General features: G+C 40.1%; 20 protein-coding genes across 31 annotated transcripts in view; 13 read left to right on the top strand and 7 right to left on the bottom strand.

Moving 5' to 3' along the window:
• Positions 1-7251: 7251 nt before the first annotated feature.
• On the top strand, positions 7252-8187 carry LOC108101748 (dynactin subunit 5). The gene is made up of 3 exons (XM_017206210.2): positions 7252-7375; positions 7462-7761; positions 7822-8187. The coding sequence occupies exons 1-3, from the start codon at positions 7328-7330 to the stop codon at positions 8041-8043; spliced, it is 570 nt and encodes a 189-aa protein (XP_017061699.1). The 5' UTR covers positions 7252-7327; the 3' UTR covers positions 8044-8187.
• LOC108101747 (ankyrin repeat domain-containing protein 49) lies at positions 8140-9019 on the bottom strand. Its single transcript, XM_017206209.1, has 2 exons — positions 8766-9019; positions 8140-8715 (listed from the first exon to the last, which is right to left on the bottom strand). Exons 1-2 carry the CDS (start codon positions 8899-8901, stop codon positions 8204-8206), a joined length of 648 nt encoding a protein of 215 aa, XP_017061698.1. The 5' UTR covers positions 8902-9019; the 3' UTR covers positions 8140-8203.
• Positions 9020-9220: 201 nt separating this feature from the next.
• Positions 9221-9958, top strand: LOC108101749 (protein Dr1). Its single transcript, XM_017206211.2, has one exon. It carries the CDS (start codon positions 9322-9324, stop codon positions 9871-9873), a length of 552 nt encoding a protein of 183 aa, XP_017061700.1. The 5' UTR covers positions 9221-9321; the 3' UTR covers positions 9874-9958.
• Positions 9959-10040: 82 nt separating this feature from the next.
• LOC108101746 (probable tRNA(His) guanylyltransferase) lies at positions 10041-11209 on the bottom strand. Its single transcript, XM_017206208.2, has 2 exons — positions 10856-11209; positions 10041-10795 (listed from the first exon to the last, which is right to left on the bottom strand). Exons 1-2 carry the CDS (start codon positions 11079-11081, stop codon positions 10080-10082), a joined length of 942 nt encoding a protein of 313 aa, XP_017061697.1. The 5' UTR covers positions 11082-11209; the 3' UTR covers positions 10041-10079.
• A 115-nt stretch (positions 11210-11324) lies between these two features.
• LOC108101745 (mRNA cap guanine-N7 methyltransferase) lies at positions 11325-13109 on the top strand. The gene is made up of 2 exons (XM_017206206.2): positions 11325-12590; positions 12647-13109. Exons 1-2 carry the CDS (start codon positions 11387-11389, stop codon positions 12727-12729), a joined length of 1287 nt encoding a protein of 428 aa, XP_017061695.1. The 5' UTR covers positions 11325-11386; the 3' UTR covers positions 12730-13109.
• A 1211-nt stretch (positions 13110-14320) lies between these two features.
• Positions 14321-15172, bottom strand: LOC108101735. Its single transcript, XM_017206187.2, has 2 exons — positions 15125-15172; positions 14321-15070 (listed from the first exon to the last, which is right to left on the bottom strand). The coding sequence occupies exons 1-2, from the start codon at positions 15164-15166 to the stop codon at positions 14522-14524; spliced, it is 591 nt and encodes a 196-aa protein (XP_017061676.1). The 5' UTR covers positions 15167-15172; the 3' UTR covers positions 14321-14521.
• A 3230-nt stretch (positions 15173-18402) lies between these two features.
• Positions 18403-35156, top strand: LOC108101751 (gamma-aminobutyric acid type B receptor subunit 1). Its single transcript, XM_017206214.2, is given in 17 exon segments — positions 18403-19446; positions 22641-22895; positions 26375-26509; positions 26584-26754; positions 26811-27027; positions 27159-27324; positions 27384-27462; positions 27464-27628; positions 27695-27844; positions 30703-30845; positions 30906-31029; positions 31090-31206; positions 31264-31471; positions 31538-31794; positions 31852-31989; positions 32451-32631; positions 33113-35156. Coding segments are annotated over 16 exon segments (2526 nt in total). The 5' UTR covers positions 18403-19446; positions 22641-22643; the 3' UTR covers positions 33136-35156.
• LOC108101732 lies at positions 27870-30673 on the top strand. Its single transcript, XM_017206184.2, is given in 2 exon segments — positions 27870-28248; positions 28251-30673. Coding segments are annotated over 2 exon segments (2721 nt in total). The 5' UTR covers positions 27870-27906; the 3' UTR covers positions 30630-30673.
• A 632-nt stretch (positions 35157-35788) lies between the features above and the next one.
• On the top strand, positions 35789-38306 carry LOC108101753 (protein yellow). The gene is made up of 3 exons (XM_017206215.2): positions 35789-36116; positions 37054-37459; positions 37519-38306. Exons 1-3 carry the CDS (start codon positions 35884-35886, stop codon positions 38194-38196), a joined length of 1317 nt encoding a protein of 438 aa, XP_017061704.1. The 5' UTR covers positions 35789-35883; the 3' UTR covers positions 38197-38306.
• Positions 38201-39283, bottom strand: LOC108101754 (anamorsin homolog). Its single transcript, XM_017206216.2, has 3 exons — positions 39077-39283; positions 38499-38995; positions 38201-38442 (listed from the first exon to the last, which is right to left on the bottom strand). Exons 1-3 carry the CDS (start codon positions 39210-39212, stop codon positions 38329-38331), a joined length of 747 nt encoding a protein of 248 aa, XP_017061705.1. The 5' UTR covers positions 39213-39283; the 3' UTR covers positions 38201-38328.
• A 577-nt stretch (positions 39284-39860) lies between these two features.
• On the top strand, positions 39861-43591 carry LOC108101756 (suppressor of hairless protein). Its single transcript, XM_017206223.2, has 4 exons — positions 39861-40665; positions 41367-42247; positions 42309-42516; positions 42574-43591. The coding sequence occupies exons 1-4, from the start codon at positions 40264-40266 to the stop codon at positions 42877-42879; spliced, it is 1797 nt and encodes a 598-aa protein (XP_017061712.1). The 5' UTR covers positions 39861-40263; the 3' UTR covers positions 42880-43591.
• Positions 43592-45392: 1801 nt separating this feature from the next.
• Positions 45393-58770, bottom strand: LOC108101743 (myosin-VIIa). 2 transcript variants are annotated; one of them, XM_017206204.2, is made up of 12 exons: positions 58378-58770; positions 54153-54260; positions 53114-53374; positions 52317-52666; positions 52049-52249; positions 49590-51984; positions 48076-49526; positions 47228-48014; positions 46596-47161; positions 46391-46537; positions 46208-46328; positions 45393-46054 (listed from the first exon to the last, which is right to left on the bottom strand). In XM_017206204.2, the coding sequence occupies exons 2-12, from the start codon at positions 54168-54170 to the stop codon at positions 45848-45850; spliced, it is 6504 nt and encodes a 2167-aa protein (XP_017061693.1). In that variant the 5' UTR covers positions 54171-54260; positions 58378-58770; the 3' UTR covers positions 45393-45847. The 2 variants fall into 2 exon arrangements, with proteins under 2 accessions (XP_017061693.1, XP_017061692.1); XM_017206203.2 differs by having other exon boundaries at positions 58527-58770.
• A 649-nt stretch (positions 58771-59419) lies between these two features.
• LOC108101733 lies at positions 59420-60007 on the top strand. The gene is made up of 2 exons (XM_017206185.1): positions 59420-59785; positions 59840-60007. The coding sequence occupies exons 1-2, from the start codon at positions 59420-59422 to the stop codon at positions 60005-60007; spliced, it is 534 nt and encodes a 177-aa protein (XP_017061674.1).
• A 292-nt stretch (positions 60008-60299) lies between these two features.
• LOC108101740 (transcription elongation factor S-II) lies at positions 60300-61716 on the bottom strand. The gene is made up of 3 exons (XM_017206201.2): positions 61635-61716; positions 61432-61520; positions 60300-61376 (listed from the first exon to the last, which is right to left on the bottom strand). Exons 2-3 carry the CDS (start codon positions 61501-61503, stop codon positions 60504-60506), a joined length of 945 nt encoding a protein of 314 aa, XP_017061690.1. The 5' UTR covers positions 61504-61520; positions 61635-61716; the 3' UTR covers positions 60300-60503.
• A 121-nt stretch (positions 61717-61837) lies between these two features.
• LOC108101736 (ATP-dependent RNA helicase vasa) lies at positions 61838-75664 on the top strand. Of its 6 annotated transcripts, none has more exons than XM_017206188.2 (10): positions 61910-62012; positions 66605-66673; positions 66734-66754; positions 69660-69703; positions 69762-70032; positions 73653-73909; positions 73973-74716; positions 74775-74988; positions 75054-75319; positions 75378-75664. In XM_017206188.2, exons 4-10 carry the CDS (start codon positions 69680-69682, stop codon positions 75429-75431), a joined length of 1830 nt encoding a protein of 609 aa, XP_017061677.1. In that variant the 5' UTR covers positions 61910-62012; positions 66605-66673; positions 66734-66754; positions 69660-69679; the 3' UTR covers positions 75432-75664. The 6 variants fall into 6 exon arrangements, with proteins under 6 accessions (XP_017061685.2, XP_017061677.1, XP_017061680.1 ...); XM_017206190.2 differs by lacking the exon at positions 61910-62012 and adding an exon at positions 62537-62632; XM_017206191.2 differs by lacking the exon at positions 66734-66754.
• Positions 64138-71383, bottom strand: LOC108101739 (plasminogen activator inhibitor 1 RNA-binding protein). 3 transcript variants are annotated; one of them, XM_017206199.2, is made up of 5 exons: positions 71275-71383; positions 69226-69350; positions 68098-68830; positions 66283-66552; positions 64138-66186 (listed from the first exon to the last, which is right to left on the bottom strand). In XM_017206199.2, the coding sequence occupies exons 3-5, from the start codon at positions 68771-68773 to the stop codon at positions 65654-65656; spliced, it is 1479 nt and encodes a 492-aa protein (XP_017061688.1). In that variant the 5' UTR covers positions 68774-68830; positions 69226-69350; positions 71275-71383; the 3' UTR covers positions 64138-65653. The 3 variants fall into 3 exon arrangements, with proteins under 3 accessions (XP_017061688.1, XP_017061687.1, XP_017061689.1); XM_017206198.2 differs by lacking the exons at positions 69226-69350; positions 71275-71383 and adding an exon at positions 69039-69171; XM_017206200.2 differs by lacking the exons at positions 69226-69350; positions 71275-71383 and adding an exon at positions 69017-69163.
• Positions 70140-73305, top strand: LOC108101741 (sister chromatid cohesion protein solo). Its single transcript, XM_017206202.2, has 2 exons — positions 70140-71230; positions 71557-73305. The coding sequence occupies exons 1-2, from the start codon at positions 70320-70322 to the stop codon at positions 73139-73141; spliced, it is 2496 nt and encodes an 831-aa protein (XP_017061691.2). The 5' UTR covers positions 70140-70319; the 3' UTR covers positions 73142-73305.
• A 374-nt stretch (positions 75665-76038) lies between the features above and the next one.
• On the top strand, positions 76039-100800 carry LOC108101755 (anoctamin-8). 4 transcript variants are annotated; one of them, XM_017206222.2, is made up of 18 exons: positions 76039-76117; positions 76773-77155; positions 89766-90018; positions 90386-90756; positions 91023-91315; positions 91384-91539; positions 94507-94642; positions 94703-94833; positions 94897-95178; positions 95262-95591; positions 96025-96387; positions 96459-96550; positions 96837-96965; positions 97340-97601; positions 98136-98234; positions 98677-99172; positions 99308-99453; positions 99526-100800. In XM_017206222.2, the coding sequence occupies exons 2-18, from the start codon at positions 76894-76896 to the stop codon at positions 99775-99777; spliced, it is 4053 nt and encodes a 1350-aa protein (XP_017061711.2). In that variant the 5' UTR covers positions 76039-76117; positions 76773-76893; the 3' UTR covers positions 99778-100800. The 4 variants fall into 4 exon arrangements, with proteins under 4 accessions (XP_017061711.2, XP_017061706.2, XP_017061710.2 ...); XM_017206217.2 differs by lacking the exons at positions 96837-96965; positions 98136-98234 and adding an exon at positions 92430-92495 and having other exon boundaries at positions 99526-100798; XM_017206221.2 differs by lacking the exons at positions 96837-96965; positions 98136-98234 and having other exon boundaries at positions 99526-100798.
• A 13155-nt stretch (positions 100801-113955) lies between these two features.
• On the top strand, positions 113956-117287 carry LOC108101757 (zinc finger protein 813). The gene is made up of 2 exons (XM_017206224.2): positions 113956-114993; positions 116307-117287. The coding sequence occupies exons 1-2, from the start codon at positions 114037-114039 to the stop codon at positions 117114-117116; spliced, it is 1767 nt and encodes a 588-aa protein (XP_017061713.2). The 5' UTR covers positions 113956-114036; the 3' UTR covers positions 117117-117287.
• A 189-nt stretch (positions 117288-117476) lies between these two features.
• Positions 117477-118103, top strand: part of LOC108101734 (V-type proton ATPase 16 kDa proteolipid subunit) — a 712-nt gene continuing 85 nt past the window's right edge. Inside the window, exon 1 of the mRNA XM_017206186.2 lies at positions 117477-118103. This exon is cut by the window's right edge and continues 85 nt beyond it. Within this exon, the coding sequence (XP_017061675.1) occupies positions 117590-118103 (514 nt within the window). The 5' untranslated portion in view covers positions 117477-117589.

Below are 118103 nucleotides of genomic sequence, written 5' to 3'. Positions count from 1 at the left end.
CGACTACCGTACCACGCACCAACGCCACTTAAATCACCAAGTTAGCCTCCGTGATCTCTGTTTGTGCCCAGTCCATCCATTCAGTCGATCTCATCTCGTGGATCTTGACAGTTGCAAATTTGGCTGGTCAACACGAAACCCACTTCTCTGATGCACTATGCTAAGTTTCGCAGTCGATGGTAGAGAATTTTTTATGATGTGCTAAATTAGCCGTAAAAAACACATACAAAAAAGCAAATATTGTTGTAAAATCGGTAATAAATGAAACAAAGAACTCTGGCAAACAAGTACTTAGAAATCACAGAAAGTACTTAGATGGCTATTAAATTCTTTTATTGGAATAAATTATAGAACAAGATTTTAAACTATAAAGCAGACGAAATTTGTTGTAAATATTATAAAATTATAAAATAGTTTAAATATGACCATTAGGTAAGGAATTTCGTACAGAATTCCCGCTTGCTAATCACTTTAAATCGAATCAACTTCCGCTTCGCACTCCAGTGATTCATACCTATCAAAACAAATATTTTAAGGCGAACCACCTCTTTTAACTGTTCTCACAATAAAATCGGACACACGTCAAGTTCGTCGCCAAAGTCTTTTGTTCTAGCGGCATTTATATGCAAACCTATCACCTTGATGGGCGATAAAAACCAGAAAAATCTGAAAAACATACCCAACAGCATCCCGAACCAGTGGTTAACCACAAAGTTAAATTAACGAAAATTCGCCAAGCAAGGTCAGATCAAAGCGGTCAACGACTCAGTTACTTGGGAATGGAAAACATTAAATGCCCTTTTTCGTACAGCGGAAATTCTTGTTCGCGCTGATTTGTTGATTGCAAGCAGTTAATACAAATAATGCAGCAATAAAAGCGAAACAAAATTAAAATTAATCACTCGACAAGGGAAGGGGACTCCTGAGCTACGCAAAAAAGCAGCTACCGTTTATAAATTTATTTGCTCACCCAAAGCGACATTAACAAAACCAAAAAAATACGGATGTGTCGCGAAGTTGGAGTTGGAATGCCTAGAGCTAATCGAGGACGGTCGTTGGTCCCTGGCTCGAAAAAGAACAACTGACGAAACAGTCTAAAAACTACGGATAAAGTACGTGCCCCATATCAGGAATGCAAACCACGCGGCGGTCACTTTCGGTTTGATTTTGTTTTTTTTGTGGCCATTTTTGGAGCTTGCTCGACTGACTCAGTTTCTGCGAACCTCCACTAAAAGCATTCATAACTCAACTGCCAGCTGTCAGCGGCAGAAACGCCAGCGGTTCAGACCCCAAAAAGGGAAAGGGCAGTGTAATGGAAAATTATAATGGAAATAAAGCGATTTGCCGACGAGTGCTGATGCTCTCGTACTTTGCAATCGCCTCAAGTTCAAGGTCGGTTTATTTCGCTGTTCAGGGCGATGAGAGTGCATTAAATGTGATGCGATGGGAGATTGTTGTCTGCCGATGGAATGGTAATTGTAGTATGATTATAATGGAAGGCATAATGCTCGCTATGGCAAATAAGCGGATTACTTTTTATAATTATTCACAAGATTTATGAGACAATGAATAAGCTATGATTATTATATTGTGGCTTAAAATAAGTTAAATATGAACTGTGAGAGTCTACGTGTATCTGATAAAGGACTGATTTATTTTTAGAATTATTTTATTTTAATCATAAAATGATATCATCACAAGATTACCGAAAAATTAATTTAGTGCAATATATCTCAAAATACATCGTGAGAAAATAAAAGTTTACGCACCAAAAGGTTTTCTCATGTAGATTTACTATGCGTCATAAAAAATATACTTAAAACCAAATAAGGAAGTAATCAACTTGAATGTCAATTACAATTACATACGCACTCATGCAAACGCAAAGTAATAAATTAATCGAGTTGCGCATACGCCATGTAAGCCGGGCAGTCACTGAAATTGAATTCAGTCGATTCACTCGCCTTGATTTTAACCCGACAAACTATAAACAAGCAAAAAAAAAACGTTACGCACAAATTAAACTCGTGAAGTTCAAAATCAGAAATTCCAGCAGAAACAGTGGCTAACAAATTACGCGGCTTGCATACGCCTGCCAGCCCCGAATTCCTTTTTTTTTTTGTTTTTGGTCTGACCGCTCGCAATGAGGAAGGTCAAGTGCAAGCGCCAAATGTGTTTTATACTGTTTTTTACATCAGTCTCGGCTTTTTGTTTAATTAATTTTTAATATATTTTTTTTCGGCGGCAGCGTGGTTTTTTGACGAGCGCGTTGATGATGTGACAGGCGGCACACACAACTTGGGTGGTTCTGGAGGCTAATTGTGGCAGTTGATGGAAAGGGGCACTTAAAAGGTGTTAAGTCGCCACTTCAATGGCCTTGATAGAGCTGCAAAATGCTAGTGTTTGTTGTATTAATCAAGTTTGTTTTCAAGCTTTTCCTTGTTTAATATTTTTTACTTTTAGTTGTAGTAATTGTTTAAAGATAATTGATGGGATAATAATGCAATGGGAAATACACATAAGTATAGTAAAAAAGTACTTATTATTATAAAAAAAAAAAACAACTTTGATATTTTCGTTTTTAATTTGTAATGAAGAAAATATAAATAACAAAAAAAAATTATACAGTTTTCGATATCCAATATATATTTTTTCTTTTGACTTTTCTAGATTTTAATCACTTCTGAAGCATCAAACACTATTTTTGAACGTTTCTTTTTTCCCATTTTAATTGACCTCGTTGCGATTTGAGCCTGCCCTTGCTACTAGTTCACAGAACCCCAATAAAGTAATTACATAGCACCCACTGACCGCCACACTCTTTGTTATCGAATGGCTAAAATCGAATTTAATTACTTCCACCCACTAACAACTTCCGAGGCACACTTCGTCCGAAAGCCTTGGGTATAATAATAAGCCAAGCCAGTCTTCCAATATGAAATGCTATGGAAATATATAGTATGTTGGCATGGGTGTTGTGACGAACTGGAGTTTTATTGTCAATCATTGTCAATCAGCCACCGGAACAGTGGCCACCCAGCGAGCAACCGAGCGAATTTGACACTGAGTCTTTGAGAGTCCGTTGGAAAACCTTTAAAGTTCAATCAACTGACAGACACAAGAGACTTAATCACCTGTTTTTCTGCTAAGTAGGTTGGAGGGCTTATAAACCGATACCGATCGGCTATCATATTTTATCAAAACTGCTGAAAGGCAAAAAGGAAGTGGAAACAAGCCAAGTCATAACAGAAACCAAATTGAATTAAATTATATACGTTTAATGCCCAAAATCCAGCCCGATCCAAATACGAGACCGCAGCTCGTGTCTCGAGGTTAGCCTTGCCCATGGCATACAAATTTGAAAATTGATTTTGGCTTATTTTTTGGGTCTCTCGTCAGGTTCAAAACTATTAGCGCCCGCATGCAAAAAAAAAAAAATAAGCGAAGACCAATAGAGCAATCAAAATTGGAACAGTGCAATAGCGTAAAACAAATAAGCTTTTTGCGAAGTACAGCACGAAACGTATAGTTTACAGATAATATATGTATATATAGATTATGAAGTAAAATCAATATGAAAAAGGTATTTTTAGTTCATTAAGTAATTTAATCGTTTAAGTTATACAATCGCTTTTAAAGACCTTCTTAAGCCTGGCAAATCCTATGCTTTTTGGAACCCTCTTTAATGTATGGTCAAGTTCCATTAGCTCAGCAATGTGATTTACGCCTTTGTACCGCACTGTAGTTTCTGTTGTCAGCAGCGTTGTTACTGCCGTTGTCGTGCGTTGCTTTTTTGACAGTTAACTCTCTACTGGTTTTGATTTTTTCATGTACCAAACGGGGGCCACTTGAAATTTGATTTTGATCGATTTTGGCAAAGCAAAAAAAAAAGCAAACAAAAACTCGGACAATGGTTATTTAATGCGAATTCAGCCTCGGGGCAGAGTTAATGTTTTAATTAGCACAACTTGGGCATTATGAGGTCGCTTTGGGGGCACAACAACAAAATGCAGCATGCCACGCCCATCCAACCATATCCAAAGGGGTATTGTGGGTGGGGGAAATGAATATATGTATAATTTGTATTATACATTTTCGCTACATTCAAAGCGCATTCATTTACTTGATTCACACAATTTTAGTTTGTTTGCTATTTGTTTGGCGGCGCTTTGCTCAAACATTGCCAACTCCGGCAATGTTAAGAAAACCGCCACGAACATTGAACACCCCCCTCATAATCGTTCAGCTACTGTCATTGTCAGACAATCGTTAGTTAGTTCTTGAACTCGGCTTTTGAACTGAGCTCTCGTTGCGCGAGTCGCTCCAACTTCATAGCTAATCGCGGGCTACTCGTTTCGCGTTGGATCTTGACATGAGGAAGCCATTTGGTCGCCATATAGTATTGTAATGACTGTAATTAGTTAAACCCGAAAAGTTTTTAGCTGTGGGAGAGGTAGAACTTGAAGTGGGAAAATGCATCATGTTAATAGTTCTAAAGTCTGACCATTAAATTCCAAACAATAAATTGAATACACCAACATTAATAAGAGAAAAAAAACCATAGAAAATATAAATAAATTGTTAAAGTCTCGGCTTATCAATTTTCAATTGGCCTTATACTTGGGTGGCCTTTTATGGACAAAAAGTGGCATACTGAAAAAATCCTTGAATAATTCCTATAGTGCACACATTCCGAGAATCTGATAGTCACCTTTGTTCTGTCAATCCGAACATCGGCGCATACATATGTAACTACACATGTACAGTGAACACACAGACATAGGCATTCATCTACGAATTGTCAATTGCAGATACATTTTATCGATTGAAACAAAAGACTTGAACAAAAAACTTGTTTCACTTGCCGCCGATGACTGTTGAGTTTTTTTTTGTCGGTCAACTGGAGGCCTCCATGCAAAAAGTGAAAATATTATGCAACATTCTCTGTCTCCCTCTTTCTCTCCACCTCACCTTGTTCGCAATAAATTCAATAAATATTTTCACAATTTTGCTAATTGCAATTAATTCCATTTGTCGTTTCTCCTTCATTGTTGCATTATTATAACTCTGCTGTTCTTGGCCATATCGCATACATGTAAACTATTTGCAATTATGCAATTAAAAATGACATGACTTTAACTCGGACTCGAACTGGATAGCACTGGCATTGTTTCAGTTTTAGCTTAATTTCCATTTATTAATTATGTGATCCAGTGCCGCCGGTTTTCTCTCGCAGAAAGCAATTAAAACAGTCTAAAGCCATAAAAGCATCAAGATCAATCCGATCGTGAGCGATTGTATTTTATTTTTTTTTTTTGTTTTTTGTTTTTGGCCGGTGGGAAGGGCAGAGGCGGATATTCGAAGTGCGTGCTTCTTGATCTTGATTAGCTGGGCATTTAATAATGAATTTCCAACAACAGCCACTTCATACAACAATAACCAATTATCAAGGTCGCGGATGAGTTGGCTATTGTAAATATTTACATAGTTCGCGGCCCCGTCCCCTCCTTCATAACTCCACAAGGTCAAATTGTGGCAGAAGAGTTTCTTCGAGCGTTGTTGGATTAGTGTAAGGCAAACACTTGACTACACGTTCTATGAATTCAAGACCTTTATGGCCTCGGACTTCTAATTGATGGTAGAGAAAGTTACAAAAGTTGAACAAACAAGAAAACATTTCAAGGATTTAAAATAGCGTGCTGTTCAATTATTTTATAAGATTCAGAATGGTAAGCTTTATTAAAACCTTAAAAAATATTTATTAAAATTAACACTTGCAATAAAAATCTAAAAAGTATCCTCCAAACACAAACGATTTAAAATTGCAATCACATATTTAATCAAACAACTTAATTAATAACTTTTGCCTCTCTAACGCGCCTTGCTTAAAATCAGTCTTTCAACAATAGACACAATTTAAAGAATCAAAATGAAACAAATTTGAATCATTTGTTTGATTTGTTTTTGAGTTGTTTGTGTTCACAACTCAATTAATTTTCAAACATTATTCAAGTTCAAGTTTATTAACCTTAAGTTCAAAAGTGCAAATACCAACAGATTAATAGATTTCTATGCGGTTTTTCACACTGAAGGTTAAACGATTTCTGTTCTTTGCTTTTGGCGGATTCTTCAAAGCGCCAATAGACTGGCACAATTGTTTGCAATTAATTGGCATAGAGAAGCGATAATGGCAAAGTTCAGGTAGTTCACGCGTAGAAGGTCAGGTGGAGAAATTGTACTTCTTAAAAATGTAAAAACACCATTCCTGATTTAATTTCATTTAAATTCTGCAAGCATAATGAAATCCTAAATGGACAAACCATAATAATGGAACACCATATATGTATGTATATCTGCAAAAGGCGGAGAACCAAACCAAGAAACTGCGGACACGAAAAGGCAAACATAAACAAATTAAAATGCTACCATGATTAGCCAGAGTTGCCGCCGCCTCGTGAGGGCATTCGAGCGTGCCACATGAAGGTTAACCACGGGGCTGGGTTGCGATTATTAAAGAGCATTAATTGGAACATCGTTGAAGCGTCGGACAGCGGGAAGTTTAAAGCTTCGGAAGGTCACTGCGTCGATGGGAGGGAGGTTTAGATTGGCTGCGTTTCTGCCCACCAGCTGCGAGCCCAATTACTTACATTTTCGTTCTGCCAGTAGATTTAAATCTGTGAAGAGCAGCTGTCTAATCTGCATCGTGATTGCTGCATTTACGTATAAGCTAAAAGTTCATGGTCATCATGGGTTAAACACCTGCGTTTTTCAAGCACCCGCGAAGCATATTGTAATTTTAAAGACCTGGCCTGCGACTACTTAATTTAATGTCCGTCCGTCCGTCTGTCCGTCCAACCGTTCATCCATCCGTCCGCTCAATCGATTATCCTTCCATCCATTCCTTCCATCCATTCCTTCCATCCATTCCTTCCATTCATCCATCGTTTCATCCGTCCATCCCATACGTTCAGTCGTCCATTCCTCTAGCAGTATTATCAATTGTTATCAATCATTCAATCTTCTGGACTGATGATCGGATAAAGGGATGGACGCATGATCACATAAATATGCGGAAGGACGGTCATACGGGTGGAGAGATGGATGTTCAATCATAAAGATAATATGAATTTAAATTTGGCGGCCAGTTGCCTATCGAAAAGACGATTGCCTTGTTAATCGAAAGGTTCAAGGCAAAGCTAAATGCATTATGCTGGGATTTCAGTATTTCTCATAAAGTATCCACAGGTAACACTAATCAGCTGCCAAAACAAGCAATCTGCAATTTTTATATTATTAAAAAACTTGTTAATATCGCTTTTGTTTCATCATGGAAATTCCGGATACCTTTTACAGTAAAGATGAATACGTAGAAACGGTAAGTATTCGCAGTGAAACCAAAGCAGGCTTTCACTTTTCTACGGATGACCTCATCTCATGCCCGTAAACATTTTGTTTTCGCAGGCCTCCGGAAATAAAGTCAGTCGGCATACAGTGCTTTGTGGATCTCAAAACATCGTGCTCAATGGCAAGGTAATCGTGCAGAGTGGCGCCATAATCCGTGGAGATTTGGCCAATGTTCGAACGGGAAGGTACTGTGTGATTGGAAAAGATTCCGTCATCAGGCCACCCTACAAACAATTCAGCAAAGGAATCGCATTTTTCCCCATGCACATCGGCGATCATGTTTTTGTAGGCGAGGGAGCCGTCGTTTCGGCGGCTACAGTAGGATCCTGTGTTTACATCGGCAAGAATGCCATCATTGTAAGCTTGAATTTAATTTCATGCTTAAACTTATCATCAAAGCTTTTATATTTTTTTTAGGGCCGTCGCTGCGTTTTAAAAGATTGCTGCGTGATTGAGGATGGAGCTGTGCTGCCTCCGGAAACAACTGTGTCCAGCTACATGCGATATACAGCGAAGGGAACCATCGAGGGTGGCCAGGGAAATCCATACTTTGTGCCCGCCGCCATGCAGGATGAGATGATCAACTACACGAAATCATTTTACGAGCATTTTGTACGATCTCCGGCACCAGCTAGCTGAAAATAACTGTCTACTTCTACACAAGTGTGAAGTGCTGAGAAGATATTTTCCAATTGCATCAAGTTAAATCGGGAACCAGCCCGATGTAAAAGATGATTCATGATATAAACATATATATTAAATATTCTATAGGTATTCCCATTACGTTGCTGTTCTGTGGTTAATCTATCAGTCCCGTTTCGCAATCGTAGGCTTCTTCCCCGCACTCAAAGATGGGAAAACTCATTCCGGTGCGCCGAGCGATCACCGAGGCGAGCTCTTCGGAATTGTTTTCTTTGCACGGCATGATATTTCGATCCAGCAGCAGGACGGTGGCCGTATTTCGGCAGTTTGAAACTGTTGCAGTTATGTGGAGTGGGGTCTGTTTGCCTTCCGACTCCGCATTTACGTCGGCACCAAACTGAAGTAGCAAATGGGCGCAATCCGCATTGTTCCATTTGCAGGCGGAATGCAGGGGAGTCCATCCCAGCTCAGTGCGGGCATTGGGATCGGCTCGGTATTGAAGCAGCAACTTGGCCATGTCGACAAAATTATTGTAGGCAGCTCTATGCAGTGGTGTGTATCCATCGTTATCCTTTGAGTTCACGGTGTCTGCATCCAGGCGAAGGATCTCTCGCACTTCGCTGATGCGGTTTTCGTTCACCGCCCACAGGATCATGCGTTCAATGCTAGCTAAAAGAAGAATTTTATAGACTATTTTCTTTAAAAGACAAACTACTAACATTGTGGGTTTTTATCCTCCTCAATCAGTTCGTCGGCATCGTCGTCCCAGCCGCTTACAAACATTCCACGCGGAACTTTCGCATACCGCAGCTTCTCCACTTGGGATTTCTCATCGTCCGAATCGTAGTCACCCATTTTATGTTTAGTTTTCCAGAATTTATCTAAAAATTTAAGAACCTCTTTTGTTTTCCTTGTTTTAGAGTTACCTTTGCTATACCGCCTAGATAATCCTTGAGCAGTTCCAAAAACATACTAAAAACTACTACTACAAAAACACAGCAGTGCTCAAAATAACAAAGGATAACATTGAAATAATAAGAAATAAATCAAATTATTTAATTTCTAAAAAGCACATTAACTTAAAACAAAAATTCTGATTTAATTTTTTGAATTTATAGGCACTCTCACAAAGTAAAACTATAAACTGAATTTTTCTGTTATGTGATATCTTCTTGTTAGCAAACAACGGTCACTTTAATACTGGATGCAAAATCGAAGTCGCAAGGAAAACAATTGCTTCCCATTTTTGTTTACAGTCACGCAGCCCAAGACGCCATGTCAAATCCGCAGGAGGACCTACTGCCACCCAGTGCTGAGGACGACGAACTGACCCTGCCGCGAGCCAGCATCAACAAGATCATCAAGGAGCTGGTGCCCACTGTGCGTGTGGCGAACGAGAGTCGCGAGCTGATCCTGAACTGCTGCTCCGAGTTTATACATCTGATCAGTTCGGAGGCCAATGATGTGTGCAACATGCGCAACAAGAAGACAATCAACGCGGAGCACGTTCTGGAGGCGCTTGATCGTTTAGGCTTCCATGACTACAAACAGGAAGCGGAGGCCGTTCTTCACGACTGCAAAGAGGTGGCTGCCAAGCGAAGACGGCAGAGCACGCGCCTGGAAAACCTTGGTATTCCCGAAGAGGAACTTTTGCGACAGCAGCAGGAGCTGTTCGCCAAGGCACGCGAAGAACAGGCCCGTGAGGAGCAGCAGCAATGGATGAGTATGCAGGCGGCGGCCATGGTCCAGCGACAACCGCTGGCTGATGGCTCCGTGGCCAGCAAACCCAGTGAAGATGACGAGGACGAGGACGACGACGACTACTAGTAGAAAAGTGTGTCTTTCTATGAGCTTAATGTAGTTTTAATATTAAAATATATTGCCATAAGTTCAGCAGTCTGCTGTAAGCTAATCTTTGCCAGATTATTTAGCTCATCTGCAGACTGCAGCCTATCCATCTGTTTGCCATTCAGAAGTAATCCACAGTTCTGTAGTAATTTTTATCTTAAAGTATATTGCTATCGATTCAACTATCAGCTAATCTCCGCCAGATTCTGTGACTCCTCTCCATCCTCGTCTTCTTTTCTGGTATTCAGTTGCATTTCCACCAATTTCGGCAGAGGGTCTGGGGCAGTGTAAGTGCCGGGCACATATTTTCCCAAGATCTCCGTGTGTTGTTTCCAGAATTGCGAAGATATCAAATCCTCGTGCAGCGGGACTACTGCCTGTCGTCCTTTATCACCCACGATAACTCGCTTTCTAAGTAGAATCGTTCCTTTTCGGTACATGGCAGGCAAATTATTGTAGTTAATCCCAAACTCCTGGAAAAGCAACTCGTTCTTGTCCGCTGAAAAGGTTCCACGCAGTTTTGCCTCCGCCTCCTGATTCGTCAGACCTTTCTCCAAAACCAGTTTCCAAAATGCGGTGTTGTACAGATTGTTGACATGCACATCGGCCTGTCGCCAGCTGAGATAATCTTTTAGATTCTGCTCCGAAGGATAAAGGACCACTCGACCGTCAAAACATGGAGCATAAGCTAATGGCAGGTTCATCCATTTGGACCACTGCATCACATAGCTCGTGGAAAACAAACTGGTGACATAGGTAAGCAATTTCGCGGATCGCCTTTTAAAGGCAGCCGTTTCCTTGCGAAAAACGAAGGAGTACTCGTCACTCTGTCCGTAAGCCAACACAATATCTCGGAACTCCTGCATCACCGCCGTGGCTGCAGCATTCATCACATTAAGAGCTGAAGATAGAGAATTATAGATTAAATTCTTGAAATTAATAAATAAAACAACTTGGTTACCATTCTCATCGTTTGGCTTTTCGAAATCATGCGCCTTGGAGAACTTGTGGAACTTTTTGCCATCTATTCGAATGACTATCCAAACGTTGGGTAATATGCTGTCGTCCTGCTCGAAGGACTTGACATATTCAAATCTGCTGCAGGCCATGCTGCGTTTGGGGAAATCCCGGGCAAGGGGGTTATTCAAGAGTTTACAGAATTTATTCAAAGTGCCAAGCAACCGCATTTAAAAGTTTCTTTCGCAAACGCATGAGTTGTCAACAGCTGATTGCATATAATTGGAACATGAACTGGTTCCACCATATGCTTAAAATTGAAAACCTACCAAATATCTGGCAAGACTTAACAATGTTTTAAATTAAGTTTTAATTCGATAAATAGCTTATGACATTAAGAGGGAAAGTAAAAGTCGCTTGTCAATTTTGTAATAAATTGGTATAATTTGATGGTCTTTTGGGGTCAAACGGTGTTTATCATCCTCATTGACGCGGTCACACTGTCGTCGTCAAACGGAAAATTTGGTGGAAAATTATGAGCGTGAATTACGAACAAAATACGGCAGATGAGCAATTCGCCCGGGCACACAAGGCAGTCAGTCTGTCGGACGACGAGGACGGCGAGGAACCAGTCGAAACCACGTCCTCCCAAAGCCAGAGGCCACCAGTGAACAGTAAACCAGGCCAGGAGTTCTATGAGGAGCCGGGCGGGAAAAACGAAGGAAGTGATGGCGATGATCAGGAGGAGCAGGAAGCGGAGTCAGCCGGGGGAGCAGCCAACACGCATGTAGTGGCTCACCACTACAACGAGCTAAAGGAGGCTGGACGAAAGGATCGCGAAAAGTCAAAGATCTTTTTCATGCGAAACTTTAACAACTGGATTAAGAGCCAGCTGATCAACGAGTACATGTCGCAGATCAAGGATCAGAGGCGAATGGGTGACGCCTTAAGGGTCCTGGACATGTGCTGTGGCAAGGGCGGTGACCTCCTTAAGTGGGAGAAGTCAAACATCTCCCACCTCATCTGCACGGATATCGCCGAGGTGTCCGTGGAGCAATGCCAGCGGCGGTATCAGGACATTTTACAGCGAGCTGAGAAGTCCAAGTTCGCCAACAAGTTTACCGCTGAGTTCTTTGCCTGCGATTCCACGTTGGTGCGCCTGCGGGAGCGGTATAAGGATCCTTCGCTGCAACTGAATCTGGTATCCTGCCAGTTTGCCTTTCACTATTGCTTTGAGTCCATGGCGCAGGCGGATTGCATGATGCGAAACGCAGCCGAGTGTCTGAAGCCGGGTGGCTTTTTCATTGCCACCATGCCCGATGCCTACGAGATCGTTCGGAGGCTAAAGGCAGCCGGACCGGATGCCCGGCGTTTCGGCAACGATGTGTACAGCATAGAGTTTGACTGCGAAACAGATCCGTTGCCCCTGTTTGGCGCCAAGTACCAGTTTCACTTGGAGGGCGTCGTAGACTGCCCCGAGTTTCTGGTGCACTTCCCCACCCTGGTCAAGCTGGGTCGAAAGTACGGCCTGCAGCTGTTAAGGCGATCGACATTTGCCGATTACTACAAGGAGAGCTTGCCCCACGGTCGGCACCTCCTGCAGCGCATGTCCGGCTTGGAGTCGGTGCAAACGCAGCGTTGTGAAAGCGATGAACAGTTCTCCCATTTGCGAAACTTCCAGGCATCGCAGCGTGGTCGGCCGGTGGGAACGCTCTCCAAATCGGAGTGGGAAGCAGCAAGTGAGTCCTCATCCCGTTGCTCTTTAAGATCATTTACTAAATTTGGTTCTTTTTAGCTCTCTATCTGGTTTGTGCCTTTAAGAAATGCAAAAACACCTGGGATACCAATGGCAAACCAGTGTTTGAGTTCGACGACTGATTATTGCCAAAAATGTGCGTGTATTAGATTATGTTTTGTATCCGTCGCCCAACCTTGTCAAAGATTATACTCGAAAGCATGAACAGATTATTACTACTAAAAAGATAAGTTTGTAGTTCAACGTTGTAAACTTAAATATACAATTTCTTGTGTTCATAGGTTCCAGTTATACAATTTTACTTTTGTTCACCCATCAACAAAGCAAAACAGTTTTTTAACATCAATATTTTTATGAAATGAAACAACTTTAGTTTTTTTTATTCACTGATTCAAGTGCGTACTCTAGTTAGAAAGAAATTGTAAAATATATATTGATACCATAAATAAAGTAAAAAAGTGTTTTGTAAAAAATAAAGGGCAACACTTTGATAAAGCCCTTACTTTTTATAGTCTTTTAACAAATCGAATACTTGTAATCACATAAAATTTCTTGATACAATGATTTCGGTGAAATACAATTTGAAAACTTTTGAATAGACCTCGCTCGAGCCGCCTTTCAATCCGCCCTTATCGAAAGCTTTGATAAGGAGGCTTTCGAGCACGTTCGAAACTGGAAGTGAGATATCGAACAAAGCTTCGGGGCAACGAAGCTCGCTGGATGAGAGAGCGCACAGCTGTTGCTTTCACAGCGACGGCGCCTTTGAAGGACATCGGGCAAAGGTTAGTCCTGACGTTTACGTTGCCGGGTCGTGCCTGCCAGCGACCCAACCTGTTCAGTGCTGCTCTGGAGCGACCCCAACCAGTCCGAGGCGAAAGCGTGTCGTGCCAGGCGCTCGATGCATCAATGAATTATTGTAGCTGAAGTGTAAATAAATATTTGATAACTGGTCGAAAGTATGGGTGGCCTGCCACGCCCCCCTTGGGGAGGCTAGAGGGTATGGTGGTCGTACTGGGGAAAATAACGGCATAAATTACGCCATTGATTGGTTTTCGAAGCGACTGCAAAGTTTATATTGGGGCAATCAGTTCGGCTCTTCCCTTCATTATCGCTTAAGGCCCTTACTTTGGTGGCCCTCTTCCTTTTGACCCGCTCGGCCGGCCACTCTCTTTCCGAACTTCTTGGCAGATAATTTCATTATTTAAAGTTTTTCTCATAAAAATCAACTTTGGGTGTAAAGTTTAAATTTGTTTTGCACATACTGACGCACAAACACAAGCGGGGAAGGGCGCGCTGGCAGGAGGCACGTGTATGTGGGTGGGATTGGGTCGGTTGGCTTCGCTTTTGTTTAAAGTAGAGCGTGCGTATTTATAAGGCAAACAACAGAGCCAGGGCTGCCCGAGCTGTTTACGTTTACACACACGTAACCCACCCAACCGCTTTTGGCCAACCCAACGCTTTTGGCCAGGTCCTCTCCGCATGTCCTTCGCCACGACTCGCTTTGCACTGATTGGCCCTAATGAATCTTTTTGTTACCTTCTCCATGCGGCCGCCTGCGCATTGTACCATGCGGTCTATGTAAATTAGTTCACTTTTAACCCAAACATCGGGCCACGACGGATTTCTTGCCCGCATAAAACAAATTAACAATTTCAACTTTCATGCTTCCATAATTATAAGTTTTAATGGCCTCTAGGAAAATAGGAGATTGTATTGATTGCCGGAAAATTGGATTTATTAAATCTTTTAAGTTTGCTTAAACAACTTTCAAGTTTATAAGTCAATTAAATCATGTAAAAATTTGACAGATTATTTGATGTAAAATCATTTTAAAAATCAGCGATCAAATTTAAACGTTATTTCGTGAAATATTTTCGAAAGGCTGGTTAAATATATACGGTTATAAATCTTATTTTAGAGGTACGTCATTTGATAAGTGCATTCGTACTTGGATTTCAGCTTAAGAAAACGATCCATCATGCAGTGAGCATTTACTCCTTTACGATTCAGATAAGTTTCGAGAGCGTCATTGAATTCATCTTTGGTTGAGGTTGAAGTGCTTCGCATAAACATCAGCATTTTATATGCATCTCTGGTGAGTAGTTCATCGAATTTCGCTATTTCCTTATTGCTATCTGATTTGTATGAGTTGTAGATATTTCGGAATTCCGGGTTGCCACTATAGCTTCGATTACAAAGGATCATTTTCTTGAAGTTACAACGGAACTTCAAAAGAAACTCAATCTTTTGTTCCGGAATAGCAATACTCAATTCCACCAAATTGTCGTTAATGAATTTCTCAAAACTTGAATTTCTTCCTAATTTCTTAATAACTTTTTCTGCGACTTCCAAGGCTTTGTCCGTTAAAGTATCTGCCAACCCAAGACGATCATGCTCAACGCCTTCCAAAAAATTACAGAATTTTTCTTTGTCGCTATGGGTAGCCAATCCACTGATGGGATTCTACAAAAATGGTTTAGTAAAGTTGTTTGGAAAAATAAAATTAACTTTTCTTACCAGTAAAAGTAATGTTGAAACAGCTAGCAAGAATAATTTCATCTTGTTCAGTGGTTGCGATCGAACTACAATTTGTTAAACACATTTTCCGCTTTTTATAGCTGCCGGATCCATACACTTCACTATCGCTTTTCCAACACAGATTTCTCAGCGAGAGCTGTTGTTTTTTTTATGAGTCATGATATGCAATATCAACTTATATTTTTAAAAATATATATAAATAACTAATCTAAAAAAATTTATTGTACCCTTTTTTTTAATTGTACTTGTTTGATTAATCTTGGGTTGTCAACGGAACGGAAAGGTTTGTTGGATTTATTAATTTTAAACATTTTTTTTAATCACTTACAAAAAAACAGTAAGATGTAGTTTTTTAAACTCTTAAAAAAATGCTAAATGTGCTAATGGAAATTGTAAAATTTGGAGTCAAAATCGAAAATAAGCTGGCTGCTAAAGGGTTAAGGCTTGTGGCACAATGGCTTCCCCCAGGTTGAGTTGAGTAATGTGCATACGTTAGTGCAATGTGTTCGTGTGGAAGGGACCGTGTCACTGTGTTGGTGCTGCTGGGCACTGACAAAACGCAGGTAGGAAACGAACGGCCCTACACAGTACGTATACGCAGTGTGTGCAAACAGAAAACATGCCGCAATGTTTGTTTTGTAAGCCTGTCGAGGCAAGCGAGCGAATAAGTGTCTATGTCCCTCTCCCTCTCTCTTGCTCTCCCTCTCTGTCTCGCTCTCTCTTGCTCTCCCTCTCTTTTGGTCCTTTCTCTGCAGATCATAAAATGCACGTACATATATGTGTGTATGAATTTAGATGCCTTTTGATGGTGCGTTTATGTGTGCGTATGCGGCTTGTGTTTATTCAACCGCATGAAACAATGTGAAAAACGCATGCCAGGCATACGACAGTGTTGGTGGCTCTGTGTGAATGGCTGCGAGCATGTCTGCGTGCGCCTTCTGCTATGCTAAACTTTTTACAAGGATTGCCCCCGGAGCGGGTTGGCTTGGTTAACGCAACAATTTAACACAAAACCAAAAAGAAGGTAAAAGAACCAAGAAGAAAAGATGAGCAAAAAAATGAGTAAGAAAAAAATGAAACGTTCCACACATATTTGTGCATACATATATGCCCAAGGACTTAGCGGCGCCCATTGAAAGGATGTGAAGATGATGAGCTGCAGCTCATCGCTTGGTAATCTTTTGTGGTTCTTTTCTGGCCAAAGAGAAACTTGAACTCTGCTCCTCAATGCCTGAGTGTTGCCACATTCGTCGTGGTAGTTACTCTTGGCTTGGTTGGATGCGTTCGTGCACCACGGCTGTCGAGCTTCTTTGCCAACTTGAGGGTGACTGTTGGCTCAGTAATTATATATTTAATTCTAAGGTCTTCTGGTTTTTTGCAAAAGTATTCCATTCAGATTTTTTGAACTGGAATTTACGGTTTTATCAATGACAACATGAGGCTATCAATATGATTACTGCAATTCAATTTTAAATAATTTTTACTTTGGCTATATATTTTTGAGACTACTTTAACAGTACTGAAATTGTTATATATTTATATTATATTTAATTGTTTAACATGTTTATTGAATTTTCTTACATCGTCTGAATCATAATAAACCTTATCAGCCCATTTACTGTATCTGTAAAGTAGTTCTAGGAAATTTAACAACGCAATAGGAAAAACCCAATCTCAGGGTTATGCTAGTTATAGTTCAAGATTAATCTCAATTAAAGGCATGGTTCAATTCATGATTAATAAACAAAGCCTTTATATAAACTAAACATAATTGATAAACGAAAATAGATTCACGCCAATGTAAAATTGTAAAGCAAAAACTCGGTTTAATTAATATTTTATTATTGGCAATAAGCTATTGTCCATGCTGACTTCACAAACAACGCAGTTCAGAAACCATCATTTGTCATTAAAATTTTACAATGTTATTTTTGATTATTAGGCAACTCGTGTTTACCAATTTATTTGAAAGGTTTTGCTTTAATTAATGCTCTAACTGACTTTGAAAACAAATCAAAAATTAAACAACGAATGAGTTGTATAAAATTTGTGTGCAGAATAAACAAAGGCCATAACCCGTGTCCTTGTATTCACACATCTGGAAATTATTTAATCCATTCAACAGATTCATTTGCCAGTTATTCTCTGACAGATTTCAAGACAAGTGCATTTCAGCATGGCCGCATTCCCCATGCAGATATAAATATTTAAGTAATTGATTTCCCCAGTCGACAATGGTGGTGGTCTTGCAATTCCTTGGCTTGAACACTTTCGCAATGCCAAAAGTTTATTTTGGACCGCAGAATCCTTCGGATTGATCGGACAGTTGAGGTTGTCAAACTAATTGCCAAAAATTTTCAATGATTTATTCAGTTGGCAATTAAGGTGCCAACTAACGGTGTGGTGCGGACAATATCGATTCGAAAATATTCAATAATCCCAGAGCCTTGATAAGCTCATCAAACATGCACATTGCCATCCTGGGGGGTAAGGTTGTTTTTGCAGCTAAGTGCGGAAGGGGGAGTTTTTTCAGGGTTTCCGGGGTTTTCCTTTCCCCATTTCCCATTGTAGTTGGCTTGGGGCGACACACGTATAGGTAGTAGTAGAAAAGTACAAGTTGCTATGGATCAAGCTCAAGGCGTGGCAGTTGGGCATTAGGTGTTGTACACTGGCGCACGACAACCGAACCGACCAAACAAAGGTCAACTCGACAAGTGAGTTAAATGACAAGGACCTCACCTTGCTCGCCTTCCTTGGCCCGTGTGCGTGTTTGCATGTTTGACTCGGCGAGGCGACCCCAAAAATGAAACTCAACTTTGGCTTTGAATGTGGCGTGCAACCGATTATGGCCTTTCGCTTTCAAAACAAACGGCCCCCTCTTATCCTGTTCCTTTGCTTGTTGTTTTTGCATTGCCCTTGGCCAATTGCGAGTGAATTTTGATGTTTTGACTGGCCATTCCTGGGGCCATTTGACAACTCTATAAAACCGGTGTCCTTAAACCCTCGCCCTCGTCCTTGCCACCCCAAAACCACCAGAAAGCACCCCGCCCCATGTCCCCAACTACTTTCATTATAACCGTAATTGCCCGGAGAGTTTCGCGACTTTCGACTTGGCCACCAAACTAAAAGCGAAACTTCAAAAAACCCGACTTGGCAACTGGAAAAGCGGAAGCGAGAGCTTTCCCACGAAAGCTTCTGCGCGCTAAGCTTTCGTCCTGGCGAGGCGAAAAAGTAAATGTCAGTCATGGAGTTCCAGTCGTCGGATACATTTGGAACACAACGAACACAGAAGGAGCCTCTCGCGACTCATCCCCCGAATACAATGCGAAAAAGTCTGTACAAAAAAAGACACAAAAAAGGACACCACTCTCTGTGAATAAAATAATACTCGCGAAAAGGTGTAGCCCCAAAAAATACGTGCTAAATGGAATTACGGTGCGGGAATTGATTGAAGTGAAGTGTGTTAAAGCTAAAGCCAAGTGAAATTAAACGAATACATTAATAATTCATGGGCCTCAATGCCAAAAGCTAGTTTGATAAGAAATTTAACGAAAATTTCAATGAAAATATATATATTGTACAAAGGTCTATAGCTAAATTGATTTAATTTAACCGCAAAAACCGAAACTCAAACAAAGTTGACAAAAAAAAGCTCACGCCCCTCGCACGTCTCAGTTTTTTCTCGTATTATTTGTGAAAGTGCAACAAACATATAAAAACCAGGGAGAGAGAGGATAAAAAGCATCAGCAGCAGGAGCAGGACCTGCAAAGAAATTGCCATCATTTGGGGCTTACGGAATTATCGGGATCCGTTCTCATTAAAATGGATTTAAGCCAATGCCGAACTGCTGAGCTGCATTTGTGCATGGGATTATCGATTGTAATGCGCAGTCATCAAATTATGTTTGAACAACGCCGCCGCAACAGCGATATTAGCAGCAGCAACAACAACAACAACAACAACAGCTACAGCATAAGCAACAACAAACACTGAATTGGCCCCTGACCCCTTTTGGAAATACCGCGACACCCCTTCTCAAAAAAAAACCACACCCCCTTCGCCCCCTGCCCACGGAAAAGGGAGCAGCGAAAAAGAAGAAGCGTCTTATGAAACAATTGAAGCACCGGCCAAAGGAGCAAAAGCAAAGGAGCAGACAAAGACAAAGGCAAAAACAACGGCAAAGGCTAAAGCGGAGACCGAGAAGAAGAAGCAGCTGCAAAGGACACAAGCGAGAGCAACCGTAGCGAAAACAACAATAACAACAAAAACAACATCGCATTTTTAAACGGCAATACGCAAAGTAAGTGAAGTGTAAAGTGAGCGAGACGGCGATAGAAAGGTGGAGAGTGCCCCAAAGAGGAGTAAGGAGTGCACTCAAAAAAAATAAGTTGTTGTTTCAAAAAGGTCTTAAAGAGTTACGATGTAGAAAGTCACATTTTTCGAACATTTACATATTCGTTATGCTCAAATCCCGAAAGATTCACCGTAGATTTAGTTAATGAGATATGTAAAACATTACATTTTTTTCTGTGTACTTTCTTTTGTAGCATTTTACTGCTGTGTTGATTTGTTGATAAAGAAGTTAACAAAGCTAATTAAGACGAATTGATATCATCATAAAGGGTCTAATTTTTTTGTGTGTAGAAGAGAGCAGCAGGTGAGGAGGCAGCCAAGTGAAGTGAAGCATTTGTCGCATTTTGTGCAGAATTCTCGGCGTAATTAATGCTGTGAGCCTGTGTGTGTGTGTGTGTGTGAGAGCGTTTGTAAACTAGGTCACTAGGAAGTTAGCCCCTTAGCACTCATCCCCCTTCAGTTCCCACTTCAGCGGCAACTCTACGTCAAAGGTGTCAACTCGCTAAATCTGCAACCACACCTCAGCCGACTTAACCACCACTAAGCGCAGCCACCACCCCCTAAAGCACCCACCACTCCACCTCTTAATACACCGCCATGATTAACGCGCCTCAGTGCGATTAACTGCCAAACAAATTTGGAGCGGTTGTGGCTGTTTATGTATGTATGTATGTGTGTTTGTGCTACGCCGACACATTTCCATTCAATAAACATTGGCACTCGTATGCAAACACTGAAAAAATGTTTTTGCATGAAAAACTGTCATTCATCATTCAACGAACACAAATAAACATTTATGCTGAGGCAAACATCGCCTCCTTTTTTGTATATCCTTAAACAAAAACTTTATTCGATTTTTGACATACAACTCATTCATCATCTACAAAGAGTAAAAAAATCAACATAAAATGTTTTACCAATAACTAAAATTTTCGTAAACAAACAAAATTGCGTATACGCCATGGTGGCTTGTTAATCACATTTTGATCAGAACTTTATTCAACGAGATACTTTTCTGTAAAACCGCTGAAGTAAAAACTATAGATCAACAAAATATTTTAGAGCCATAATAAATTACACGACGTGCTGACGATAAAATATATATTGCAAGTCATACTTTAAATTATTTTTTTGCTGCCCCTTTACGTTTATACGTATCTGAATATAAGTACGCATGTATCTACCTCGCATACGCAGGACACACAGAGATAAAGAGGCTTCCCCTACATAAAAGTTTTTCCTTTTTTATAGAAAAAAATTGGTGGCAGGAGTTTAGAACATTGCCAAAGGGGCTGCGGACAGGAGGAGCGGGGGCGTAAGCGAATAAAAGCCATAAAACTCAGGCGCCGAAGCGCAAAATGCCCTTGCTCCGTACAAAAAAAAAAAAAAATAATAGAAAAAACAACCTCAGGACAAATGAAAAAGAGAACAACATCAAATAAATAGAAACTGCTTATTTATTTATTTGTTTCGACAAATCTCAATTGAAACAAAGCTTAAAAGCTTTGAAATCAAAACTTAAATAGAAACCACCAGACTGCCAGACGAATAAAGCGAAAACGATAGAGCGGGAGACAAAGAGACAATTACTATTAAATCCAAGTTCAATTCGGTCAGCAAACAATTGAATTTGTTGCAGATTTGATTTGGCTTCATGTGGATTGCGATAACTATTTTCCGGGATTAGTGTGGGATCGGAATCATTGCTCTGGCCGCAGTTTGCTTCCTAATGAGATTTGGTTAATTAAAATTGAATTCTTTAACTGAATATAAATGTGAGTGGAAATAGAATTCGGTTTTTCGGATAGACATTATTCGCATTAAGGTGGGAGGGACATAAAAAACACTCGGATTTGGTTTTTATGCTTTCTTTTCTTTCGATTAGTCAGCAAGGTCGATGCGAAACTGACCTAAGCTAATCAAAATATACTTTTCCAGCCAATATTAATTTCGATTCGATATAAATGCGATGCTCTTAATGTTATTAGTTATTTTCCCTTTAAATATTTTATTTAATACATTTAAAGCATTGAAAATTAAATGTCAGTAGAGGTATCTTGATTCATTCAAATTAATGAACAATAAATCCAAGTTAGATGAAAAAGTTACTAAAGATGCGAGAAACTCATTTCAATTTTAATAATGGAGCTGTTGGCCTGCGAGCTTATTTCGTTTCAAATTCGTTGATTTTCTTTAGAAATGTTTGCATACATTAAGACGAACACAAAAACAAGCTTTTCCTCAAGCTCTTAAACCTTTAAAACGCTATACGCATACATATATGTACAAATGGAGGAAAATCTCAAACCTAATCCCGCATTAAGCTACAACCGAAAACATAACCCAAAAGTATGCAACGAAAATACAATTTAAATATGCACGTTTTATGAAGTGGATTATATAGAATGAAATGCTTATTCAGTGTTATTTGGCAGGATTTATTGGCAAGAAACCATTATACTGGATAATCATTTGTTTTAAATTAAAGTGAATAAGTAGTCACAATGAGTTTTTTAACTTTAAATGCAGCGTTTATACATCGTTTTAAAATTCGATTTATGAAAGAGTTAAAGTTGATTTATATCGCTTAAATGTTATGGGTCAAGTTAGCCAATAAGCAGAGTTGTTTTCATTACCATAAGAGTTAAAAAATATTTATTTCATATGTTTATTGTCGTCCAATTTGGCACCATATCTAGTATACCCCATCAGCAGGAACACACCGAAGTGTATAAATTGCTTACGTTTGCCCATGTAGTCATAAAAATTGCTTTGGCACATAAAACGAAGCTTGACGCTCGCTTTGGTTTTGGTCTGGTTTGGTTTGGTTTGGTTTCATTTCGCCTCTTACCGTTTTTGTTTCGTTCGGTTTCCATCGCTGGTGGGCTTGTTTTTTGCGGAGGTCCTTCTTATATTTCTATTTGTATTGCTATTTGTATTTGTATTTCCCCGATTTGTATTTCTGTTCGCTCGCCAATTCGGTAATCACATTTCAAGCGTTTTATTCGCTGTTCTCTTGTTCTGATACTGATTCACATTCAGATACCGATTCAGATTCTGATTCCTCGTTATATTTATATGTATGTGTTGTTGTTCTTGTTGTCCTTTCAATCTTTTTGTTTTCTTTTTTTTGTTTTGCAGGATATGACAAGTGATGGTGCTGTTACGTTTTGGATATTTTTGCTTTGTTTGATCGCCTCGCCGCACCTGAAAGGGGGCGTGGCCGGGAGGCCCGATGAACTGCACATCGGTGGCATCTTTCCGATAGCCGGCAAAGGAGGATGGCAGGGCGGCCAGGCGTGTATGCCCGCCGCAAGACTGGCGTTGGATGATGTCAACAAGCAGCCGAATCTGCTGCCGGGCTTCAAGCTCATCCTGCACAGCAACGACAGCGAGGTGAGTATAGTACCCCACTATATTATCCTGTATAGTATCCAGTATAGTCTACCCGAAGCTGAAACGCGATAAGCCCTACTTAAATACGGCACGTCAGTACAGTACAGTACAGTACTGTAGTCTCCTCTGGCCTCCTGTCACATACCCTTGGGTGCCACTTATTTTGTTTCGTCGTTTTTGTTTCTGTTTCACTGATGACTGGAGTGCTGGCTGAGCTGAGCACTGGCATTCATTAGCATATTTCTCCCGGGAACGATGGCTGCGGAGTGCGGGTCCTGTCCCTGTTAACAAAGGACAAAGGACAAACAGTTTTATTATGCCGCATTAAAGGGTATTGCTACGCATGTGTTCCACAAATTGAATTCTCCACCGATTCGCCAATGTCCAACGATATTTGGCAATGTCTCGGCTTAATGACCGCCCATAAATCGTAATTGGGGCTCGCTCGACTGTGGCACGTTCGCCACGTTGCCAACAGCAATTATATCGGTGGAGTTCGGTTAATCGGGTTTTTATATCCGTGATTTGTAATTGATAAAAGGTATTTAACAGAAAGAAGAATGTGCACAAGGCCACACAATCAATGTCGATAATGCTATTTTTATGTGCATACAAACTATAAGTTCTTTCTTTTAATAATTATAACATGGTTTTGTAAAATTTTTAACGTTCTTTATATTTTACTTTTTATCTTTGGAGATCCCTTACACCATAAATAAATAAAAATTGCAAAATATTTTGTTTTAAAACTGAACCACCCCGCTATGAATCAACTTCAAAAAGTATCCACATCTGTGAACTTTGAAACTCTTGTCAGCTAATACAGAGGCGGCTATTAAACAAATTCCCCACCATCCAAAAAGCCATACATCATAATAAATGGCCAGTAGGAGACGCAGTTTCCAGTTATCTAGTTCTGTGTATCAATGCCCCTTGGCGCGCAAAAACACTATTTTTATTCATTTTCATATTTTGCACATTTTGTGTTTTTTATTTTTTGCGGGTTTCCCGTTTTAAGGGTCTGCGGTACAGTTGTTGCGGTTTTCACTACTTCGGTTTTGGTTTCGGTTTCGGTGTTTTGGCCCTGCCTATTTATAAGCGCGAACCTCATTAGTTTTAAGTGAGCGAAAGCTTAACTACTTGTTTTGAGTTTTGAATGAGGTCACTTTGCCCCTGCCCAGCCGTAGCTCATCATTTGAGTTATTTTTATTCAAGGCTGGCAGGAGGGACGGACACAACTATACACGACTCGTATATCCTATGCCACATATACTACTACTTTAGTACACACAGCCATTTACGAGCCAGAGATACGGACTTATAGATAACGAACAGAGGCGGAGAGGTAAACCAAGTTCAGATTCTATGCTGTTGAGTTCCGTTCAGTTCCGTTCAGTTCAGTTATCCTTCAGTTGAGTTCTATGGTGTCCCTGTTCATATCTGGTCTGGTTAGTTCAGTTCAGTTCGCCTCGCTGGACTGAGCCGGGCGCGTTATGTTTGTGGCTTAGGCAAACAGCTTCCGTTAAATGCTGCATAATTAGTTGCCATCTCCAGGTCCCATGCCTCCCCACCACCACCACCTCCTTTGACTTCCACATCCACCAGAGCCTCCTCCACCTTCGTATCCACGTCACATGGCAGGCGACAAGGGGCAAAGGTCGCACGCAATGTTTGCCTTTGCCGCTGCCTTTTGCTTGACCTACTTTGATGTGTGAAATGTCCCAAGAAGCACAGAGAAGCGAGCTGAAAAAAAAAATATATAAACAAGACAGGATGGTTATCCTGCGATTGCCACCGAGACATCTAATGCCCTTCCGGTTGAATCAACGATGCTTTCAGACCTACTACTGCAATTCTCGGACCGTGGCCAATGTTTCATTGGTTTTAAATTGTCCAACTAACGGCTGGGAAATCTATATATACTTTACTTTTCACTGGTGTAACTGTCACTTTATTTTTGGGAAAGTGCTTTTTCCTGTAACGGCTAGATGGCTTCAAACAGCTGTCAAAGGTTTTTCTATTAAAAGGAAATAAGTTAAATTGCTGCCATCGAAAATAAACATTTAATGATTTTTAGTTTCTGATTTAGTTCTGATTTTTGTACTTGAAATTTCTTTCTGGTCGTGAATCTGTTCATTCATGAAAGTAATAAAAGTAGTTAAGCCAGAATAAGTTGATAGTTTATAACGATGGAATTCACTCCATCATTATTTACTTTGCTTAAACTTTAATTAAAATTCTAATTGTCAGCTGCAAAGTTTTCAGCAAAATTAGCATACCCTCCGCCAGGGAAGAGAAAAAAGAGAAACTATTAAACTAGAGCGAGCGCTTATATCGTGGCATGCCTCGAGACCAGAAACCCGCACCTAAATCTAAATAGATGGTGGGAGTATGAACAGGATAATACTTATGCATAAACAGGGACTGGACATGAAAAGAAGAGGAAAAAAAAAACAATTAGAATGGTTGTTTACACGCGAACCACGTAAGAAATATGAAAATTGTCGTCGGAGGCAGGAAGAAAAGGGGGTTTTTGGGGAAAAGTAAGGGAAACGACAAGCAGTGAAAACGAGTTTGCCATGTAAATGAATGAATGGGAGAATGAATAACTGAATGAATGAATCATTTGTATGGTCAACGTGGATCCACGTATGTATATCACAACTTCCGAACCCTCATGTGGAAAAAAGAGCAGAGGAAGGGGCACATTTTCTTGAATTATTCATTGTCATGAATGAATCTTGTTTAATTGATAAATGCCATGGCACGGGGATTAATAAAAAGAAAAATGGAAAAATATCATCCAGGTGGAGACATAAATTAGCCAGGGGATTGAGTATGGAAATGAAACAAAGTTAATTACTTCAATTCGTGCCATAAATCAAGCAAAAAGCTTTTAAACAAGTTCTGAATTGTATTAAAAATGATATGTATTGATATTTGTTTATAATTTGATTTGATCGTAATTTAAATAGTGTTCAATTAATTTCAGTTTATAAACCATTTAATGGTTCGTTGAGCAACAATTGTTTTATTGAAGCATTAATTGACACATTTAACAATTATAATGTATTCAGTTTTCAAAATTACACTTACTAAAGCAAAGTGTCCATCAATTATGCAACTTAAAACTACACAAATTGATTACCTTAACAAAACAAGTGTCGTTTTCGATAATAAATTTCAATTTGATGGCCGCACCAAGGCATCAATTGCCGCACATGAATCACAAGGCAAATTAATCATTTCAATAATTATCTTTGAATGAAGACAGACACATAAATTACAGGAAACTCGCTATTAATAACTCCTTAAGGGCCGTTGCTCAGCATAAGCATAATCAATACTTCCCGACGGTCATGCCATCAAGTCGAAACCAATTTATGTATGAATATTTATCGACGAGTGACGGAGAATATAATTTTGTTGGCAACCGGCTAATACCATTCTATATTTTCCCCCTCCTCCTTTTTGGATAGTGTGAGCCCGGTTTGGGCGCCAGCGTGATGTACAATCTGCTCTATAATAAACCACAAAAACTAATGCTGCTGGCGGGTTGCAGTACGGTCTGCACAACTGTGGCCGAGGCTGCCAAAATGTGGAATCTCATTGTGGTAAGTGGTGGTTGCATAACGCGTAACCTGATATTCTGCATTGGAATAAACATTGTTCCCCTCTTCTACATTAGCTTTGTTATGGGGCCTCGAGTCCGGCACTTTCGGATCGCAAACGGTTTCCCACGCTATTCCGCACCCATCCATCGGCCACGGTGCACAATCCCACTCGCATCAAACTAATGAAGAAGTTCGGCTGGTCAAGGGTGGCCATTCTGCAACAGGCCGAGGAGGTCTTTATATCGGTATGGAATAAACCTTTTTCCATAAGTATTTCCTATATTAAATAAACTAATTACAGACCGTGGAGGATCTCGAGAATCGATGCATGGAGGCTGGCGTTGAAATCGTAACTAGACAATCATTTCTTTCCGATCCAACAGACGCCGTGCGCAATTTGCGACGCCAGGATGCACGCATCATTGTGGGACTCTTCTATGTCGTGGCCGCCAGAAGAGTTCTCTGCGAAATGTACAAACAGCAGCTATATGGCAGAGCCCACGTATGGTTCTTCATAGGTGAGTTTACAGAAGCATTAAAAGCAGCGAAAATATGCAGGCTTTCAATGATTTAAAATATTATACGACTTAGTTTTGTTATCCCTTTATCTGAATTGACTCCTTATCTCACATCTCAACTATTATTTTAGGCTGGTACGAGGACAATTGGTATGAGGTCAACCTGAAAGCGGAGGGCATCACCTGCACTGTAGAGCAAATGCGAATAGCTGCCGAGGGCCATCTGACAACAGAAGCTCTCATGTGGAATCAGAACAATCAGACAACTATATCTGGAATGACTGCAGAGGAATTTAGGTAAGTTTTTGTTTAATACTAAATACGTTTCTTAATTAATATACTTTAACTTTAAACAGACATCGACTGAATCAGGCGTTAATCGAAGAGGGTTACGACATTAATCACGATCGCTATCCGGAGGGTTATCAGGAGGCTCCCTCTCGCCTACGATGCTGTATGGAGTGTGGCTTTAGCTTTTAACAAGACTATGGAACGATTGACGAGCGGAAAGAAATCTTTGAGGGACTTCACCTATACGGACAAGGAAATTGCCGATGAAATCTACGCTGCCATGAACTCCACACAGTTTCTGGGTGTCTCGGTAAGATTGCAATATTAATTATTTTGAAAATAATTTAAATTTAATCGAATAAACATATATTTCTAGGGTGTAGTGGCATTCAGTTCTCAGGGCGATCGTATTGCACTTACTCAAATCGAGCAGATGGTGAATGGAAAGTACGAAAAGTTGGGCTACTACGATACCCAGTTGGATAATCTGTCCTGGTTGAATACCGAACAATGGATTGGTGGCAAGGTAAGCATATTAGTCAACTTTGGAATATCATTCAAGTCGGTGCCTATACTAAAATATAAAAAATGTCTGACGAAAAAGAAAAGGAAAAAGAAACTCCCAAGGATATTTCAGATGATACTGGAAAGGAAAGAAAATCAATAAGGGTTTTAGATCCATCAGTTAGCTTTTTTCAGAAAGATGACGAAGCCAATGCGGGAACGTCTCCTTCAAAATCCAATAAAGAACCTCCTAACGTGGCACCGAAACCAAGGAAACCTTCAATAAGGGTATCAGTCTCTGAACCTGAAAAAGACACAGTACACAAAAAGAAACTGAGGAAAAACCGGGCTTCTCAAAATCATTTGAAACCAATAAAGGCAGGCAATCCGAAACAAAAGATGGTAATACAAGCACTGATAAAAAGAAAGACCGACAAGGTTCAAAGCATTCAATAGGATCTGTACATAGCAAGTCGCATCTTGATGATAAAAATCGACAAGGATCTGTAGCTAGAAAATCATATATTGAAGATAAAAATTACCAAGGACCTGTTCTTAGGCAATCACATCTTCAAGACAGAAATCTCCAAGGAAAACATCAAGAAAGACCTTCAAGCGGACCACAAAAGTACAATGAACGAGAACATATAACTTATTCAAGAAGACGAAGAGAACCATTTGATGGATTCGATAAGGAAAAGTACCTAGCAGATATGATTGATTATGAGCGCTCATCAGAGACAAACTTTTCTTCAAATAGGCCAGAAAATAGGGAAAACTGGATGCCAGATAGCGCTCTTCGACATCGTTTTGGCAGCCGGCATAAATTTAATACAACCTCAAGCCTTTTGGACGAAGAGGGAGAGGAAGAAGATCCTGATTTATATTCAATTGGATCATCAACCATGAAGGGTAGCACTCGCTCACATAACGACGATCGTTCCACGTTCCTAGCTGAAATAATCAATATGGGAAAGTTGAAGGAGTTGAAGGATCAACGCGTATCAACTGCAGATTATCTTAAGCAACGCAGAGCTGACCAAACCATCGATGAGATAAAAGGTTCCAAGACAACTGGAACTGGCAGAAATCATGTCGATGAAATAAAATGGAAAGAAACCTTTAGTGATAGTAGTGACGATGACGATGATGCCAGGTTTAAAAACAGAGGCACCATCACAAAAATCTTTTGTCTTGCCCAAAGAGCTGAAGAAAATCCAAAAGAAAATGAGGATCAAAAAGAAGATAACAAGGATGTCAGCAAGGATAAGAAGCCTCCCACAGAACCAGAAATAGAATTGGAGGCCAAAAAACCTTGGAGCTTTCCCATCACGGAAACATTTTCTGAGATCCCTGGAGAAAAACAGACACTGGACGAAAAAAAGCTAATCAAAATAGGAAAGAGAAACAGGAAAATCAGAGCTATTGGAGTTAATACTTATATAAGTAGAAAACCCCAAAAAGTAGAGAGCATGCCAGGAATTGAAGAGGGAATTATTCACGATGATGGAAAACTGCGTGATATAGGACAAGTCACTGAAAGGCGGCACAAGCATCGCAATTATAAATATAAAACCGAAACAGACGATCAACCCATAGAAATAGGACCCTTGGATGATCGAGTTAGGGAAATTGGAGTTAATACTAAAGTCCTTCCAAAAACCAAAGATCCACCAATTTCTGAGATGTACGAGCATCCGGGAAATACTTTAAGAAATTTTGGAACCAACACAGATAAACCTTTTAGGCCAATTGACGACGGAACTGAAGTTATCTACTCAACACCTTTTAAGTATGATGAAAAGAAATTGAATGATCTCATTGTGGATCCACCGATATATGATAACCCTTACAAGCTGCCGACAAAGGACGAAGGACGTCCTTATTATAAAGGCTGTGAATACCATTTTCCGGGCAGAACTGGTTGGCGTCGCCTCTTCTACAATAATACCTATGGAAAATATGAATTACGCCGTGGAAGTCACTGGTTCTATACACTGATTTTTGCCATATGCTACATTGCATTTGTTGTTCTTTTTTCCATGGCCTGGTTTGATTACCTCACAAATGATGCTACAAATGATGCACCCAAGTCAAAAATGCACGCGCCAGTTATGACTTTTACTCCGATTGGACCCAGAACTAATCCCAAAGGGATCTCATTCGATCCACAGAATGAAACTGAGACCATGGAAAAGAATGCCGCGATAATGGCTCTGTTGGAAAAATATGGCGATTCTGGTCATAATTTTCGATTTGGACCTTGTAATGCCCACGAAAAGTTTGGATATCCCAGTGGTGAACCGTGTGTTTTTCTGAAAGTAAATCGAATAATAGGCTTTAGAACCGAACCATACGTTGATTCCGATGAGCTTGTGAATGCCAAAGTTAGCGAGGATGAATTTTTGGCTTTGAGAAGCCTTTTGGAGAATGCTACTTCCAAGGAGGATCGTGAGAACCGTACTTGGATTACTTGCCAAACGGAAGAGAACAAGAATATTCAAATAGAATTCCATCCAGAAGCGGCAATCCGAACGGAATACACCGATATTAAAGAGAAAATCGAGTACGTTGGGGATAAAAATAAGAAATCCTTCTTTGGCCCAAATGATCTAAATAGAGTTGTGGCTCTGAAGATTAAAAATCTAAAGCCAAACGAGCGTATCTATGTGAAATGCAAAATGTGGGCTCATAATATCAAGCACAATCAAAAGGGTTTTGGTCAGGTTTCGTTTTATGTTTTATTAGCTACAGATAGAAATCGTGAAAAGGTGGAAAAAGTTCTCAGATACCATGAAACATTGTAATGAAAATATTATTTTTTGTTAATAATACTTTTAATAAATGAATACATTAATATGTTTTTATATGTTACTCTAGGTTCCTCAAGATCGCACAATTGTCACGCACGTTTTACGCACAGTGTCCTTGCCATTATTTGTGTGCATGTGCACAATCTCCAGTTGCGGCATCTTTGTCGCCTTCGCCTTGATCATCTTTAATATATGGAATAAGCATAGAAGGTAGATAATTTACACATACTTAAGATCCTTCAGCATCACTCAGTTCCTTCAAAATTCCAGAGTAATACAATCCTCGCATCCCGTTTGCAATACGATAATGTTATTTGGTGTCATCATCTGTCTCATATCTGTCATCTTACTGGGTATCGATGGACGCTTTGTCAGCCCCGAGGAATATCCAAAGGTAACTGAATAATATATACATATATTAAACAAATATATTTTAAATGGTTTTTTCCATTAGATATGTCAAGCGAGAGCTTGGTTACTATCCACCGGTTTTACATTAGCATACGGTGCTATGTTCAGCAAGGTCTGGCGTGTGCACCGATTTACAACAAAAGCAAAAACTGACCCGAAGGTAAAGCTACCAATTAAAAGGCAAATGAATTAATTAATCAACACATTGTAATTGCAGAAAAAAGTGGAACCTTGGAAGCTATACACCATGGTTTCGGGCCTCTTATCAATAGATTTAGTGATATTACTCTCATGGCAGATCTTTGATCCGCTGCAGCGTTATCTCGAAACATTCCCACTCGAAGATCCAGTATCTACTACTGATGATATTAAAATACGTCCAGAGCTTGAGCATTGTGAAAGTCAACGCAACTCCATGTGGTTGGGTATGTTTTTAATCAGTTTCTTTAGGAAATTTATGTTACTATTAATTAATGAATTATCCCTTCTAGGTCTTGTCTATGGCTTCAAGGGACTAATCCTGGTGTTTGGTCTATTTTTGGCCTACGAGACGCGGTCCATTAAAGTGAAACAGATCAACGATTCGCGATACGTGGGCATGAGCATCTATAATGTGGTCGTCCTCTGTCTGATAACAGCTCCGGTGGGCATGGTCATTGCATCGCAGCAGGACGCATCCTTCGCCTTCGTTGCTCTAGCTGTGATATTCTGTTGTTTCCTAAGCATGCTGTTGATATTTGTGCCAAAGGTGTGGTCCTTTCCATTCGTATGAGAATAACATAATCTGAGTGCTCTTTCTATTTAGGTCATTGAGGTCATACGTCATCCCAAGGACAAGGCAGAATCGAAATACAATCCCGATTCGGCCATATCAAAAGAGGATGAGGAACGCTATCAAAAACTTGTTACCGAAAATGAGGAACTGCAACGATTAATAACACAGGTAAGTTAAAGGGTTTGGCCTGCTTTTAAATAGAGACCGTTAAGTAACAGCTTAAAGCAAGTCTATAAAATTGAAAACGTTCTCATAGGAACATTAAGAATTAAGTGTATTCACCTTGGCAATCAAGAGTGAAACCACCAACCACCGCCATGCTCGGCTGCACTTTTGTTTCTTTATAAGTTGTTATCACGATCATAAGTCAAGAACTTTTTATCTATGTTCAAATTAAGGTAGTCTGTTCCAATTGAAAGATTTAATCATTCTAATGAAGATGCCTTCTGAAACAATTTCGTTAGTGAACTAAAGTATATATAGCAATCATGAATTGATAAGAAAACATTTCGGTTCTCTCACAGACACCATTTATGATAAGAACGAAGTAGATTAGAGCTGACTTGAAAGAGGTCATGATGACTATATTACTTCATATATAAAGTAAAATTTTGTATTTGCCATTGCAGAAGGAGGAGAAGATACGAGTCCTGCGACAGCGGCTTGTGGAACGGGGCGACGTGAAGGGCACAGAACTGAATGGTGCAACAGGTGCCGCCGCCGCCGCTGTGGCGACAACTTCGCAGCCAGCTTCCCTCATCAACTCATCCGCACATGCCACACCCGCAGCCACACTCGCAATCACACAAGGTGAGTGTTGAAGGGGCAAGATCCCATTCCTTCCAAATTCCATGTAGCCAGTTGCATGTGGTTCTCTCGATATATATTATATTAGCATCGTTGGTTTAGCTTGGCGTTCATAATCGTAATGTTCTCAATTTTAATTAGAAATTTTAGCTATTTTCGTGGGCATTGACACAATTGATTAGGAACAACCGTAAAAATGGAGTTCAAAGGTTATTTGTTCATGTTAATGCTACGTAAACTCACTGTCGGCACTTCACTTTTTAAATATTTTTGTTGTTTTCAAACTGCATTTAGATTTTAAAAAACGCACAATTTAAAATGTACATAAGTATTTGTAATATTCGTGTTGTGGTTTAATGTAAGCACATACTTTTATAAATTTTATAAATTTAATTTTCTCTAACAAAGCACGATTTGATTAACCTCTCTAACTGTGTACCTTTACATAAATCCTAAACTAATTCAGAATATATTTATCTTACAGATACTCATGAGCATCGTACATGAAAAAACTTGTCAATTTCCTTTGCGTGATAGGTGAATTATACAGAAAATATGAAATGCAAATAATGATGCTTACGAAGGATGGAATTAATAAAAAACACGTACTTAATAAACTTTGTATCAACTTTAAGCTGAGCTAAATAAGTGAATTGGTAGCAGCAATTTTGTAGAATAATGAAATATGTATTGTACCTTAAACGTGTTTAGAATTAATATTAAAAACGAAATACTTTTAACTTAAAAAAAAAAAAAAAAACAAAAAACGACATTAGCATCTGAACTAAGCGAATTGTTAGGCTTTAAAGTTGAAACACAAAAACCAAAAATTCTAGTAAGTCAGAAAAAAAAACCTAAAATACAAATCATGTTAAAGTTAGTAAATTTTTAAACGCCGGAAAGGGAAAACCAATTGTTGTGTTTTTAGTAAATACTGTTCTTGGGTTAAGAGAATTTTGTTTTTAGACCTATGTTGCTCACTGCTGTCTCCTAGAGCTCTCTATATATATATTAAATCTGAATAGATGAAAACCACCCAAATGGCGGCCTTCTCCCGATTCTTAGTTTTTATTTACGTGTCTTTTCCGAACCAGGTCGCGGCAATACAAACCAAACTCCTAGACTCCGGGAATCAAATTTCGGAATCCTGTTCTTCTCGATGGGGTTGTCGGTTTGATTCCCAATATGTTAGCTAAGTTAGCTTTAGGCACTTTGTATAGATACATGTGTGTATGTGACGTATAAGTGTGCACTCGATAAGAAGTTTTAATAGTTTACATTTCAGCAAATCGTAAATAGCACAAATCGAATGGAAAGTCTAGTAAATATTAGATAATGAAAGGATATGTATACATTTAGCATAGATTAGTGTAGCATCAAAAGTTATTATTATATTATGGGTGGGTTAAGTGAAGCTCAAGAAACGTTTTAATTTTTATGTACTGTTATACATAGACAAATTAAATGGTAATGAGAAATTTTTGAACCTACTGTAAGTTCTAAAATCGCATTTATAAAGTATATATATTATACACAGGAAATGAAGAGAAACCGAGAAACATAATTGAGGGCGTCGTTATATAGGAATTGACTTTATTTAAACTAAAACTAAACTGAAGCCTATTAACAAAATGATTAACTCACTCACTTGCATAACATACTAATCACTCACTAACTCACCCTTCTACAAAGTCGAACCTTTTAAATTTCAATCACTCTCACATTCAAATTAACGAAATGAAGTAAAATCCATCACGAAAAGTGCTATAAGAAACATACATAGACAACATCAAATTCCTACGAAATGAAAGACTTTAAAATCTAAGCCGTTAAATAAAATGAAAACCAAGCGAAAGAAATGAATACTATACACACGATAAACAATGATTATATATATAAATATTGAAATATATATATATGAAATTTACAAATGGCAAAGAACATCTCTAGTACGATACATTGATATTTGTTAAGGATCGTTGGAATTTGTAGCTTAATTGGATTGTATTTCTTATACATATAGGGAACGCTGTTAGGGTAGACGTGTAACTCGAGATCATGTATATTGTATATAGAGCATTTAGCTGCGCCTCCTAACCACTAAAAAGAAAATACAAGCCACAACAGCAACAAAATCTACAAATGCAACAATTTAATCGACATTTATTTTTGAATCCGAATCAATTATTTGCTTTTGTCCTCAAATCACAGCCGAACGAAGAACTTTTAGTAAAGTAAGACACAGTTTAGCCAAGCTAATTGTTGTATAAATACGAGTAAATAGAAAAAGCAAAGTTTAAATAAATCCAGATTTATTTCAAAAGAAAACACAAAAAAAGTGAAAATCTACTGTTAGTGACAAAATAAATTTGAACCACAAAAAATGGTAGCAGTATGCAGGAAAAACAAAAGGTCAAAGTAATGAAAAACTCGGTATGTTCTTATGAATGTAACATTAACGAATTAATTTAAAGTTTAATAAAACGGAATAAATGAGAATTTTACTGAATAAAAAACACAAAACAAAATTCAACGGATATTTAAGTATTATTTTATTGGTGGAACTTAGTATGCGAATGAAATTAAATTTAAAGCCAAAGGTAACATGATTAAATTACAAGTTCATTTGCTCAAAAATATTCAGTCTTAATATTTTGACATCTTTCACAAAATTTGTTTCTTAAAATGCAAATCGTTCTTAAAAGCAAACATTTTATTTTGCACCCCACTCGTGCCGTATTTTAATGAGGGAATCAATAACCTTTATTCATTAAATCAATGCCTGAATTCTTTATGCAATTTAAATAATTATTTTGAAAATTCCTTACATGGGTTGAGTTAAGAAATCTGCAAGTCGCGCATTTAGAGAATTTCTTATTTTTTATTTGGCTTATGGATACAACGCTTAGATGCTGACTTATATTTTCGGGTTCACTGCACATTTGATTAGGGTATTTTTAAAGTATTGCCAAATGAAGTCAACATCTTTTGCCTTCCGCTTATATTGCTAATTTTAACCCCCAACCCAGAGCAGTTTCCATTAACATCCAGCCGGGTGTTTGTTATAACAGATTATGACACTACAAGATTCGATCTCTGAGAATCGAGCTTTAAGCTCCCATCGAATTGGGTCCAAGCCAACATATTAAGCCCGACTCCGAGCCAAGCTCTTGCAGTAAGTGTACTCAACTCGAACCGAACGGAGGTAACTAAAGCGAAAAGTTCATCAAACCGAGATACCGAATTACCCAAAAAATGAACCCGATGGGAATGGTGAGTCTGGGCCTGGCTTTGTGCCTGATCGTTGGCTTCAGCCGGAATGCATCGGCCAAGCTGGAGGAGAGGTTCTCGTGGAAGCAGCTGGCCTTCGATTGGCCAACTCCAGAGGCCGAGGCGGAGGCCAAGTCGAATGGCCACTACATCATGGAGAACAACCTGCCACTGGGCGTGGAGCGTTGGCAGAACAAAATCTTTGTCACTGTGCCAAGGTAAATTACCATATTCATAACCGAAAAAAAACCCCCAACAACAACTTTGTTATTATCGCTAGTTACCTTTCCTTTTTTTATATTTACCTTTTTTGTTGGATTTAATTGTAATTAAATGTCAAGCTAGACTTGCAAAATCATCGAGCGTCAAGAGGGGAAACCGGTTTCTTCGTTGTCTAGTTAACTTTATCATTTTTTTTCCTTTGTGTGAAATCTATTTTGCATTTCAAATCGTGGTTTCTAAATGCAAATCTTCGTATGAAGTTAATTATAATTTAATAAGAGAAAACACACGATCGGAAAATTCTATGGAAAATAACTGATCCCAAGAAACTAGTAAACACAAATCACTTTGTGACGTCAACTCTTTCGGGGCTTACCCAAGATGCGCGTAATGGCCAAAAAGTCCCAAAAACAAATCACTTTTTCGGGAGCTATGAGTAACCGAATACTTAAAATAACAAACAAATCATATCAGTGAGGCATGGCATGAATATAAACTTTATCAATCTACCTGTGGGTACTTAAGTCTATAAACAAGATTCAGCAACATGAATACATTATTTTTGTTTGTCCTATTTATTACCCAAACATAAAAACTTAGGTAAACTAGTTATTCAGTTATTACAGTTGCTTATAAAATAAATAAGTTTGAAGACCTCAGCAATCAAATAAACCTAGCAATTACAAATATTGAATTCAAAAGATCACGATCCTTAATTATATACTCAATAAGACAAAGTTCAAAAAGTCTTAATAAAAGCAAAAACGATATCCGAACAGGTAAATTTAAGTACATTTGCAAGTCCCTCTACACTTATTATATTTCGAACCGATTAGGTAAATACATTTTTATAATATCGTGCATCCATAATCTTACTTCCTTATCTTAAATTATTCCCCTTCTAATAATATTCTACATATATAAACATTTTAGATGGAAGGCCGGTGTTGCTGCCACCCTGAACTACATCGATCTAAACTCAACTGAGAAGTCGCCGAAGCTTCACCCGTATCCCAGTTGGGAGGCCAACAAGCTGCCTATTGATGTTAAGCCCCAGGATCAGAAGACACCTTCGGGTGGACGATTGGATGCCGACAAGGCTCAAGATGCCGGCGTTCAGTTGAAGGACAACTCGACCATCATTTCCACTTTCCGAATCCAAGTTGACGTGTGCGATCGTCTGTGGGTTCTTGATACCGGTCTTGCCGACATCCTTGGCAGTCCCAAGCAGATTACACCGAATTCCATTCTGGTCTTTGACCTGAAAACGGATAAGTTGGTCCGTCGTTTTACGATTCCCGCAAGTCAAACCAAAGATGACTCATTCTTTGCGAATATTGTAAGTGAAAATTAAGTTGCCCTGTGGTTAAGAAACTGATAAATATATTTCACATTTAGGTTGTGGATGCTGACCGCTCGGAGTGCCAGGATGCCTTTGCTTATATTCCGGATTTGGGAGCATATGGTGTGATCGTGTATTCACTGAGGAACGACAAATCGTATCGCGTGAAGCACAACTTCTTCCACTTCGATCCGCTGCAGGGAGACTTCAATGTGGGCGGTGTGAACTTCCAGTGGACGGATGGTGTTTTCGGCCTGGCCGTGGGTCCCATGAATCCGGATCACTCCAAGGACATTTACTTCCATGCTTTGGCCAGTACCAAGGAGTTCAAGGTTTCCAACCGCGTGCTGCAGAACGAAACGCATGTAACAGGCGGCGATTCTTACTACGACTTTAAATACGTTGGAGATCGTGGAATGAACGGCCAGTCCACCGCCGAGGTCTTTGATCCCGAGACCGGCGTCATCTTCTATACGCAGGTGAACAAAGACGCCATCGCTTGCTGGAACATTAAGCGTCCATATACTCCGGACACCCAGGGACTGATCGATTCCGATTCGCACACTTTGGTCTTTCCCAATGACATGAAGATCGACAATGAGGGAACCATTTGGGTGCTCTCTGACAAGATGCCGACGTATTTGTACAAGGAACTCGATCCCGCGGCCGTCAACTATCGTATTTTGATGGGCCAGAACCGCGATCTCATCAAGGGTACACCATGCGAAATGTGAGCAGTTGGATATTTGAATCTACATGTTTTATGACGCGGTGCATTTTTGTATTTACATTATGACATAATTGTTTGTTAGTAAGTCAGCTTAATAAACTATTTGAAATGTGATTGCTTGGATGTGGTACCATGGTTAAATGTCGGATTTCAGTAGATTTCCACCGAGTTGCACCTTCTCGCCGGGCTTAAAGGCAGGCATACCCAAATAGGGGCAAGTAGAGCAGCGGAAGGCGTCGCCCAGATAGCACTGTTACAAAAAACCGGTTATAATAGCAGGAATGATAAATAAATCTAGGATCTTACGTTTCCACAGCTAGACTTGGCGTTTTCGGTGGCCTTCTGGCTTTGTTTTTCAGTCTCCAACTCCTCGGCCAAGCCACATGAGCAATTCTTGCAGGCCTTACGTTTGCCGGTGGTGCTGCAGACACGCAAACCAGCCGGGTCCGGTTTTTGTTTGTCCTCCTCGTCCAAAAGATCCTCCTCATCGATTAGCTCCTCGTCGTCGCCGCTAATCTTCCAAACATTCACTGCGCTGGTATTTTTCTTGGCAAAGGACAGTCTTGCTGAAGAGCCGGTTTCATAACCAGGTTTCTCAGCTGTCAAGGCATCCTGGGCATCCTCTCGGCAGTTGATGAATCCAGACAACTTAACTTCTTGCAGTAGGCTGGCTGCCGGCCCAATGAAGGAAACCAAGTGGAGTTTGCCACTCGGCTTCAGCATGTGCAGCAGCTTTACGTAATTGTCGGTCAGTTGGGCGCATTCGATTACGATCAGGTCGAAACTGGAGTTGGCATAGGAGGCTAGAATGGATGTAAGTCGTCGAATATATTTTGCTGACTCATTCGCTAGACAGAAAAAAACACAAACCGCAGGCAACTTACAAAACGACAGGCGGTGCACATTTTCCAGAGCAACATCGCCGCCGGTAGCCGACTTTAGTTGCTCCACACGCTTGTCCAAATCAGCGCTGTCCGTCCATATATACAGCGATTTCTGAAGACCCTTGAATTGCTCCATTCTCTCCGGAATTTCTAGAATATGTTAAAAGTTCAAGCACCGCACCAATGTTTGACTTCACAACAGTGTGACCGCGCAGGAGAACGACCAGAAAAAATACCAATTTAGCTATTAAAAATACCATTAACTTTTAACAAATTAGATATGACAGAACGGCGAGAAGTTATCGGTGGTATCAATTGTTAGGGGTGGTATTGCGCGGAGTGGCATGTTATTGAAGTGAACATAATTCATATTTTTTAATACTAAGGCTTAATATAAGGCTTGCATATAAGTTTTAATAAGCTCAGCTTACCTTTTAGTTAGCAGAAAAGAACTCCCTTCATTTTTAAGCATATGTACATTCCCACGACCCGTTTCAAATATGCATGAGCCAGTTTAAAGGAGGCTAAGAGTCTTGCATTTTAAATGAGTGCGCCCGAAATCGATATCTTAAAGTACTAAACGAAAATCGAATCAAGATGATTTTAAATGAATAAAACCTATTTTATGTGAGAATTGGGTTTAAAAAGATAGTTTTCAACAACAACTTATTACATTTACAGACAAACCAATTACGAAAACTTCAAATACTCATTGAGCTAGATCCCTCTAACTAGCTATAAAAGGGCTGATGGGTCAACCCAACCCCAACCCAGTGTTGTGAAACGGCGAGCATATGGCCGGTTGGATTGTAGCATATTATAAATATAACTCGAGCGCTATTTGCAGCGTTAAACAGAAGCCAGCCGCTAAGACCGCTAGTCGCTAGTCTAGATCCGCTTTAAAATAAAAACTAGTTATTTAGTGAACGCAACTAGCCGCAGGTCCAGCCACAACAAAAACAACGCCGCGACTAAGAGGAAGAGAAGTGCGTGAGAGAAACGACAGCTGCTCTGCGTGTGTGTTGGTGCAGGATAACAATACAAAACATACAAAAACAACAACGACAACAAGAGCGAGCAGTGTCAAAGTGCCAAAAGAATTTGCCAAATAAAAAGAAAAATTAGTAAACCGAACGGACAACCGCTTCAAATTTCAACCAGAGTTCAATGCAAAGACATGTGCATAAATGAAGAGCTACAGCCAATTTAATTTAAACGCCGCCGCCCCGCCCGCCATTGCATACGACAATTCAGTTGTAAATCCAAACGGTTCGCCTTTAGATCAGCAACAACAACAACAGCAACAACAACAAGCGCAGCAGCAGCAGCGCCAGGACATGCCGCACTTTGGACTGCCCGGGGGCCCTCAGCCGCCGTCGACGCAGCAACAACAACAACAACAACTGCAAGTGCACCACCAACAGCAGCAACAACAACAACAGCAGCAGCAACATCAACAACAAATGCAAATGTCCTTGCTGCCGGGTCCTTATCGGCCTCACATCGAGGAAAAGAAGCTCACGCGGGACGCCATGGAGAAATACATGCGCGAGCGCAACGACATGGTCATTGTGATCCTGCATGCCAAGGTGCGAAGTGGGGAATCCTTTGGGAAAAACAATTTAAGCCAGGAGAATATTCACTTGGGGATCTTAAATACCTATTTAAAGAAAATTTAAATTAAAAATTTTGAAGAAGAATCCCAGGGTCTTTTAAACGTTTGTTACATTTTTTTATTTTAAAAGCAAGGAAATATAATTTTTTTTGATTAAGAAATTAGAATTGTTTTCTTACTTTGCACAGAAGAACGAAGAAATAACTAGCCTTTTCAAAATGTCCTTATCCTTTTATTGGTAGCCGTTCAACCAAATGATTAATTTTCCAAAACTAAACTTACGTCTAATCGGTCAATCCGAACCACAAACCACACCCCCAATTTAAAGGTGCTAGTGTTTCTGTTGTCCAGTTTAAAGTGTTACATTTTTGCGGTTTTTAACGAAGGCAGACAAAAAAAAAATGGAATAAAATTGTCGCGGTTGCTTTTAGCTTAGCGGTGGCGATCTTCAAGCGGCGACTGCCGCCAAATGCGAATCCTTCACACTCGACTGCCCGCAAATTGAGCAACGCGAGCCCGGGTCCAGTCCGCAAATGAAAATAATTGAAATTAATTACAGAAAATTAACAAAGCTGCATTGCTTGCGGTTTTGATATGATTTGCCGATAATCTGGATGCCAATTTGTACTAATTGAATTTCCCTGCACTACGGTGTTTTATCTGTGTGGATTCCAGGTGGCCCAGAAGTCCTACGGCAATGAGAAGCGTTTCTTCTGCCCGCCGCCGTGCATCTATCTTTTCGGAAGTGGTTGGCGTCGGCGGTACGAGGAGATGTTGCAACAGGGCGAGGGAGAGCAAGGAGCACAGCTCTGCGCCTTCATTGGAATCGGAAGCAGTGACCAGGACATGCAGCAGTTGGATCTCAATGGCAAACAGTACTGTGCGGCCAAGACGCTCTTCATCTCAGATTCGGATAAGCGAAAACACTTCATGCTGTCGGTGAAGATGTTCTACGGCAATGGCCACGACATTGGCGTTTTCAACTCGAAAAGGATCAAGGTGATATCCAAGCCGTCCAAAAAGAAGCAGTCCCTGAAGAATGCCGACCTGTGCATAGCGAGCGGCACCAATGTTGCCCTCTTCAATCGCCTGCGTTCCCAAACCGTGTCCACCCGTTATCTGCATGTGGAGAACGGTCACTTCCATGCCTCGTCGACGCAATGGGGTGCCTTCACGATACACCTGCTGGATGACAACGAGTCCGAGTCGGAGGAGTTCCAAGTGCGCGATGGTTACATTCATTACGGAGCCACGGTGAAGTTAGTGTGCTCCGTTACGGGCATGGCCCTGCCACGTCTGATTATTCGGAAGGTGGACAAGCAGATGGCCTTGCTGGAGGCCGATGATCCCGTCTCGCAGCTGCACAAGTGCGCCTTCTACATGAAGGACACGGATCGGATGTACCTATGCCTGTCGCAGGAAAAGATCATTCAGTTTCAGGCCACTCCCTGTCCCAAGGAGCCCAACAAGGAGATGATCAATGACGGCGCTTGCTGGACCATCATCTCCACCGACAAGGCAGAGTACCAGTTCTACGAAGGCATGGGACCTGTGGCGTAAGCATAGTTTTTTCCGGCAAACTAGCAGCCGCTATAACATCGTATAAATTCCTTTTAGTTCCCCAGTCACTCCAGTGCCAATTGTGAATTCACTGAATCTCAATGGTGGCGGTGATGTGGCCATGCTGGAGCTCAGTGGCGACAACTTTACGCCGCATCTGCAGGTGTGGTTCGGCGATGTGGAGGCAGAGACCATGTATCGCTGCACGGAAACGTTGCTGTGTGTGGTGCCAGAGATTTCCCAGTTCCGCGGCGAATGGCTTTGGGTAGGTTTTCTACAGGAATATTCTTTATTTAAAAATTAACTAATATTTTTTTTGCAGGTTCGACAACCCACACAAGTACCCATTTCGCTGGTTCGCAACGATGGCATTATCTATGCCACTGGTCTGACTTTCACATACACACCTGAGCCGGGACCTCGTCCGCATTGCAACACCCAGGCCGAGGATGTTATGCGGACGCGACAGAACAATAATAATAACAACATCACTAGCATTAGCAACAACAATAACAGCAACAATGCGGGATCACCGGCCGGCGGGAGTATGCAACAACCACAGCAGCATCAGGCGCTGCCCTCCATCTCAGAAGTGCAATGGAATAGTCATGGTAGCGGCTTGTCCTGAGTGCAGGATTATTGCATCGCACATTTATGTATCTTAAGTTATTTATAGTTTTTATTGGAGACCTTAGTTTGTAGATTGACGATTTTTCTCATACTTATTTTCCACCTCTCATGACGTGAAACAAACTGTGTCCCCTCCTCTCTAAAGTGAATCATCCTATATACATGTTTCTAGTGCTAGTTCGGAACCAATAGATTTGTAAATGCCTCATACAACTTTGTACATAATTCGAAAAAGCTCACTGACATATATATATTTGTATGTGCATGAATATACATCTACACAGAACATATAATTCTAGTTAAATATACAATTGATGTAAGTTTATAGAAGATTTTTAGCTGCGGTTAAAATATTTATGATTTTATTTGCTATGAATTTCTAAGGGCTGTCAAAGGTCAAAAAAAGTACTGCGAAATGTACCAGAAAACCTATGCTCGCCTTGAAAAATGCCAGCAAGTAGCCATGCTACATAAAAACATTCCATTTCACCCTCAAACTTTCCATGAAGTCAAAGACAAAGTCAAAAGGGAAACTTTTTTCTGTACATAGAATTTTGTTGCATTTTTTAATTCCAACTCTTTGGAAATTCATAGCACAGAAAGTCCAATCAAATATTTTGTAAAATATAATCGCAAAAAGACAAAGCAGCGATTTATTAACGTCTAAGCGACAAGTCCAACATTAATAAAAGAAAGAAGGAAATCCGAAATTATGACAAAGAAAAAACAACCAAATCATGTCAGTTTATGTTGTTGATTTAACGTGGTTACTCTGTTCACCAATTTTGGTTAGCATGAGGTGGAGAGCTGGGGGAGAAATGGTAGCCTTAAATTGCTGTGGGAATATGGCCCAGTATCGTGTGAATATTTTTAAACAAAACAAGTGCAGCTCTTCCCACGATGACTTGCCTCAACCCCCTTGGCGGGGCCGACTTTAATTATAGTTTGGTCTGGAATTGCCGAACGCCAAGTTAAGAAGCAAATATACATAGATATATAACACTATTGTTTCCGTTTTGGCCAAGCTAAGGAGCAGAATTTTCTCACAGCCCAAAAAGCCGCTGCCGAGCTGCTGTGAGAAATTTTACTACCTTTTGTTGAATATTTATGCATTCGCTGCTGCTGCCGCCGCCTTCCTTACAGATTTACAAATTAAGATTCGCAGTTTTTAATTAATTATCGCTTACTTCCGCTCGGCGAAATCAGAAAAGTGAGCTGGCCAAGCATTCAAACTCATCTCACAGTTGGGAGACACATTTCTTATCAGAGTCAGCCAATAGGAACTTGGTTGCAACCCCTAAGAATTTATTGCACCATGCGATGGGAACGAAAGACTCAAACGACGAACTTCTTTGCGTGAGGAAAACTGGGCCCTTTTATGATGATGGAAAAACCACCACCAAAAGTTCCGAGCCCCGCAATTGGAACTGCAACCTCTTAAGGTCGTCGCCGTCTTATAAGAAGCTGAATATGAAATTAGTTTGGAATTTTTAATGAACAATTCCTTTCCATTTCCCCGGCCCCTTTTTCTCCCCCGCCATTCGGACAGGTGAGTGTGCGATGATTGTGGTCGCTTATAGAAAGGGGGAGACGGCAATTTCTAAAAGTTCTCAGGACTGATACACAACTTCATACCGACAACTAAAAAAGTTAATTATCTTGAAAAATCTAAGTCTACCTGCCGTCTTCAGTCGTTTGCCTGCTGCTGACTGCTGCCGTTTTTCACACGCTGGGGAAAAATGGAAATTCTCGCAAAATACAATGCGTGGGAAATCGGTGGCGTGGGAGTCAGCCAAGAAAATCAAGGGAAACTATATGTGCAAGTCCTATATAAATTTGTATTCGCAAGACTTTGGACACGTACTTAGTTTTAGGCCCAGGTAGTAAATCCAAGCCGTAGGTCAAGACTTATCGATCAAAAAATAATGGACAAAGTTGAACTACTTTTGAACTTTCGGCACGTTTCACGTTATTGATATAGATTTTCAATATTTCAGTCCTTGCATACTATACATTCATTACTAACATAAACAAACCGTGAATATCTAGTTAAAGGTTTTAATGACTCCCACAAAAGAAAAACAGAAAACACTTATTCATGCCTAAGTAACATTATTATAATATAAAGGTAACCAATCAAATTAAAAGTAATTAATATTATTTTTCTTTTAACAATTAAAATTGGTTTTATCTTTCGGATTAGGAAGTACTTTTCTAAATTATAATTTATTAAATTATGCAACAAGAAATACATTTTGATGACTTCATGCCCACCTACAAAAATCAATTAAAGATACCACTTAATGTTTCCATAAAATATTTATGAATCAAACATTTTATGACAAGAAAAAATGTAAAACCTTTTTTAATGAAAAAACTACAATTATAGTTTTTTGTTGGCGTCCGTGTTTAAAAATTGTCCGCCCAGATCCACAAGCAATTACCAAAAAATCAAATAAACCCAAATGCAATGCATTTTCAACCGACCCCATTTCAATAACATATTCAAAATAAATTGTATATAATTTATTAAATAATTGAACATTTCTATGTATTTGATACAAAACGTCATCAGTACAGTAATGCAGTTAAGATATACAAAGAGATAGATGCAAAATGCGTAGATACAAATGCTTATCTATGGATATGTAAGACCTTTTCTTCATACAAAACTTCGTATTTCATAATTTAACCGGAATGTGCCATAAGAATCCTAAGAGAGTAATTGCAAAATTTATACAAAAAAACAAAAAAATATAAACAAAACAAAAGTTGGAAATTGGTTTGGTATAATCGATAGCTGGACAAGACCAAAGTTGGAATGATTCCTTGAGGAGGGAATGCAATTGTAGCGAAGGGTGGTGGGCATAAGGAATGACTTACAACTAGAAAGTACTAGGCGTGTATAAGTTATTGCAATTGTAATTTATAATTATTATAAATAGTTGCGGTAATTGTGGGTTTTACTAGTTGGCTCGTATGGTCCGATTCTTGTTCATATTGGTCAACATCAACGAAATATATGAAGTCAGCAGATCGTCCATCTTGTAGCCCAGCGACGTTTCGCATAACAGTTTCGAGCCCCTCACCAGATTGCCGATGGTCATGTGGAAATATGTGTTGCCCGACGACCAATTCGAGATGCGTGTAAACGGATGCGTGACCAAAATGTCCTGCAAAGAAAAATTTGGGGAAAATGGCATTAAATGTGTTTATGTATGTAACAGCATAAATATATAACGAGTATTTAGATAACATACGCTTATATCAAATTCTGTTCAATACATATGTGAAAAATATAATTAAAAGAATGTAAAAGTTCTTACCTTAGTCACTGGATGTATGAGACTCACGCCGTGTTTATTAATGGCTATCAGTAGCATTTCGGGATAGTTTGGTTCGGTGGTTTGTTTCACCTCGAAGAAAGCGGAACCAAAGGTTGGCCATCTGTTCAAACAAAAACTTGTCGTTAAGAAAACCGAATTCAAAATGTACTTTTTTAAACATACCTATATACAATCTTTAAGAAGGCCACCTTGGCATCTTCCGAAGTCATGCCGCCATCCTGATTATAGGAGGCCACAATCGATCGTTTCCATTCGCTCGTGCTCTGCATTTTTGTAATATCCGATGGAATGAGCTCCCTCAGCATTTGCCTAGAGAATAATAATAAGATTAAATATCGGAAAGCAGCAAAATTTAATTTCTACATACGGTATGGCCTGCAGTTCTTGTTTATTTTCACCGAAGCGCACGCGGAAGACGAGAGCAGCCAGCTTGGCCGCCTCCTCCCTGGAACACTTGTGATAGCCGCGCAAGAGCTTGGGCAACTCCTGATGATAGTGGAAAATGAGATCGGCATTGCGATCCTTGCCTGGCACTGTGTTCGTCCACAATTTCTTCATGAAGAAGACCTGATAGGTGAACTGCGGGTTCGCTCCATCTCGAATCGGTCGCGCCTTCTTTATCCAGTCGGTAAGGTGGCGTACGAAATCGAAGAAGAAATCACCTTCGGGCACCGAAATAACCTTATCAGCAATCTTCACAAACAGGGAGAAGCCCTCGCTGGTGCGCAGCGATAGTCGTTGTGAGATGTTGTTGCAGAAGTCCTTGGCCCGCGTGGAGCTGTCCACTTCGAAGGCTTCGTCCGTGTCATCCGGGAAGTAGACCTTGTGGAAGATCTGAGTGGTTTTGTGCTGTATGGCCTCCACTTCCACCTGGTGAGGTGGATATTTGCGTTGTCCATGGCGTATGGTCTTCTGCAGACGATGCATTGAGTCCTACCAATCGAATTTATGATAGTATCAACAAAAGTTATATTAAACTTAATAAAAAATTAAAATTACCTGAGAGATGGGATGGCGCCGACTGCGCAGAAACAGTAGCAATTCCTTGAGCAAACCCTGTGAGCAGGCAAACAATCCCGTGGCCAACCACATCAGCTCCCAACCCCTCTCCTCGGACATTCGGTTGCGGTTGTCCGTCAACTGCTTCATCAGTTGACAGTAGATCTCATCCCGCAGAATCTCGTGCTTAAGCGGTCCATCGAAAATGTGATCCGTGATTTCGTTACCCATCCGCGGTCGCTTGGATGGCAGATCTCCCATGTACTTCAGTATGGCGGCAAAGGCGAAGCAGGCTTCCTCGGCGAACTCCTCTTTGCTCTGCAACTTTCGTAGCAGCGGCGCCTTGATGGGATCCCTGCCATAGCGCCACAATTCCTCACTTCGTTTCGAACTCAAGGTGAGTGTCTTGGACATGGTACGCTTTGGCGGCAAACGGAAGTGATCAAGGGCGTATTCCATCAACGTGTGTGGTCGATCCCGTGGCTCCACCGCACCGCCATTGGAGGCCATGCTTAGCCGGCGGCCATGATGCGCCTCTTCGATGTTGAACAGGGCGAGAATATCTTGAGGGGGTTTACTTAGCGTGGGCAGAACATAGACGGTTTCGGCGGGGAAATCACCGCGCTCCTGCGACCGATCGCAGCGTCCTATGCACCAGCCATTGTTCAGTACTGATTCGCCACAGGATTCGTCCTCTAATATGATCAAATCACCCTTGAAGAAGGATAGAAAACTCGTTCCATCCGAGGGTGCACGATAGTCCTGCAAGGCTATGACAAATTTGGAACTGAAACAAAGAAATGTTTTTAATAAAACCAAGGTTTTAGATATTGACTTAGATTACTCACCGCTTTTTCAGGCCATCTAAGAAGTAGACAACCAAATCCCGAATATCCTCAGCATTTGGACTCTGGAACGTGAACTCCTCTCCTCGAACCGTGGATAAACTGAAAGTTTGGGTAAACACTTTGTTGGTCTTCTGACTGGAAACGGCAGTAATCTCTGGGAAGCTCAGTTCTAGCAGGACCTGCTCCTGGTCGTCCACCACATAGACGCCCGTCCAGTTGACAGCAATAATGACATCGTTCTTGGGCAGATTCGGACCTGAGTTACGATAGGCTTCGTAGAAACGCGAAAAGAGCAGAGGCCACTTGTATTTGGCATAGCTAACGATATCCTCCTTGATCTTCAGCGGCGCAATCTTATCCTTCACGTAGTAGGATTTCTTATAAGCTTGCAAAACCAGAGCGGCCCAACGTTCAATGGCCTTATCCACACCACTGAGGCAGAAGTCGGGTATAAAGTTTGGCAGCAGGGTGAACAATCTCTCCATCGACATGTCGGTGGAGTATTCGATAAAGTATTGTTGTGCGGCAATCATGGCCAGATCCTCCTCCTTGTCGCAGCGATATTCGCCAAACTTAACGCCCCTCACGACCTGCTGGTAAATGAGGTTGGTGGCCACCTGATCGTGAGTGGGCTCGTGCCAGGGTGCAAAGATCTCCTTGCGGAAGAACAGACGCCATGGAGCATTTCTCTCCTGAGCGCCCTGCTCCTTTGCGTACTGCTCACACTGGGAAATTGCGTCCATCACATGATCACCGCCACTTCCCAAGGAACTGACTTTGTCGAACAGAGCTATGTACAGTGAGAACCCGAACTGATCCTTGAGACTTATCTTGTCCGACAACTGATTGCACAGTTCCCTAGCCGTTGTGGCGGAATCGGCCAACAGGGTCTTCGTATTGCCATCCATAAACGTAATCGGTAGCATAATAGGCTTCTTCGATTTGGTGGCTTGCAGCTCCAGCCACGAAGGCGGTTGATTGCGAGTTCCATTGTTAAAGGTTCGCTTCAGTCGCTCCTCACAGTACGGCGCATATCCCGGAGGACCCTCACGAATAAAGGCCCTCAAATAGTTGACAAACTTCTCCGATGGAGCAAAGCAGCCCACGCAGAGTGATAGCAAAATCCAACCTCTGGCATGCGACGATTTCAGGGGATTGTTGGTAAGCTGCTTGCAAATCTGACAGTAGATTTCATCTCGCAATTCGGCCCGCAAGATGCCATGGCCAATGATGAAGTGCAGCTTTTCTAGATTCGATGTGGGACGCGACTGTAGCCAGGATTGGTAGCTGTCTGCTGTGTATTCATCGTCCTGCAGGCGACGACGCACATCTTCGCCTAGTTTGTTCTTTCGCTTCAGGGTTAACGATACTAATTTGTGGCGAATTGAGCGAGGTTTTTGCTTAAGGAATGCATCTGGATCCAGACCCATAAGCTGAGCCTCTTGGAATTCCTTTTAAAATAAATTTCAATTAAACTTTATCTCTTCAGAGTGGAAAACGAACATTAAACTCACCTTACTCCTAATAAAATTACGTCCCAAAGTGGCCGTGACCTTTGACATAACGGAAGTGGTATCCATTCGATCCATTGTGTGATATTTTGGCTCCGGCATATCTCCAGTAAACCTGAGAATGGTGATCCACAAGGCCTGCGCGGCAAGTTGATCGCCTTGCGTATGGAGCGGCAATAAAGGATGCTTCAGCGCCTTCTTTGCATACTGATGGTTGACATTCCCCTGGAAGTAGGTAGCTGCAAACTTTTGGAACTTGAACTCCGACAAATCCTCCTCATCCTCGGAGATGTGGATCGGTGCAATGATGTCCTCCTGGTTGACGTTTTGCGCATGGGGCAGATCGTTAAACACGGACGTCTCTCGTCCGCCATGCGGAGTTGGAGCATCGCTACTGGAATCGGGCAGAAAATCGAACATGGCCTCCACCAGTTTGCCATCGTCCACCGGCTCCTCCTGCTTGCGTGCTGCATCATTGATGATATTCATGTTGACCTCCACACGGCGACGATTTTCCAATTGCTCCTGGATCTCCCGCCGCTCCAGTTCGTGCAACCGATCCCGATAATGCTGCTCGGCAATTTCTCGCGCATGCTTGTTGCCGCGATGCAGTAGCTCCTGCTCCTCCAATTTCCGCAGTTGCAGTACCTCGGCAAACTGTTTGTGCTCCAAGCGAAGTTTCCGGTATCGGCGCATGGCAATCATTCGTCGCACATGGGACTGAATCTTGATGACGGCCCACATCTTGTGTCCATACTCCCGCCTCACCAGATATCCGCGGGCATGGGCCTGCAGACCGACAATGTGACCCCTCAAGTGACGGAATCGATGGGACAGAACTCTTGAGCGGATCAAGGCTTGCAACCGCATGTAACCCACTCGCATGTTCCTATAACGTTTACGCTGAGCATAACCTTTCCAGAATCTCTGCACGGTGATGGCAGCGGCTCGCAGACGGAGGAATCTCCGCCGATATACCCATCCTCGAATGCTACGCTGCAGGATGAGAATTTTTCTCGTTAAGACGCGATCTCGCTCCTGCTCCAGAAACAGGTCGTGGGCATCCTTCAAAAAGACCTTGGTGTGACCCAGCTGATAGTCGGATTTGCCCAGAACAACGGCACAAATCTTCGAAGTCGCCGCATGGCAATCCGTTCGATGAGCAGGCGGCACTCCTGGTATCAAGAAACGATAACGCTCAACAAACTCCCGGAATCCATGCCGTATGGGATAACCAGCGCGACGGATTCGAATGGTTTCCATCATGCCAGAGTATCGCAGCTGACGGCAGCACAATCCTCGGTCAAACATCATAGGCTTCTTCAGCTCATTGGGTTTAATGCAACGTATAAAGAATGGCTGGCAACTGCTGAGGGTCTTCATCAGCGCATCAAGCGATTTCCTAAACTGAGTAGACAGTGTTGGCGTTCGCTTTCTCGTCTCTGCACCCATCTCAATATCCTGAGCAAAGATTTGTCGAAGGAACTTGTTGCCGCTCTGGCTGACCAAATGCAACAGGTCGGGACTGAAGGTATCCCGGTTTTTATCTAGGAATCCGCGCGTATCGTAGAAAACAACACCAGCAAAGTGATTTAAACCAAAACTGGTATTTATATCCGACTTGGGTTTCAGATAGTTCTTGTGCGCTCCATGGGTTTTGTGCAGTTTGGCCAGCATCGTTTGATCTGTGCCCTTAGGAAACCGCGCCTCCTCATCGATTAAAGCCATAATATTTAGTTGCTTAATAGCAATTAAGTCAAGTGCATCCTGATTGTCCACAAACTCGATGTGTTGCCAATTAATTGCCTCGTGATTATACTCCTCCTGTTCCAGCTTGAATATGTGCTGCACGAAAAACTGCTGAAGATTCTCGTTGGCATAGTTGATGCAAAACTGCTCGAAGCTGTTCTGATCAAAGTTCTCAAACCCGAAGATGTCAAGGACTCCGATAGCATTCCGTGAAGTGCCGCGCGGCTTGAAAATGGCCGAGTTGATCTTCCGAACAATATGCACAAACATACGGCCGTAAATTCCCTTTACAAAGGCATCGCGTACATCCACGGATTGATCTCGCGAAAGAGTGGAAACCACAGTTTCTCCATGAGCAAACAGTGTCCTACGTGTCAAAGCATCAATCAGTGGTTGAATAGGCAAACCAAGCAATCCGGCCACGCGCTCCACATTAATGTGTTCCGGAATCTCGGTGGCATCCAGATTATCCACCACAGTCGCCTTGTACTTGATGTTGCCACAGTGCAAAAGAGCAGCTAGCAGCTTGATGATTTCCCAGATTTCCGCATCGGAAAAGAGCAAAACCTTCATGGCGGATCGAATGTCGGAGAACTCGGCGGCATCATCGCGTCCTTCGCATGTTATGCTATTGCCACCAGTCAGATATCTATAAAGCAATAAATTAAATATAAATTGATTCTGATTTTTAATAAATTAGATATTATGCTTACTTATAATCAGCAGCCTGGCCAAGATCGAGTCGACTCTTCTCATCTGCCGATAGCCCGGCTAAAATGCAGTAAAATACATGATAATTGCGTTCGCTATGATTTTGGGAAACAATTCGCGACTTCTCCAGCAGGTATTGCTCGATTTTGGCTCCCTCGATCACGCCATTGGCGCTAAAGTGTATGTCGATGTATTTGCCAAACCTGTATGCAAATTCATTTGATTAATAGCATCATGTGATATGCAGAAAAATATAAATAAAATACTTACCGCGATGAATTGTCATTGCGAATGGTTTTGGCATTTCCGAAGGCTTCCAGAATTGGATTTGCTTCGAGGATTTGCTGCTCGATCCATGAGTGCTTGCCACTGATCGCAGCCAAATACTGAAGGATCAGCTTTGTGCTCTCCGTTTTGCCAGCTCCCGACTCTCCGGAAATAACGATGCATTGATCCTGGCGATATCGCTTCATGTGAGCGTATGCATTGTCGCCAATCGCAAAGATGTGCGGCGGAAGCTCTCCGATTTTGCGTTCCTTGTAGAGCTTGATCTGATCGGCCGTGTAGATGGGCAGGATCTGATAGGGATTAACGGCAACCAATATGGAGCCTGTGTAGGTCTGAAATTAAGGGAAAAGAAACGATATATGAAGTAAACTATATTTAGAATCAAATTTAAACTTTCCAATAGATAATTATGGCCATCAAACACAATTTGATATCAAATTTCTTTTTACTTTATATAAGTGGGACACGATAACAAATGGGGAGCAAAAACTGATAAGCCATTAATTTTTAAATGTATGCGACAAAACTTTAATGTCTACAGTTCAATCAACGATGACGTAACATAATACAAATTGTCTGCTATCGATCTTAAACATTTTATTGGCTTATGTTTATTCTTAGAAGCTTTAAGTTAATGGCAATTCCAATAAAATGACTGCCAATAAATCTTAAACACACGATTTATAATGAGTAAGAGTTAAACAAAGTTTGATGTAATCATATTTTTGATGGTTTTTTGCTTTGATTTTGAGAAGAGTAAATTAAGAAGGTTTACTCACATAAATCAAATTCTCCTTGTAGCGAATGAGCAGATTCCGCAAGATCCCAGCCTCGTGGAGGTCACCCAGGGATATCATGTCCTCCACTCCTTGGACGGAGGATGCGTGCATGGCCTTGATGCGGCGCTCGGGGGCCAACCACACCTCGTCGCCATCGTCGTCGCGAACCTGGATGCGACGACCCTCCGCGGAGACGACACGTGCTCCAATGGCCACATCGAATTCTCGCCCCGAGGCGGGCTCTATCCAGATGTAGTCACCCTGTTGATTCAAAGCGTAATTACATTTTCATTTCCAATTTGTTCAGTTTTTCGATTTTACAATTTGACATTCAGTTCTTTACGAGGCTGCCACATTCGGTTGCCATGGACATTGCGGCCATAAAAAACTATATGTACTGTTTGTTGTAAGAGTCACTTGAGCGGAACGCAACAAAAATAGTGATACCAGGGACAGACATGGGCAGTGCACAGTGATGGGCGGAAATATAAAAGCAAGTAGTATTGCAAGAGAACCTTCGACGGAAAGTCAAGATCAATAGAATACAAATTTATTCGAAAGGAAACTACCTAGGTGAAATCACTAAAAAAAAAAAAATGAGTAGACCTCAAACGCCAAATATTTAAAAAAAAAAAAAAAAATGTGTCAGAGTCTCAAACTAAAAAGTTTCAGATAAGCCGCTTTACGATTATTTTTTATGCATTAAAAACAAAACAAATAGCTTATCAGTTATAACAGAAAAAAGATGGCACTACTCATTATACTCAATTTCAAATTTAAATTCTAACATTTTATGTTTAACTGAACTCGTTTTAAATCTTTTGTGATTGACCACCTGTTGATCAACTTTACACAAAGAATATTTCCGTCCACCACTGTGCAAGAATAATGGGAGTTGAAGTGAGGCATGGCATGAAACTTCCGCTTTTTGCTTCTGCTAGTTGGCGGTGTTCATGGGGCAGGGAAAAGTGCTATAGATGGAGTACTTGGATAAGGAAAATGATACCCCTACTCTCGCTAATAGGGAATGAATACTTACACGTGTTACAATCACCATATTCGTCGTCCTTCATTTACTGATCCTGGGTTGGCATCCAGAGACAAAGGCCCGTTCCTCTTCGCTGCCGCTGCCACTAGTATTATTTTTCTGTTCCAAAAGAGAGCAAGTGGAAGCGTTAGCCATGGCCAACAATAACAAAATACAAGTTAGCGCCTGCGGCAACTAAAACCGGCTTTGGAAAAAAAAAAAATTAAGGTGAAGTTTACGGTAAATTGAAAGAATTCACAACTTGTCGCTGTCTTCGTTTGTGGTCCGTCGTCTCTTTGTTGTTCTTGCTATCATAGCGCTTTCCTAGCTCGGGGTAAACGTCTTTCTTTCTTCGATTAGACCAGCACACAACACACTCACTCACGAAATCGCCAACCAAAGTGGCAACTCATTAACAAAACAAAAAACAGCAACAAATTAGTCATCGGTCTTGAGCATAAAAATCATACTTTCGATACTTCTTTTCTTCTCAAACTAGGGAAACCGACCCAAACACAACCCGATACGTGACCGATGATCTTAAAAAAAAAAAAATAAATAAACCTTTACACCTTTAGACATGCAAAAAAGGCCATCGAGCTATTTTCACTTTTCAGCTTTAGTCAAGCCCGATCCATTGGATACGAGAACCACCCGAAACAAGAGGGTCTAACCGAAATCGAAGGTCCCAATGAGGTGCGTTTGTTATGCAAATTGTTTGGTTTTCATTGAAAAAATTTACTTTCATTACTTTTTACGGCATGGCAGTAATTTAACAATATTTTGGTTTAGGCAATAGAAAACTGCATTGTCGTCAGTTGGGTAGTATGTATGTACAAAAAGAAAGGTGTTGATGTTGAAGAGGGTTTGTAAAAACTAGAAACCTTTAATTCAATATATAGAATTTATACGATTGATATTCAACACATTTCTGTAATCTTTAAAGTAATTTTAACTGGCTTCTGACAGAGTAAATTATAATAATTATAAATACATTCCAATAACAGTGATTATAACCAACTCTGAACCAGTTTGTATCCAGTTGATCTTTAATTTAAAATCTTTGGTATCTCTGGGATTAATCATTTTTAAAAGAGGAATTTAATCTTAAATTTTTACCCATTCATCGCATCACCCAAAACCACCGCAAAACTAATCTAATCGGCGCTATGCAATCAAAATGAAGATCAGCTCTTTAACCAAACTGCTTCATTTTCCAAGCCAGCCATGAATCAGAACTTCAAGCTGGCGTCATTTCCCAGTCGGTTGCCATCGAAACCGCCTTTCAATTGGACACCCCATCCATCATTTAACACATGGACTAACGGCGGCGTCCGCACAGTTTTGGTATAGTTACTCATTTGGAGGCGTCTCTCCTCCTCATAGTAATTGCAACATGCCAGACAAAAAAGCAGCAACGGCAAGAGCAACCAAATTTAGTGGCACACGGCGGCACGTATACACGTACAAATACCAGTCTGGTTACGCTCTGCCGGTCAAAATACGAGTCTAATGCACATAGGGAACCGATCCGCGGATCCACACTCGAACGCGACTATAAAGCAACCTGAATTGTTGGTTAGAGTTCAAGTAGTTAGCCAGATACATACAAGCATAGCATATGAATTATTATTGCCCAATAGTGCCCTGTTATCAGAACCCAATTTAACCGTATTATATTGTCACTGTCTTCTAAACCCCCGAGCAAAGATACATACAGTAAAGACCACAAAAGTTCTGATTTTAATTCTAATATTTAAAATACTTTAGCTATACTATTAGTTATAACCAAGCTTAGCAGAAGCGCACATTGCGCTATTTAAAAACTGATAACATTTTAGTTTATGTAGTTAAATATGTTTTTTTTTTATTGTTAACTTTAATCCTTTTTTCATTTAGTGGGTTAATTTTGTTATTTCTAAAGTTTTAACAAAAAAAATCCACATTAACGAGGTTCTAATTCAAGAGTGCACTTTAACTAAACACAGTCATAACTGAATTATTCAAAGCGATTGCTTAATACCCATACTGCTGTTATCGGAGCCCACTGAAGTGCAGGTAAAGATAAGCAAAAAACATGAAACTAGGTGTAAATTCGAGGTGTGAGGCAGAGATATCTCTGGGCATGACCAAAAGCGATTAAGAATCGTAAGAATCAACCAATGCGCGTCTAAGAATTTCCGTCTCGGCAGATTTAGCATCTGATAATGCCTTCAATGACACACGATCGGCACGTATCTAAGTGCATATATGCACTCTTAAAACTCAAAGTGAGTGAAAGAGTGCGTTTCGACTATAGTGAGTGATCCAAAAGTTCATCGAGAGTCATTAGTGAAAGTTCGTGTGTGGCTGCCACGTACAACTACGGTTTATGCCATATACTCTACATATATGTATGCACAAACTTACATATATCAAGCTCATACCAATTGTTTAATGTACCCACTTTTTGTTCACTTTGACTTTGACACTTGACACCATGTTGTTGTCACTTTTTAAGCAATCTGTGGTATTACAGCGCTACAACAAATAAGTTTGTCTCAATCGACACAAACAAAACAATAATCTAATCTCGGTGTCATGTAGAAAACGTTTAGTTTGCATTTTATTTATAGTTTTATTGGGCCGATTTGTTTTAAACATAATTGCTAGTTTGGTTTACTGTGCTGATACAATTTTTAATCGATATGGATTTAACTTTGAATATTGTTTCAAAGTATTTTAATCAACATCCACACGGCAAGAACAGCATGATTGTAATTATCGGAAAGATTATATTGCATTTTTATTTTTGAAGGAGGCGAACTTCTTTAAAAACTTTTTAAGTGATCCTAAATTGGTTTTTAGTTTAAAACGACATTGGAATTTTGGATATGTTCTTTGCGAACATTTTTTAAAGAAAATTCTACTTCATAAAATACCGTTAGTTGCTTAACTTTTTGCAATGTTTTTCTTGACAAGACTTTGCCGTTTTCTATCAAAATTCTTTTTCGCAAGCTTGGGTTCTTCTCACACAATTTGTTTCTGGTTTTACAACTAAAATCTTAAAAAAAAAAGCGATTCACCAACAACAGCCAAAAAAAACTGGGCAAAGTATTATGCTCATTTTTTTATTATGTATTTCGAGAAGACCTTTAAAAAGTTTCACCAAACAAACAGAAAGTCGCTGCGTGCGCGAAAGCCCCCAGCAACAATAACAACAACAGCAACACAACATTAATGGAACCCAACAACCCAAATGGAAACGCAAAAAAGGTTGAAATGGAAGAGAAGAAACAAAAAACCGGCTAATGAAAAGCGTTTATTTGAAAAAGGGTTTTTCCAATTGTCCACACACAAAATGTCCCGTTGTGCAACAGCAAAAACAACAAACCGGATAAACAAGTGTGCCTGCGTTGTTGTTGTTATTGTCAATTTTAGAATTCTTGACCGCTGCACATAAAAAAATTTGATTACCAAAAATAAACTATTATATTTCTGTATTACTTTTGAAAGCTAAGAGCTAAGAGCTGACCTGATTAACAGGAAAATTGAATATATTGTAATCTGATGTTAATATTGAAAGTTGTATATATAAACTTTTAAACATGATATTAAAATGTTTATAAAGAATCTTAACCAACGTTTTAAAATACATTTTCTTGGTTGTAAGACCTTTTTTTAAGGAAACGTCTGCTTTAAACATTGCTTACATATTAGAATAACAATCAAAACTAAATTTCTTTTTGACGTGGTAATTTTTCCTCAGTGTGGAAGCCTGGTTCAAGCTCAAGGAGAGAGAGAGAAAGAGAGAGCGGGTGGGAAGGGATGGGGAAAGGGGCACGGGCACCCATGAATGTGTTGCACTGTGAGCCGCTCTTTACGCATGTCTCCTTCTCGCTCGCTCTGCTGCTCTTCAGCAGGTGTACCTGTCCGCCAGTAAGCTTGTTGGTGTGTGTGCGAGAGAGTGGGCCTGCGTTTGTAGAGTGTGCATGTTAGTACCGTTCTAGCCAACGAAACCTGAAGCGTAGCTATTTAATTTGGTCAGCCGCTTAAGCAATAAAAATGCAATGCAGCCACGTCTTCGTCTCAATTCGAATACGATGGAATCAATGATACTTAAAATTACACTGATGCTGCTTGTGACCCTTGTCATTTTCTCTGGCTGGCTTTTCTAGCCCCACACACCAACTCACAGTTACACACACCGACTTGCAGGGTTAATGCACTCTTTTCTTTTTTTCCAATCACTCTCTACCTTAATTGTTGCCTTAGAATTTGCACTCTTCTCTTTTTGGAACTGAGCCGTAGGTATTGCGCTATTGCGGTTTAATTAACACTTTTCTTTCAACCAGTCGAAAGCGGGATATTCTTTTTGAAAACAGGTTACATAAATAGGTCACGCACCAACAGTCGCAGGAAAAGTGCAGCGCGCCGAATTGTTCCCTTTTCCAACACAAGTCAACCGAGCAACAGGTTAATCAATACACTACAGACTTTTTGGCATTTTAGAGCCTTCAGTCATTTGTTTATTGGCCGAGCAAAGTTGAACTTGCAGCGAAAACGAACCGAATAGACCGAACTGCTAACTCCGAACAGCAAACACCGAACTCCGAAACGCGACCGATCGACAGAACGGCCAAAACATCGATGGCGATTCCGATTGCCGCTTGACATAATCGCAAATTAACCATCGATAACGATAAAAACAGGTGACTCCGAAAATGTACAACATCACGATAGTCTATCGATAGAAACGCTTAAACTCCGAAAACGGGCTTAAGTGCTCGAGCTATGCAAAAGCTGGTTTTTGTTTTAGTTTCGCCACTTATTAATTAATCATTTCTGTTTCCCGCGCTGGCATCGAATCTTTAAGTTGCTAATCAATTTTTAAGACTACGGTTTGAATTCAACGATAATTTAAGTAAGTGCAATCGGCAATGCAGCTCTCTAATGTTTATATTGCGGTACAGTAATCGAAAATCAAATTGTGTCCGTTAAGCTTTAATTCTTCCATTCAAAATGCTATTCCTATTAACATGGCTTGTTGATTTTTCGACAAAGAAATAAATCGGTTTTGCTGTGGTCATAAATTTAAACTAACAGTTTTCGAGACTGCAATGCCCTTTAAAAGCTCATTAAAAGTTTAGTTTAGTTTTTTTATTATTGTTTGATATTTTAGCCAATTACGCTAATGGAATAATGTTCAGCAGAAATGCTAATTAGAAAAACATTACTAGATTAAAATCGGCAAACAATTCGTAAATTCAGTATTCAGTGTGTCGAGGGTGATTGTCGCGATGAGGGTTTTCCTATGGATCTGCGCTATGTTTATTGGTACATCCCACGGATACGTGCGCCTCACGAATCTTAAGTGCGAAAGCTTTGACAAGTCATTTATGGACTTTCCTGAATGCCGACTCAAAGTCCTAGGAAGGGGAATTATCGCCGGAAATGTACATATAAAGCTCCTAAAATTACCAATTAATAAGATATTTGTGAGATTCGTCGTCTACCGGAAGCTCAACGGCTACCATCCCTTCCTATTTAACATTTCCAAAGAGCTCTGCCGCGCTATAAAGCATCCAAATCGTTTGGACGTGTTTTACTACTTTTACCACGCATTTTTGCCATATTCCAATCTTAACCATACTTGTCCCTACACTGTGAGTTATATCGATTTTATGATACCCTCTTCTAAAGTAATGCATACTTTTTAGAACGATGTCTTCATAAAGAACTGCACCCTGAGGGATAGCATGTTTGCAAAGGTTCCATTGCCAAAGGGCAGCTATAAGCTCACTCTCGAGACGGATGACGGCATCCTAAATTGGATTTCAATTATTTCCATCTTCCTTGATATTGATGTGGACAAAGATATTGCTTAAACCGATCTCTAATCAAAGTAATTTAATCAATGCAGATAAAAATTAATCTGAAGTAAATGAATTTTAATTCATTTTCTAGTTAAAATAAAAAACTTCGGTGTCGGGAATAAAAACAAATTTGTGACTGAAATTATGAAGCTTCTTTAAACTATGTTTTCCTGAACAAGTATCGCAAAACAAAGACCTAATTTAAGTTCTTATTGGGGCGGAAAACATTGCCGACTGTCATATATGTAGGCGTTATCAGCTGCGTTTTAGTAGGCAGAAAAACTGATTGTGGCGGCAAGTCTTCTCCGTTTTATCAATAGTTCATGTTTATTGAAATTTCTCTTCGTTTAGGTTTAGGTGGTCAAAGTAATCGCCTCCACGTGCGGGCAGCAGATACAAAATATTTCTTGCGTCGTGTCTTTACAATGTTTTAAAGAATATAAATGAAGTGTATGATTGTGTGCGGTGTGAATGGGAGTGTTTTTGTTTTTATTTTTTTTTCTGGGAGTTAGCAGAACTTCCATCGGTTGCCGCATTCGTTGCACATGACAAAGGTTGTCATCGGTTCATCGGCGGAACGGGTCTGCAGCTGGTTGTACGTGCAGTTGCGCTTCTTGCACTTGGCGCACTTGAGGAGATCGGTCTTGGTGCCCTGTACGGTGGCCAGCTGGGCATCGTTGATGGCCTCCTTGACGAACTTCTCGCGCAGCTTCTTCATCTCATCGCTGGCCATCTCCTCGGGCGTCATTTTGGCCAGCTGCTTGGCAGTCACGGCGCCGCACATAAAATTACCGCGCAGTCCGGGGTTCTTCGGGTCCTTCAGGTTGGCCACACGTGACCTAATGCGATTCTTGTACTTCATGTCCGTGTTCTTGAACTCCGAGTAGATGGCATCCTCCAGTTCGGCGGCCATTTCCTCGGGCTCCCCGCACCCCTCGGGCACTTCACCAATCTTCAGGGCAGCGGCCAGCATTTCGCGGCACTTGATGCGCACCGCATCCGTCATGCCGCCGGAGGGAAACGAGGACTGTGAGGACGATGAGGATTTCTTCTCCTTGTCCTTCGACGAGGAGCTGCCGCCACTAGACTTGTCCTTGCTGGAGGACGACGACGACTTGGATGCGCTCGACGACTTGCCGGCACTGCTGTTGTTGGAGGAGCCCTCTTTCGAGGAGCTGTGATTGGGCGTTGTGGGCGCCGGACTGGCCAGAAAGCGCTTCCAGTTCTTGATCAGGGTCTTGGCCAGGGCAATAACCTCGTCGTCCTTGCTGCTCTTGCGCAGCTCGTTGACCGTCATTCCAATACGCGTCTTCGTCAGTATCTCCAAGTTAATGTTCAGTGTCTGCAGGGCCTTTAGCAGGTCCAGCGCCTGATCCTGACCCTAAAATTTGAATATGTATACGTGGTATCCACGGTTATCCAGCACCCAAACTCACTGATCCGTCACTGGACGTCGAGATCTTCAGCATCTTCTTCTGAATCCGAAACACTTCCTCCTCCACGCTCATTTTGGCCGACTGTATCTGCCGGGCAAATAGAATGTTACGGATCAGAGGTTATGTTAACTGCCGTCGGCTGCCGGCTACGATAAATATTTCTTGCCGGTGACATAGTTCCTTGTGCCAACCCAGTTATTACCTTTTTTCCCTCCAATAAATGTTGTTTACTATTTTTTCGTTTCTGTATTCGCAGAACGAGTTGGTAGAATGCCCTAACGCGTAAAATAATAAGTGCTACCGCTTAGATTGGAGATTTTTAGTATTTATTAAGTACACATGGGATGGAGTATTCGCTAGGTTAGGAGGGTGGAACTGATAGGTCTGGAGGGTGCATTGGCTACTATCGTTTGTGAGACCGATGTTTCTCCACGGATCTTCACGTTTTCGCACACTGTTTTTTTCCTTACTCATTTTCCAATTTTTTGCGGGTGCGAGCTATATTGTCCGTCAGTATATTTCCTTCAAAAATCGTTTTAAGGTGGTTATTAGTAACAAATTTTATCTTTCGAGAATCCAAGGTGAGTGAAATAACAATTTTTAAACTTCTTTTTTTTTGCGCCTGCGTGCAGTTCTTACCGCCAATATTCAATTTCTTTTAAATTTAAACCTTGCTAAGAAGTGTGTAATTTAAACTTTCTTAACTTCTTCAAACACAAGGAAACTTGGTAGTAAGTTCGCCATTAAAAGTGTGCAGGTTTTCTTAAAGAAAACAAAAACGTGTTCAATAAAAATTTGTAACGTTTCTTATTCACTCATTCATTGTTTGGTTTGCTTGGCGTCCTTAAAACGACGGGTTCTCATAAAAATTTATATGGAATTTTCCTTTTTTGGTTGCAACATCTTTTTTTTTTTTGAAGCTCCTTTTCTCTCTATTCGCTAGGCGCCCATTTTCATTCTTCTTTTGACAGTCACCGTTATATTTTAGGGTTGCCGAGGCACCAAGTAATGGCGATTATGAATATGTGTTTTCTTCCTGACTACTTCTTAGAAGTAAGTAGACAACTCTGAAGCTTCATCGATTCTTCTTCACACAAGTTCAGTTTTTCAAACGTGATTTTGGAACGAAACTGGATTTCACGTGCAAAGAATTTCGATTGTGTTAAAATTAAACTAATATTATTTTGTGTTTCCTCATCAGGTAAATTTAAAAAAAAAAAGTTGACGCCATATTCTTCAAAATGCAATTCTTAGTCAATTGTTATTAAATAAATTTTTGAGCTTTTATTCTTGTGAAGAAAATTAGTGTTCTATACTACTATTAAATTCATAAAGCCTCATCAGATTTTGTCGCATTTCTTCCGGTTGTAATTGTCCGCTTAGTTTTTGGTCTTGCTTTCTGGGATTTCCTTATGTGTATTTATTTATTTCCAAAAGTTTACGAAAAATGTTACGCAAAAAAAGACTTGGTAGAGGAATAGCAAAGTGAGTTTTTAATTCTGATTTTCTCCCATATTTTTCGGTTGGTTTTCCTCTGTCTTTCGTTCCTGTTCCTGTTCATTCTTGTTCTTCTCTGTGTTTCTTTTGCGAAGCGTCGTTTGCCTTGTGTGTGTGTGTGTGTGTGTGTGTGTAATGCAGAAAAGAAAAGCAAGATAACAGTAAAATAAAGTAATACTATTAATGGGGGCTAGCCGAGTTGAGCAGAAAATTGAAAAAAATTGTCCGAGTTGAGCAGAAACGATTTTTGGACATAAAAAAATGAACATCCGAGTTGAGCAGAAACGATTTTTGAACATAAAAAATGAACGTCCGAGTTGAGCATAAAACCGATAACGGTAAAAAAAAAAAACATCCGAGTTGGGCAAAATCAATGTCAGAGATGCGTCAAAATCATTACTTATTCATATAATTATTACATATTTATTATTCATTTATTTGCAAATAATTATTACTTAATAATCATATATCATATATGATTATTAAGTAATTTTTCTAAAAAAAACTAAATTAAAAACTGAAAAAATAACCTTTTTTTTGAGAAAAATTACTTAACAATCATATAGCATATGTATCAATGCAAAAGTAAGTAATTTTTCTAAAAAAAAAAAACTAAAAACAGAAAACATAACCTTTTTTTGAATAATTACTTAATAATCATATAGCATATGTATCAATGCATAAGTGCGCGCGCACTTTTGCATTGATACATATGCTATATGATTATTAAGTAATTTTTCAAAAAAAAAACTAAACTGAAAACTGAAAAAAGAACCATTTTTTTGAAAAATTAAATTATTTAATTAATAATGATTTTGTGGCATCTCTGACATTGGTTTTTTATGTGGAAAAGGCGTTCATGCGCAACTCGGATGTTTATATTTTTTTTACCGTAATCGGTCTTCTGCTCAACTCGGACGTTCATTTTTTATGTCCAAAAATCGTTTCTGCTCAACTCGGAATTTTTTTTTTTACCGTAATCGGCTTTCTGCTCAACTCGGTATCGCCCTATTAATGATTAAGCTGTTAGTTTGTAAAGTACTCTAGATTTTCCGTCGGAGTACAGTTTTTTTTTTTTAAATCCGAACAAATGAAGAACCTATTGAGTTACAAATAACAGTTCGGTTTGTAATAGCGAGCGTGTCATGTCTCAACTTACGCCACTTCATTCTCCTGTTTCGCCCATAATTTTTTTTAAAGTCTTTCGAGTTAAGTGTTTTTTCGATTCTTTATTTTTATCAAATAAATTTTCTTGTTTTTGTTTAAACGAGTTGCTCAACATTTGTTGCTGTTGAATGGTTTGTTTCTTTGGGTCAAAATACAATACAATATTTCAAAAAATTTCGTATATTTTGTTCATCTACGATTTTTTTTCTTTGCATCTCATTTTCTTTTGTTTGGTGTGTTTTTTTTTTGCTGTCATAAAATTGATTTTACCATGTATGTACGAATATATATCTCATATAATTTATACAATTTCTAATCATTAGAAGCAAACGATTTTACAGGGATCTCATATTTGCGTTTCTAGAAGTGGGTTTCTCATTTGACTCGAAATAGTTTTTTATTGAAAGCTTTACTTCGACTGTAAATCTACTTATTAAAGGTTTACAATTTGCTCCAATAGTTAATCAATATTTTTTGGATTTATTTTTTAATAATGCTTAAATTAATATTGTTTGTTTTTGTATTTCAGTGTGTCTGTGTTCAGTTAGGTTTTATAATTAAAAGTAGTATATATGATGCATAGTTTGCTTTATAATTATTAATTATAAATGTTTAATTATAGAATTTGCATCCAAGAAACACAATTACAAAGTTTTTAACACTTACTATTCTTTCGGTTTTGGGTTTCTTTTTCCAACTACTGATTTTAATAATTTCTCATTTTGTTTTTTCTTTATTTTAAATAAAAGTTAACATAGTAAAATTAATAAAACGTACATTTCGCTACGAAAATGTGATTCGTAATAGAACAAAAATTATATGAAATAATGAAAATGCTTTTACTGTTCTCTCGATGAAAACAAACTATTGTAAGGTATTTAGTGTATTTTGCTTCTTTTCACCGAAGAATTTATCAGGCCGTGATGTTGTTTTTCATCATTGATTTATTTTAATCGCCGAGTTCACTGGTTAGCGACTTAACTTTGTTTTTAGTAGGTAGGATGATTTTTGATTAAGTGAGTGGTAATAACATAAAAAAAAAACAACTTTACATCAGATTTTTTTTGATGTAAAAAAACGAATTCTATGTCCGCCCATGCCGTATTATAGAAAAATCTCGGAACAAATCTCTAGTCGTCGATCGTGAACAGACATTAGAATTAAAATCCATAATGGGGATGACTTAGCCTGACTGACTAGTTTATACGAGGTCACTTGCTTGATCGCGATTTTATCAGGTAAAATCTGATTAGTTGGCCACGCATAAACTAAAATTGCTTTTCGTGTGTGTTCTCGTCATATATTTATAAATATATGTATAATTTATTATCCATTTTTGCTTAGCTTGTTGGTTGGTATTATTTTGTTGCTTTTGGCTTATATGGCGGCTACAATTGTTTCTTCCTATTTTTTCGTTTTTTTTTGTTTTTGAAAAGTTTCTTGTCTGTGATATTTGTAATTTATAAGATTTCATTTTGGTAACTTGCTTTCACGATCTCTTCTTTAGTCACCAAAACTGCAATATGAGGATCATCAGCCTCCTGGTCAAATTATCGATTTAAGCCAGTGTGGGGAACTGACGCTCATCGTTGACTTTGGGAGCGGTATTCTGTTGTCGCTCGAAACGCTTATTTGGCCCTGGTCCGCTGTTATTCTGGTTGTTGTTCTGGTTGTTGCCCGGACCACGACGTTCGATGGGCGGCCTCTGATTTTGAGCGGACGGAGCACCGCCCTCGTTATTATGGTGCTGCTGCTGGCCAGATTGGCCATCACGTGGGCCACGGTTTCCACCCTCGCGTTGGTTTCCGCCGCCCTCGCGATTGCCTCCCTCGCGGTTGCCACCCTCGCTGCGTGGTCCGCCGCCAAATCCACCAGGTCGTGGACCTCCACGGCCACCGCGTCCTCCAAATCCACCAGGACCGCCGCGTCGACCATCGTTGAAGTTGAACTGGATGTCCAGGACGCGCTGTTGCCTGCCCACGCGCTGGGGATACAAGGCGGGATCGTACTCGAGCTCCTCTTCGCTATCGTTCTCCTTCTTTTTGTTGCTGGTTAAGACGACCATTTTCTTCCATTGTGTAGTGTCCTCACCTGCGAGAAAGATTATTTGTGAAAAAAATTCAGTTGATTTCCAGATCGAACAACAGGTTGCTTTTTAGTTTTGTAAATAGCAAATAAAATACATACCTTCTCCGGCCTTGCGAATATTAAAGGTTGGCTTGATGCGTTGTCCTTGCTGTGCCTTCCATTCGTCCAATGTCAGTTCTTTGGCCTCTTCCTCGGCGGCCGCCTGCTGTTCGGTCTGTGGTTCAGCGCCCGATTCATCAGCCTTGGCGCCACCTTCTGCATTGGCCACGTTGGTCTCGCTTTCGTTCTTGTTCACATCATCAATAGCCTCCTTGACCGATCCCCAGTTGTGTGAGCCAGCTCCATCGCGCTTGTCAATTGACTTCACACCTGTGGATAAAGCAAGTAAAGTTATTAATATTTCGTGTTATTTTAATTACAGCACCTCGAGACTAATAAAGAAAGCTAAGCTATCTTTAAACTCCAGGAACTTAAGTCCAACCTACCTAAGGTAAGTTAGCATTCTATCAGTAAATAAGCACATATTTAAAACACTATTTCTTACTTTCAGATTTTTTTCTCTCCTAAGTTTGTGAGTAAAACTGATACAAATGAGATATATGTAACATATATGTAGATTAATATTTCGTAGTAATCGTGTTCTTTCTATCTGCTTTTATATCACCAATTTATGGCAACTTGAATAGCCTCCCAATTTACTTCATCAATGCCCACTATCAATATTAAACTAATTAGGTCAATTGTAGTTGGGAATCACCTTGCCTCCTGAAATCAAACCACGTTAAGCTTTTTCACTGCCCTCTCATGGTGACAGATAAGCCGTCAGCACCCGTTTGCTGTAATCAGATTCAGTGGGGGAACTATTTTTCTCCCTTTTTTCCCTCATTTGTGCTATGCAAAGGCCTCCTACAAACTCAAGTGTTAGATGGGAACGCCGTCAAGAAGACGGGAAAAACTATTTATAACACATTTTCTCTGTCGATTTGTGCTGTTCTTGTCTGTTGCTGCCGTGATTATAATTTTGGATATTCCAAAAATGAAAACGTGTGAGCACAACGCAGCGAAGAACAAAAATGCGAGGAAGCAAATTGTGTTTGGTGAAAGGAAGTGGTGTGATATAGATAGCTGCTTGTTGAAGATTGTCTGACCATTAGTATTGATTTGCTTGATCCACCACGTGAGCGAGAGATTTTCTGAGTTCGTCCGCCGCCCATTTGTTTATGAGGGTTGTGTTGTTCTGCCACTATTAGTTTACACTTTGCAACATTTAATCTCACTCTTTCAGTATATTTGCTTGGCATTTTGTGTTGCCCAATTTGTTGTTAAAATAGTTTGTAAACTTATAGAGGGTATATTATATTTGTTAACGTTTGCATACGAATGGTTTAATTATAGACTTTTTTGCACTCAACATTTTTGTTGATTGTCATGTTTGTTATTTGAAAAGTACTTAAAGTCGGCTAATAAATTAGCATGATTTTTAACATAATCACGATCATAAGTTGCGTGTAAACTGTGGATGGAACGTGATTTCCCTGCCTTTTGGCTGCGCCGCCTTCTGAGTTGCTTTTCTGGTTGTCATGGAGCGTTGTTTTTGTTTTATTTGTTAATTTTTCTTTTGGGTGGGCGGGTGCGCTCATTTTGTGGTTATGTCTGTCTTGCCCCCCAATGATGGTTTAGCTATAGTTTCAGATCACCCACACGAAAAAAAAAAAATTATATTAGTAAATTAATAAAAACAACCTACAGATGTCCGAATCTTTTCACGCTTTCGAATCTGACTTCTATTTTGCCCTAGTAAAATGTCCTATATTTTAAAATAGGAGTTTCAGTAAAAATAATAATCTAGTTCCCTTATGTATTCCGATATTTTTCTATAATAATAATATAGAGTATTGTTTATTCCTCACTCACCGGTTCTGTCGGATCCAGATTGGCGATCGAATTCGCGCTTCCTGTTCTGCCCATCATAGTTGCGTCGTGGAGGGCGATCTCCACCGGCACCACCTTGACCACCACCTGGACCGCGGTACGGACGCGACTGCTGGCCATCGGGTGCTCCTCCATTTTCGCGGACATTGCGACGGTTGTTGCGTTGCTCACGGGTCTCGGCGTTGTTGCCATTGCCATTCTGTTGACGGAAGTTGACACTGCGCTGTTGTCCTTGTCCTTGTCCTTGAGCTCCCTGTCCTTGACCGCTGCCAAATTCACGTGTTCGATTGGCGCCACCACCTGGCCGGGGAGCACCCTGTTTATTGTTGTTGTTGTTGAACTGTTTGTCAGCAGATGGGGCAAACTTTTTGCCATCGGTTTTGTTTAAAGCATTGTTCGGCTTGTTCTCCTTCTCGGCCTGATTTGGCTTCTTGGCATTGGGTCCACCGTTGGATCCTGCGGCCGCCTTGTTGTTGTTGTTGTTCACCTTGGCGGTCGTTTTGGTGGCCGCTGCAGCAGCTGACGGCTGCTTCTTCTTACCAGCTGCTGCTGCTGCGGCAGCGGCGGCCGTCGTCGGCGCCACAAGATTATCTAATGGATCGCTGACATCGTCGTCCATGAACAAGAGTTCATAACGATTTTTACCGGCGCTGTCCATGATTTTGTGTGGATAGGTGTCTTTGCTAGCTGGCTGCTGCTTCTCCTCTTGCTTTTCCTACAAAAGAATTTTTACACACCGTTTAGGAATTGATTGATTTTCCTTTTTCGCCCGCCTCACACCCTTTCAGAATTTTGAGATTTTCTGTCACAAACTCAAGGCAAATAGGCCTGATTTTGGGTTAATCTTCGGCTCACGGCGAAAGCCCTTGGACTAACTTGAATTTTTGCAATTTAATCGAACCTTTTGGAGGGATTTTTCTTACTTTTCTGCTGGCTGTTTGGTGGCTGCTGCTCTCTAACCTTAATTTTCAGCGTTTTTTCTTCGCCTCGCTGCTAGTATTACCTACACACACTGGCGCACGAGAATGCACACGCACATGGGCCAACTCACGCACACACAAAAGAGTTCCCACATGTGTTCTTGGTATACATAGAAAAACAGAAACTCACGTTTTTTAACGCGCTTCACAGCGAATTGCTAAATTCCGGCTGAATGGCAGCTGTGTTTCGTGGGCTTTCCAGGTTATTTCTCCGATTTTTCTTTATATTGAATAGGTCATGACATCTCCAGAAATCTAGGGTACAGGCGAACTACAATATAGTTGTCAGAATAAAATACATACAAAATGCGAAGCGGGGAAAATACTGTTTGGCATGCTAGCATGAACTGTGTTTAGTGAGCACTATTCCGTGCTTCTCATTTGGCGCCAGTTTGAATTTGAATTGGATAAGTTAATTGAAAACTTTGTTGGGTTATAAAGGGTTATAAAAACTTTTTATTATTAACTTTTGTTATTTGAAGTTTAGACATAATATTTTAAAAAAAATTTCCATGTGCACAATTATATTTACAAAACTAACACAAATTTATTTGTTTATTTCAGCCATTTTAGATTCCAACAACATGTCTGACTGGGGTGATGATGAGGTTTGTATGCGTTACGGTTAAAAAGAAATTATAAAGTAACATGATGTGTTGATCTTAGCCCTCTGCTGTAACCACCAGTGGCGGTGGTGGGGATTGGGGCGATATCCCAGCTGCTGAGCCTCCGAAGGAACCCTCCGGGTGGAGCGATGAAGAAGATAAGGGAAAGAACTCTGGAGGAGGATATAAAGCTGATGGTCGTGGAAGGGGAGAAGGAGGAGGCTATAGAGGTGGAAATCGGGGCGGAGGTGATGGAGATGGAAACGGATACCGTGGAGGACGACGCGAAGGAGGCGGTGGATTCCGTGGTCGTCGCGACGACAATGAAGAAGGTAAGTTCATTTTTCATCGACAATTTTGTTGTCAATTTGGAAATTTATATTTATCGATTTTATGTTATTATGTAAGGTATTTTAACTTTGTGTCTGTGCATTGTTTTGTCATGTAGTTTGTTTTTTCGTTTTGTGTTTTTCAATTTGCCAAACTTGGTGGGCTAGTTGCGGAGTTGCTCCCGTTTCCATCTAGCTGTGAAAAGGATATCATTGGTGTATTTATCGATAAGCTGGATATAAGCAAGTTCGACAACTTGACGAAGATACGAGACTTGCGTGATTATTTGATGAAGGCATTTGGAGAGTTGGTTAACCAAGAGTTTGCTTCCCTGGAGATTCTTGAAAACGAAAACCGTACCAAGAAAGCTCAGCAGATACGCGAAACAGCTGTCATGATGGATCGCTTTATAGAAGACATCAACCAAATGCTAAATGAAACTCAAGGCGAACAGCAGCAGGAAGAGAATGTGATCGGACAGTTGCAGAACATGGGTGTTGATTGGAGAGTACATGTGTCGCAACTAGAGACCAGCTTGCCACAATTTGTTGCACCCCAACCGTCGGTGGTCAGGACAAGGAGAATGAACAGGACAAGGAGATCTGATGGTGGTCGTTCAGGAGAAATGGCCAATGGGCATCACATAATGCAACAATTATGGGTTATTTTTCAAAACGCCAACAATCAAGTGGCTTTACAAGGAAATTCAACTGCAATCGAAGAAGAGCGCCAAGGAAATCGTCAGCTAGAGCCTCTTTCACGATCCACCAGCTTTAGGCACTTCTTAAGCGAAAATTTTGTGCTTCGCCACGAAACGAAAACACTTAATTTCGGTGATCACCGTGTAATGGCTAGATGTACAGACTGGACAGTTGGCCTATTGCCGGCTTGCGAAGGACGCTCACTGCCCAAGCATAATCCCATCCGTACTTTTGGTGTCAAATTACTTAGGACAACAGTGATTGAAACTACCATGTTTGGATCGCAAACTGAACACAGAGCAAACAACTCTAGTAGTGTTCAGGTCAGCAGCATGGTAAATTTGCCACGTCACCTGCGCTCACAGAATCAGGAAACACCAGGTGCGGATTTTGTGAGCCGCGATATGAACACATCCTCGTTGACATCTAGTGTTCCCGGCAGATCAACGAATGCGCGTGAATTTAGCACTCCACTGGCGGCACACGACAGCGATCCAGGGTATTTTAACTACATATAACTAGTACTATCCTTTCCTTCCTTACCATCTGTGAAATTCCTTTTTCCAATCAGCGATAGTTTATAGAGGAGCCGTTCTTAAACATTGAAAGCTAACGAAAACAACACAAAATTTAGGCAGTCCTTAAATTGTGTAAGGCACTCGAAACATGTTTGTTTTGAATATTTGACAGCTTCAAAAGTGGTTTTTAAGATTAGAGATGATTAATTTAGCATGCTTCTCTATATGCCTATCCTTCGATTCACTATTAAATGAACACTACTTAAGTTTTGGTAGCACTAAATTCGAAAACCTGTCCGTTCCACAGCCTATCATTTATTCCCAATATGAATTACGGCGAAGGAGGAGCAACATGGACGTCAATGGACCCAGAGCTGCCAGCAGAGCATCAACTCGGGTTAGAAGTGGATAATGCAACTCCGGTACTGCCGACTGATACGAATGAAACCGCTCTAGTCGTAGATACAGGTTCATCGGTGATTCGTCAACGAATTGGAGCCACAATAGCATCGACTCCTCTTCAATCATTCCAACCTAGACTAACGGTCATCAATGAGGAGCATCATCGACTTTCCATGGTGCAGCGTGAGCTGGAGATGAGCGAGATTTCGCTACCGGAGAAAGGGATGACCACGGCAAAGGCACCTCAAGAATCATCGCTCCCAGAATCATCGAATACCGTTGCAGCTGTTCTCCCAGTGACCCCTCCCTCAAGTCCACGGCGTGAGTGGGCTTCTATTTTTCGACCACGTGAACAACTTGTCAACTATGTTGAGGGACCTGCTCCCAGGCATGCACCGCGGATCCGACGTGCATCACGTCCCCGGGCGCGTGCTCCTCGTACTGCTGCAGCTCCCACTCCTCCACCAACACCAGGACAAGTAACCCAGGACGAGGAAGCACTCCGAAGCCAACGTCATATTGCAACTAATTTTATCACTAATTTGATTCAAGGCGCTGCCACAGTAGTTGAGGCTTCCCATCAAGCTATTGAACAATTAGAGGTAGTCGCGATCACTAATTCTGTACAAGAGCAAAAAAAGACAGAAATAACTGATTCATTGGAAATTGCTCAAGTGCGTCGAGCATTTTCGGATTCTTATGCTCAAGATAAGGTTTCTTTCCTTGATCAAGCTTCTGGCAGAATGACTCTGCCGCCTATAAGTTCTACTCCAATCCGCAAGGATGCAATTTCTGTTTTAGGACCCAATCGTAATTTGGAATATTTACCAGAAGTATTGGATGAGTCTATTTTGAATATGCCCGAACCTATTATGCCAATGGAAACTGATGAAACCCCGCTGATGGTTTCAAATTCAACACAATTGGCTGATCTCAGCACTCATGCCTATGTGACAGATGTGCAGATGTTACCAAGACTGCCTCAATCATTTATGACCGCCAGTGCAGATACAACCATTAATCCAGCAGAATCGACTGTGCCAATAGCCGATAGCACCGAACAGCTGAGGGAGCGCAGAACAGCAATACAAAATCAATTATATCGAGAGTCAATTAATGATTTGGCTTACATCACACAACACGCCGACATGTTGCGCCTCATGGTGGATCGCCAACATGAGCTCACATTGGAGGGAAAGTCTACGTTGCTTCCGAATGGCGATCAAAGTCAAGGATCTATGAGTTATTATTCTATGCCCGCTGTCAAGGTCTACGATCCTCAGATAATTTTGAACATGGAACAAAATAAGATTCGCCTTGCTCATGGTGTGTTTGGAGCCCTTATTAGGCAATCACAAGTAGATATACAAAACACAACCTTCATTCGCAATCGTAACGATGCGGCGATCACCTCTCACTTTTTGCTTGAACTAAAGGCAGCAAATATTATAAATCTAAGTGCGGATGGCAGATACTTTTCTCTTCGATAAATTGAATTAAAGGCAGTTAACATTCGATTTAATGCGGAAAATTAAAAAAAAAAATCAGAAAAAAACATACTGATATGAACATGAAGAATTTCGTATTTTTGGTTGCTTACAAGACTATCTTTCACTCTCAACGGATTTTATTACTACTGTTTTTAATTTTTATGCTTAATTTTAATTATGTGTTTTAATTAAATTATGAATTACTAAAATAATTGTTAAATTAAATGAATAATATTTATTATAAATTATTAAAATTACTGAATTCCAATTTAGTTTTTAATATAAATAAGCTTTTAATTATTATCTTGATTATCATATGTGAAATGTTGATAAAAATTGTGAAATTTGTATTTAATTTTAATGAATGAAACAGAAACATTATTTAAATAAAACATGGTCTTATTTTAGTTTTAAAGTGCGTAAAAATTTGTCATATTTTGATCTTCTGAACGCTTATTCCTTTTTTTTTTTTAATGTTTTTTAAAATATCCGCTTTACCACTTTTTATTAGGAGACGAACGTCGTGGAGGTCGCTTTAATCGTGATCGCGGAGAACGCGGAGAACGTGGCGAAAAAGGGGAAGGTGGCTTCGAGCGACGTCGTCGCAACGATGACGATGTCAACAATAATAACGATGTCAAGGAGGATGGAGAAAAGAAGCGCGAATTTTATATTCCGCCTGAACCCAGTAACGACGTCGAGGAGATCTTCAGTACTGGAATCACAACAGGAATTAATTTCTCTAAATATGACAATATTCCCGTAAAGGTAAAAATGTGCTATTCAACTTTTAAAATCCTTTATAACCAAAAACTTTATATCATTACTAAGGTAAGCGGTGAGAATGTTCCCAAAGCGATTAAGAGCTTCGAGGAGTCTCAATTGCGTGCAACTATTGCTGCGAATGTAGTCAAATCGGGCTACAAGGTGCCCACTCCGATCCAGAAGGTTGCAATACCGGTGATTGCCGATGGTCGTGATTTGATGGCGTGTGCTCAGACTGGTTCGGGAAAAACGGCTGCTTTTTTGTTGCCGATCCTCAGCAAGTTGTTGGAAGATGCCCAAGACCCAGAGATTGGAAAGCCGCAGGCGGTGATTGTATCTCCGACTAGAGAGCTCGCTATTCAAATCTTTAGCGAAGCGAGGAAGTTCGGCTATGATACTTATCTAAAGATCACCATTGTTTACGGTGGGACCTCGTTCAAGTATCAAAACGAGTGCATTACCAAGGGATGCCATGTGCTTATCGCCACTCCTGGACGACTGATGGATTTCGTGGAGCGCACCTTCATTACTTTTAATGACACGCGCTTTGTGGTGCTGGACGAAGCCGATCGGATGCTGGACATGGGCTTCTCGGAAAGCATGCGTAAATTGATGACCCATCCAACAATGCGTCCGGAGCACCAAACTTTAATGTTCTCGGCCACTTTCCCGGAGGAAATCCAGCGTCTGGCTGGCGAATTTTTGAATAACTACGTCTTCGTAGCCGTTGGCGTAGTAGGAGGAGCCTGTTCGGATGTGCAGCAAACCATCCACGAAGTTAATAAATTTAACAAGCGAACCAAGCTTATGGTAAGTTTTATTCTCTTTGAGAAAATTTTCGAGTAAAATTTTTAAAATTTGTATACAGGAAATCCTTCGCGAGGAAGCGGATGGTACTATCGTTTTTGTGGAAACTAAGCGTGGTGCCGACTTCTTGGCTTCGTTCTTGTCGGAAACAGAGTTCCCAACGACTTCTATTCATGGCGATCGTCTTCAGAGCCAACGCGAGCAGGCCTTGCGTGACTTTAAGAACGGCAAAATGAAGGTGATCATTGCAACTTCAGTGGCGTCCCGTGGTCTCGGTAAGTGATTTATCCCAAACTTTCGCGATTAAAATCTATAAACTTCTTTTCTTTTCCTTGTTTAGATATCAAAAATATTAAGCACGTGGTCAACTTTGATATGCCCAACAATATAGATGATTATGTACACCGTATTGGACGCACTGGTCGTGTGGGCAACAATGGTCGGGCCACTTCTTTCTTTGATCCCGACCAGGATCGCCCTCTCGCAGGAGACTTGATCAAAATCCTGGAGGGAGCTGGTCAGACCGTTCCAGATTTCTTGCGCGAAATTGGAGGCGGTGGTGACTACTCCAGCAAGAAGTTTGGCGGCGTAGATGTCCGTGGCGGAGTGAGTACACTTTAAAACTTTTACCTTCACTCTTGCTGATTATATTTCCGATTTACAGGGCAATACCATCTCCGATGCGGCTAACACTGAGTGTGACGAGGACTGGGACTAATCCGAAAATGCAGGACGTAAATTTTTAGTGTTTGAACCTAACGAGATAAGATTAATTTAGTCCTCGAATCGATCCGGCTTCGAATGCCATAGGCGATATATAAATACTATATAGTAGCCTTAAACTTTGTTAAACGCCAGTTTAACAAGTTTACTTAAGTTTGTTTACGTAAGGAAATACCATTTTTTTATTTTCCTATTATAAAAATATAAATATTCATTTGAAAAACAGAAGACGAATAAGTTCTCCATTTATTGTAACATGAATATAAACCACGAATTTGTTGGTGAATTGAACTTGCCTCCATTACCGGCTGTAATCATGTGTTTGTTTTTATGTACTCATCCTTCGTGTTTCGTTGTTTGTTGTTTGCCTTGCTGTCTGCTTGGCTCTTATGCTCTCGCGCTCTCAGTTAAAGCCGGCTTTTTGAACGCTTGCCTCGCCCTGCCTGTGCCAGGCCTCCCCCAAAAAGCAAACCAGCCAACAAATGTTGCCCTTTTGCGTTTGCTGTCTTTGCAGAACAAAATCAATAACTGAGAAACCCACCACGCTGCTGCTCTTTGTGTTGGATTTTTCACGCTCGCAACCGAGTGAAAGACATTTCAGTCTCTGACGGCATTTCCCAGCGCGCAAACACTTTCTTTTCGACGGTACCGCATGACACATTTCCAAATAGAAGAAAAAAAGTAATAACTTTTTACTGTTTTTAAATAAAACTTGTTGGAAAAATTATTTCTTGGCTTAAGGCGTGGCGTTGCTTACCAGAAATACAAAAACTAAGTTTGGTTTTTGGCCAGTGTTAACAAAAACTGTGTTCTTTTTGTTTCAACGATTGTTTAACCTAAATGCATGAAGCGATTATGAAATAAGAAAACCTTTCGGTTTTTTTTTATGTTTTAACAAAGGGCTAATGGTTTGTTACTGTTCTTGCTACTTGTCTGTAAAAACTTCTTGGTAGTTGGCCTTTTGAAAACGCATTTAGGATCGGTCTTGGGGTTGTGCGTAAATGTCTGAACCCACCCTTTCGTACTCGTTTATGCACCAGCACCGACCAACCCACTTTTACTAGCCATCATTTACAGCAGTAGCAGAAACAACAATAACGTCTTTCTAGCCGGCAAAGTCTTGGCATTTCTTTTTTCACTGTTTTCCTGGCGGATGGCGTGATATGCTTTTGCCCGTTTTCGAATCACGCACCAAATTTAAGCATTTTTCTTTGATTAGGTTACCCGTAATTGTAATCAAGAGTTGGTTTCCTTCGGAAATGTTTAGTGTTGCCTACTTTTTTGGGCCAGCTGATTAATTTGAATAATTTCGATTAATAAATAACCCTGATTATAGTGTGAATGTGCTCGAATTTGTAAACAAAAAACATTGAAAGTGTCGAATCGAAATCATAAAAAAAAAAAGCTCCAAAAACAAATTAAAAATAAAATAAATCATAGACGAATTTTGGCACAGCATGAGCCAAAGTTTTCAAAGTTTAATGCACGGCAGAGATGGAGAAGGCGATGGAGTTTCGTACTCGGAGCGTCAGTCGTCGGAGGATGTGCCGGATTCCACAACAACAACAACAAACACGGCGACAACAGCAGCCGGCGACAATGGTGGCGGACCAAGGGACGGCGGCGAGGATGATTTCACCGATGACAACAATTTTGAATCAAATTTGCGACGTCGAAAAGGCAAAATAATATCCTGTGCCAAGGAGACCATCGAAAACGGTGAGTGCCCAAAATAGAAAAACACAAAACCTTCAGTTCGACAGATATATATGGCTGTTTATTTACCAACGCCTTATCTATTTTTGGACAATTGGCAAGTCTTCAGGAGATGAATATTTGAGAGATATTTGTGATCAGCTACCCAGAGGGCAGAACGGTTTATTTCTCAAAGGAAACAAATAGAGAGGTTTTGATTAAGAGTAAAGGAAATGCCTAATCAATGACCGGTTAAATCGTGAAACTTTTATTTGTTTCTAGTTTTCAGAAACACTTGCAGTTACCATAGAAATTTGCGTTGTCTTCTAATGTTTTTATCGAGTAAATCAACTTAAAATTTAAAACTTTCATGCAATTGTTGTTGATTGTGACTAGCGCAAACTTTTTAAATGGGCTGCGTTTTCGCACGACCCAAGCAACTATCCAATTACGCTGAAATTACTTTCAGATTGCCGTACTTCCTGACAGCAATAGACAAATAAAGGAAACTTTTCCATGCATTTCACTCTGACGACAGTGTGTGTATGGTGATGGTGGGAACAGGAGGCTCGTTGCCATTGTCCCACTTGAGTCCTTTGTGCAGCGAAGCTATTGAAAGCGCGTCGCCGTCTGAAGGAAGGCGCTATTTGAATTATTTATGCGACAGATGACAAAGAAAATGCGCTTCGAGCTTTGCATATTCCGTCGACTGAGCTGTCTGTGGGTTATTCCCCATTGAATTACCCTTTAATTGATGGGGCGCCTTTCTGGCTAGGTTTTCGCTTCCCTATCCCCATCCCCATATTGATTATCTTTCTTTGGTTTATGTGGTACCACATTATCAGAGGAGTGGGTAAATGGATTAACTAGTTCAAGTGTTTGCCTGACTGTCCTCACATATGCACAGTTCTCCCATTTTACTTCCCTTATGTTTACTTACGGCGACTTTCTTAAGGGTTGTTAATTAAATTCATTAGGTTTTATGGGTCAAGGTTGGGTTGCGTGTAACTAATATATGGGGTGTCTATATAGAATTGATGGCTATTGTTACAACAACTGGAATGGGGTGATGTTAACATGGTTTAGGTTTCTGACTTGCCATGACTTGTGGGACCCATTTGTGACACAGATATTTGTTTTATTTTGGGAAAAATCAACAATATATAATAGTTGTACTTTTTTCTCTTTACTGTTTTCTATTATTGTTTTGTATCTTAAATCCGTTCTTGTTTTAAATCAAATTGTTAAATAATTGTTTTTACAATAATATATTTAAGTATTTTGAAATTTACGGCAAAAGCATTCAGAAGCCAAAGATACGAGTATGATACCATTTAAAATTCCTCTTTTAACTTATGTAATCATTAATGAAGTACATTTTTGTTGAAATTTGTTTTCCTAACAAGTACTTCCTACGTTTGAATTTCTAATAGAATTCCATGTTCTCCCACTCCGTTAGCTGTGAAAATTGCACAACAAATTTAGCAGTATGTTGTGGCGTTTTTCGCGTGGCGATAGGGCGACTATCTGAACTTCCCCCGGTTTCTGACCCCTATTGGCTCCTCATCAGCCACCCACTTGGATCGAGGGTGTTCAGGAAGTGCGCGGATTTACGTGTTGCCAAAATGTCAGACATGACTTTTAAACTTTACTGGCAATCTGGGACGACCGAATGACGTGGCCAACTTACTGGTGCTCCCACAACCTTTCACCTCGTTCCTCAGCCCCAAATGTTCTCCATTAGCAGTCAAACCATTTCACTAGAACTGCATTGCGTGCGTTAGGAATTAGAAGAAAATTTGGCGAACAGCGTTGGTAAGCTCATCGATTTTTGTCGAGTTCGCTGTGCATAACGTCTGCTAATGGAATTGAATCATACTCCACTCATATCTATCGTTGGCTCTTCAGCGCCCCCATTTCTTTGCTTTGGGCTCCAATGTCTAACTGTCTGTGTTTATACAACCATTTTTGTTTGCCTTTGTTGAAGATTGTTTTGTTGTCATTTTTATTTGCGTTGGCCCCGGAGCTCATAGCCTGTGAATTTGTTGTTCTGGCTGCCATCGGCATTGACAGCTCCACGGAATGTTGGGGGATTGTAGGTGGTCTTGTATAGATGCGCCATGATTCTGACAGTTAACCCCTTTTATGGCATTGTTGTCAGGGGTTCAAGTGGGAAATAAATTTGTTGTGCCCTCCGTCGTTTTCAAATTATTCTACACTTTTTATTATTTATTGTGGCTTCTGAATAAATGAACAGTGGAATATTCGACTGGTGCTAAATATTTAAAATAATACATTTCTCATGATTAGTTTTATATGAAAGCAATTAATAGACAATTTTCAATTATTGTTGTTATTTTATAAATATAAATAATATAATAGGCGACCTGCAGGCGTTTATTTTGGTTTTCATTACAGTTTAAATGTAGTGAAAACCTTTTTCACATCCTTTTTCCCTTTTCTTTTTTACTTTCATAGCCCTGCATTTTTCCTATTGATAGTCGGGCACCTATTCACTTTTTTTCCCTAAGGCAGCATAAACTCTTTCAGTGTTGCTTGAATAAGCATTAACATGACACATATAAGAGATCATTTATATATACTACAGCATATGGGTGTATATCGGGAACATCGCAGCCTAAACCAAACAAAAGCCATGGAAAATGTTTATCTAGTCGACTTTTTTCTGAGACTTTTTCTTCAACTTTGTTTTTATATTAATGTTTTTCTCTAAGGAAGCTTCGAGCACACCCACAAAAACATGGATATAAAAGCTTTATTTGTGTCAGATTTGCAGTTTTCCTTTCGGGTTTTCTTCTAAAGGAAATTCTAAGAATGAATAAAGACATTCTGTGTGCTCCCTTTCAGATGCACTTGAATTTTGCGGCATGTTCAAAATGAGGGCATCGTCAGCCTGACAATATCAGGCCACCAGTAAAGATTAGACCATGCTGAACTATTATTTTGCCATTTACTTTGTCGCTGAAGTCTGTCGAAAGGGGCAAAAATGATTTCTAAAATCAAAAATTTAATGGCGCTTTCATTGTTTGTGTTGCATACTTTATGGCGCTTAAGTGCGCACTGCAGCAGCATTTTCCTTCTTCCGCTTTCTCTGAAAAATTAATGGCCCTTTTTAAGTCAAAGGAACCCCGAATGAGGGAAATTGAGTGCTTAGTAAATATAATATTTTATGTGACCTACATTTTTTTTGCAAAGAACAAACAGATGTTTCTAAATAAATACATTTTGACATCCCCTAATTTTTATGATAAATGAACCTTTTTCTTTGACTTGAAAATCCTTGACAACCCTTAAACTACAAGTTACGAGAGACTTGATAAACCGTTTATCAACCATATCTTTTATTCTAGTCCCTTTTTCACCCAGTTGCATTGAGCTAAGCCACAACTCAGCAAAAAATCTTGATATGTAAATGCGTGGCAAGTTGTGTGCACTTGCAGCCACTGAGTTACTTACGTATATCCACCTTACCTTACCGAACCGATTCTCATTGCGCCAATCTGCTGCTGCCGGCTGTCTGTAGTTCTGCTCTCACCGTAAAAGTTGCTTGCCACCGGATGTTTCTCGGTATATTTCCATCCGTTGCATGGTTACAATATGCTTGGGGAAAATCCTGCCTAAAACGCTGACTGACTGACAGCTGATGTGGGATATACGAGTACTATATGCAGGTAAAGGAGCTGAGGTTTTGCATTTGCCGGCAATCCAGCCACAATTCGGTTCGGATTTTGTGTGCGTTGATGTTTTTAAATTGTTAAAGTCATCTTGGCGAAACATCATCGTTGCTTCTGTTCCGTTGGCATTGAGAGCAGCTTAATTTCCGTGGATATCCTCTATACACACCCACACCTTTTTTGTTCGGAGCGGACAACCCATCAATACGGGTAACCATTTCATTTGCTTAGGTGTGCGCCAGTTCGGCTTATAGCTTTGATTGGCTGCTAATCTGATTGCTTTTTGTCAACGCTTTTCATCTTTAGCCTCTGACATTCTGCCATAGATCCAATTAATGGCAGTTCAATCCGGAAAATGCTAAACAAATTCAGAGAATCTTCTTAGCTTTTTAAATAAAGTGATGGATTCTAGGAAAAAGTATTATTATTAATTCAGAGTATCTTCTTAACTATTTAAATAAAGTGATGGATTCTAGGAAAAGGCAATTCCAGTATTTAATGTATAGTTCCTAGAATCGAATGATTGCTAAAGAAAATAAGTTTGCTCTGGTTTACATTTTATAAGCTCGTATATTTCTAAAACCCGCATATATTTTATTTGTAATCTTTTAGCTTTTGCCTAACATCTTTTCAAAGTACGAAAAATGTTTGCTGCCCATTTGTCTTCACTATCTGTGTGAACCTATTCATGTTAACTATGTGCAACATTCCTCGACTCTTAAACTAGTTTTCATGCCGTGCCAGACAAGCGGCCAAGCAAAGTCCGAATTCGATTTGAGGCAAAGTAAAAATATCCCAGCACATGCAGTAACTAAAGGGGAATTGACATAGATGGGTCGACTGAAAGGCCTCGGCAATCTGACAATCTTGCCTGCATTCCCGTTGCGCATAACATTGTTGTCTTGATGATGCTCATGTCCGGATGGCCTGGCCGAAAACGTAGCCCGCTTTGCAGGAAACAATAGACAGTGCACAAAACCCAATTCCCAGGCAGAGGAAGTAGCTCCTGCTCCGGCTCCATCCTGCCTTCCTGCCATCCTGCCATCCTGCCAGACTTTGCTATCACCTCTTCGACCGACGTGCTTCCGTCCAAGTTGAGTTGAATCGCCCACGGCGCTGCTCTTCGTTTGCTACTCAGCCAAAAAATTGCCCCCGAAAAGGAAAATGAATACAAAAACAATTCCAACGTTCTTGGTTTTCACTACGGGTCTTGGCTGAAGTCCAACCTACATATATAAATATACATATATATAAACTATGCGAATTCATTGAGGTATACACTAAAAAAGTTCAAGTCGGAATATAAACAAAACAATTTTATGAAAAATATTATGAAACGTCAAGATAAAAATGCAGTATTAATAGTAGAGGGGTTTGAAAACAAATTACATTTTTGTTTTAGTTGTATTTTCCCACGTAATTTGTGTATTTTCAAGCCTCAGAATAGAATAAAATAAGGACAGAAAAATCGTACTCCCAGTGTAGGTATACATATTTACAAAGTCGTGCCGCAAGTGCACTTTGAAATTCTGCCGAAAACGACAAAAATAGAAATTGAAAAAATCAATGGGGCCAAGTTGAAGTTGAATGTGTTTACTGTCTAGGGGAGAACTTTATTAGATGCAGCTCTAAACTATAAGAAGCCTTTAATATTGGCGGAAGGTGAAGTTTGATACTCGACTTTTTTGTACTGAATTCGGTACATCAAATCAACTATCAACCTGCAACCCAAATAAGTATGCTTTAAAATTTTGCATACACCCTGCGCGCAAAGTAATTCATAATTTACCTTTGATTTACCACGACTGCGACAGCTTCAATGTTTGATTTAAACCCGCTTTCATACATTTTAAAGAAGAATTGTGTGACATTTCAGCAACGGTTATCATTAAATTTCAACATTCTTTCCTCTGCAAATTCTTCACATATTCATATATTCAATATTATTACTACATTTTTTGCACGTTTCAAGGAAAATTCGTTTGGATTGTCATTACGAATTTATACCAATAAAATATAATATTTTTTAAGCGATTGACCGTAAATCACGCCCTGTTTGATGTGCGCATTTTAGTTATTTAATTTACATCAGCGTAAAATCAATTTCCGTTTTTCCCTGGCGAAAAGCGAGAGGGCAGGCGAAAAAGCGGAAAATTGCTGTCAGAGTCAGGCCAAGTCATAATGTTTATTTAATAAAATGACGGATAGTTGCAGACAGTTGTGAGGCTTCCCTATAAAGGAAATACGAGACAACTTCTTTCAATAGCTTGTTTTTGTTCAGGATATTATTCCTAGGTACATAACTATTTAATTTAATTACCACTTATAGTACAAAATAAGGAATGCCAATTATATTTTAGCTTTCGCTTAAAGTTAAATAACTCAGTAAACTATGTTTCATGCTTTTTAGCTTAAAGTTATTATTAAGATCATTTCTATCATGTCCCACCGTCCATTAGAATTGGTTTTGTGGCTTATCTCTTGGCCATCAGCTGCTCCTTAAGTGGTGTATTGCTTGCGTGTTCTTGTCCGTTTTGTTTGCTGGCTTAATGTCTTAAAAGATGTCCCAGAAGCAGAACATCAATTAAGTGGGTATATAGAAAATAAATATATGATTATATCATAGTTATATGGTTTACCCACACTGCTGTATGACTGCAACATACATTGCACTGCGGTTAAATGGCTTACATAAAGAAAATAAAGTAGCAACTAGTTTGAGGAACTTATGAGGCAAAATATGCTTTCCGGTGTGCAATCCGCCTGTTTTTGAGGCCTTTGAGCCTGTGCTGATAGCTACTGTCCGTAAGCCATGATTTTTTGGTCGTTAAAAGCAGTAATCAATCATGTTTACCCACATCACTTATCCTTTTTTTTTCTTCCCATAGAAGAGGCTTGCACAACATGCCAAACAAGAAAATTTATGCCCGTTGAGTTGTGCCGCAATTAATCAAAAATCTTCATTTTGTGGGTTATTAGTCAATTAGCAAAGGGGTTGATAAGATTTTACAAAGATTTGTGTCTGGAAAGCAAAGCATTAAAGCACTTTTTTTTTTGGTACTTTTAAGTAAGAAAAAAAGAAGAGAATTGGCATATCTGACGTTCAAGTCCAATCAGCATTTGAATTATTAATTTCTGTCAAATATTTTATTCTCAAACAACTTCACATGGGCTGTCACATTAAGTGGGTTCTCAAAGCTCAAAACCAACCACATGACAAATTTCCAGACACGACATGAGTTGACGTGGTATTAACGCACATTACGTATACGCCATGTTGTTAATGAAGTTAGCACTGAAAACCCAACTACGCGCGTATATAAAATACCTTTGCCGTCCTCAGATAAAATTTAAGTTGAAAAATTGTTAAAGCCGCGACTAGGTTTTGTTGTAAGATCTTAGAGAAAGCCATTAAAATGTTGCTTATTATCACGACAGCTTGTCCGTTCTTATGTGAAGGAGTGTTTCGTGTTATATATTACATGGTAGTGCTGCCAACTAAACAATGTTCGACACAAGGAGGGTGACGGGGAGTTGTTCTTCTTCTTCTATTCAAGCTCGTCCTTGGGTTTTCCTGGCTGCCCGCTCGCCTGTTGTTATCTCGCACCTTGCGTTTAAGTCCTTCTTTGGCCTCGCTCTGACCTAAGTGGATTTTCATTATAAACACAAGCAAGATTTATTATTTAATTTGCGCACATAATTTGTAATTATGTCCGCAAGGATTTACTTTTTGACAAAGCTTTTACCCTATTAGCGAAAAGATTAGAAAGGTTTGATAAGATTTGAGGGCAGGAATTAAGCTCTTTAAGCTTTAATTATCATCCCAATTATTATATCAATACAGATAAATTCGTGAAAAGAAGCACTTAAAATGTTATTTTCAATCTAATACTCTCTAAATGTTTAAAAATGTTTACAAATGGCAGTGCTTACATAAATACGTTGGGTCACTTTTAAATTTTGCATTCGTATTCATTAAATATTCTAATCCTTTTCAAGTGAGGTCTTCGCAGTTGTCACTTGAGACTTGAGAGGGTTGGGAAAATGGAATTGTAAACTTTTCAAGTTGTCGCCGTTAGCCCTCATTAACTTTTTCCTCAGCCAACTGAGCAGAACGCAAGTACTTTTAACTGATGTTCTTCAGCCATTTCAGCTAAATTCGCTCCATATTTAAACTTTGCACTTGTTATTTATAATTTTTTTTATATCTAATCAAATCTGCGTCAAAAAAACTCCAAAGAGATTAAAGGTTACCTCTCTTCTCCTTAATAAAAGTTATTTTGCTTTCGTTCCAAACATTTTGATTTTCAATTGGTCGCTTTCAATTATATATGCAGATTCAATCAATATAGTCGGGCTCACTCAAGAGCTCGTTCTGCTCAAGAGTCCCCAACATTTGTCCCCTTTTTTCCCATTTCCCCCTAGTCCTTTTGGACGGGCATTTTGACAGTTTGAGTGGTTTTGGTTGTCAGTTATAGCATTTGAGGGAAAAATAGACTGAAAATGCTTGTCTATGAAAAATCATTTTGCATTGAATGTTAGCGCGGAGTGGAAAAGCAGCAAGAAAGGTTTTTCTATAAATTATGTTATGTGTACTTTGAAAGCATTAGTGTCATGCCCAAATTGACGTAAAAATCCAGCTGAAAATCTTTGGAGATTAAATTGCATTAGACTAATATCTGACCACTAACACTTAACGTGATTAAAACTCAATTAAAGTCTTGGCACTCTGGTGTCCTTAAGCCACTCACATGCATGCCGATGATAAATTTCCACTGGTGCTCCGCTTTTACTGCCGTATATATACTGGTGCTTGTGTCCCACACACAAATGCAATTAATTTATGCTGACCAAGCCCTGGTCCTTGAATGTTCCCTATCCAGTCAACCACTTCGGGAGCAAAAGTTACAGATAAACTGCCAAAGGGCAGTGTTGGCTGGATAAATGGAGGCTGTGGAAAAGCGAGTGGTTACGATTAAGGGGAAACGAGTTTGGGTACATTAATCACAACAAGGATTCAGTGCATCAATAAAAAAATGTGCCCCTATGTGTGCGCTATTGGGGAGCCGAGTACCGATGAAATGGAAAAATGCGACAGAAAGTGCACCTCTTAAAACTGAAACAGGAAAAAACATTTCGGTCGACCGGTTTTTAATTCAACCGTGTGTGAAACTCTCACTAGTGTGGGGAAAACGGCTTTATTCTGTCCCGGCCAATTAAATATTTTATATCAAAGGATTAAAGCAAGTATGCGTATGTCACGTATGTTAACTCCATTCAAGCGAAAGTCATTAAGAGCAATTTGAAGTGGGTGGTGGATACAATTAAACTGAACAATAAAGAGACCGAACACGAGGTCATTAAGCATCTGCCTGTAGTCTCATCATCGAAACAATTAGACTGGGTAATTGCAGTGAACATTCGGATGGTGCAACTCGAAAATTAGTTTGTGTTTTTAGTGTGATAATAGAGTAGCGATTTATGCATATTATCTGTGAAACTATGATCTATACTTATTTACAATAGTTGTGGTATTGTATATCTTTAACTGCTTAAAAAGTAGCTTAGCCAGCTTACATTTTCAATATATGACACCTGCATTTTGTCATTCTGTCTGTGAAATATTTCCTCTGGGTCCCATCTATAGTAAGCCATACTCTCATGCTTTCACCCAACATCTCACATGTGGATGGCCAACGTGTCAACTAGTGAAGTGTTTACTCCCACAAACGGCTACCTGACTCGACTCGCTGATGATTAGATGATGGTGGTTAGGACAGGATGTCCTTCTCCTCCTCCTGCTGCTGATGATGCAGCTGAACTGATGATGGAGTAATGGGGAACGAGACATCATCAAAATTACATCATCTAATTTCAATTAGACGCAATTCAAGCTCAAGTCAATTAAGTCGAGCATTCGGCGGAGAGTGTTGAAGGTTTGCTAATGAGCTTTTCTAGCTCCTGCTCATCTCGGGCCTCAGTTCTCTCGTCACCGTCAAGGTTAATTAAAACATAAACTGTTTTAACTGAATGCTCGTTGGGAATAGCCAGGCAGGCTGCAGTCATCAGACACGAATCTGCTGATTAAATTTGAGCCATCGCACTCCTTCAGCCAGCTTATGCAACAAATTATGCGTTGCTGTGTGGCTCGGTTCTGGTTTCATTTTGGCGCCCAACAGGGATGGGGGGGCGTGGCACCGCCCCAAAGCCGATTTCATTAATTATTCAACGCACAGTCCGCTCCTGGGGGCCCAGTGCTGCTGATTTAACAGCCGAAAGCATTAGCTGGCACTTTCTCCTCTGGTTTCGGCTAGCTCTCCTCCAAGGAGTCGTCGTCCTTGTTCGGTGTCAACCTAAGCATGTGCTGACTGTATAATGAATCGTGTAGTTTATGTTTATGCTCATGGAGGAGATTTCTTCTTCTGGCCTGCTCTTGATGTCGTATATTACTCACCAAAATTGGTTTAGATTGGATTGGATTAGGTTGTGTTTCCTGATTGCACTTTTACTCACTGTTTGAGGAAATGAATTAGTATAATTTGTCTATATTAAACAGTTCATCTGGGAAGCGTATTAATAAAGATTTGGGTCTGTAATTATGATAAAGCGAATTTATCGATTTAAGGAAAAACTATAGTATTTCATTTTGACAAAATCATTGCAATTTACATTAATTTAATTTGGGTATTATTGGTTCATTACAGTCGAAACCTTTCCTTAGTTAACTTTATCACGTAACCGAACTGGTTCGTTTACTGCCGTACAAATAAAGGCTACCAACAAATTTCCACCTTCAAGGACGCTCAAGTTTATACTCCTCGTAACCCCTATTAGCATATGCCATCCTAGACCGACAATAAAGTGTTCTGAGCTCGAAGCAATTCTTTTTATTTACTCGCCATGCCTTGAATTTGATTCTCTAATCCCTCAGGATGGGAAAACTGTGCACAACGCGTCCTCTTTCCGTGGAGGTCTCTCCGGTTGGGATCCATTCTTTTGTCACAGTTTTATGAGCAACGCGTGAGGGTTCCCATGGCTAAACACGTTTGTGTGTTTAGCATATCAAAATGGCAATCGCACACCGGTTACATTGATTGCGTATGAGTTTATAATCCTCCGGGCAGCTGCCGTTCCGATTTTGGACGAGAGATTTGCGCCGGAATTTACCGCAGACAAATTCACAGCTCATTTGCCATGCAACAGCATCGCATTCGATCTATTCGATGCTGGTTGGAGCTTGGATTTTGTGTTGTTCCTGTTTTATTTATGGAATTAATTACGAAATTCCACATTACGTGATTTATTCAGCTGCAGAGATAGGCACACATCGGCTCATACTGATACTTTTTGCGGTTCGGTCTTGTCGTTTATAATTAGTTTTGTAAATGTATCGACAAACATAGCATCCTAATATATATTCAATTTGTTTGCTCTAAGCTTTGCTCTTGGCGTGCATCCTAATTACTACCGCTTTTGTTTCAAACTGAAAGGCATAGCACAATATAAGCTAAATAATTGAGTTTGTAACATAAATATCTAAATATGCTGATGAGCAAGAAGAGGGGATTAGTAAGATGTTGCAATGTGTAATTAATGATGAGGAATTTTGCTCGAGCAAGGCAAGCTAAGTAAGTCATTACGAAATGTGGTTTATTTCAGTTGACGAAAGCTTTTTGGGAATTAAAGGATTTAAAACATTTCAGATTCAAATCTGCTTGAAGGCCTCTGAATTCAATTAGTATTTTTAAATAAATGACTTATGGTCATTAAAGGATTCATGAAAATGTAATTGGCTTTACATTTTTGATTAAAATAGATTGGGAATACCCATTGGCTCACTACCCATTTTAATATTAAAAAATTTATCTAGAAAATAAAACGTTTAGTCCTGACCTTTCAAAGTCCTTATTTATAACTTTTATCGCCCCCGAGGCGAAAACAGACTGACTCGCGTAATGAGCTTGGTGAACTTAGAACCAACCGACCATTATTATTATTCTTATCAAAGGAAAACATTGGCAACCGACGAAGCCACGACTTGAGGTCATTGCAAGTGGCATTTGTCATTAGCCAAATTTAAAGTGAAAGCTGTTGATAGTCGCAAGGACATTAATGGTGGCCGGAAGTCCTTGCGCGCTATCAATTTTAGCGCAGCTCTGACTTTTCATTTTGGCTTGCTGCAATTTTGTCTTCTCATTGAAATATTACTTTTGCCGGGTGCAAGAAAGTTAACAATTAATTACGAACGTCTTAACAAGTTTTTTTGTAAAGGTTTATTGCCAAGTAACTTATGCAACTTTCATCACAATTAAACATGGGACAATATATTTAATATTGGTTTATTTTGGTATTCCTTAATTTACTGATTTTACTACTAAAATTTGTTTATGGTTCTTATTTATTAAAATTAGTTTATTAGTTTTTCATTCTTTTATGTAAAACTTTAATTAGTAAATTTGTTTCAATGGATGTTGTGGCCAAGGGGGTTTTGCTTTTGACATTCCGTGAATCCTGGGAGGAAAAGGACCTCGAGTTTCTTGACTGCATTTCCCCTCGACCATTTGGCTTTAGCATTGGTGAATGTTGCTACCTTTTCTAATTAAAAGTTCTGGTAAATGTTTGTTTTTGATGTTTAAGCCATGTCTGGTTAGCTTATTTGTGGTTTTTATTTCCACTCTGCCGTTTGTATCTATTTGTTTTCCCCTTTTTTCATTTTCCATTTCCTAACTATGAAAAATGTCGTATTATGCAATGCAAATGCTGTCTTTCTAAGCTTTTAAATAGGCTTAGCTGTTATTTCAAATATATTTTGAAATATATTTTTTGTACATTTCGTATAAGCCTTGAAATTGGGTTTTCTTTAACTAACTTTTAATCTTTAAATCTTCGAAGATAGTATGGTTAACTTAAATTTAAAATCCCTCCTTTGTATATTCCAGCTTCCCGCCAATTACGCCGCAAAGTGCCCTACGCAGGTCATCTTATGACGCCGCGTCGCCTCTGGCTCAATAAAATTCCCACACAATGTGACGTGGTAATTGAATTTCCCGAGGATGCACCAGACGAGGCGCTCCGCTGGCTCCTGGCCCGCATCCGCTCCCAACCGCCGGCGGGTCTCGGTCTCCTGGTTCAGGTCAAGGCGCACGAGAGCACGCGGCGGAATGCCTTCTATGTCAGTGCTCCGGTTAATGTGTAAGTGGCTATCCTCTGCGTGGCGAAACTTTAATTAAAAAGTTTATTCATAACTTTTTTATCATATTTTTTTTAAATTTAAATTAAAATTACTTTTTACGCTTCAAAGATATATCTACGGGTTCCGTCATTGAATTGTCCCGTTGCTTCTATAGCTTTAAAAAAAAGATTTTATTTTGAGAGCGAGTTTATAATTATACAAAAGATTAAATGATATGTTGTCTAGTAAACGAAAAATGTCATTGGAGAGAAACTCAAATGATTAACTGTTAATTAACAGAAAAGTGCCATTAATATTTACCACATTTAATGTTTTATATCTTTATTTATTCAAGTTATACTAATTAATGAAACATTTGCTTTGTAGCCTGTTTAAAGCCGCCGAAGAAGCCCGCCTGCCCAAGCGTCTGCGACCGGATTTGGGCGGAGCTCTGCGAGAGTTTACCACCCGCGAAAGTCATTGTTTCCAGCAGCTGCGAGGTGATGTTGCCAGCACGGCACTGTTTACCTCCCAGGAGCGGCAGTGGCTGGTCCTCCAGGTGTTACAGGGTCTGCGAGCAGGATGCAGCGACATCGACGCCCTTCATGGACGAGCTGCCGTTGCCGAGGGCCAGAGCATCGTGGCCGCTTGGCAGGAATCCGGTCTGATCACCCAGGTCTTCCCACTGCACGAGCCAAGTTCGTTGACCCAGCTCCAAACGCATTGGGTTAAGCAGATATTCGCACCACAACCATTGGGTAAATATTTGAAAAAATAATAGATACATAAATATAAGTACATTCTATTATCTTATGGTAGAAAACTGAGCAAGGTTGTATTCATTGCTGAATAAATAATGCCCATTTAAAGCTGCTAGATAGTATTCACTTTTTTCCCTTACTTTGCTAAATATAAAAATTTCCATCTCCTTGCTCAACATACAAGCCAAGCATCCCACATCCTTTTCAAGCAAAAAACTCATTAAGCTTTGATATCCCGAGGCCTAAAAATATTCTCTTTCCAGATGACATTGCTGCCTATTTTGGCGTAAAGGTTGCCTTGTACTTCGCGTGGTTGGGTCATTACACCTGCGCTTTGGGCGTTCCTGCCGTGTTTGGCACCATTCTCTATTGCATTCTGTGGGGCAAAGGGCAAACGGCCCAGGACATGGGACACGTGCTCTTCTCCCTGTTCAACGTGGCCTGGGCTTCACTGTATCTGGAAGCCTGGAAGCGCTATTCCGTGGAGTTAGCCTTTCGCTGGGGCACTTTATCAACGCCGCCGGAGCTGTTGGAACCACCGAGGCCACTGTACAAGGTATGGGGGGCCACTTAAGTTATTGACAATTTGTTTGATTAATCGCATATCCCGGATCAATGCCTTAGGGTCCCCTGGAGGAGAACAATGTGACGGGTCGCTTGGAACCGAAAGAGGCGCCAGCTTGGCAGAGACGAGCATTTCGCTATTTGGTCAGCTTTCCTATTATCGGATGTTGCCTGTGTGTCGTCTTTGCCGTGATGTTTCTCATGCTGCGCTTTCAGGTGAGTCAAGCTCAATTTTTCAATATCTATCCATGTGTGTAAAATACATTGAACCCCGAAAATTACCCTTGCAAATGTGTTTCTTACTATCGTTCAAAAATTAAATTCATTAATCAAATAAAGTGGTGCTTTTACAAACGAAATAAATGATTACATGATACAAAAACAATAGGGAAATAAATTTATTTTCTCTTGTAATCATCAATTTATGTTTGGTGAAAAGTATCAAAGAACTTAAACAAATTGTTAAGATTTAAAAATGTTTTTGCCGATTAAATTTCGAGTGTAGAAAATATCTTAATCATATAATCATGTTTAAATAGGCTATAAAAACACAAATCAAGAGCTCCGTAAATCCGTAAAGCTTTATTATTATTTGCAAGGGTATGCAAAGCACTTTCCAATCACGGCATTCGTGTTGCGACCCAAACTGTACCACAGTGCGTATAATTAATATTGTTTTCACGTTAAGCGATATACCAATTTGTGTGCGCGCGTGTGTGGATGTTCGTGTGAATGTGCTCGTGTGTCGCCCGCTTATCAATTTGTTGATTTTCTTACCGCTTTCTTAACGCTTTACGAGAATCAGCCGAAACACACACACGCGCATATTTTAACCGCTTTTGCACACTCACATTTACGTGTGTCCGGTTTCCGGCTGACATTGTTGCTGGATTTTTATTTCCGCTCCTGCATTTGACCCACTTTAAACCATAGTTTCTCTAAGTTGGTTTATTTTCTTCTTGAATTGTGTTCGCAATAAAAACATACAAAGAAAGAAGGAAGAAGTTAAATAAGTTTATCACTCATCACACATCATTGAATTGTTTTTACATTTTTATTTCTCCTTCGTTTTCTATGTTGTTTTTCTATTTTTGTATACTTCACAGGATTGGCTGGATCACCATAACATACCAGATAAAGGAGTTGCTCAATGCATGTATAATTTGCACAAGGTTATTATCTTATTTTAACTCGCATTTAATTATTTTGTATGTATGATTGAATGATCCACGTATTTGTGTTGTAGTAGTTTTTTGAAATCATTGGGATGGGTTTTTTTAACTAATAACATTTTTTAGGTCCGAAAGATCATTACCATACCATCAGATCATTACCATATTTATAAGCAAGTTAACCATAAAGATAAATTCATTAAATTAATTGGTTACTGAACATTAAGTTCAAATTTTTTATTCACTTATTTTCTAAAACTAGTTTTGTTAAGGAAGCCTATACAAAAAATCATAGTATATATCTGTATTTAATGAAAACGTTTTCGACTTTCCACAAATGAAATTGTTTTGGTTTTTTCTTTTGCTGGCGCGTTAACCAAGTATTTTTTTCATTAAAACTTTTTCACACATATGCACTTTGGTCGAAGTATTTTTTGCAATTGCTTTGGGCCATCATTTTGCATACGCAATCTTTTTTTCTTTCTCACAACCCGAGCTGACGTTAATTAAAATGCTCAGCTGGCGAAAAATAAACTGCCTTTGGGAAGCTGAAGATAGATTCAGAAGGGAGAAAGTGTTTTCAGCAAGGAAAAGAGCTGGCCACCATCGACGTTGATTAAATACCATGAAACTTTGGTTGACATTAGACATTTTACGCATAATTGAATGTCTTAAACTAACAGAACACATTCGACGAAAAACAACCAAAATAAGGAATGGAAAATATTGTGAAACATTCTTTGATATAAAGTTCAACTTTTTTTAATACAAATATTCATGAACTAAAATTATTAAAACAAGAAAATAGTTTTTTGGAATAGTACAATAATGTTCCCCACTCCTGAATTTTCGGATAGAGAAATGAAATCCTTTTAGTACAACATTTTTTCTGTACAGTAAAGGCTTCTCTTGTATTCTTTGGTACACGTTTTTATAGCGGCATTTAACCTGCGCAAAAGGATACTCTCCTCTTTCATCAGTTGATGTCGAAAAGTTAAAAAGCTGCCAGCGTAGTTGACAAGCTCCACATCTCACTAATCTGAGAACGGACCATTTAGTAGTTGTTGTTTGGCTGTTGGCTACCACTCGGTGTTTGCAGGTAGTTCATGTGGCTTAATGCGCACCTGGAGCCAGGGGACAATGGCGTTTTTGGTTCGGTTCTCTTTAGTGCTCAACCGAGCACCTAAATGTTGTCGTAATGAAGCGTACCGGTGAGGTTGGGGCATCATGTGTGAGTGCTCCAGTGCGGTTATCGCGGTATTTGTCAAAAGCAGACTTTTGTGGTTAAAGGACTTGGTTAACTGAAGGATGTCAGGCATACTAAAATATAAATTTGGAATGCTTCACATAAGTTAACAAAGTGGAGTACTTTAATCAAAAGTTTAATATACAGATCATTATTTTTCAGTAGGGTATAATTAAAATTAATCAAAAATGTTTCGCTAATATGTAAAAAATTCCAGGCAAAAAAAGGTTATAAATTAAACTACTCTCCAACTATCAGTTAAATTACCTGGTGCAAAAGTGTGGTTAATTAAGTTGAATAAAATGTGCAAGCCAATAAAACACATTGTATATATACATTTAAGCGTGAGACAAAAGCGGCAAAGTCTTTTGTTCTGCAGTTTAACAATAACCACTTTAATATCGAAATGACTCGTTGAATTTTAAACGGTGGGGAAGAAAATCAGGACACGGATCCTCACCACTCGTGCTGTTTATCCTCGGAAATAGCTTGTAATGTAATCAAACTGCGTAAACACTCAATATGCGTTTCATTAGCGATGAAAGGGCAAGTTTGTATGGTGGGTCAGTAGGAGAATGAATAATAATGACAGGTTAATGAAGGTAAATCGAGGCAGGGGTATCGGAAATTGATGGAATGCTCGAAAAAGAGTGGGCTGTGCTGATTAATATCGATGTTTATACAGGTTGCGTGTGTCGGCTAATAAGAAAGTACTTACTTTAAATTATATAAAAACTATATATTTTTTTAACTCTAATCCTACAGGATTGGTGGGACTCCAAGTTGCCGGAGGAAAGTGTCTTGTGCTGTTTGAGTGTCATTCCAAAAGTCCTGTTGGCAGGAGCCATTACCCTAATGGACGAGGCCTACTTTAAGTTGGCCGTTTGGCTTAATGATCGCGGTAAGTTGGGGTAAAATATTATAAGAACCTCTAATATCTGAATTCTTAATTAATAAACAGAAAACTATCGCCTGCAGTCGAAATATGAGAACCATTTGATAGCCAAAGTTGCGCTTTTCCAGTTTGTCAACTCTTTTCTATCGCTCTTCTATATTGCCTTTTATTTGCGGGATGAGGAGAAGCTCAAAGAGGTAATGTTTTTAACCGTTACATTCTATAATATATTTATATTTCATAATTCATTTTTATTTTAGCAACTGGCTGGTCTGCTCATCTCCCGCCAAATAATTGGAAACCTTAGGGAGTCTGCGCTTCCCTATTTCGTTGAGCAATGGAAACTGGCCAAGCTGAGCTTCAATATGTGGGGTGCTCTTAGCCCAACCCAGAATGTGACTCGCAGTCTGGCCGAGGAATTGGCCACCGCCGAAGCGGAACTTAAAGCCGAAACCACTGGCACGCCCACCAAAACCCAACAGGCCGAATCGACAAGTAAGAGGAATATTGGTCAGGCTGAAATTGAGAGCTCCTTGTACAAGGTGATTGACGTATTTCAAGTATTGAGTTTTTTAATTGACTTTTCATTTACAATCCCCCCTTTCCCACTCCTTCCACTCTTCAGTATGATGGCACTTTTTCGGACCATTTGGAGATGCTCGTTCAAATGGGCTATGTAGTGCTCTTCTCGGCCGCCTTTCCACTGGCCGGAGTTTGTGCCCTGATCAATAACCTGATGGAGATTCGCTCGGATGCCTTCAAGCTGGCCCATGTGCATCAGCGACCTTTTGGTCAGCGTGTCGCAAACATTGGCACCTGGCAAAATGCCCTCAGCATTCTGTCGCTCGCCGCCGTCATCGTGAACTGCGCTCTGATTGGACTCTCTGGACAGGTGTCGCGGCTTTGGCCCGGATTGACCACCGCACAGACAATCATTCTGATTGTCACCCTCGAGGTGAGTTTAGCAAAGAGACAAAACGAAATTACTATACCCCAACAGAGAGTTTTATGGCTGAGTAGGATTTTCCCATTAAGCAAATTTGTTTAGTCTAGACTACTTTCATTAACTAAATGTTTATGGATATTACATGTCTTGAATTCTATGGTTTAAATTGCGGTTTACAAGCTCTCAAAAAATCAACAACATATTTGGCCACATCCTTTTTTTATGAGGTTGTACATAAAAAGGTTTTCAACTAAGTAGTACCTAGAATTTATGATTCAGAAACAGTTTACAAAATTTTTTTTTTAATGGTAAGCAGATATTTTGTTAAACTACAATTTAGACAATACAAATAGTTGGAGGGGATAAAGTAATAAATATTGTGATATAAAGGAATTGTATTTTAATATATGTATATTAATGTTGTACTTTATGAAATATCTAGCACATAATGCTGGGTCTGCGGCAGGCACTCACCTGGCTCCTACCGGAATTGCCTTCCTGGTTGGCGGCGGAAATCGCTCGCGCCGAACATTGCCGTCGGGAAATGCAGTGCAAGGGCACCTCACCACGTCCCACACCACCGACCCCGCAGTCAACCACATCCACACAGCCGGAACAGGATTGTCCCGGCGGACTGCAAATGGAGAGCGGAGCGAGCACCACCCGAGATCAGTCCATGGAGAGCCAGGTGGCCGAGGATTTGCTGCTTTATGGTCAGGAGTTTGCTGGCTATGGACGCAACATAGAGGCGGATGTTAATATTTGTGAGAACCGTGATTCGTCACCAGATTCACCACCATCACAGGTAAGTTCATAAAGAAAAGACCTTGAAAAAAATGTATGTAAAATATTTATATGTTTTTATATATTTTTCAGACCAGTACCATTCTAATTAGACCGCTGCATGAGTCAACGCCACCTCATGGTGGCGCCTCCCTAGCCAGTTTGCATCAGGACGGTAATGGCGGGTGAGTGGCTCTTCCATTAAAAATAATAATAAAGGAGTGTGGGACAGAGAAAACTTAAGTATTTTGCACACGCCAAGGTGCCGGGTAAACCCCTAATGGTCACCACAAACTTAATGAATATGCACTCAACCAACTGCTGCAGTTCAGCAGAAATTTATAAATATATTTTTTACATACCAACAAATTCTCTCTCTTTACTTCATACATAAGTTTTTATTGTTACCTTTTCCCTTACGTCATTTTGGCTCTTCTTTGTATTAAGCAAAATAAATTTGTTCTTTGGTAGAGCTAATGTTAGAAAATCAAAAATGTTTATACCGGAAATTCCACCGTATCTTGGATATTCAGTGCGAAATTTAGCCAGTTTAACTGGCAACAATCCGAGAATGCAACAACATCAGAAGCTCCACAGCGGGTAAATTATGGCTGGATAGTTGGTTAGATAGATTGTGTCTTTCGAAGCGTGTTTTAGATGCTTTCGATGCTGTAACTAAATGGTTCTAGTACTGATTTCTGATTGCTCCTAGAGTTTATTATTTTATTTGATTTGTACAAAAGAGCAACTGAAATCGGCATTAGTTCAGCTTTATGTTTAATTTATGTTTGTTGCTGTTCAATGCCCTTTCCGAGCCTCAAAAAATTGTGCAACCTTCTCAAAATTGGCCAACCTGCTCTATCTTAGAAAACTGTTTTATATGATACAAAAACTACTAACTATTCTTACTCAACTTTCTTAAATTCTATCTTAAATTTTGTACTTTTTTCTCTCGCTTTATGTGTGGCACACAGTGCTTCCGCCAGCACGCTCGCGCTGAACTCGTCTTCATATGCAGCTCGCATGCAATCGATGCATATTCAAGAAATACCACCATTCCGTAAGAAATCGACAGATTCAGCCGATCAAACGGGCAGCAGTGCCAGCAGCAGTCCCCAAAGGACAACAATGAGACAATTGTCGGCGCAACGGGAACCGCATCAGACGATCCCAGAGATACCACCGTACAAGACGCGCAAGATATCCGCGGAGAGTGCCATGCATCTGAATATGAGCGTAAGATCTGGGGGAAGACCCCATTGTCGTATACCTTATACCCGTAAACAGGAATCTAGCCCCTTTTACAAGAGTTTCCCCAATGACGTACTGTGTCTCTGTAGCTGCTCTATGTACTTTGTGTGTCAGTAGAAACTTGCATCAACTATGAAAAGCCTCTATACTACTGGTTATCTTACCAACAATCTGTAGAACTCCCAACTCACCGCTCTACTTGATTTCCTAAAAACTTAAACTGTCGACACATTTAATTTAAAAATAAATTAGTTGGAAGAACTTTAATTAAAGAATTCACTTTTCAGATTACTTTAATCTGTGCTTTACTAAGCTAACCTAACATTTTAGTACCCGAATAATATTTTAAGGGCGAGTAGGACAGTATAAAAACATTATTCAAATAACACATTAAATATGAAGCACTGCCCTTAAGACCCCCACTGAAATAGTTAATGCCACACTTGAACTACCCAAAAAAAAACCGAAATTAAATACTCACCTAACCTTAAAACCCCGCTCGAATTTTGCCGTTTAAAGGACAAGCTACACATAAAACTACATGCACCAGAATGGATGTCACGTTTGAAAGTCAACGACAATGCAAATCTGCATAGAAGCATAGATTGTATTTCCAAGGTAGTGAAGTGACACATACTATATATGAATACTATATATATCAAACCGGATGCATATACATAAGAATAACGTGTTTGTTACTCAATGTGTGTTGTTGGTGTTTTCTTCTTGGAAATTGCAGGATCAGTAGAAATGTATCAAATGTAGAAATCATACTGTTAAACCCTTGCTTTTATTGGAACCCAAGTTTGGGGGAAGGGAATACAAAATACCAAAATTGATTTGGCATGGCAGATGCTTTCATACACACAAAATCCACGCTGGCTTCTCAATCACTCACAAATCCACTCACTAAACAAACGGCATGGATTTACTATATAGCATCATACACAGAACCTAGTATTAAACCCATAAGCTTTTGATGTCGATAGATCCTAAGTTACTTTACTAGTTTCATAACAATTGGTTAATAACTTTAATTTGTGTTTTGCTAAATCTGAAGGAACTCGGAAACACGGCAGACACGGCGGATATTCTAAAGCCAGCTCCTTCCTGGTGCAATGTGGCCATGAGATCAGGAGCACCGGGCAGCAATTTGGCCACCCCACCAGCCTCGCAGCACCAGCAGCAGATAGTAGCCTCATCGTCCTCATCCTCCGGCGGCGGTGGCAGTGTCTTCAGTCCCAGTGGCGCAGGACCCACTGGAGCAGCCGGTGGGATCACCAATTCCCAGTCAAGACCCAGTGTCGGTGCACTTTCGAACTCCTCGTCCAGTTCGTCCCACAAACAGCAGTTGAAGCAGCAGGCCAAGGAGGAAAAGGAGCGGGAAAAGGAGAAGGAGAAGGAAAGGGAGAAGGAGCGACTGAAGGAAAAGGAAAGGGAGAAGGAAAGGGAAAAGGAAAGGGAAAAGGAAAGGGAGAAAGAATCCAAGGATAAGGATAAGGATGCTCAGGGAGCAGCAGCATCCACATCTACAGCAACTGATGACGAAGCTAAGGGTAAGTTATATAGAAAACTAAATATATAAAAATAAATATAAGTTCCTTACCCACTTTAAAGTTATATACAAATTAATACATATATATAATAGAATAAACAAGTTTACTACATTTTTTTTATTATTTGCTTTTTAGCTGCTGAATTGGCCGCCAAAAAATCTCGTCTCAAGCAAAAGCTGGTCAAAAGTGCGAGATCCGTGGCCATATTCTCGCTTAAACTAAAAGAAAGAAGACAACGTGAAGCGGAGAAGGCAGCCACCATTGCAGTGGAGCATGCCAAGGTAAGGGATAATATCTATAAGATATAATATAATATCATTATATGTTAATACTTTCAAACCATATTATTTTAGGCTCTGGCCAAGCTGCCGATGCCGCAGCCCGTGGGAGGCGAACTGTCCCTTATACCCATCGAACACCTAATCCAAATCGAGGATATCATACCCGCGATGAAGTCTGCTGCTGCGGCATCCAATATGTCGGCACCTGCAACATCATCGAGTCAAGCTGGCTCCTCATCGACGTATCATCATCAACAGCAGCAACAGCAGCAGCAGCAGCAGCAGTTACCATCCACCTTCGCAGGCACATCCGCATGCGGATAATTAGGCTTCTTGAGCATTAAGATTGATTAACCACCCTATCGCACACTTTGTAAATAGTTTTCTATGCACCCGCCCCCATCTAGCCGAGATTTTATCGAAGTTACTGATGATATATGAGCATATTTGCTGAATGTGTGTCTTGTCCAGAGTTGGAAGCAACTAATTAACTATACATTGTGGTGTACCGTATAGCGAAGTTAAGTTAATCAATTTACTAATACGAATATGTTTTTCGAAAATCATTTCATATTTAAAATTTATCAAGATTTTTTTATCATCGGAGTTCAATTGAATACGTATTTAAGCTGAATAATGTTTATGGGGATTATCAGATTCCCTGGTACTGTGCAATAGTAAAGCCAATAGTAGTCAGCAAACAAAACAATAATTTTAAAAAGAGAGAAGCTGTAAAACGAATTTTTGTTTAGCGTTTTAGCTGTTAATGTGTTTTTGGTAGTCATTGTTGATTAGCATTTAGCCGTAAAAAAATATTTGTTACATGAAAAATGTTGAAAAAGTTGCATTTGCATTTATGTTGCCAGTGAACGAATATTGAATAGTTACGAATATTAAATAACGAACACAATCAAACACTCTCACACCGAAATCAAAACCGAACACACACCACGACACGCATAACTGTGAGATAATATCGTCCATTGTTCCTTCCATATACAAGGATAACGCCTTCGCACTCGCTTTTAGCTATGGTACAACAGATCGGATGATAAACTATTACTAACTGCAGCTTGCTATTAACGAAGAAACATATGTATTTATTACTTGCTGCTAAGTGTTTTCCTCGATTTACTATTGTATTGTTCTAGCTTGATCAAAACAAAACGAATGAACTTCACACTTTATCGACAGCCTAGTCAGAAGATCTACACTTTAACATAGATGCACCCGAACACAAAGGATATTTGTAAATATATTCTAGGAACTAAGTGTAATTTAAACGCGGTATACACGCTATACGGATGTATAATTATATGTGCTCTTGTGTTGGAAAAAAATTTAAAGTAAATAAATTCATTAAAAAAAGTTGAATTTACCTTTTGGGTTCGGTGCGGAACTTAGCTGAAATTTTTTGTAAGTAATGGAAAGAATACTTTTGGGGGTGATATATTTATTCAGCAGATTAAAAGGATATCTCCATTTGTTGGACTGTATTCTCTTATATTATAAAAAATATTTATATCCTGCTTTAAATTATTTGATTTTAATGATTAAACATTTTACTATAAGGTTCATTTTTTATAAACGATTCCCAATTTGAATAACATTTTCTTGTTACTGTAGCTCATAAAAATTCCTCTGCTTTAACAACCACTTTTTTCACTCCCTTTAAATATTTTGCTACTCAGTGGAATTGTAAAATATGTAAATCTTAATCACGTCTCAGATGGAGCACTCGCCTTTATTAAAAGGGTCAAGGATAATGGATTGTTTAGGGTCAGCTGTGAAACTTTTCCAGAACTGATTGCACCGCCACCTGCATCAGTCTGGTCTGGCTGTGGTTTAATCATTACGTTTAAATCAGATAGAACTAGTGCCCTCACCACGGACAGCACTCGATGGTTACAAGTGTTTCAGAGTACGATTTCATTCGGTTGCTTTGCTTCTTTTTGTGTTGCCTTTTTTTTTTTGCAACAACATTTTTCATTTTGTTTTATAGCCAAGCTTAACGAATGGTGGACACGGGTCAAGTCAAGTCGACACACATGGGTCTCTCGCAATTCCACGTACAAATCTCCAACCTGAGACCCCATACCTCGTTCATCTACATCGTCATCGTCATCGCCATCAACACTTGTCATTGTTGCAGGTGAGCTGTGCCGAGCTGAGCTGAGCTGAACTGAGCTGAACAGTGCTGCCTGTAACTGATTTCAGTTGGCTGATAAAATTTCTGAGCCGAGCGGGCAGTCGTTGGCCATTTGCCTGCTTGACAAACGCACTCCTCACGTACGGCTAATTAACGCGCGTTTTAAGGCCTCGCTCCCGTAATCCCCAAACCTCTCACCCCCCAAACACTCCCCCTCTTCCCTTAGCCTTTTTGTATCGCCGCTCCCTATCTGGCTGACTCCCTCCTTTGTCCCAAAAGGCACGAGTCGCATTACGAATGCATTATGGTACGAGACTGCCGAGTTGGCCAGATTGCCAACTTGCCAACAGATTAAGTGGCATATGTTTTATAAGTTCACTCACTCATAGCATCAAATATTTATGGGAATGAAATTTTAATATATAGTGTATACTTTTTAGTTTCAGTGGGTTTTCATTGCTACGGAGACATACCAGATTTTGCTAAAAGTAAATGGTTGTTAAAATGTATTTGGTTCAACTCAATTTAATTTCAAAGCTAATTTTGAAAATGTACGCTTTAAAGTACATTTTTAAATTTTTTATAAAAAAAAGGGAACATTCATTTTCTACTTATCAAAACTATCTGTGTGTTCTGAGTTTTAATAGCACAATACTTTTCAGCGAATTATTTTAATATAATATATTCAAATGGTTGCAAAATAGTTTGCTAAACATTAAGAGCCAAGATTGCTACAAAACACAAACAACCTAAAAAATACATGTCTTGCGATAAACTTAAAAAATAAAACAATGCAAATGAAAAAATACCTCGACAACACCCAAACGAAAAGTAACACCGAAATAATGGCACAAAGACGGTCTGAGGAAAGAGGTAGTTGGTAGTTGGTAGTTGGAAGTTGGTAGTTATGTAGGAAACCATAACGAGCTGAAGTTGCTATATGTACTTGTGCTCCGGCGGAGATCGGCGAAGGTTGGCCAGATGATAATGATGATGATGATCATGCGAACAAGGTAGCCACCAAACAGAAAACAGACAACGCTTTATGAGCGATATTACCGTAAGATAATGGACAACAGGCAGAGCTTAAAAACTTTTTGGGGCGTTGTTTAAACCAACCACAAAAAAAGGGGGAAAAAAAACCAAAACAGAAATACAGGTTGGTGAAATCTCACCGGATTCGGAGTCTGGGTCTGTGCACCTGACCCGAAAATGTTTCACATTGCGCGAGTTACAGTTAAACGCCATTTTTTCCATTGAATTTCGGCTGTTACTTTTTCCTCAAGATCTCTTGTTACGGCGAGAAAGCAACAAAAAATATAAATAAAACGGGCGAAGGGTGAAGAGCTTTGGGATCCCGTCCAGTAGCCAGCAATTTGTTTGTCCGAAATGGTTGGTAGGGCCATTAATATGGCCAAAATGACAGGGGAGAAACGTCCAAAGAAGGAGGATGCCCTCGAAAAACTAAAATGAAACGAAAGAAACGGCCACGCCCCGAGGGCGAAACGGTAAACGGTAAATGGCCCCCAAAGACTGGGTTTCTGTGCGCTGCGATTCGCCTTTTCGACATTTTTCTGTAGTTTAGTCAGAGTTACGATTCTGACCCATGGTTTATTCACCTGTGCTCATAGCCGACAGTCGGCCACAGTGAGCTTAAATTAAAATTTAAATTGCTATAACATTCGGTTGTTTTCTGTTGTTGTTGCTGTTGTTGTTGCCGCCGTTCGTTGTTGTTTATCTTAATGAAACTTTTTAAATCGCTTTTAAGACCGTCGGTCGGTCGGTTTGTCGGTCGGCAGCTATTAAAGCCATACGGCTATATATAAAGCTCACACTCTCTCGGATCTCTTTGATTTAAATGCATTTAATTTTGAGGCATGTGAAAATTAATTACATTTAATTAGCCTGGCCCCCATCCCGTTCCGTTCCTTCAAAAATACAAGTTGCCGTTTGTTGGCTTTTTAATGGTTTGATAATTTCAATTTTCGTTTATCCAATACAGAAAACACCCGGTAACGAGTAAACTAATAAAACTTTTAACTCACATGCTCATCCAGTAGCTCCGGCTTTATGGTCCCCTTCTCAAAAATAAGAAAAAACAGGGAGTAGAACGATCTTGAGTTTGCATTGGGAAGGTCGCACGATTCTTTAATTGAATTTCAAACGAAATGTACTTAGGCACCGACTGTTCGGTTTCTTTTTTCATAGCTAACCAAATTAAACGGAAGCAACGTTCTATTTTGATTCTGTTTTAAAAGTATTTAAATCTCATTTCAACGCAAACCAATCTGCGAGTCTGAGTTTTAATTTGTATTTAACTCAATTAAGGTCACTGTTTTTTGGGGTGGGTAAACCTTCTAATCTAAACCAAGGAAATCTGCTTTCAGAAGAATCTTACAAATAGCCAGTAAAGCTTGGGTGATCAAATTGGGTATTTAATTAGGCAATTGCTTTAACGTTTATTTAAAACTCAGGGGTATGTACATTTCTGTAACTCTTAAAAGTATTAACCTTTCGAAGTTCAAAAAGCAATAGATTTTTTCATTAATTCTTAATAAAGAGAATATAAAAGTAGGTAATTCTACATATTTCCATTACCAAAACAGTTTAAAGTCCCAAGTGGTAAATTGTTTTGCATAAAAAACTATAAAGTCGTTTCGTTTATTATAATGTGCCGTAAGAACTTACTTCCGAAGCATTTGCTATTCCGACACCTGCCACTCGCCATAAAGAAGACGATTCTATTCTGAATGTGCCATGTGACACATAGAAATCTCGCCCCCTGGGTTAATGTCTATCGTCTGACTTTTGCCAAACGACAATTACTTTTTGTACTCGAACACTCAAAATGGAACTTGTTTGAGTACAGAAACCATACAAAAACAAAAAAATGCTAGACAAAAAAAAAAAAGAACAACGAAAAGCAAGAATGTTTTAATGTGTAATTAAAGTAAATTTAATTAAGCAACTACAGGCGAACGGCAAACGGTGAGTGCAAGTCGACTAGATCTTAAAGATCTCTCATCTAGTGACAATTTATGGCACAGTTTGGCATTCGTATAACCAAAACGTGGTGCAACTGGGGGGATTTCCGAGATCGCCAGGAGCGCCGCCACAGATCTCTTTATTGTGGCACGCTGAAAACTGTCAACAATTTTGATGAAAATAATTGGCCCGGCAGCTGTGGGCGACGACGGCCCCAATTATGGTTACTGGGGGGCGATAAAATGCGTACGTGTTCATAAATATTGTCAATTAGCGAGGGCCCAGCGATCGATCGATCGATGGATCGATGGGCAGAAGATCATCGAGCAGAACCGAACCGAAAGGAGCCAGGGCTAATTGCAAACCGCAAAACTGATGCTGCTGCAACTGCAAAACTGCAAAACTGCAAACTGCAACTGGAAACAAGTTACGCAACAATCATCAATGGGGATTGAGTTACATTTACGATCGCCGAGTTGGGGAGTTGAGATGCCTTTGCCCGGCGGCTGAGTTGATTGATCAAACGGTGACAATATGGCACTTACGGGTGCAATCAAAACGAGGATGGATCGAATGGATGCGCCCGCAATATTCGTTCTGAAAACGCTCCCAGCCAACCAACCAACCACTCGACCATTATTTTATAAAGCGTGCTGACTGCATAGCAAAGCGTTGCCATTGCCATTTCCCGAATGCCGCTTGATTAGCTCCTGGCTTATGGTTTCCAATTGGCTTCTCTGGGGATTGATGAGCACCTTTGGCTGCCAGCAATGCGCATCTCGAATTCCCCCCCGCTGGACATTTTCGGTCTCGGCAGTTAATCCTCGAGTTAATTAAATTAATTAAACGTTACAATTGCCGCTTGGGGGATTTGAATGGCAATAGAGACTCGAGTGTGGGCCAGTGAGTAAATTATTGGCATGGTAGTTCATAAAATTGGCTAGATAGGTTAGAGATTGAGTGGGTCATTTCAAAGTGGAAGAGAAAGTTAGGTACTTAAAGGGAATTCCTTTGAAATGTAGGTCATTAGAAAATTTAATGTAGTGTTCTACAAAGTTTAACTGAGCTTTCATTTGATGCGAATTAATTTAATAAAAATATTTTTAAGTCATTTTCTTCTGATTAGTGGTTCGATATATTTAAATACTATTTCTTAGGTTAAAAGTTGTTTAAGAAAATCGTAGGTACTTTCTTGGTAATTTACATTTAGGTGCACATTCCTCAATATAAAAGAAACGTGTGAATAAGATACTTTTCATTTTTGAGAGTGCAGATCATAAATGCACTTCGCATTGAGGACAGCTTTAGTTCCGGCTACTCAGGCGGCTAAAACGTATTAAATAACTAAGCCAAATAAAAGAACCATAAAAGAGACCTCAAGACGAGCGCTCCGAAGAGTTCAGGATGAGTGTTAATCAATTATACGTCACTGGAAATTCGAAACTCGATAAAAGCGACAATGGCCCAGCTTTGTGCCCAAACAGACCATGGCTGTGTTTTTTGTGAAACGGAGAAACGGTAGCTTTTCGATCAAATGAAATATTGCTACACAATATTCGAATACTTGCTTTGTTTTTGCCTTTTTTTCTCGACTTTATTGGGATGCTAATGAAAACGTCGCATTGCATTGTTCGCTCAAGAGTCGGGCCGTAAAACATGAATAAATAAATTTGAGACTCGTGACATTTGTAAAATATTTTAGCAGCCCAATAAACCCAATTTCACAGCTACTAGTGCGATCCCAATAGACCACCACCAAAGACTAAAGGAAAAAGCGAACTTTATTCGCCTTCGAAACGATGATAATTGCCGGCTAATTGCGCCAAAGGCTCGAAGATCGAAGAATGGAGAAGGATTGCGATTTTATCATGGCTTTTTGTCGGTTCCGCATTGTTTTTGTTGTTTTTTTTTTACATTTTTAGTCAGGCGCCCGCTGATTGATGGTGAAAATGTAACCGTCACTGGCTACATAGGAGGACCGACTGAAGCTGACTGACAGACAGATCTCGGCTCCTCCGGATGTGAAGCCGTGAGGATGTTGACGTTTAACTGTGTCGCTAATTGGGCGGTTTTATCTGCGGTTTTTTGTTGCTCTTGCTGCTGTTGTTGTCGTTGTTGCTACTGCTGCTGCTGCCGTTGTTCCCTCGTGCCATTTCGATGCCCCCTCTCAACCTTTTGACAAATGACAATCAGCCATAAGACTTTGGCCATGTCCGCCAGACAGAAGCTGACTTCCTCTTGCGGTTCGCGTTTGGTTGGCCTAGCGGTTCAATAGGAATGTAGGTCGCATTAAACAGCACTAATTAATGTCGAATCGCTTTAAACTGGTAGCATTAGCTCTTTTACCTCATTAAAATGCTTTGGTAAATGTAATTATTGGAAAAATAACGGAATGACACGGTCAAGGGTTCTGCATTAAATGGGATTTGAGAAATAAAAAGAATTTTGCGAAAAAAAATATAATAAAGTAGCACAAAAATTTCCATTCAGTTTTATTGGCAAACATTTAAACAAAGTTTATTATTATTCGTTTTATAGAAAATGTAACCTCTTTTCCGATCTTTTGATGAATTGTAAATTTGTACAGATTTTTTTTAGTTCTTCCTTTAAACTGATATAATTTTTACCAATTAAAACCAAACTCAAGGAATCCCCATTCACTTCCGAACCACTTACTTAACTTATTTATACGAACTTCATCAAAGCATTTCCGACTGCATATTTCAAAAAGCGATTTCCAGAATTAACCAAAAGCAAAAACCTTTTCCTTTCATTAAGCTGTGGCCTCCTTTAAGCTCAACTCTCGTATGATTGACATGAAAATGCTTAAAGTTTACCTTAAAACAATGATAGAAATGTTGACTAGATGCTTGCGCCTTACTGCAGAGACACTTTTTTCTGGGGTCTTTAACCCAGAGTTATCCAGCACCTGCTGTCCTCAGTCTGGTTCATTACACGAAATCTCGGCTTCTGGGTAAAGCATTTTTTAAATAAATATTATAAAATGGGAGCTGTCGGTGGCGGTAAGAGAAAAAAATAAAACACCTTACATCGTTTTACAAGAAAAACAATTAAACAAAAAAGACAAACGCTGACGAAGAAACGCAGTTAAAGACCCTAAAAAATGTCAACTGTTTTTTGCCGCTTTGGAAGCTGCTGTCGACTGAGATTTCAAGTTGGATTCAAAGACTTTGAGAGACTCCCCAGCCGAACAACATCCATGGCATCCATGGGCTACACAGACCGAAACCGAGATGGAGTGGGCTGTGCGTTCACCACCTCCTTGCCAGGCGGTCCAGACCTGTCATAAAACAATTAAGTTTAATTTTGTCACCGTGCCCAGGCCCCCAAGCAGCACCCATATCCCAGTCTCTTGGCAATTAACGCATGTTTCATAGTTGTTATTGTCGTTGTTGCCTGGGTAATTGTGCACCTGTTGCCGCCTTTTGTTGCAGGCGATGCGATGAAGGGACCACATCGGAAAGCCCACTTCAAGGTTTTTCATTAGAAACAGCTTTCTGTATAAGTAAATAACAATAGAATACTTTCATGTGATAGTTTTTATAAATCTTGAGCAGTTATTAAGGTCTAGATGCTTAAATCAATTACCTTAACTTAACCAAGGGTCTAAGTTCCTTGCTAACCTTTAAATAAAAAACATTTCTTTAATATTAGGGTTTTATTTAATAATTGTTTATTTTAAAATTTATATTAAAAACTTCATTTTCTTTTTTTGGTAATGAATTAAACAAACTAACAAAAACTGTGCTTGTTCCTAACTTGCTAAGTTCATAATTATTTAAACAACTCGGCAAATTTTCAACACGGCTTGCCAAGAGCTCTTATTTAGTAAGCATTTCTAGCTAATTTTGGTTTGTGCTAACATTTAACATACTACAGTCTATGATTGCAATGATCTTTCTCTCTCCAAAGGAAAACCTTCCTAACCATATCTCGGACCCACTGCGGCCACCTATTAACTCGACTTGTGGTTTTTATGATCCTTTTTTAGTTGGGTGTTTTTATCATTTGTTGATAATAATTATGGTCATTTGTGATAATTGTGGCCTATTGTGTCATGTCTTGCAGGAGCCGGAGTTTTATTTCTCTTTTTTTCGTTTTGTCTCGACGCGCACTTTAGTAATAATTGTCATTAAGATAATTAGCTGACTGGTATGTGAGTTGGTCCCTGGTCGTTGGAAGCGTTTTCAGTTTATTAAATGAAAAGCTATGACGAAACACGGAGGCAGCAACGATCCACAGATTTACGATGCCAGATTAGACAGCGTTTAGCCTGAGAAAAGTGAAAATCCTTTTCGGAAAAGGTCGTAAAACTTGACCACCAACCGGCTGCTTAAAGGCCGTTTACACACAGATCGTTAAAATGGGAGAAGGAAACGATTTGGTGAATGAAAACGCCTTTTTAATTGTGTGAAAATGAGGGAAATTATGGAACGGATCGTGGTGCTGAAATAACCTCAGATTTGGTAAAGATTTGTTCCGAGAATCGCCATAATGGAGACGAGAAAGAAAAGGCATGGCCAGAATGACAACTTCCTGATGGATGGCAATTTGAGAGCCATAAATCGCGATTGAAATGCTCGTTCATCTTATCGCGATTGAACGAGCACCACCCAAATAGTTTCCACAAAGAACTCTCATAATTAAATTATGCAAATTTCGCACTCTCCGTTCGTCGGCGCCATCAAAGTCAAGCAATAAACCACCAAATCAAGTCAAGTCTAGTTTGTTTTTGGCCAGAGTGGATCACTGCTTTTGGGCGTTTTCCTTTCGGCAGAGGGCGACTTGTTAACCTGTCACATCGTTAAAGATTTGATTGATTTCGCTCAGGAAGCCAAAAACACCTGGGCGGTCGCCATAAGATCTTAATGGGTAAATAATGTAGCGTATTTAAATGTGTGGCGGGACCACTAAAGTTTATTGCGAAAAAATGTTTGTCTAGTTACTCAGAGCATGCACTAAAAGAAACTAATTAATTTAGATGATTTTTATTTAAGGAGCCACTTTTTTCTGCATGCAATTATATATGTATATCTTGATGCAATGCATTTTAAAATTCAGTAACTATTATAAATTTTAATATTTAATCTTTGAATGACAAAAGCTTCTTATTAATGCATTTCATTTACCGCTTTTAAAACTGTGCAATATATGCGGTAAAGTATCCTAAATTTTGTTTTTTTTTTCTTCAGTGCCTTCTAAATTTAATCTTTACTAAAATGTGTAGTTAATCGTTCAATTTTCGGGCACACACAACCAACAACAACGGCAACACCAAACAACCAGTTTGCGTTGGCGACGACTTTGCATTCCCCTTTGACGTGGAAACATTTTTTCCCAGTTGGGTTTGGTTGTGTTTTTGTTGTGTTGTTAAAGATTTATCACTATTCTCCACACAATTTCTCAATAAGCAGATCGGTTGGCCCTCTCCCTCGCACACTTAGTCGCCATCCCGCTCGTCCATTCGATTCCAATGAAATGTGTTTTCGAATAAAAATGGTCCATGCGATGCGATCGAATTTAAATTGAAAAATTTGATTTTAATTCTTGCATTTGAAATGTGTTTTCATTAACATAATTAACGTCCGATTAAATGTTTAGTATCGCCCTCCCTCTCACTTTCTGCCCCTGTCCCTCTCTGCCCATTCTACATGTTTGTTTTCGTTTGAATTGTTGTAAAAATAAAATAAATTACACTTTAAGAGCAAAGAAAGTTCCCTTAAAAGACGTTGACAGCTATTCGTCAGTCCATTAAATTTGGGGTTTTTTTTTAGGTGGGTTCGTATTTTTTGTTTTTAGGATGCATTAAAAGTCAAACGATCTCGGGCGTGTTTGTTTCTTCACTTTCGTGTGTTTCTCGATCTGGGGGGTCCATGGGGGGACTCCAGATGTTTAACGTGGGGCCAAGGGGTGCCTTCCCCCCTTGATTTATGTTTGTGGCTCATTTATATTGAAATTTGATATATTCGAGCGCACGCGGTTCATTTTGCAAAAGCCGCCCGTCTCCACTTCGTATTTTATATTCGAATTAATTGAAATGATTGTGATCTACAACATCGCCGAGCCATACGCCTCGTATGCATATATAGCCACTTTGGATCTGTATATATATAGTATGGCGTGCATATATAATTCATGAATATCGCTTTGTCCGCGCTCCACTCTCCTTTGTCTCTGTCTCGTTTTCAGCGAACTTTTATCCCATCCATATAAATTATATCTCGGGTAGACAATAGTATAACACCTCCTAAATGCTGTTGTTTGGGCCACGGTTTAGTTTTATTGCCGTGGCTGACAAATACATAAATGGTGTAGGGCGTTTGGGTGGGCGTTACATTAGAATTTGCATGGAAATTTGGGGCTTTTCTTTGATATTTAACTATTTGCCGCCAGTTATTGGAAATTGAGATGTTTAAAAGCCTAAGATTGCGTCTATTTAAATGGAATTTATAAGATATTGTACTTGTCTTTTTGTAGACTTTAAGTCCCCCATTAATTTTTTTGTTTTTTTTTTTTTAGTACGAAAAAGTTATTTATTATCTTAAATATTTGTTTAATTCCAGGGTTTTTTTATGAAAACACCAAACTCTAAAAATTTGTATGGCACTTTATTTTCACCTTGAGAAATCAGCAACCCCAAAAAGGTCGTTCAATCTTAATGCCAAAATGCTGGGCCGACCATCGCTGAAAATAAACTTGGCAAATCAACACATTTGTCAAGCTACACATAACACGAGGGTCCAAAGACCCAAGAGCGAAGAAAACAAAAGTCAAAGCCACTAAGCAATTAAACGGAATCCGAAAGGAGAACAAACAAATCGGAGAAGAATTGGGATGGGATGCGGGGGAAATCCATGGCAAGGTAAAGTTGATCACCCGCTGACAGAAAATCACTTGGCAACTCGGCTGATCATTAACCGATAACACATGACATTAAAGGGGTTCACAAAGAAGTTTTAAACGCACACAAAATAAGATAAATGCCGACCACCCCAATGAGGAGGAGGAACCCGTCGGCCGAAACTCCGAGTCCCCGACAATAACGAGCGGAAAATTAATAGTGTGAACAAAGAAGAAGATTCGTGGGGGGATCATGGAGAACCTTGGGGAATCGTGGGGAATCTGAAGGAGGAGGAGGAGGAGATCCGAGGAGATTCGAGATCTGGGCATCTGAGATAGGTATCAGCTTACATTGGAGCCGGCCCCATAACGACGACAGTAGTAAGGAGTTGGAAATTTGTCAAAGTGTCAACGGGTGAAACAGTTTTGGGCCGAGGATTCGATGGGATGCCACGGCCTAAAAGGGGATCTTCTTCGTTTTGGGGCAACCACGTAGCTTTTGTAAAACAAACCATTAGCAGCTAATAAACATTAGTCATGCGACAAAACAAAGTCTCTGCAGTCCGAAGGAGCCCGATGATTTAGTGAGTGTAATTAAAACTTAAGTTTCCTTCGCTTCGCATATGTAAATAATCTGCCGGAATTCCACGAAAAGCCAAACGAACTGAAATAAAAAGGAAAAAAAAACGAAATAAGAAATACGAAAAAGAGTTTTTCAACTAAGGTTGAACAAGTTTTTGGTGTTTGTGCTGTTCTCCAGACGGCGGGGCTCACATATATAATTATAATGAATCGCCTGTTTAATCGAAATTTATGCAGATCGTGGGTAACCGAAGCGAGCAGCGCGTGTTGACAGTCAAACCATTATCAATCACTGCTCAAGAGGATCGGTAGTTGGTTGGCTAGCCACCGTTCTTGGGGGGATTTCGTTGGGCTCCCCAACAGGTATTGCTGATAAGATCGTTTTGTAAGTGATCGCCGACAAATCGTGTACAAGATTGCGAGCCATTAGAAACTCTACTCGGTAATTGGCAATTAGGAGTTGAATTCGCATCCTCGTGAATCATATCACCCCCATTTCACTGGATCCCATTCCATGTAGCTGTAAACGTATACCACTTCATTTGTTTCAGGAGCTTCCTTGAATTCCGGTTGTGTGTCACCATCTTTGCCCAACATCTGCGGATCCTCGGAGTCCTCGACTCGGATCCCTCGTTATTTACGAGCTTTTCACCCAATCACAAATCACTCGGAGCATTTTGTTTTGCACATTTTTATGGTCGCTACTGATGCTATGCAAGTCGAAGGAATCGCTCTGCTCTGATTTGCGATGGGGATGAATTTAATGCTTAAAGTTAAGGCAAGAGAAGCCTAGTTTTTGGTGTCCATGTGGAGCATTTAATGTGTAACCTTAACGAGCAAAAGAATTTAATTTCTCAAATTTGTAAGCCAGCTATTTACTGCCTATATAATATATTATATTACGTCTTGAATTACGTTTTAAATTGTTAGACTTTAAAATTTTATACTATTTAAATTTATGACTGACAAAAAAAACAAACACAATATTAATAATTTGTTACAATTTAAGATATCATTTTTGTTACAATAACGGAATAAACAAAAAAATTTAGATTTTGTTATTTAGTAAAGAGTTGGAAATATTGTTAGAATCATTATTATTACAATTGGTGCTTAGAAGACATACTTTGTAATTTCTTTTTATATCCCCAAAAGATTATCTAACTTCCTTTACTCCCATTTTGGTATTCCGAGGGATTATGTCATGGCTAGCCGTGGGCCATTAGTTCCTTCCCACACTCACACATACTCAAAAACTCTGCCGTGACGAGTGGAGTCACCTCAAAAGATGATCGCTGCGCATGCGCATAACCGTAAGGTTCACACATGCCTGGGAATCGGAATCGGTCGAGGATTCGCGCGGGATGCGGATGAGAATCCGAATGAGAATGTGGATGTGGATGTGGATGTGGATGTGGATGTGGATGAGGAACAAGAGAAATACATTTTGAAAACTTAACGATGCGCACATTTTATTACCGCAATTAATTACAAAAACAACGCGGCCAAAACGAAATCTTAGTCACTTTATCAGGGCTCCACAGCAAGAGAGAGAGGCAAAGAGAGAACGAGAGAGATAGAGAGGGAAAGAGGAGAAGGGAAGTAGACGAGCGATCCGAGGGCAGCGATAAGCTTTATGATAGATGTGACTAGTAGAACGCTACTACCAAATGGTTCTTTTGGGCCTGCAGATTGCAGCTACTCTCGTAATTGGAGGCGCGACAGTTTGTCTCCAGCAGTCAAACCTGGTTAATTGGAGAGGTCCAGAGAGGAAGAGAGCGACTGAAACGACCTGTTCAGGGGAAACCTGTTTGCCGACCAATTAAATTCGAGAGCGGGAGCGTAAGCCTGGCTTTTAGGCCCGGTCAAAAGACGATGACGGCTGCTGTGGGCCGTGATCGCAAGACATTTCGTGTTTCGACGCGTAACGCGACAGTTCCCGTCTACGAATCGTCTCCGCCAAAGGTAACCAAATCCGAATCCGAAATCGGCAACGCCAGCGGTCTATGAGTGATTCTCCGGAGTGGCAAAGAATGGGTTTCAAGCACGCCATGCTGCAGCGCAGTTACGATCTCTCCCCATCGCCGGCGCGAACTTCACCCACAAATGGAGTTCCAGCTTTGGGTGCCCAGCCACCGGCTCAAGTCACCGACTTTAGTATCAGTAAAATCCTGGGAAAGGAACGCAAACCTTCCCAGGATGCGGGAACTAATATACTGGATCTCTCGAAGAGCAGCGGCAGCAGCAGCGGCAGTATGAGGAGTCCTCAGCCAGGACTTCCCATGCCCCAGGCTCCCTATGGAGGATACTCCATGTTGCCGCCAGATTTGGTGGCCATGGCCAGTGCCACCAAGTTCTATGCCCAGTTCTTCCCGCATCTGCTGCCCGCTTATGCGGCTGCTGCTGCAGCTGCAGGCTTAAGTACACCACCCACTTCACCCTACCAACAACAGCATCAGCAGCAGAGTTTGCCAAGCCAACAGAAGAGATTCTTCGCACCCTATGTGATCAATGGACAGACTCCTCACCAACAACAGCCAGTCCTTCGGCCAAAAAGCACCGCCTGCACTCGACCAGATTGCCTGGAGTGCCTGGATTACTACCAAAGATTGCAGGCCGGTGGCTACAAGCAGGCCACGCCCCTCATCTCACCCGCCGCCTCTTCCGTGAGCAGTTCCAGTGGCTCCGTGCGACCTGTTAGGGATCTCCTTATGAGCGCCGCAGGAGGAGCCGTCGGCACCAACATCTCACTGACCACCGTCACCAATCTGAGTCTAAACTCGGTCCAAACCCAGGCCGTCGGAATGATGCCAAAAATGGCCGGAGGATTGGCTACCACCGCCGTCGGCAGTAATAGTGGAGTAATCGGTGGCATCCCCAACTACAATCCAACGGCCGCCGAGGAGATCAGCTACAAGTGCAGGATTTGCGAGAAGGTCTTCGGGTGCTCCGAAACTCTTCAGGTGAGGTTTTTTAATATTTTTAAGTATATTTATTTAATAAAAAAGTCAAGTCAAGTAAAAAATCAGGTCAATTCCCAACAACTTTTTAATACTTAATGAAATTCTAGAATGGAATATTAAGGTTGAAAATATAAATAAAGTTTCTAAACACTTTAAAAAGTAAACACTTTAAAAAAGTACCTACGTTTTTCTTATTTTTATAAACTCTATATAACAAGTTAGTATTTTAACAACGAAATATTTATACAATAAACGATAATTAAACGATTTATACAATTTTATAAATACTTACAACCGAAACATTAACCGAAAACCAAATCATTTAAGCAAATACAAAAATACAAAATTACAATTTGAACATTTAACCGTTTACAAACGGGTTTGAAAATATTTATGGCATTGTTAAATGAGTTTATTGGAAACATTTAATGGATTACTACTGATCTACATTTTGCACAGAAATTTAAATGTTGTTAAACAAAATCAAGAGTCAAATTCCTTTTCAAACTCGCAAATTCAATTTTAATTAAATAACACCAATAACCTTTCAAATTGTCATACGTCAAACAAGATATCCTCCCGAAACGGGTTTATTAGCCAACCGATTTACCATCTGGAATAGGGCGGGGCTTAAACGGAGATCCAACGAGTGGGAGGAGCTTCAAGGAGAAAGATTGAGTGGGGAAGAGAGAGCAGCGGAGAATTGAGTGCCTTATGCAAATCTTGCGGCCCGTTCAAAATGGAGTCGGCCGAAAACAGAAGCGGGCTTAAAGAGAGAGAACTGGTTTTACGCATGGGTGCAGGGCCCAGCTACCAGATACGTTAGAAAGAGAGCGCAAGCGATCGGCCAAGTGAGAGGCATTCACAAAATGGCCCCAGACAAAAAGAACAAGAATTTCAGTTGGCTTCTCATATGTCTCATAATACTAGTTTTCGAAACGTAACATTTTTTAATTTGTTAAAATACCTTCTAAATTTCATAACATATTCATGTCCGATTCTCAAAGACCACACTCCATAACTTTTCCAATTTTAGTCCGATTTCAAAGTGGCATACCTCTAAACGTTTGTAATCGCATTCTTGAAGGAAATGCATTTAAAATTATTCATTTGGGGATGGTCGAAATTTTTTTTTTTTTTTTTTTTTTTAAAATTATTAATTTTGACCCCAGTTCAACTTAGATATGTAGATGTAAGTTTTCGGATGATTTTTGCCAGAAGTCATAGTTCTCGAGGTCCACAACCATCATTTCGTGAAATTTGTATTATAAATTTATAATAACGAATATTGTATTTTTTTTTAAAAATTTTAGGCTCATGAAAAAACGCACAAGTCTCCACGTTACGAGTGCGCGGACTGCGGAAAAGGCTTTTCCCAGCTGCGGAACTATAAGTACCACCTTTCCGTTCACCGGGGAACCAAAGAATTCGCGGCTGAGTGTCCCGAATGCGGCAAAACGTTCAACGACAAGGGCTATTTGAGCAGCCACCTGAAGATCCACAGGAACCGAAAGGAGTATGAATGCCCATATTGCCCTAAATCATTCAACCAACGTGTTGCCTTCAACATGCACGTACGGATTCACACGGGAGTTAAACCACACAAATGCAATGAGTGCGGCAAGAGATTCTCGCGGAAAATGCTGCTTAAACAGCACATGAGAACTCATAGTGGAGAAAAACCATATCAGTGTTCAGTGTGTGGAAAGTCTTTCGCCGATCGCAGCAATATGACCCTGCACCACCGGCTTCATTCGGGAATCAAGCCCTTCAGTTGCCCTCTGTGCCCCAAGGCCTTCACCAAGAAGCACCACCTGAAGACGCATCTCAATTACCATACTGGATGCAAGCCTTACGTGTGTCCACATCCCAATTGCAACCAGGCATTCACCCAGTCGAGCAATATGCGGACCCACGCCAAAAAGTGCCAGTATCGCCCACTTGATGGAGTCGCCTCCTCTGCACTTCCTGCCCCTGGAAAAGCTCCTCAGCAGGTGCCGCCAACTTCCCTGGCTTTGGCCATGGCTCCAACATTCGCGATGCCTCCACCACCTGGACCGCTACCAACTTTACCACCTCCGCCAGCCCAGCAAACTCTTCTTAGCAATCTGAGGACATTCTGATCGGGGCGAAGTCGATGCTGATAGCAAAATAGATACAAACCAAAATTGAAGCTTTTACCAAGCATAGTTCTTCCATTATTTTTTTTAGTTTTAGGTACATAAAAACCACTAAAAGCTAAATTTCGTTAAAAAGAAAAGCAAACATTGAGCAATATAATTATTAACCGTATTACCATTTAAATTTAGACAACTTATTATTGGAACAACTTTTGTAAATAAATAAAATAAATATTGCATAGCATTTAAGAAATAAATGTAAAATTTGTATAAGTCAATCGAGCGTTTTAAAAGGGTTTTAAAAAGTTGGAATCTAGATAGCACTGGCATTTTAGTTTGTCAGTAAGGCTTTGAAACTCTTTGAGCAAGGCATATTAAAGAAAGCGTTCTCCGTCAAATAGCTGGATTATTTTCAGTATTATAACATCGAACAAAAAAGTTTCTCTTTGCTTCTGGTTACTAGTTCTGAAAAAGATATGGATGAATTGGATGAAGAATATGGAAATGGTGATCTGGACTTAGCCGAGATTATCGACTCATTAAAGGAAACTAGCGACTCATCAAAGATGCTGGATCGTTATCCCCCCTACTCTCCATTCTACGGAGTGATGGGCGTCGTCTTTTCCAGTGTGCTGACATCGGTTGGAGCGGCCTACGGAACCGCTGTCTCCGGAACCGGAATCGCTGCCACAGCCGTGATGCGTCCGGAATTGGTGATGAAGTCAATTATTCCGGTGGTTATGGCGGGAATCATCGCCATCTATGGTTTGGTGGTTTCCGTGCTGCTTTCTGGCGAACTGGCGCCTTCTGAACGGTACTCGCTGCCCTTGGGATATGTGCACTTGGCAGCCGGACTATCTGTGGGATTCGCTGGACTTGCTGCTGGATATGCAATTGGCGAAGTGGGCGACGTTGGAGTGCGGCACATCGCTCAGCAGCCACGCCTCTTCATCGGCATGATTCTGATCCTGATTTTCGCCGAGGTACTCG

Source organism: Drosophila ficusphila, unplaced genomic scaffold, assembly GCF_018152265.1.
Source record: "Drosophila ficusphila isolate 14025-0441.05 unplaced genomic scaffold, ASM1815226v1 contig_436, whole genome shotgun sequence".
NCBI classification, from domain to species: Eukaryota; Metazoa; Arthropoda; class Insecta; order Diptera; family Drosophilidae; genus Drosophila; species Drosophila ficusphila.
This window is presented reverse-complemented; position numbering and strand designations above follow the sequence as displayed.

What these genes read in the sequence shown, in the direction of transcription:
- LOC108101748 (XM_017206210.2), top strand. Translation starts at nt 7,328, where the DNA reads ATGGAAATTCCGGATACCTTTTACAGTAAAGATGAATACGTAGAAACG. An exon ending in AAGATGAATACGTAGAAACG is followed by an intron (nt 7,376 to 7,461) that starts GTAAGTATTCGC and finishes TTGTTTTCGCAG; the next exon opens with GCCTCCGGAAATAAAGTCAG. An exon ending in TCGGCAAGAATGCCATCATT is followed by an intron (nt 7,762 to 7,821) that starts GTAAGCTTGAAT and finishes TATTTTTTTTAG; the next exon opens with GGCCGTCGCTGCGTTTTAAA.
- LOC108101747 (XM_017206209.1), bottom strand. Translation starts at nt 8,901, where the DNA reads ATGGGTGACTACGATTCGGACGATGAGAAATCCCAAGTGGAGAAGCTG. An exon ending in GGAGGATAAAAACCCACAAT is followed by an intron (nt 8,716 to 8,765) that starts GTTAGTAGTTTG and finishes TTCTTCTTTTAG; the next exon opens with CTAGCATTGAACGCATGATC.
- LOC108101749 (XM_017206211.2), top strand. Translation starts at nt 9,322, where the DNA reads ATGTCAAATCCGCAGGAGGACCTACTGCCACCCAGTGCTGAGGACGAC.
- LOC108101746 (XM_017206208.2), bottom strand. Translation starts at nt 11,081, where the DNA reads ATGCGGTTGCTTGGCACTTTGAATAAATTCTGTAAACTCTTGAATAAC. An exon ending in AAAGCCAAACGATGAGAATG is followed by an intron (nt 10,796 to 10,855) that starts GTAACCAAGTTG and finishes CTCTATCTTCAG; the next exon opens with CTCTTAATGTGATGAATGCT.
- LOC108101745 (XM_017206206.2), top strand. Translation starts at nt 11,387, where the DNA reads ATGAGCGTGAATTACGAACAAAATACGGCAGATGAGCAATTCGCCCGG. An exon ending in ATCGGAGTGGGAAGCAGCAA is followed by an intron (nt 12,591 to 12,646) that starts GTGAGTCCTCAT and finishes GGTTCTTTTTAG; the next exon opens with CTCTCTATCTGGTTTGTGCC.
- LOC108101735 (XM_017206187.2), bottom strand. Translation starts at nt 15,166, where the DNA reads ATGAAATTATTCTTGCTAGCTGTTTCAACATTACTTTTACTG. An exon ending in TTTCAACATTACTTTTACTG is followed by an intron (nt 15,071 to 15,124) that starts GTAAGAAAAGTT and finishes CCATTTTTGTAG; the next exon opens with AATCCCATCAGTGGATTGGC.
- LOC108101753 (XM_017206215.2), top strand. Translation starts at nt 35,884, where the DNA reads ATGAACCCGATGGGAATGGTGAGTCTGGGCCTGGCTTTGTGCCTGATC. An exon ending in ATCTTTGTCACTGTGCCAAG is followed by an intron (nt 36,117 to 37,053) that starts GTAAATTACCAT and finishes TAAACATTTTAG; the next exon opens with ATGGAAGGCCGGTGTTGCTG. An exon ending in ACTCATTCTTTGCGAATATT is followed by an intron (nt 37,460 to 37,518) that starts GTAAGTGAAAAT and finishes TTTCACATTTAG; the next exon opens with GTTGTGGATGCTGACCGCTC.
- LOC108101754 (XM_017206216.2), bottom strand. Translation starts at nt 39,212, where the DNA reads ATGGAGCAATTCAAGGGTCTTCAGAAATCGCTGTATATATGGACGGAC. An exon ending in TGTGCACCGCCTGTCGTTTT is followed by an intron (nt 38,996 to 39,076) that starts GTAAGTTGCCTG and finishes CATCCATTCTAG; the next exon opens with CCTCCTATGCCAACTCCAGT. An exon ending in CCAAGTCTAGCTGTGGAAAC is followed by an intron (nt 38,443 to 38,498) that starts GTAAGATCCTAG and finishes TTTTTGTAACAG; the next exon opens with TGCTATCTGGGCGACGCCTT.
- LOC108101756 (XM_017206223.2), top strand. Translation starts at nt 40,264, where the DNA reads ATGAAGAGCTACAGCCAATTTAATTTAAACGCCGCCGCCCCGCCCGCC. An exon ending in GAAGGCATGGGACCTGTGGC is followed by an intron (nt 42,248 to 42,308) that starts GTAAGCATAGTT and finishes AATTCCTTTTAG; the next exon opens with TTCCCCAGTCACTCCAGTGC. An exon ending in TCCGCGGCGAATGGCTTTGG is followed by an intron (nt 42,517 to 42,573) that starts GTAGGTTTTCTA and finishes TTTTTTTTGCAG; the next exon opens with GTTCGACAACCCACACAAGT.
- LOC108101743 (XM_017206204.2), bottom strand. An exon ending in ACAAGGAGAATTTGATTTAT is followed by an intron (nt 52,667 to 53,113) that starts GTGAGTAAACCT and finishes CCTTAATTTCAG; the next exon opens with ACCTACACAGGCTCCATATT. An exon ending in TTCTTAAAGATTGTATATAG is followed by an intron (nt 46,329 to 46,390) that starts GTATGTTTAAAA and finishes TTGTTTGAACAG; the next exon opens with ATGGCCAACCTTTGGTTCCG.
- LOC108101733 (XM_017206185.1), top strand. Translation starts at nt 59,420, where the DNA reads ATGAGGGTTTTCCTATGGATCTGCGCTATGTTTATTGGTACATCCCAC. An exon ending in ACCATACTTGTCCCTACACT is followed by an intron (nt 59,786 to 59,839) that starts GTGAGTTATATC and finishes CATACTTTTTAG; the next exon opens with AACGATGTCTTCATAAAGAA.
- LOC108101740 (XM_017206201.2), bottom strand. Translation starts at nt 61,503, where the DNA reads ATGAGCGTGGAGGAGGAAGTGTTTCGGATTCAGAAGAAGATGCTGAAG. An exon ending in CGACGTCCAGTGACGGATCA is followed by an intron (nt 61,377 to 61,431) that starts GTGAGTTTGGGT and finishes TTCAAATTTTAG; the next exon opens with GGTCAGGATCAGGCGCTGGA.
- LOC108101736 (XM_017206196.2), top strand. Translation starts at nt 61,853, where the DNA reads ATGTTTCTCCACGGATCTTCACGTTTTCGCACACTGTTTTTTTCCTTA. An exon ending in TCGCGACGACAATGAAGAAG is followed by an intron (nt 70,033 to 73,652) that starts GTAAGTTCATTT and finishes ACTTTTTATTAG; the next exon opens with GAGACGAACGTCGTGGAGGT. An exon ending in ATGACAATATTCCCGTAAAG is followed by an intron (nt 73,910 to 73,972) that starts GTAAAAATGTGC and finishes ATCATTACTAAG; the next exon opens with GTAAGCGGTGAGAATGTTCC.
- LOC108101739 (XM_017206199.2), bottom strand. Translation starts at nt 68,773, where the DNA reads ATGGACAGCGCCGGTAAAAATCGTTATGAACTCTTGTTCATGGACGAC. An exon ending in ATCTGGATCCGACAGAACCG is followed by an intron (nt 66,553 to 68,097) that starts GTGAGTGAGGAA and finishes CTTTATCCACAG; the next exon opens with GTGTGAAGTCAATTGACAAG. An exon ending in TATTCGCAAGGCCGGAGAAG is followed by an intron (nt 66,187 to 66,282) that starts GTATGTATTTTA and finishes TCTTTCTCGCAG; the next exon opens with GTGAGGACACTACACAATGG.
- LOC108101741 (XM_017206202.2), top strand. Translation starts at nt 70,320, where the DNA reads ATGAAGGCATTTGGAGAGTTGGTTAACCAAGAGTTTGCTTCCCTGGAG. An exon ending in GCACACGACAGCGATCCAGG is followed by an intron (nt 71,231 to 71,556) that starts GTATTTTAACTA and finishes TCCGTTCCACAG; the next exon opens with CCTATCATTTATTCCCAATA.
- LOC108101755 (XM_017206222.2), top strand. Translation starts at nt 76,894, where the DNA reads ATGAGCCAAAGTTTTCAAAGTTTAATGCACGGCAGAGATGGAGAAGGC. An exon ending in TTCTGATTGTCACCCTCGAG is followed by an intron (nt 95,592 to 96,024) that starts GTGAGTTTAGCA and finishes TGAAATATCTAG; the next exon opens with CACATAATGCTGGGTCTGCG. An exon ending in CCATGCATCTGAATATGAGC is followed by an intron (nt 97,602 to 98,135) that starts GTAAGATCTGGG and finishes TGCCGTTTAAAG; the next exon opens with GACAAGCTACACATAAAACT.
- LOC108101757 (XM_017206224.2), top strand. Translation starts at nt 114,037, where the DNA reads ATGAGTGATTCTCCGGAGTGGCAAAGAATGGGTTTCAAGCACGCCATG. An exon ending in GGTGCTCCGAAACTCTTCAG is followed by an intron (nt 114,994 to 116,306) that starts GTGAGGTTTTTT and finishes TAAAAATTTTAG; the next exon opens with GCTCATGAAAAAACGCACAA.